Below are 137,849 nucleotides of genomic sequence, written 5' to 3'. Positions count from 1 at the left end.
CTGAGGTCTTTTTTTCTTCCACGTGGAATGAGAGTGAGGAAAAGAGGAAGGGAAATCCTCTCTGTCTTTTAAAATATCAAACCTATTATGGGATTCAAAATTCACAGGTTGTTGGCGATCTTTATAACTCCTATTTCTAGGTTGTTGGCGATCTTTATAACTCCTATTTCTAGGTTTCTTTGATGAGTTAAACCATTCTGAGGGGTCATAACTCTCTCCACCCTTGGATGTGGAGGGAAGAATGTCACTATCATAATCAGATGAATTCAATCTATGTGGAGATATAGATTGATCCTTTCTTTTTCCCAATGGACCATCCTTTCCGTGAGTTTTATGTTGTTGAATATCTCTTAAAAATTTCTTGTGTTTTTTTAGAAATCAGAAATTTGGTATCACGAGACATCTTATCTCTAATATTCTGTAGTTTCAATTTGACATCATTAAGGTCTTCAAATGGAGTGATAAGGGACTGTAAGCATAACATTTCTTCTTCCATTTGACTAAGAGTTTTTCTCTTATCTGTTAGAATAAGTTCCATTAAAGAAAAAGAACAACATTGTAATATTAGATCCCATTTCTCTTTAAATTCAGTTGTTGCAGATGTAAAGGAAGGATTTTTGGTGATTTGCAATCCTTTAGCTACAATAAGGTCAGTTACATATTGCTCCAAGGTTGCCACTTCCCACCAAATTCTATTTTCTTTGAGAAGTATGGTTTCTAATTTACCCAAAATAGAATCAATGTTTTCATCACATAATTCTATAGAGCTGTTATTCCTATCAAAAATATTAGTGGCCATATTAACTCTATCATTAATGTGTGGGAACATGATGCGCTAAAATAGGGTAAAAAGGTGTATAGTGAACAGATGTAATAGAGGGTGAATACCCTTATAGCGCTACATATACCGCTTCTGCAGATCAGTAAATTGAAACTTTACACCAAAGTTAGAATGACATACAAAAAAAGATAATTAAATGACTTTTCTGCGCTGCGATTTTCCGAACACAACTAATAAAATAGATCTTATAAGTATAAAACAAAAAATAATACTTATATCGACTGATGGTATGATGTTCAAGTCCTTTCAGACGATTATGAAAATTTTACAGTAGATTCTTTAAGATTGGCACTTCAAAATACACATAAACTTTCCGTTCCTCCCTTTTTCTTTAAAGCCTCTCGATAGATGTAAAAAACAGAGAGGTATATCTTTTAGGTAGTAGTAAAAACATTTATTCAAAATAAAAACATAAGTGTTCCCACCGCGGAGTAAGTAGTAGTCAGTACATCACATGTAAGCCATTCCAGCAAATAGGTCGTACAAAGATAGTTATAATCAAGAAGTCAGTTACGTCCGGATGTTTCGCTGCAGAGTTGTGAAAGGAGTGGACTCGCAGGCTGAACGATCACTGAAGTCTAAGTCTGGACGACTTCTGTCTTGGCAGGCAGACACGGAGGAAACGCAGTAATAATCACCGACTAGTTTCGATCCTATTCATTGGATCTTTTTCAAGGTAATGAGCGTAGCAGACTGTGTTTCCTTTTATAATTCACTTCACTGGAACCGCCAGGCGAACCTGACGGAACTCAGAGTCAGGCACCCAAGTGGAATCGGAGAAAGAACCCCGGAACTCAAATGGGCCTTGCTGCCCTGCCAATGGGGTACCCTATCACTGCCTCAATAACTCTGCATGACCCAGGGAACTACGGGTTAGGAAAATGTGTATCACACACCTGCCGTATGTGATGTAATATAGCTCTCTACTCCCTCAAAGGAACGGATAAACACAAGGGAGAGGACAGGTAACAAGAGTCTACCTTTAATGTTGGCCTGACGTCTTGTACCTGGAAGAGAATTCTAAACACAATCAAAACACAATACATAATGCTATATCACCACACAAGTTCAATAACACGTTAATACTATTCAGAATGGTCTGAGATGGGCAGGTACTTGCGCCGAATAGTTTATAAGCCTAGTATAGTAAACAATAGCAGGAACCTTCTGCTCAAACTGATGCCCAAGCCTATCGCCTGACGTTAATTCTCCAGTCTCACACTGCACCTAAGGGCTTAGTGCTCTGCCTCAATCTATCTGATAAGGGCTCTTATGCCCTCACTATCTATTGGGCTTTATGCCCAAATTATTGTACTGGGCCTTGTACCCCCTCTCTAACTAAGAGCTCTCATGCCCATTATTCCTATAGGCCTTGGGCCCTCTTTGTTGGGCCCAAGGTGTTAAGCCCAGCTCCTCATGGGGCCTAGTGCCCAGATAATTCCCTTCCTATGCCTAACTGTGCCAGGGCCTTGTGTCCACTGCCTGTGCCACGGGCCTAGTGCCTGAAGTGCGGGCTTCCACGCTCTGCCGCCATCTTATTTCTTGATCACGCCGGTCTTTTGATCGCAGAGTAGATCCTAGCCCTGACATGGACTCTCTGCATTCAATGTCTTCTACTAGTCGTCTTCTTCCTTCTCTGTTTGACCGCGCCGCCTCTCGTCCGTCGTCTTCTTCTCTTGATCTCTGCCGACATGACGCCACACGGTGACGCCGCGAACCCTGATTGGCTCGCCATGGCGCCAAATAGGGAGCAGCACTGCGCGGACGGAGGAAGCCCATGGATCCTTGTCTCGCAGGTAAGCCCTCTACAATGTTGTTCACACTGTGCAGATATATGGGCTCTCAGCAGTAATATGATAATTAAATAAAAAGCTGAATCTCAGGGCACACAACATCCACAAACAAAGATTCAGGAAAAGGAAATACATCACCATTCATTCTATTGTACAGCTTTGTATATAGTGTATGATTGTTAACTCCATTCGCAACTGCACAATTACTACAATTTATTTTAATATAATGGCCACAATAAATCAACACAGAGCTTGTGTTTGTGTTGTTGTTTCTCGCTATGGTAAGAACAATGCAAACACATACCCGGAGTGAAAGAAGAAGAAAGAATTGGACTTGTTAGATGAAGGAGTGCTTCCAGAGGAGAGACTCCTTTTCACATATGCCCCTACTGAAAGATATACGGGACAACAACCCAGATGCCCTAGATGACTTCAGGAATTTCCTGTGGATGACTGATCCCACATTCCAGGAGCTGCTCCAGCTTGTCACCCCACTCATCCAGAAGGAGGACACCCATTTAAGGAAATCCATATCAAAGACTAATTGCTACCCTATGATTTTTTGGCCACAGGAAGGACACTGGCTACGGTAATTTTACTTCAAGCTCTGGGTTTGATCATACCTGAGACCTGTGAAGCTATTGTACAAGTTCTGCATTGACAACACATGAAGGTTAGTGAAAGAAAAAGTCTGATTTAAAACAAACATTTTTTATTAAAATAGAATCCAAACATATCAACATATTAAAACCACACAAACAAAATATATACTTTGCCAGCATACAATAGAAGTGTAAAAGTGCTGATTTGGGCCTATAGGCAGAGGAGTATGGAACAGCAGAGAAGGATTGAAGATGGGAAACAAATATTTATGAAAATTGAGGGCAAACATATGTTTCCACTGTATGGCAGCATGCAGTGGAAGCGCTGAATTGGGGCTTAAGGTGAGAGGATAGGTGGTCGGGATGTGGAACCCATCTCTGCACATCAGAAATGGGTTGAAGATGGGATTGCAAAATGAATATTAATGAGAATTAAGGGCAAGCAAGCATTTCCACTGTATGGCAGCATGCCGTGGAAGCGCTGGTTTGGACCTATAGTTGGGAGGGGTATGAGACCCATCTCTGGTGTGCAGACCAGAAATGGGCAGAAGAAGGGAAAATAAAATTAATATTTTAAGTAAAATAGGACACATATAAAACATATAAAAACTTTTAAAAAAAACATCACAGTTGTTGCAGGTGTTCATAATGTTCACTGTTTTCCAAGGATGACAGTCTTCCTGTATACTGTAGCATACTTGTGCTTCCCATAGGTGTTGAAGTCCTGTAGGCAGGAGGGTTACTTATTTGGCTCACCATGATGGGATGTTGCCTGTGGAGTGTTAGTGGATAAAATGTTTGAGATTCGACCAGGTGGAAATGCCCTTTCTCCTGTGTGCGGGTGTGAGGATGGATTGTGTCAATATAGTGTCTGGTGAGAAATAACTCCTTTGTGCCCTATAAATTATATCATTAACCAAATATTCCATCTCCATCCATATTTCGACAGGCAACCTTCTAATTTTTATTTCCAGTGTTACTCCAAGCAGCTCACATTCATTTAGTTCCTTTGTTATTAACTGAGTCGAAGACTGGGTTAACTGGGTCGAAAACTCTATCCTTTTTCTTGTAAATGAGTAGCTTTGTTCATGGTCACGTGTCCTTTTTTCCCCCTCCTGCCACTTTGATCCCCTTGTGGTTGAGTGGCTTTAACAATATCCTGTGTGGGTCTGTCTATGGTAAGCTACGTGTGTATGTCTGTGCTTTCCTGACTGTCTTCTGTTAGCTGGGTGACATGCGGCATTGACCCACATTGTTCTGCCACATCACAGAACCTGGCTTCAGATAAAACAGCTGGCTGTGTAATAAAAACAGTGTAACATGTAAATTAGTATGATAATACATACATGTATTGATTTAACATTACAAGAATCTTTCTCTTACAGTTTCCTGCAACGGTTGAGGAATGGCAACTTATTGCGCAAGATTTTGAAACACTTTGGAATTTCCCACATTCTGACGGCACTATAGATGGCGAGAAATTACAAAATAGAAGTCATTTAAAAATGTGTATTGTGCCTTTAAGATTGCTTCAAATATAATGTATAAGTCTTAAAGAAAAATAATGAGTATGTGGCAATGTTCCAGGAAATATGTGAAACATTAAATTCTAGATATGATAAGTGCTGGTAAGAAATAATTTATTGTAGATAACATTTTAATTGTTAGCATTTTGAAATTCACTTTGCAAGGCTAAAATCATGACAGATTTATTGCCCCATTTATTTTAGACATATGATTCCAGGTGTTATATATTTTTTCCATCTAGAAAGTTTCTGAGTGCTATAAGAATGTGTAATCTTGATTGTAATAGACAGAACAGTTTCTATACACACACGATATGGTGTTGTGTTCTCTCTCTTCTCTAATTGATCAATTGATTGATCAATGCATGAAATAAGAATTCCTTTCATTGTGTGTAGCTCAGCTTCAATCCACGGATAGCATACGTTGGAATTGACAATGGCATACATGTGAGAATTATGCCACCCTCAAAAAATGGATCATATTACTATTACTACAAATGATTCTTCAGCATTATCCTGATAGCCATGGTGGATGCCAACTATGAATTTCTATTTGTGAAAGTGTCAATTGGTGGGACATTGGAGTAGACTCCTTTTCATGACAACTTTAAAAACAATTCACTGAATTTGCAATCATGCACCGAAACACAATTTGAACTAAATTTTGGTTTTGTGCTGCACAACAATATATTAAAACGTTATCCCTTAAAGTCTCAGACCAGAAAGGAGGATCTTCAATTATTGATTGTCAAGAGCAAGGCGACTTGTGAAAAATGCTTTTGGTATCTTGAGTAACTGAATTAGGATTTTCCATTCCACCATAAATCTGTGCCTAGTCAAAACAAACAAGGTAGTGATGGCTTGTTGTGTACTACACAACTTTCTTACATGTAAAAGCCCAGTTTATGCAGCGCAACTAGTTTTATTGAAAATACTATTGAATTTGAGGAAGTGGTAGGGTTGACACCACTGGAGTCTTCACAGATGATAAATCCCAGCCACATGGCAAAGTTAAGCACGGAGGCTTATTTAGAATATTTTAATGGTGAGGGTGCTGTGCCCTAGCAGACTGACATTTTGTAATGTATGTACATTCGTATTGTATGTTATATTGAAAAACTCATTGTCAGCGACAAATATATATTTTATGCATTAACAATGTTGTATTTTTACTTACTATGCCACTTGCTGGTATGTTGTCTGATTGTTGAACGCTATTGTCACGGGCACTAGGAGTCTTTACCCAGGGATCACCAGGTGATGGACTTACCAGAGCAGTATAGGTGGTAATATGGTACTCTGGTAGCGGGGTGATCACGGAACAGGAGACAGCAGATGGTAGAGAATGCTCGTGGAAAGTCTATGACTAGCAGCACTGGTAATATATAGGTAATAGTACACGAGGAACTGAATGGACAAAGGAAACGTGAGGGTAGTCAGTGGTCTGCGGTAGCAAGTTGTACCACTGCTATAGTGAGGAGGAATGTCCAGAAGCAACGAGGAGGTGATGGGAGTCAGCGGTCTGCGTTTAGCAAGTTGTACCGCTGTCTAGGTGAGGGAACGGAATCCAGGTGAAGGTATCCGGGAAGTCAGTGGTCTGCGTTAGCAAGTTGTACCACTGCTATATGGAAGGATACTGAAACAGGAATCAGTGGTCTGCCTCTAGCAAGTTGTACCACTGAAATATATATGTGAGGAGGAGCACGGGGAGATAAATGTAATGCAAAGTATACACGGGCACACTGAACTTGATCCCACGATGATATGCACAAAGTAGTAATAACAGAGCAGCACTGCACAAATATACAAAGTCTCAGGAACTATCCAGACTAAAAGGTAACACAGTCAAATGATGGCAATAGTCTCAGTGGATAGGCAACTTCAGAGAAGAATAACTCAGTCCAGCAAGGTATGCAATACACGAGCACAGTCAATGATAAGTATGCATACCGTGGTTCAGAAGAGCAGGCTGTCAGAAGGGAGTGCAGAGATACCTGAGCGGCAGGAGGCCGGCAGGATGCAAAGTCCCAGGGAAATGGAAGCGGTATCCAAGTAGGTGCAGCGCACAGGTAGGTAGACCAGCAACGATGGAACAATACTCAGGAAGCCGTAGTATATAGGACTGGTCACCGGGAGATCACTGAAGAGTAGAAGCGGAATCCAAGTAGAGGACAGCAGCGGAGCGTTGATTCAATGCAGACAGGCGAGTTGACACAGGCAGGAACACTATAGAAGCACGAAGAGTGGATCAGCTGGCTGCAGACACGAGTAGAACTGAAGGGTAGCGGCAAGCAGGACACTGCAGGTACACGGAGGTAGCGGATAGTAATCAGCAGGTGCAGTCACGAGGAAACACGGGAGAGTTGAGATGAGCAGGAACTGTTGAGCACGGAGGCAGCGGATAGGAATCAGCTGGAGCAGTCTCGATGAAACACGGGAGAGTTGAAGTGAGCTGATAACTGTAGTGCACGGAGGCAGCGGATAGGAAACAGCTAATACAGTCACGATGAAACACAGGAGAGTTGAAGTGAGTAGATAACTGTAGTGCACGGAGGCAGCGGATAGGAATCAGTTAATACAGTCACGATGAAACACTGGAGAGTTTGAAGTGAGTTGATAACTGTAGTGCACGGAGGCAGCGGATAGGAATCAGCTAATACAGTCACGATGAAACACAGGAGAGTTTGAAGTGAGTTGATAACTGTAATGCACGGATGCAGCGGATAGGAATCAGCTAATACAGTCACGATGAAACACAGGAGAGTTGAAGTGGCCTGGAAACCACAGGAGAGTTGAAGTGGTCTGGAAACCACAGGAATCAGCTGGGCTGAATACACGAGGAAACACAGGAACACCTTCAGAGGCTCATGGGGAATGAGACTCCAAGATCAGGCCACGAGGCATAGACAACAGGTGCTTCAAATAGGGAGTGCCGCCCGATCAGCCAATCAACCAAAAGGAACAGGCACTGAAGGCCTGAAAGGGCTGCCCATGCGCAGACCCTCAGGATGGCGGACAGCCACGGCTCCCAAACACACGGGAAGAAGCACTCACAGTCCGGTGAGTGACAGGCTGCTACATTTGGCACAGAAGTTACTTGGGCGACTAAAGTCTGATAACATTGCAGCAACTGTTGTTGACGAACATCTTGTTGTTCCATACGGGTAACCAGATACCGCAGCATCTCTATAGCTGTAGGTTCCGAATCTGGGTCTGTCATGGCCTGATCTTACTGTCACGGGCACTAGGAGTCTTTACCCAGGGATCACCAGGTGATGGACTTACCAGAGCAGTATAGGTGGTAATATGGTACTCTGGTAGCGGGGTGATCACGGAACAGGAGACAGCAGATGGTAGAGAATGCTCGTGGAAAGTCTATGACTAGCAGCACTGGTAATAAATAGGTAATAGTACACGAGGAACTGAATGGACAAAGGAAACGTGAGGGTAATCAGTGGTCTGCCTCTAGCAAGTAGTACCACTGAAATATATATGTGAGGAGGAGCACGGGGAGATAAATGTAATGCAGAGTATACACGGGCACACTGAACTTGATCCCACGAGGATATGCACAAAGTATTAATAACTGAACAGCACTGCACAAATATACAAAGTCACAGGAACTATCCAGACTACAAGGTAACACAGTCAAATGATGGCAATAGTCTCAGTGGATAGGCAACTCCAGAGAAGAACAACTCAGTCCAGCAAGGTATGCAATACACGAGCACAGTCAATGCTAAGTATGCATACCGTGGTTCAGAAGAGCAGGCTGTCAGAAAGGAGTGCAGGGAGACCTGAGCGGCAGGAGGCTGGCAGGATGCGAAGTCCCAGGGAAATGAAAGCGGTATCCAAGTAGGTGCAGCGCACAGGTAGGTAGACCAGCAACGATGGAAACAATACTCAGGAAGCAGTAGTATATAGGACTGGTCACCTGGAGATCACTGAAGAGTAGAAGTGGTATGGCAGAGAAAACAGCAGCGGATCGTTGATCCAATGCAGACAGGTGAGTTGACACAGACAGGAACACTGTAGAAGCACGGAGAGCGGATCAGCTGGCTGCAGACACGAGGAGTACTGGAGGGTAGCGATAATCAGGACACTGCAGATACACGGAGGTAGCGGATAGGAATCAGCAGGTGCAGTCACGATGAAACACGGGAGAGTTGAGGTGAGCTGGAACTGTTGAGCACGGAGACAGCGGATAGGAATCAGCTGGTGCAGTCTCGATGAAACACGGGAGAGTTGAAGTAAGCTGGTAACTGTAGTGCACGGGAACAGCGGATAGGAATCAGCTGGTGCAGTCTCGATGAAACACGGGAGAGTTGAAGTGAGCTGATAACTGTAGTGCACAGAGGCAGCGGATAGGAATCAGCTAGTGCAGAAACGATGAAACACGGGAGAGTTGAAGTGAGCTGATAACTGTAGTGCACGGGGACAGCGGATAGGAATCAGCTGGAGAAGTCACGATGAAACACAGGAGAGTTGAAGTGAGCTGATAACTGTAGTGCACGGAGGCAGCGGATAGGAATCAGCTAGTGCAGAAACGATAAAACACGGGAGAGTTGAAGTGAGCTGATAACTGTAGTGCACGGAGGCAGCGGATAGGAATCAGCTGGAGAAGTCACGATGAAACACAGGATAGTTGAAGTGGTCTGGAAACCACAGGAGAGTTGAAGTAGTCTGGAAACCACAGGAGAGTTGAAGTGGTCTGGAAACCACAGGAATCAGCTGGGCTGAATACACGAGGAAACACAGGAACACCTTCAGAGGCTCATGGGGAATGAGACTCCAAGATCAGGCAACGAGGTATAGACAGCAGGTGCTTTAAATAGGGAGTGTTGCCTGATCAGCCAATTAACTAAAAGGAACATGTACTGAAGGTTTGAAAGGGCTGCACATGCGCAGACCCTCAGGATGGTGGACGGCCATGGCTCCTAAACATACGGGAAGAAGCACTCACAGTCTGGTGAGTGACAAGTGTTCACCCTGCCTGCGCTTTGGTTGCCATTACTATATAAGGCAAAGAAGACTTAGCCTCCCTGCCGGTTATAGCGCTTGTGACACTAGTTGTTGACCAGCTACCCTGCACCTCCTTCTTACTTGGCTATCTGTGGCTTGACTTGCCTGTTGTGACCTTGGCTTGTTTAATGGACCCTGATTGTTTACCCTTGCCCTTTGACTTTTTGCCTGCTCCTTGGATTTTCATTGTTTGCTTCCTGCCCATGACCTGCGGTTTGTATATTGACTTTCCTGCTTGCTACGGACCCATGACCTAGGCCTGTCCCTAGTTTTTGACTCCAGTATTCCAGTTCCCTACCCTGCGCTGCGGTTATCCTGATAAGTTTGTACTGCCATAAAGTTAAGTCCTGGGGGCATCTGAGTACCTACGAACGCATCTTGTTCAACGGGAAAAGCGGCTGAAGACCTCTATTAGTCCGGTTCTAAATACTTATCAGATGGCCACGGTCCCAAAAGCTACAAAGAAAAATAAAATCACTGACATAGAAATTGTGGAAATAAAAGAGGAACCGAAAGAAGGTAATAAGATATTGTTAAAAAGGTAGAAGAAAACAAGTAAAGTGTACCATTATTTTGAAAAATGGCTTCTATATTTCAGTTGGTATGGACCAGCATGACAGCATACCTGGCCAGACCCAAGAGAACCATCGGCTCAAAGTGAATTCAAGCAGTGTCGCAGGTAAATAAATGGTAGTAGCCCCATTGTAGAAAATGATTTTGTGTTTTGTTCATTAAACATAATTAAAATAATTTTCCTTTTTCATTTAGATACCAAAGTTAATTCTAATAAAAGTTTGGAAGGAGAGAAGGAGGGCACAAGCACCAATTTTTCTATAACTTTCGGTGATGGAAAAGGTGTGGCCAAGAAGATGGAAAAGCTGAACAAATATTTTAAGGAATTCAGGGCTATCAAAAGTGATGATAAGAAAAAGTTCCACAAATTGGAGAAAAATTACCTAGACTTGTTTGACATGTAAGAAAAAGTTAGGTTTGAAGCCTGTAGCCAGATTAGACATTGAAATAATAATAATTACTACAGAAGTTTAAAATATTGTATTTAGTAGATTACGATATTTTGCAATGTCAGGAATGTCACTTCTTTTTACATCCATTTTTTTTAATTAATTTTTTTAAAGACTTTATTTATTAAAGTTCATCACAAGAAGTAATTACAATCAACAAAAAACAAAAGATACAATATTTTTTTTTTTAACATTTGTTTTGATACTAAAATATGTATATATTATTGGGTATAATTTAAATAAAAATCTTGTTATAATACATATTATTATTACTATTATTATAAATTAATAATTACTCACTATTGTTATTTACAAATGTACATTACCTATTATTATTATTAATACATTAAAGTTGTAGGGATTTAATTGTAGAATACACCCATGAAACCATATAATATAGACATGAGGAGAAGAAAATTGTAATATCTTTAGAGGTTAAATCTCAAATATTAAAAGTGTCTAGCTAGTGTTAATGACTATCATCACTGTGTATTTACATAAGCCTTCAAGTTCCTGCAAGTTATACAATAGATATATAATAATTTATGATAAAGGTAAATTGAGATGACCAAGTATAATTAGAGTGAGAGTCTAAGATTCACAAATGTAGTACCAATAGTAACATAAAACTGAGAATAGACCCATATACGAAGTCTGACAATGTGACGTTTTGAATAAAGGGAAAAAAGAGGGGGGTTAGAGGGGGAGGGAAATAGTGAGGTCGAAACCTAGAATCCCGGGGTTGGAAAGATAATATAGAATATTATCTACAAAATATTATTTATAGAAAAAGGGCAGATATACTTTGGGGAAGATCAGTTGAGTGTGTGATTCCAGAGGAACCATTGTAAATGAACCAATCACCCCAGATTTGAGAGAATATATGAGTTTTCTAATTTAGATATGCAGAAATTTTTTCCATAGATGCCATTTACCAAATGTAATTAATTAGTTGTTGTCTAGATGGAGGATCAGTTTTTTTCCAAAGCTTTGGAACTAGACATCTAGCAGCATTGAGGATTTGAACGGATAATTTATCTGCGTTTTTATCTAAAATCTCGATAGGGTAGCCTAGAAGAAAAATTTTAAAATTTTAAAAAATTGTATAATGTTTACAATTTAAAAATATTGTAAATAACGTTCTGGTTTATTTGTTGCACTTCCCAGATACGTAGGCCTGAAATAAAAGCAAAAACAGAGAACATTTTCTTGCAGACACAGGAAGGACGCAGGTATTAAGAATGTATTACTAGCATTACTATATTACTATCACAGAGGTATTAATGGATATTATGGATGCAATTATAAAAGGTGGACACGACAATACACATATAAATGTATTCGTTTTCTGCCATTATGTTATGTATATTTATGAGAGAAAAAAAAATAAGCGCTGTCTGATATGTATGATAAAGAACTACACGATTGGGCTGCTGCTTAAAGGGATCTGAATGGTTTCTCTACCCCTCAATTGCAAATGATTGCAGAATAGAATACCCTGGCGCTCCAACACAGTAGGATAAAAAAGGATAAAATGTGAATGTATTCAGGATTAATAGACAAATAAAACACTGATGTGACTCTGGCCAGTTATAGAACACAACATGTAGATTATAACCATGTGCAAACCATTCCTTTATACATCAGTGTTTTAATTGTCTATTAAACTGAATACATTCACCTTTTATTCTTTTTTTTCCTACTGTGGTGGAGCGCCAGGGAATTCTATTCTGTATATATATATATATATATATATATATATATATATATATTTAACAAACCAAATATATAAATTATTAAAGTTATTTAATCGCTTATCAATAAACATTGTCCACTGCGATTTGTGTGGTTCCAGCGCACAATCAGATTTAATAGCAAAGAGTACTAGGATACAACAAATAGCAATGCACTAAAATAAGTACAGCCATTTACATACGCAGGTGCCCTTGATCCAGCATATAGTCATTCAATCCTGAAGTCTGTTGTCAAGAAGATTGTCTGTTGGTCCCAGAGCTCCTGCCTACATACAGTTGGTGTTACATTGAAAACAATAGAGATGATTTGGCATGTTTCCATTGGATCAAGCTTAAGGACAGTCCAGTGAAATGCAGGTCATTGGTCAGTTCAAACGATGTCCAACAAGGGTGGGGGTCAGCTCTCCAACAGATGCACACTCATCTTCCTGCCGAAAAGCTGTTTCAAACTGGTCTATTTGCATTACACACACAATATCATTCTGATCATTTATTCCCTATAATCCATAACTCACATGCGCAAGGTGCGATCTCTTAGCCGATAGAAGCAGACGTCTGAGGATAAATAGGGGATTAGAATGATGCCAAACATGATATGTTTCATGTATCCTGAACCTTAGATCTCAATAAAGTGCTTTTAACATTATTATATTTAAATATAAATCCTACTAAATCTGACTATAAACGACGGTGTGTTGGACTTATTTTAAGGTGAACTATTTACAAGAGAATGTGTGAGTGTAAGTGTATGTGTGCGTTATTTATCTGTGTGATTGCGTCATAACACGTGGCGTACTAATCGCAATCGCACGGTAAAACAACATTAATCAATTTGATTTACTTCATCCAAATATTTGACTTACACCCTTTGATAGTGCACAAAACTATCACCTTAAAGATTTTATTGCAGGATCTCAGTAGTACGTTTCATTGTTCTGTAATGTATGTCCCCCTTTACGTATGGCCACACTGTCTGTGGATATGTCAGGTTACCATAAAAGAGAGTCACAATCTTAGAAACAATTTTCTTTTCCTATGGAACATATATACCTTTAGAGCTCGGAGTTTAACTCCCTGAGAGCATCTACTGTGATCTCTCTCCAGGTAGGTAATGAGGTTTGCACCCTGATTTTCAAACTTTCCTTGAGGCCATCATTTAAGACTGAAACTGCTACTTCCCTGTAGTGCACATCGTCCTTTATTTCTGATAAGCCAGTTTATTTGGCCATTGCTGCCAGAGCTCTAGAAAAATAATCTGCTGCAGTTTCACTATCTTTTTGTTTGCTAGTAAAAATTTTGCTTCAGTCCACTACTACTGGAAAATATATACCCAATTGCAGAGTTATGCGTTTAATATTTTCTAGATTATCATCATCTGTTAAGGACTTATCTTCCTCCAACATACAATCCTTAATAAACTTTTGTATGTCAGTATTGGGAGGAAGACAGGCCCTCAATACCCCTTGCCAATCTTTATTAGTTGGCTCATGTGCATTATCTAAGTCTTTAACAAATTTCTGACATTTGGCCAAATCTTTCCTTGGGTCTGGGAAATCAGACATAATTGAATGCAGCTCAGATCTAGTCCATGGGCAATACATTGCTACATGTTTTACAGGAACTACACCATCTTTGTCCGCTTTCGCATTGGGAACTGCTATTGTGCGGACAGGATGTAATCCCACCAAATCGCTACATTCTGGATTAATTGCTTGGATTACTGTTTCAGTACAATGAATGTTCCCTCGCCTATTAACCTCTACACTACTCTCACTAATATCAGCCGCTGCCCCTGCTGGTGGGACCACTCCCTTTCCTTGCCTGCGTGGTACCTCTTGCACGTTAATAGAATGTGCAATGGCTGAAATAACAGTAGGTTCATCATTTTCTTCAGAAACATTACCTTTAAAACTGCTTAACATTGGATATAAATGGCTTGTTTTATTTATATAATTTTTGGTATCGACTGTACTTTTGCCCCACCCACATATGACTTCACAATGCTTCCTTCTGGTACGCAAATGTTACCATGCCACGTGTTCCCTTCCTGTTGCCACAGTTTTAAACAGTCATTGTATTTAATTCTCAGTTTTAAAGACTTTATTAAACAGATTTTATCTTTAACAGTATTTAGTACCTCTGGATCGAAAGTACCAACCTTGGGAAACGGTTTCACACACTCATTGGTCATCTTGACCCACTTATCACAGTACGCCATTGCGTACGTACCATATTTCTTAAACATTATATACCTAGCAGACCCTATCAGTCCTGCTTTGACCTGTACGTCTGTCACACACGTTTGCTTAGCACCCATGTGGAAACAGAATTTTCCAATGTTACACAATGCAAAAACTCCGGTGTGAGATTTGTGGTGGCCGTGGACGAACTACACAAGCTGCGTTCCACTCACTTCTTCTCAATTGGGTACAACTTAACAATTCATGCGATGATAAGCTTACACAGTGAGGATCCCTAATACAGAAACTGGGTGAACAGAAATATCAACAGTGCAATATCCTGCCTTTCCAGCACACCTGTTCGAGTACTTTAGAACTGGAAGAACTAAATATTGAAGATTATCAGCCTTTCCAGTGAATTTCCTCTCCAACATCCACAATTTCACCATCACGTGCGTATGCCACACTTGCGGTCCAATCGCACGACCTGCAGGTACTAATTATCTGCAAGCTTATGCAATTACAATTGGGATTATGATGAAAACCCTGTTTTCGTATATAACACGTACATATACCACAACATCAATTTTTAAACCGTCTTCTCAACAGAACGTCTCAGATGTGAACTTTTATACCCTGTTTTCTCAACAGAACCTTTGCCTTAACCAGTACTTTCACAATTACACAATTCACATACACATACACCTTTGTTATCTGCACAGAAAAATACTTTCCCAAATGATTATAATTACTTTTCAGAGGTTTTAACAATTCATTTCACTATAAAATAAAATAGGACTATCTATCAAAATAACCGATTAAACACGTGGCAACAATACAGGAACTGCGTACGCTATGCAAAACAAATCACATTAAATCACACAATGACATCAAAAATAAATAATTTTTATTTCTTGTCCCTGGGTTCTAATCAGCGCTCCTTGGACATTCGGTTTCACAAAACAGAATGATAAACAGGCCTTGAACACATTGCGTTCCTACCCGTATATGACGAGTCCTCCACCCTTTATTGAGGAATCGAAATCCGTAGGCTTTGCTAAATCTTCCAGTAGCGTGATCTCACCACTCAGAGCCCCCAAATTATTAAAGTTATTTCATCGCTTACCAATAAACATTGTCCGCTGCGATTTCTGTGGTTCCAACGCACAATCAGATTTAATAGCAAAAAGTAGAAGGCTACAAGAGGCGGTTGTCCACATTGTATAGACAAAAGACAGGGATTCTCTGCACTCTCCAAATACATAATTGATGCTGTACTAACTACTTTTCTATATTAAAAACAGGGAATGTTAGTTCCACATATTGCAATATATGTTAAGCTGATCAAGTAGTTAGTACAGAATTAATCATGTACTCGGAGAGTGCAGAGTATCCCTGATTTAAATAAATAAATGGATAGATAGATAGATAGATATATTGTATTAGATATAGAACTCTCCGTGATGCAGAAAAATTGGTTTAATGGACTGACAGCTACCTTCCTCTGGATCACAACAGCTATAGTTTATAATAAATTTATAATGCACTTGATGGACTTTTGGCTTTTCCTAACAATACTAACAAAATTTGCATGTTCAAAATTTACATGTTTGATGTGATATTTGTATCTCAAATAAAACAGGTGGTACTGACAATAAATTAGAAGATACAGAGGTTAACTAAATGATGACAAGATAGAGACACTATGTCGGCTATTTGCCAAATAGCTTCCCCCTGCAAAGGCTCCTTTTTCTGCTGCCAGCCAGTGTCATTTGGCTATTTTAATGGTAATTAGCGGCGATAATAGATTTTCTATTCCTATGATAAGCGGTGTTAGAAAATGCATCCTATCTCGAGATATTGATCATTATACCTGCTGGTTGAAGTTAGCCGATAAACAGACGGAGGGCAGTTGGCAGCATATAAGGATATTTCAACTACTCCATAGATAGAACGCTAACACCTAGAGAATTTTAAATGTTCCATGCATGTGTGTGTCCCATTTATGCGTGTGTGACATGGGAGAGGTGGTGGACACATAGACCTAATTTTAGATGCTTTTTAACACTAGTAAAATGAGAAAACACATTAAATGCTAGCACTTAATATATGTATTTTAATTCAATAGTGTTATATTTACAATACATCCACTTCTAAATTTCTACTTTTGATCACTAATTATATCTGAATGTCATTGTATTCTGTTTAATGTCTAATTGCGAGTTGGATAACATGAGATGAGTCTGTATGTACACTGCACATTGATGGGAACTCTAATGTGTATTGAACATCAGTGGGGGACTTCAGTTTGTGCCTACCCTGTGGTATTATTTCATCCTTCCATTTATGAAAACACCTAAAAAAAAGAGTAATGCAACAGAAGACAGAGAAGCTTTTTTATTTACACATGAGATTTGGATTAGCGGGCAGAATAGATGACTTTGGCAAAATACACCCAATTATTATTTTAAATATATATATATATATATATATATATATATATATATATACATACATATATATATATACATCTAGAAATGATTACGACAACAAATCTTATGTCCCAGAAGCTCACAACCTTGTCATTAGACATATTAACCATAAACCCCATCTTTGTCACATTGTCACTACCATATTAACATACCCTATTTATAGCATAAGTGCAATTGCAAGTATTTTAGTGCAGAGAAAAAATAAACGCCAGTAAATCTGTAGTAACATAATTTGAATGATGTTCAATGCTCTCAGAATGGTAAAATAACATGTTAGTAATGATATGGTAAAATATTGGTTACAAAAGATAACATAGTAAAACCATGCAGAACCACAGCATGGAGAATGTTGGTGCGGTGACACTGCTTGTCTGAGTTTTCAGTGGCACGTTCGATTTGCACTGAGTGCAGTTCACTCCACAGAAGACACAATAAGATATATTTTTCATTGTCAAGGAATTATATGTCCGTGTTGCTGTGTTTCCTGAAATTAAAATAATTATTTTTTTTTAAACATAAATGCAAATAAATTAATCATTAAGAATTTGTCTTTGCATATGAATAAATTGTAGCACTAACATCTACTTTCATACCCTCTCTCAGCAATCTACAGCTTGACATTATCAAAAAGTTAGTTAAAATCTTTTAAACAGGAGAAATGTCTATTGTTAGAGCTATACTGGTTTTATTGTAGGGCTGCTGAACTTTGCATTTATTATTCTGGACCTTATTGTTACTAGTTTACTTGCATTTATCTACTATAAGATCAATCACACCTTTTATTTACCAATGGTCTATGATTTCTAGCATATCAGAAAAGGAAAAGAGCAAAATTCTACATAGAGAACTAGCATATTCTTTCCCGAGACCTCCAGTGTGTTCCAAAAACCAGAACAAAATAATAATTGCTTCTGCTTGTAGAAAGTGATAGAAATTCTAAATTTTAGAACTGACTAATCTAACCGTTTGGAGAATCAATCTGTAGCTTGTCGAACATCTCTATTTCTAATAAGTAGGTGGAAGAAAGTTTTGGACTACCTGCACTTGTATTTGTAGTGTAGACATGTTAGTGGTGCTGACTGTAGGAGGTTCCGGTCCTATTATTTAGTTAGTTATACAGAGGGGTTCACTTTAAAGTAGACCTTTTGTGAATGGTAAAGCACCTAAAAGTCTTAAGTCTACATATACATAGGGTTCCTCAAAATTTAAACTGAAAATTTAGGACATCCAAATTACCTGATATTTGCTCATACTAGAGGATCCCATGTTTAATTTTGAGCAGCAAATAAAGTAAAACAGTTATAGGAACATAAGGTCACTTATTAATGGTAATTTACAAAAGTGCAAAAATGTAGATGAATAATGCATTTTTATGTACAAATGTGTTTTTTTTGTTTATTTAATGGACATCTTAACTGAATGTAATGAAGTGCTGCATTGTTGTTGCTTAAATTCAATACACCATGCTCTAAGCACATGCAATATTTGTATATGTCTGTACTTACTTTGGTTATAATACTCATAAATTGATACCACAGCATCTTGAGATCCTGCAACTTTTGCAAAACGGACCATAGGAACAGATACACAAACCTCATTGTTCGTCAGCTAAGGAAAAAACATGCAAGATTAAAAATATGCAATGGACATGATGTTTATAAAACAAATGCATTGCCACACAGTAAGCACTCACTGCTCTTGTAGAGTGAGTAGAGATATTTTAATGAACTGGCTTCCCAGAGTTATTATAAGCATGAGTTGTTAATTAGCCACCTAACCACCTAGCAATAATCTGCATTTTTGTCGGCCAACCTCTCTTCTGCCCGTCGTAAAGAAATGGAAGGGAATCCGTCTTCCATACATATGAGGTCCTGTCCAAATAAACCATTAAAGATCTGACTTCATCCAGCAGGAAGGAAAAAAATGCTGGTCTTGATGACCTGAAGATCCAGATTTCTTCAGAGAAGGGATAACAATATCATTGTTCAGGTGGAACCCGGACTAGACACCATCTTAGGTTGAAACAAAGGTATAGTACGTAAAACCATCCTGTCCTCATGAAATATTAGGTAAAGAGACCTGCAGGAAATCATTACCAACTCTGAGACCCACGTGGCTAAAGAGATAGTAAGTAGAGAAACCATTTTCCAAGTGAGAAATTTGAGCTCAATTGATTGTCAGGGCTCAAACAGTGGAAGCTAAAGCCCTGAAATAACCAGATTATGGTCCCATGGCACTGTAGGAGAAACATACAGTGGTTGAACATGTAAAAACTCCTAGCAAGGAGATCTGAAACTCTGGAATAAGGGCCAACTTCTTCAGAAAATATATAGACAAGGCCGAGACCAGTACCTTAAGAGAACTAAGTCTGAAGCCACGGTCAAGACAGTCCTATAAAAAGAAAGGAAGCATGAGAGCCTTAAGTAGGAATTCTGAAAAACTTTGCATTTGCACCAAACATTATGTTTTACAAGACCTATGATAGTTTTTAGCTGACATATGCTTTCAGATCTTCTATATGGTTTGAATAGCTACCTCTGGAAAGTTTAGCCCTCAGAATCCTGGCTTCAACTGTCATGTTGTTAAAGTTAGGTGAGATAGGTCCTGTTGTAGAAATGGACCCAGAGTTAGAAAATCCGCCCTTAGCGGAAGCATCCACACTGTCTCTACCATGGGCAGCACTGCTGCCTCACAGCACTGGGGTCATGGGTTCAATTTCCACCATGGCCTTGTCTGGGTGGAGTTTGTATGTTCTCCCCGTATTTGCATGAGTTCACTCCAGGTACTGTTTTCCCATCATGTCGGCCTCCGGCTGACCCGACTTTTCAACAATATTCTTCACCCTAGGGATGTATACTGCAGATATTGCCGGGACATATCTTTCTACCCATTTCATTATTATGGAAGACGCTAGAAGAATCCATGGCATTGTCTGGTCTGCTCCTGGGAAAAAATTGAGCCCTTGTCAGATTGTTTATAATTGCTCTGTGTTCTAGAACATTGATGGGGTGTTTTGCTTCCTCTCTGCACAGATCCTCATCCCTGAAGACTTGCATTAATAGTCATAATGGTCAAATCCCAGATGGAAAAAGGTCCTTGTTCAGTTTGTCTACCCTCAAGCACTACAGAAGAGACAGACAAGTCTGGAGACAGACTGATGACCTGAGACAGACTGATGACCTGATGACCTATGAGCGCTTGCCTAGCAACCACTGCTAAGGCCAAGATGCTAGAACTAAAACATAGCAGCACCCAGAGCTGTTTGATCTCCACAGGACTCCCTAAGGGGGACTCATATGTGATTAAGTCTTGGGGAATTAAAGATTTTACACTAGTTGGTTGTATTTTTTCTATTTCATGACTGGAGTGTTTCTTTATGACTAGAGTTCTGCTGGACCAAAGTGATATATGAGATAAGCCTTACATGTCTGTTTATCTGGTGTGTACATATATATATATATATATATATATACACACTGCTTTTTTGTGGGGGTTATGTAATGGGGGGTTACTTACTGAATCAAAGTACAGGTACACTTTATCATCTTTTGGCTCCACCAATTTAAGAGGCTCCTTTGTGGGGATACCTTCAGGACTTAATTTAAATCCACTAAGAAAACCAAAATCTAGGATCACCATGCCACTCTCTTTATCTTCACCCAGGTAGCTGAGAGCAGAAAACAATCAAGTAAGCAGTTAGGGCATGACTGTTTACAATGAATTATTACACAAGGACAACATAATTAATCACATCATAACATTATTGATCATATCATAATCTAATTTCCTGCTAAACAGTCATGTATATATGTAACAGATAAAATAATTGTATACCCTTGAACACCCTTACCTGCCTCATACTGTGTGTGAGACACCAAAATAATATACACTATGTGAAAGTGTTGGAGGTCATTTATTTAATATGAAAGCACTATAAAGCTTTATGCAGGGAAAAGGCAAAAGTAAAATAAATTATTTAAAAATTATTCTTACCATAAACACTTTAAATCAGTTAGTGCAATCCAAGAAATGTATCGCAAAACTTAATAGTCTACCTCTCCCGTAATATAGATATAATGTGTTCTCTATAAGGTATGATACAAAGTATGAGACAGCTATGAAGTCTAGAAGCATAGAGTTAGATTTATTTCAATGTTAGCCCCTATTGCCAGCATTGTTCGGCTTTCACTGCTCCATTCTCCTTACTAAGAAGACCATGTGCACTGCACTGGCACCAAAATGTCTTCATAGAGATAAAAAAAATCTCTATATAGGCTTCTAATTCATAGCTGAAACAGATGACCACAGCCATTGTTGTAGTCACTAAGAAGTGTGAGAGATGTAGTATTTTTTGCTGATATCTGTTTTCTATTTTTGTCGTGAACATAGAGAACTTACAGTTATTTATAAGGGTTAACCCATCCTATAATTGTGGGGAATAAGGACTAAATCATAACTGCAGTGTAAATATGATATATCAAATGAATCCATTGATAAATTGAGCTACTAAAGTGGAAAATGGGAAATCAGAATGTCTTTTGTGTATGTAATCGGTGACTATGCACATCTCAGTGTTAGAAGATAGCAGTGTCACCTGTAGCAGCTTCAAAGACCCCTGAGGTGAGATATATCCTGGCCTGGGATGGAGTTTTGACACCTGAATAGACTTTTAGGAACTGCTCAGCATGGTGTCTGGCTCAAAGAGACCATGTGCTGACTTGGCTATATTTTATATAGACAAAAATAGTTCAGTTTTAAAATATGACACTTAATCCTCAATAGCATGATGAAGGGCAACTCATATGTCAAATTAAGAATTCTGCCACACAGAGAAGTTGAGTAAAAGAGTATAAGCTCAAACTTACACTGTGTACCTAGGCTTGTTTGGTATCAATAGATAGGTAACTTCATTGGGGATCTATTAATAATAAAATTGTCTGTGTGACGCTCCACAGAAAATTTAGGTCACATAGCAGAATTGGGTAGTAAATCAAGCAACATGCAAATGGTGATTGAAAAAAGTGTCACAGGCCACAACCCCTAGAGGTGGGGACAAGTGTGGAAGTGTCTTTAAAAAGCTGAGACCGGTTACAACAAATTGTCAGTCTTTTGGGAATATCAATCCACATTGATAAACTGTCCATCTTCCAATCCAATTTCCCATGGCACAGATTATACGACTCATGTAAGTTATACTCTGAATGTAATCCCTTTTATTTTAAACTGTTTTGCTTGTGTATGTCATTTCAGTTGTTTATTGTTTTTTATATCTAAATGGCCTGTACCTTTGTATATTAAATCTATAAATTTAATAAGAGGCACCCTTGATACTCTAACAAATCCATTAGCCTGTTAAGAAGAATATAGCTCAACCAAGTTAACCCTTTGAATGCCAGTGTGTGATTTGTTAATACATTTGACTAACAAGCCTAGTGTGTGCTTGCATTAACATTTGTATAACAGTCTGTAGTTGTGACGAGTTAACCCTTTAATTGCTGGTGTGGGCTTTGCTAACCTGTGGGTAGCCAGAAGCCTTGTGTGACACCAAAGTCACGTAAGCTGGGAGCCAGTTCGTGACAATTTTTCTCACTCTTTTTTTAAGGAATCTCAATAAATTTACTGATGGTTGGCAAATATGCTGATATACTCCACAAATTTTCAACACTAGTAAATCAGTAATCTTGGTCCAGCTGGTGTTTATGCCAACTGCTGAATATAGTCTCACTACATCAGTCAATAAAGGTTAGCCATAATGATTCACAAACGACGGGGAAAGCATAGAATGTGAGAGGTATTACCTCATGCATACATCCACAGAAAGTTTCTGAATGTTACTTGAATTTTCTTTCACTGTCATATCTAATTTTAATGCTTCTGACACAGGAGTGTTTCTCCTACTTCTTGCGGATGCCTTTCGGTTATATTCTACATTAAGCTGTGAAAAACAAAAATGTATAATTTTGTCAATTATTCTTTTGCCAGAACTCTTGTTCATTTACAATTATCATATATGTTCACCAACACGGGGTCAAATATATATGGCCCTTACTTATACTGTATATTTCTCTCCCACATTCCATGTTTTTCAATTACATTCAACTTAGACATGTGCTTATGTAGGGGAGGGCTGGCAAATTTTAGCCCGGGGGGAAGACTTGTCTCAGCAGCCTGTTAGGATCATTTTAAAGGAAAAAAAATGCAGGTGGCCCAGTGACCCAACCCAAACCGGTCCCACTATGGGACCGGCCTGGGAGGCAGATGCCCTTCTGCCTCCCAGCACAGCCTGCCCCTGCGCTTATGGCTCAATCTAACGTTCTTGCTGTTTCTCTGTTAACCTTTAGCCTTGAGAAGGTCCTATATCCCCGGCTGTTCTTTATGTCCACTTCCAGTGCACGTTGAAGGTTTCTACTGGCTCAGTCATCTTCCATAAAATGTGCTCAATAAATGCTTAGCAGACATTTGTAATATAAAGGGGGCTTTCTCCACTTAAAACAAATAAAGAACTATGTACTGTCAGTAGGCAGTTCATTGTGAAATAGAAGCACTGGTTTGGGGCCAGGATGGCACACCTTTTCAGCTTTTTATGCCAGGATGTATAAGTGCAACCCCCCCCCCCACCCATATCGTTGCAGGAGTATATTATTATTATTATTATTATCATTTATTTGTTAGGCACCACAAGGTATCCGCAGCGCCGCACACAGTACTAACAGTAGACTATACATGGTGAAACCATACAGAACAATGAACAAAAAGTACCAATACTTCAGAAACTCCGGCTAGTCATATGCAGTATAGACGGAGCGGAAGAACAGGTATGGAGACAGGAGGGGAGGGGGCCCTGCTCATACGAGCTTACATCCTAAAGGAGGGTAAACAGACCAGGCACAAGAGGAGCCAGTTGAGGCAAGAGGAGAGAAGGGAGGACGAGCTAAGGGAGGAGATGGGGGTTAAGTAGATGGTTGGTAGGCTTTGAGGAAGAGGTGAGTTTTGAGTGCACGTTTGAAAGAGCACAGAGTAGGAGAGAGAAGGATGGAACGAGGGAGGTCGTTCCAGAGAAGGGGGGCTGCATGGGAAAAGTCTTGGATTCTGGAGTGGGAAGAGGTGATAAGAGTGGAGGAGAGGCGGCGGTCGTTGGCCGAGCGCAGGGAGTGGGCAGGAGTGTGAATGGAGAGGAGGTTAGAGATATAAGGGATATAAGATATAAGTTAGAGTTGGAGAGAGCCTTGTATATAGCACTAATATAGAAGACAGTGCACCACTATTAACTTACATTGAATAGATATGGCTGCATTCCCGGTGCCATATCTTTAACTCTAAAATTTCAGAAGTTATTTTTAAGACACAACTAACTATTAGAACTTGTTGAAGGTTAACACTAACAAACTTTGTATATGTCTTGTCTTAGTTAGTGGTGTGTGTAAGTGAATGTGGTTAGGAAATGTGAGTGCTTTTGGTTGTTGTTTATACATTTAATATAATAAAATACAAAAAGATATCAGTTCATAAATGACAGGCTCAGTTCAAATATTGAATGATCAGAATCATTTAAAATCAGAGAACCTTAAACTGCAGAATATGGGCATAAAGGCATTTCTTGGTGTTCTTGCTGTTGAATGGTCATTCAGCATTATCAAATAATGTTGTAAATTAATTGATTCTCTCTTAAATACACAACAGTCATAGCAAACATGCAAACCAGTCTACACAAGTGTAAATACAAATTTATACCTGGACAATAGCCAATCCTCTTCCAACTGCAGTGACATTGATTAACAGTGGCTGGGCAGCTTCAATCTAGTTTTCAAAGAAATCACATGTTTATTATAAGTCATATGGTTCCTTCAAGACACACACACAAACACACACACACACACACTTACACGCAGACATACCCACACATACACAATTGAAAAGTAACTATTTGTATGTGTCTATGCCAAATAGTCACATCTATACCTGCTGACTTTGTAACACTAAAAGGTTGGTGTTGATATGAAATACTTTCGGTACAAACGGTCCTGTAACTGTCACTGTAAGAGATGTTTCACTAGAGGGCACCACCGACACAAACTGGGATAGAGCTTGCAAAGCCATCACGGTATCCTTGTGAAAGATAAGCAATAAATTGTCAGTGCAGGTGAATGAGTGGCTATTTTGACAACATGATTAAGTACAAATACAATTCATAAAACATTATATCAAAGATTATAATGTGCCTGCACTAACATTATTGTATTTCCTACTTCATTTCCTGATTCTCCTGTTAGGTCATAGTATTAAACTTAGACAGTGATACTGTCTGAAGGCCAACAGGGAGATTTACTAACCTGTGGATTTTTCAAACCGCAGGTGATTAAGCGCTTAAGTGTGTGGTTTGTAAACCTAGAAATATACAAAAAGGCAAACCAAAGTGTATGATATATATATATATATATATATATATATATATATATATATAGATAGATAGATAGATATATAGATAGATATATATATATATAGATATATATACATACACACACACACACACACACACATATTATGTCCCCTTTCCGTTTTCTAAACTTCTGGTTCATAAGGCCCAGTCCTCTACATGGGTGAGGGGGCAGAAGATTGATCGATCCTCTGCACCTAGAGGTGACCAGCCCAATGCTGACCGGTGAGTACCAGGGTAATATAGTTAGTATATAGGGCACACTCTTGTGGTACTACAAGTACCACTGGGGACAGTGCATACTGGCATGTGTAGTGCCACAAGAGCATGCACTGCAAAAGGAACCCTTGTTAAAGTAACAAACAATCCTGTTCCAAGTAGGTAAATAAATAAATAAATAAATAAATCATAATACCCCTTTGCTAAATAATTAATATTGCTCTAATATATAAATGAACTAATATTGCTCCTGGTATATGACAAATTATTTGATAATGTCCCCAGTACTATTAGAATAAATAGTAGTGTCCGCTTGGATAAATTAATACATTATTATTGCTTACATAACAAAATAATATGGTCCCATAATTTATAATTAAATTATGTCTCCCTATCAATTACTTACCTAAAATCTTCTTCTTTTCTTAACAGGTCAGAGGGTAATCTGCATTGATATTTCAGTGATAATGTCACTTAGCTGTAATGCATTTTTCTCTACTCATTTGCTATTGATATTAACACCACAGTTTATATTTTTATGGCCATGTGCTACTACCGTCCGCTTGCTTATGAATCTAGAATTTTATAATTTATATGCACTATGGGGCCCCAGATTTTTGCTCCAGGTCCCATGTTTTCTTGAGGTGGCCCTGATTAAAGAATCAAAGCCAACTGTCCTGCACTCAGTGGGCAAAATACAATGTTATCCCTTTCTTCTTAATTGAAATACCACTTACTAAACTAGAACACAGTGCCTGACCTGAGTGAAAATATGACATGAATAAAGAGGAATAGACCAATATATGCATTTTGTTATAAAAATGTAACATTCGCTACCTGAGTAGATGAGTATCCTCCAAGATAATTCCTCTGCTCACTGAGCCACTTCATGACAGGTATTCCCTCTGCAATTCTGTTCTGTTGGTAGTAAGAAAGTAGGGCATACGCTGCTGTCTCAATATCTGTTGTCCTTGGCTGCCAGTAGTAGTTTGCTGTTTCAGATGGTGAAGACCAGTACTTTGTCCCTCCTATGTGCATAAAGCAATATAATAATTTTAGCACTATTTGATACCCACTTTTAAAGGTACAAATAAGCAGAAAAAAGTTTAAAAAATAATATTTTGTATCAAAACAAGGACAGTGCCATAATTCAGAAACGACAAGCAGAGATTATATAATTTCCTGATATACTTAACTTTGCAAAAGCAAACAATATGTCAGCTCCTTTTCACTAAAGAATACCCATTGCCCATAGATTTAGAATGCAGTCTATCAATTTATTAAGGACCCGTTTTCTAACAGGATGTAGGGTATAAATTGCTAGGATGTACTCTGCATGAATATTGGCTCAGTCTGCAAGATGGCTACCTCCACTGTGTCTAGGTGACCGGTGCACTTTTATAACTCCAACAGAAGGGTAAAATTGTTGTATTAACTATTATATTACATTAACTTACTCATAGAAAAAGTTAAAATTAAATAAAATATTGTAGTATAAAAACTTAATTTGGTTGCTCAGCTTTATGTATTTACTAAAGTAAGTGGCAAAGAAAAACATTTATGGTTTACATAAATGTTGCATATTTTACATATCCATCAATGTATTATGTACTCACCTGTACCTGTAATGCTTGCCCTTGCATTAAGCTGGGTAAGAGCAGCCTCAGCTCTGGTACTATTGGCCAGTGATAGAGCATACACAACAACTGACAAGGTGTAATTGCTGGCAATTCCTTGATCAAATTTCCCCTCAAGATACTGTACAGCCTTAAGAACTCTGGACGCATAACGGTGCTAAAATAAACCACATTTCACATATATCAAGTAAGTATGGATTTAGTAAGTATATACTAAAATAAATTATAAAAAAAAATTGTCTGTGTGAGCTTATATAGGTACATGTCCAATAGCGAACATTACTGTGTTTTAAGTTCGATGTTCACATGAAAATAAAATATAAATGCTATACAATGAAGTTCAAACAAGGGTGAACCTGTTCAATTCGTATGAAATTACACCTAGTTCAATAACCACTTTGAAACAGTTTTGTGCATCTCTATTGACTTGCCACATAGAACTTATTTCTACACTTTAAATTCAGAGAAACTAACTATAAGTATGTGGGGCAGGCAAGTGAATTGTATAACATTTGAGTATGGTGCTCAAGTAGGTTACTTAAACACAATGAACCTTATTAAAAATATTGATTTTGTAATTACTTTGGAAATGTAATTTCATTTTCATGTTGTTTACTTATTAAATAAACATTTACAAATAATTAACTTTGTTAATTATTGATAGTAAATACAGAAATCTGTTTGCACCACTTTATGTTCATGTTATACTTACACTGTAATATTGATCTTCTAGCAGTGAGGTCAGTATATAAGCAGTGAGGGTGATGGGGCCATTTAATCCTCCCTGGAGTTCCTTGTGAATAACTCGCCCAGGCTCAGAGAATATACCGGTGTTAATGTCCTGGAATTGGACCAGCCATTCTACTGTTCCATTTAAAACATCAGGATTTATGTATATAAATGGCCGAGCCTGAAGAAAACATCTATATACAAATGCTGTAAGCCTGGCAAAAAACATGAGACACAAGAAATAATTTGGATGTTTTTAATATGTGTTAAATGGCCAGAGAACAGTTCCCACTATGTCAGTGGGACCCCACCCTATGGATTTCCATGTTATAGTGGGACTGGTCCACCCTGTCCTAGCCTGTTGCCGGTTATAGGGACCCCATGCTGACTAGAGCTGTGGTTGGTTCAGGCATTTCATTGTAATTTCTGCATGTTGCACACACAACAGAGAGTCCATTGAAATGTATGGCCCACTGAAATGAATGGGAAAAGCAAAATATTTTTAAAACAAAACTAGCTAAATCCTCAATTTCAAATTTAGTAGGTTAGAGAGTTTGACCAGTTAATTCACAATTTAATTACGAGGATTTTGAGCGATTTGAAACTGCTGAACAAAATCACCCTTTATTAGATTTCCCGCAGAGTCTGCTGTGTGTAGGAGAATATCTCCTTTCACAATCACAACTTTATCTCGAATATTGACCATTTACTAAAATTCTGGAACTTTCACTTATATGTTTATAAAGTTCAATAGTCTTTTATATTAGACAACTTGTAATTTAGATTTAGTTAGCAAAATAATAATGCTCATAAAGCTATAAGTTGCTGGTTTCTAATTTAAAGTCCTAAATTCAATTAAAGTATTTACAGGCAAAATTTGGGAGTTACCTCCTTTTCAAGCACGTGACAGAACTTAACAAACAACAATGGCAGTAAATGTAATGCCTACAAAACACTGCCTACAAGGTCTCTGCTTTGCACATGAAAAATAAGTTGTTCACTTGCACCTTATTACCAGACTGCTATCATTCTTCATAAGTTTACATGGAACATAACATTGTTAACATGTGGGATTTATATTTAAATAATTCACTTACCAAGTACTTCCTGAGTTATCAGAATTCCCAAATGCACTAAAAGAACCATCATTTCGCATGTATGTTAATTCCGTTTGGTAACCTGAGCACAAAACATACATAGCCTTCAGTGACATATTGAAATTAATACGAAAGCATACTTTAACACAGTAGGGCTTATTTACTAACATTTGCAATGGTCAGTACAAGTCACCTCCTTCTTACTGGCCTTCCCGACTCCCACCTTTCGAACTTCCAATCCATCCAGAATGGCTAAGCTCTTCTTCCTCTCCTGTTGCTCCTCTTCCTCTGTTCCTCCCTGTAAATGCCTTCACTAGTTCTCACTGTTGCTATTCGTTTCAGAATTCAGTTAAAGCTCCTCACCCTCACTTACAAAGCCCTCACCAACACATCTCCCCCTTACATCTCTGATCTTGTCTCATCATACACCCCACCTGACCACTCCGCTCTACCTCTAACCTACACCTCTCTTCACCTCTCATTACCTCCTCCCACTATCTTCTCCAAGATTTCTTTCTTGCCAACCCCTTCTCACACGACTCTGCCCCAATCTACAATTCTTCTAACACTCCCTCAAAATTCACTTCTTCATGCTTGCTACTCCTACCCAGGGCTGCCATCAGAATTGGTGGGGACCAGTACATATGAAACAGGCTCAGTGCCCCCTCACCCCCTCTTTGCAAAATCATCCCAACCTTCTACCTTTGTTTTGTCGAAGGACACATTTTCCACTCTAATCTGCACATTCTACAAATGAGAGTGTTTATTGCCCTATACATTCCCATTAGACCTACCCACATGTCCCAAAGACCTCCCCACATGTCCCTCAGATCAACAAACATGCCCTAAAGAGCTCCCCAAGAGCCCCTTACTTGTCCATCAGAACTCCCTAAATGCCAGTCCCTCAAACTTCACCCCATGTATAACAGTGATTGACAAAGTTTTTTTAAATGTTTGTTTCTCTGTTTGTTCTTATATTGGTCCTGTCTAAGTTATAAAATATACAGGGAAAAATCCCCCTGCACACCACTGTTAACCAGTAACAAAGCTGTTATTTGTACTTGTACATGAAAATGCAAAATTCTTAGTTGCACACATTTGCAAATGCAGGGTAAGCCACCCGCCATATCACGGCGCTACTGCTAATAGGGTGTGCGTAACTCTAATCAATGAGTGTCCCTAATTTTGGATCATGCATATATTTTGGGTCATGCAAGAGGTAACACAAGAGCCTCTAAATCAGGGGTGTCCAACCTTTTAGCTCCCCCGGGCCACATTGGAAGACGACGAGATGGTTTGGGCTGCTCATAAAATACGCTAACACTAACGATAGCTGACCATCCAAAAAACCATAGAAAACATAGTATATATATATATATATATATATCTATATCACTTTTTTTTCAAATCCCCCTCTACTTACCTTTCAATCTCCCTGTTCAAATCCTCTCTAGTTATTATACTATAATCACTTTTTGTATTGTTTCCATGCAATATCAATAAAATGCAAATCCAAAGAGAATAATATATAATGCCTCATTAGTATTACAAGTAGAAGTATGTAGCAGGGAGATAAGGTCTGTGATGCTCCAGGACCAGGTGATTTTTATGCACTGGTCAGCGTCCCTTGAAATAAAAATAAAAAATCCCCCTTAACTTACCTTATAATCGGCTTGTTATCCGATGCTCTTCTCTTCTTTTCTCCGATTCTCTGCTGCTGATAGTTCTTCTTGAGCGGATGACTCCTCTCTGCTGTGCTCCGCAATGGGTGTCGGGCGTGATGATGTCATGCCCGACATGCACTGCGAGCGCCGCACGGAGGAGGAGACCAGGGAGGGAGCCGGAGCGCCAGCGGACGTGACCGCAAGGTAAGTATTTTCTTTTCTTTTTTTTCTTTTTTTTTTGCAGCATTTTTTTTTCCCATTAACAGCGCTGCCCCCTTGCCACAACCAAAACTCTGCTGGGCCACATTTATAGGCGTGTTGGGCCGCGGGTTGGACAAGCCTGCTCTAAATGGCAATATAGCACCAGCACTCCTTATCAGTGTCAGGCCCGAATAGAGAGGAATACTAACCGGTATTGGCGCTACTGAGCAGATAGGCGCGGAGTCTAACGTACCCCTGGTTTTCGCCAGGGACCCCCGCAAGGAGGTTTGGACTTCGCTGCACAGGGTACGCAGGTCGCGGTCCTACTAGTCAGTTCCCGATGTAGTGAAAGAAGAGTCAGACGGTCTGGGTCAAGCCAATCGGTATGCGTGGTACAGAGGGAGAATCCAGGAGAATCGTCAAACAAGCCAAGGTCTCAGGAACACAGTGGGGCACACAGAATAGAGAATGGTCAGCAAGCCGGGTCACAACTGGGAGGCAGAAACTGGAGAATGGTCAAGGAAGCCGGGTCACAACAAGGAGCAAAACACTATGGGAGCTAGAGGCAGGAATCTGTTACTCTGGCACCCTAATGGCGCCAGAGCCAGGTTTAAATAATGACAGGTAGGCTGGGATTGGAGGGCTGAATCAGGCACGCCGAGTGCCGATAAAAGCGTCCCGTTGCCTAGCAACGGGACGGGCCTGTGCGCATGCGCCCAACAGGACTGAGGGGGAACGGCTGTATTGCTGCCCGGCAACCGACCGGGCTGAGCAGCAGAGACAGGCGTCCGTCTCCGCCGAGTGGAAGAACGGCGAGGACGGCGCCTGACAATCAGCTACTGATAGCAGAGCATGCCTCACAAACAAAACAGAAAGGAAAGTTGCTCAATCAATTTATAGGTTATAGGTGCTTGAAAGGGCAGGGATATCCTGAATGGAGGAAATACGGAGAAAAATCCAGTGGTGCATGCTCTGCCCACTCACATACAAAGTGCACGTGACCGTGGCACATCTGAGAAGACTAGCATGAAACACAAGCTATCCAACTCTGCTGTATTACCCCTTTTGTCTCAGATAGACATGCTCTATCTGTGCATTGTTACAAGTATACCTGACTGGTAACAATCTCTCTCTCTCTCTCTCTCTGTATATATATATATATATATATATATATATATATATATATATATATAGTGACATTCAAATGTTGCTCTACTTGTATAAGAGTTTGTATTCCTTAGCCCAGTGCAACGGCATGATCTTATTTTTCCTTGTCAGGAATGAAACTTGGTTTGGACATTGGCTACTAAACAACATCCATAATAAGCAAGGGCTAAAGACTTGCATCTATTCAGAAAACTATAACAATCCATTTCTTTCAACCGTTTGCCGAACATTTTTTTTAGTAAAAAATGAAAAATGCATTAGTCTCTACTGTTGCACTGGTATTGTTTGAAACTACAATGTGGTCTAAAAAAATAAGTCATGATTTGTGTTGGCACTGCATAGAAAAAATACCGATATTGAAGTCAGAATGTGATGAGCCTAAAAGTTGTAACAGAAGTAAAATAATGCCTTAGCAGTGAAAGGGTTAATAGCATTACTTGCACCTATAATGCTATTATTAATTGAACTTTCATTTACATGGGAATGGGAGATGTTGCTAATAAACAGACAATTCTGTACATACTTAAGATAAATTCATCCCAAATAGAAACATTACTTATATATTATAAAAGGAAACAAACATTTTAAGTACTCTATCCAATTACCTTGTTCCATGAAACGTATGGCTCTTTCTTGAATATCTGCTTTAATCTGCTTAGTTGCTGTTAAATACAGGAGGATATAAATGTTCGGCGCAAAATTAATCATGTTTTGCTCTCCACAACCGTATGGCATCAAGATAAGCGATTGAAGACCATTTATGGAAGGACCAAGAAGATCTCCTGTTAAAATGTTATAAGCAATAAAATACGTTAGATTTAATAACACATTAGTACCTGCTTTGAACTTTAAACATATTTTTAATTTTCAGTCAAAGTCTGCCAATTGTCCTCTTTTCCATCCTGTCCTAGTTAAAGCAAGTGTAAAAATATGGGACCACAACAAGTGTGTGACTGCCACACTTTCTAAGGGGATGCTCATGGATTTTCAGGTCATGATGATGTCTTCGGATTGGAGGAGCTGGCTGGATCAGGAGAGGTCCTTGCTGAGTATGAGATGGAGCATGAATGCACTTGCTTATGCATTCAAATGAAAATAATCGATTTTGTATTTGTAGATATGATTTATATAAGACTCAAGAAATGGAGAAGGGGGAGTTACCCGCTTAGCCTGGGGAACTGGGCTTTTATTTTTCCCTGCAAAAGAACTTGATTGTTACACATTTTGGAACTGGTGGAGACTAGCATTTACCTTCAGTGTGTCTCAAATTGTGTCTTCCATGTACAAACCAATGTAATAAAAACATACAAACACACAAAAGTCACAGGTATAATAAAGAGAGATATTATGACTCATAATAAGCAAAGTCGTAAGCAAGACTAAGCAGCACAGCATTTTAAGAGAAAAAAAGGAAATTACATAAATGAAGGTGGTATAGGTTAAACCCATAAACCTGTATAAGGAGGACAGCACTTGTCCAGCTGTTACATGCCCTTTTACATGTGAAAACAAGAAAACATGCTTTTTCACTTATCGTAATTTCTATGCTGTGATTATCTGGTAGCTCTCTGCATTGTAGGTACTGTAAATTCCCATTGTACTTCCTGTATTTTTGCCCTCCCTTTAGGATGTAAACTCTCATGAGCAGGGCCCTCTTCCCTTCTGTTTCTATACCTATTCTTCTGCTCCATCTTCAATGTGTAAGCTATGTTTGGAGCTTTGGAGTCCTTGTATTTTTTATTTATTGTTTTGTATGGTCTACCCTGTATGGTCCACTGTCTGTATTCTGTATGGTACTGCGGATACCTTGTGCGCCCTATAAATAAAGATTAATAATAATAATAATAATAATAATAATAATAAATTCAACAGAGAGAGGCCAGCCCTGCAGAATGTCTCCAATTAACTAGCTTATATTTGAGGTTGAGGGAAGTGAAACAGTCTTGTTTCTTGACAGACACCAATAGCTATGGTCAGGCATGGGTTTAGTGAAGTTCATTGAGGGAGGTTGGGAAAGATGAAGCAATTTGATGGGCAGGCATATTCCTCATTGGCATATTGGCAAATTTTGAACCGCACTTGACTGTAAAAGAATAAATATTACCAATAACTGTGACAAATGCTTCTTCACTGCCTTCTACCACATCACTAGGAAAAGTGAATGAGAAATTCTTTGATATCATGTGATTTAAATTTCCAGTGGTCAGAACCTCAAACAGTGCTGTCTGTGAATACAAGTTCTTTACTCCTTCAGCCTGTAGGGGAAAATTATAAAAGTGGATAGTTAAATGGCATGTTTTTCACATAGTATTATTATTTACAATTACACTTTTAAAAAAAAAAAAACAATTAAAAAATGACGGTACTCCATGTGCATGGTAATGATGCCTTATACAAAACGTAATATAAATGTCACGTATTCTTCAGGACATCCACTCCTGGCTCATATCATAGTAAATAACTTATGCAGTCACCATTGGATACAAGCAATTATATTTCTGTGTGTATTTCAGAAATTGTTAATAATTAAGGGGTCTATTTACAAAGGTGCGATCAGCGGAAAAATGGTGAGAACAGCAGCAAAATTCAAATGGTCGTTGCATCTCATCACATCTCATTGAATAATTTATCAAGGGGTTAACGCAGGAGAAATGATAGATTTACCACAGGTTACTGCAGTCCCAATAGACCTCTGTGCAATCTAAGCAATTTATCTCCCAACCCTTAAAACCTAATGCCATCTGAGGATGGCGTTAGGCACACAAATTGTCTATCAGCCCCAGCCTGAGAGCATAGAGATGAGAGAAGCAGGAGTTTCTCTCCATCTCTCCCCGGCTGGCTGCACACTCCTCCCCACTGGGTGATTGACACATGCTGCATTCCAGTTGTTTGTGGACTGTGCAAAAGACAGGTTTCTTTAACGATTGCAGTAAGGTCGGACCCAAAAACTAACCCATCTGATTATATCTATTACTTTGAAGGAGTGTGCAATCAGGTGAGAACAAATGCATTGGAAGTGACAAAATAATAATAATAATAATAATAATAATAATAATAATAATAATCATAATAATAATAATAATGATAATGAAGGCTAACAGTATAGAGTTTAGAAAAAAAATGACCCTAAGTCTTAGTGAAACCGAAAATTGCGCAAGCACAGTATCAATAAGAAGGACAGGAGCATCGCTCCAGCCCTTCTCTGCTGCGTTAGGAACATCCTAATATCGTTTTTATTGGTATGTATTAAAATATAGTGAACTATATTTTAATACACACCAATAAAAATTATATTTTAATTTATTCATATCCCGGAGTGCCTCAATATATACCTCTTTCTTCTCCCTTTACTACGATATTAGGATCATATTGAGTATTTGGGTGCACCCTCCAGTATTATTTATTGTTTTAAGACAATCCTGGACGCAAAATGTATGATCAGGAATATAGGGGATGTGTTAAAAATATATATAATTTCTTTATATACTAACTTGGTGCGGTTACCCTTTCTAAAGCGTTAGGAACATCGTTACTAAATGATAAAACTACACTACTAAATGATAAAACTAAAAGCGTGTAGTTTTATCATTTAGTAACGATGTTCCTAGCGCAGCAGAGAAGGGCTGGAGCGATGCTCCTGTCCTTCTTATTTATACTGTGCTTGTGCAATTTTCGGTTTCAGTAAGACTTAGGGTCATTTTTTTCTAAACTCTATACTGTTAGCCTTCCAATTATTATTATACGGCATACATTCACTAAATGCTTAAACTATACGCTGTAGTACAATGAATAACTTACCTTCACTAAAATACACATCTACAAGTTGTAGTATATGATATAGCTTACCTTCACTAAATGATACCTCCACTAGCTGTAGTACAATATATAGCTTACCTTCACAATTATTGTTTTGGTTAAAACATCAGAAGCGGCTTTTGATGTTGCTTTCACTGTGATTGTGATGTTGCCCAGTACTTTTGGTTTTACCGGAAACAGCACAGTTGCTGCACCCTCACTAGCAACAGTCACATTCTGTTGACCTGCTACAGTACCAGTATTATTGTTTGGAACAATTATTTCAAATGTATTACTTGATTCCAAAGTGACCATAACCTGCAATACATAAATAAAACAGGATAAAGTAAAGTTATATACTTACATGACCTATCATTATGTGCTTTTTGTGTATACCAAAAGGCGGCTTGTTGGTTCTTGGAGTCCAGAATTGAGAAACTTTTCTCTAAACTACAGATGTCATTTGATATTTGACACTTAATTCATTTTCCGTTGCTTAAGTCAAATGATTGCCTTACTCTTCTTTTAATTTCTCATCACCCTCCTCTCTTTGGTCTTTTGACTAGTTTATTCTTCTACTCCTCATAGCTTCCTACTTTGCTCTTACTGTTCTCTCTTTTACACTATTCTTGTCCTGTCCTTCCTCTTCTATGGAGCCAGAAGAGGAAGGAGAGACAGCTAATATAAATGGTGAAGGGAAGTTATAGTTGACAGGATATAATGATTTTAAGATTTCTGCAGTGACTGATTCATGTTTCATGTCTCAGCCTTCTGCTGTTTCTTCTTTTTCAAACCATGCCGCATAAAAATAGCGGCAGAGAACTACCATTCGCCAAAGACTGCATTATTGTTTTCGGCTGATAATGCTGCTGCCTTGCAATAGCCACACACATTTTTAACACAAGCAGCTATAATTGTTATTGCTCTACCTTATGTATTAAGTGTTCCCTACACCTCTTAGATTGTAAGCTTATTTGGTGAGGGTCATCTTTACCTTCAGATTCATGTCATTGTATGTAGTTTGTTTATGTCGTGATACCCCCAATGATAGAGTAGTTTAAAAAATAGAGTAACACTTTTATGAACTTTTCTGATTGGAACTTTAGCCACCTAAAACTATAGGTTGACAGAAACCTTACCCATGAGACTTGGTATAGGAGAAGATGTTATGTTGGACTGTGTGCTACCTTTTACCAAATTTGAGGTATATATATATACGTAAAAATATAACATTGAACACAGCTTGGTAAACAGTCAGCAAAGACCCAGCAGCATGTGTTGGGCTGCGTTTTGTAACTTTATATATGATGACATTGCATTTTATTACAGTAGAACACCCCTGGACCACCATATCACCCCTTTCCCCCTGTCCACTAAGCTGAGGTGATCAGCAATACTGTTGATCTCTGGACATTGAAATATTTAATATTTGAGTGCTGGAACGACTGCGATAAAACTGCCCCTCACTAGTTCTGCCGGCCTAATCTGTCCCTGGAGTTGGGCAACTGATCAGATAAATAGACCTCAGCCTACCAATCTGTGGTGCCAATAGTGGGAGTGGAGTCGATTTCCAGCCCTCTCGAAACAGTGGGGGACAGGGCAAATAAATGACTCCCAGCCTAATGTTGAGGGTCCTACCAAGTCTGGGGACCTTTAAAGCTGTGGAGGGATTATATTGAGCTTGTAAGGAGAGTCGCTTTATGGAAGTCCCATGAGGCAAAGTAGAGTAGAGGAAAGATCTGTAGCCAAATTTAGCGTGGTGTTGGTGATATCAGAGCAGCCAAGAGGAATTCAGAGCCATGGTACAACAACTTCATGGGGCCCCCCTTATAGTTGAGCATGGTAAACAGGTCTGTTTGGTCATACCATTGGGGGCATGGCTATGCATCATTGGGGCATGGCTAGCAGGTGAAAAGCGCTAGATCAGTCACCAAAAATTGGGATTGTCCCACTAGAATCAGAATATTTCACAGACTCTCCTACTCTCTCCTACATGTTTTTGTCACTTTTACAACCTGTGGCTGCAGGTTCCTTTAGTTACGGCTTGTCTAGGTCCTGGAATGTTGGGGGCCCTATTTGGACAAAAATGGGTACATTTAGAAAATCCCAACCAGCCCCAGCGTTAAATGAATAGCACCCATGTTTAATAATTAGGCCTTCCTCCAGCCCCAAAATTAAAATAATAGTATTCCCATTTAATAAATAAACCTATTTCCCTCCCTCCAAACTGCACCAGCAATAAATTAATAGTATTTACATCTCATAAATATACATATTTCCCTTAACCATCACTGCCATTAAATAATTCATAGTCACATTTAATAAAGAGACCTCATTCTCCCCAAACCCACCCCCACATTCAATGGATCCCCAAACCACCCCATCTTAAATTAATAGTTCTCACTCTTAAATTGCCCCATCATCACCCCACAAACAAAATAGCACCCATTAATCAACCACCACCTACCTCACACACTACATTGCCAAAAGCTCCCTGTTCCATCACACACACATTACTGTGCCCCTTCATCATCACCATGCTTTGCCGCCTAATGATCACACTGTGCCCCTTCATCACAACCCCTTATGATCACACTGCTCCCTCCATGCTGCTTTTTCCCCCTTCACCTGGCCCCCCTTCATCACACTGTGCCATGCTACTTTTGCTCCCCCCCCTTCTCCTGGCCCACCTTCATCACTCTGTGCCATGCTGCTTTTGCCCCTCTTAACATTGTGCCATGCTGCTTTTGACCCTCTTCACGCTCTGCCATACTGCTCCCCCCTTCATCACTCTGTGCCATGCTGCTCCCTCCTCTTCTTCATCACTCTGTGCCATGCTGCTCCCCCCTCTTCTTCATCACCCAGTGCCTTTCTGTCTCTTCCCTCTCTTATTCATCACCCTGTGGGGATGGGAGGGAACACAGTATCCCCCAGATGGATTCAGAGAAAGAGATTTAACGTAAGTACATAAATCCCATTTTCTCATTCGTCCACTCTGGGGGACACTGCTACAATGGGGACATACCAAGCAGCACCCTAAGGGTGGGAACGCTCTGATAGCCTGGCCCGCAAAACACTGAAGCCGAACCCTGCGTCAGACGACGCAAACACAGTAAATTGATAGAACTTTGTGAAGGTATGAACGGTGGAACAGGTAGCCGCCCGACACAGTTGACCCGCAGAAGCCCCATGGCACGCGGCCCAAGATGCCCCCACAGAACGAGTGGAGTGAGCAGTGATCCTCGCCAGCACAGGTCTGTTTAAGCTTACATAAGTTTGCTTAATCATGGACTTGATCCAACAAGCAATGGTTTGTTTAGAGGCCGACCAATCCCTCTTTTGAGAATAGTACAAAACAAAGAGGGACTCTGTCTTTCTATAAAAGTATGTTCTATCCACATAAATCCGCAATGCCCCAATGACATCTAAGGATGCAGAAAAAGCAGACTCAGATGATGACGAAACACCTTTAAAAGCAGGAACCACAATTTCTTGATTAATGTGGAACCCTGACACAACTTTAGTTAAGAATGACGGAACTGTCCTAAGGAGAGCCCTGTCTTCATGAAAATCTATATATGGGGCCCTGCATGAAAGGGCACCCAACTCTGTCATCCTTCACACAGATGCCATGGCCAACAAAGAAACAACTTTCCATGTTAAAAGTCTCAATTCAATCGAACATAAAGGCTCAAAGCGAGCCATCTGAAGAACCTCTAACACCAAATTTAAATCCCAGGGAACCATGGGCAAAATATAAGGAGGCTGAACCCGTAACACTCCCTGGAAAAAAATATAACTGCCAGTCTACGTTGAAAGAATACCGAAATAGCAAATACTTATACCTTCAAAGAAGCCAGCCGAAATCTTGCTTCCAAACCTGTCTGAATCAAAGCTAAGAGACAGGATAATTTCAAAAGGTCCACTCTGGAAGAATGCCGTTCACACACCATTTAATGTAAGCTCGCCACATCCTGTGGTATATGCGAGCTGAAGAAGGTTTGCACGCTCACATCAACGTCTGCACTACCTTTTGCGAGAAACCCTTGGATCTCGAGAGACCAGTCTCAACAGCTACGCTATTAAATCCAGTCAATGAGAATCATAATGATAAAATGGTCCCTGGCTTAGCAGGTCACGACGACAAGGAAGGGCCCAACCCGGTCTGTCCGCCATTTAATAACTAATGGTGTATGTATGCTCTTAAAGGAACAACTTTCATAAGAGCTATATAAGCCAATAATCACAATTACTACTAAAATACTGCTTGCCCCTGTGAGGAACCTGTCCCTGTTGTATTCTGGTGACTAACAGATTAAAGTGCTATGCTGGCTGCCCAATAATCCTGATCCAAAGTAACGGTCAGAAAGCATTCAGCTACAAGTATCGGTTCCAGGTGTAGGTGAAGGAGAATGGTAGGGAACTCCATGTTGGTATGCAACAATGGTATGCAGCAATGCACTCCTCGCTATTTTTCACTGTCTTTACATTAATGCTATACTTATACAACTAAGACTTCCACAGAACTTGAAGATGAATTGTGACAAGCAGACTGATGTCACGTGTATTAAATAAAACATACCTGTAAGTTTTCTTTTAAGGAATTGGACAGAATAATTTCTAGAATAAACTGTTCACCTCTCGTTAAGGAAAATGGCATATTAAATGTAATAAATAGAGGCTTGACCACTGATATCTGAAACAAAAATAACATTGGTTAAAACAAAAACAAAAGGACATACTTACAAAACAGAGGTTATATGATATAATTAACATGTGTACTATTAAATTTATAAAATGTAAATAAGTTAAAGAAATGAAAAAAGTTGGATAACACAGACAAATAAGGGGACTGTGTTATTCTATTTAGCAACATGAACACAAAGGGCTAGATTTACTAAGCTGCGGGTTTGAAAAAGTGGGGATGTTGCCTATAGCAACCAATCAGATTCTAGCTTTTATTTATTTAGTACCTTCTACAAAATGACAGCTACAATCTGATTGGTTGCTATAGGCAACATCCCCACTTTTTCAAACCCGCAACTTAGTAAATCTAGGCCAAAATCTCTAAACAGGTTCTAAATATATGTTTATCTTTCAGTTATTTCAGTTATTTATCTTTTAAGAAATGATTTGAGATGTCACATCCTTAGTTATTATTGATACTGCCCAAGACAGCAGTAGTGTAACAGAAACAGGGTTGCAATTGTAACCAGGGCAAAAGGAACCAGGGCTGCAACCCCCATAAACATCTGCAGAACATATTTGTTGACACCGCTGCTTTTACACACCATGTTGCTGGAATCTGGGCCCATTATTTCTACGTTTTCTGCTGTCAAGTTAGGTATGAGGGCCCAGTAAGCTGAATGCTAGCAGGGTGGTGTCCTCCACTTTAACCTGGAACCTACCACAAACTATTGATATAAGTACTGTCTGGAGGTACCAGACCATTTTAGAGCTATAAATGCCTCAGAAACATGTTACATGGCCATAGCACTAGAAACATCACCCTGAGGGGAGAGAAGCTAATAGGCCCCAGAAACTCCAAACAGTACACATACCAGATGTAACAAGTGTATATTGTTATGCCCTATGGTAATGTAAAGAAACCATAGAGATGGGGCTTTACAGTGTTATTAGTAAATGCAACTTTCCCATTACCCTATTTGTATGCTGAAAACTCTCAGCTTGATACATTTACCCCCAGGTCTAGGTTTGCAATGTTATACAGTATATGATACTTGTGTAACATAATATATATTGAAACTTTGTATAAACCTCTACACCATGCATTAACTAATGCGTTTACTATTTTAAATAATGTGAAATTAGTAATTTTTCATATGTTTCATTTCTGTGAACCGACATGTTTTTTAATTTGCTCTTTAGGATTGTAGTTTCTTTCAGATGAAATCACGTAGATCCTGCAAATGTTTTGATATGAATATGAAAATTTAGTATGTATGTATCACCTCAGCTTAAAGCATCAAGCTCTGAAAAAATCTGATGTGTTTTGTAACATAAGAAGAATGTTGATGTTTAGAGTTGCCCTTGTCTTTCCTTTCAGGCTGCTATTAATAATATATGCTTCTGTAGTACCATGGCAAACACAGTGACATGGTACATGATGTAGTGAGCAGAGAGGCTTTGGAACACCCCTCTGAGCTCTGTCTTCACTGTGACATTCACCTTTTCCCCTCTGTGCCATCACTTGGCATGCTGAGAGCTGTGAGTAGGTGTAGCAGACTGGCAACCATTTTTGTTTGATATTTAGAAGCACAACTAAGAAAAATAACTATCAGATGCATGCTTAAGGTACTTAACTTGCTACCTAAAAAAAATTCAGAACCTAGGCAATTGACAAATGTCAGTAATTAAAGGGATGAGTTGGCAACCATGACAATGCAGCATATTAAAGTAGGGATGAGCGGGCTCGGATTTTCGAAATCTGAACACCCCCGAACAGTGCCGATCTGAGCCCGATCCGAGCACTGTTCGGGTATTCCCGCCCGACGCAAAACTCAGAACGAGGCAAAACGTCATCATCCCGCCGTCGGATCTCGCGAGATCCGGATTCATATTATTCCCCGCTTGCCGCTGCCATCTTCACACGGGCATTGGAGAGGGAAGAGGGAGGGTGTGTTTGTGGTGTCCTCTGTCCTGCTAATTCCAGTGGTGCTGTCCTGTGCTCTGTCCTGCTCAGTCCAGTGGTGGTGTCCTGAGCTCTGTCCTGCTCAGTCCAGTGGTGCTGTCCTGTGCTCTGTCCTGCTCAGTCCAGTGGTGGTGTCCTGTGCTCTGTCCTGCTCAGTCCAGTGGTGCTGTCCTGTGCTCTCTCACGCTCAATCCAGTGGTGGTGTCCTGTGCTCTGTCCTGCTCAGTCCAGTGGTGCTGTCCTGCTCAGTCCAGTGGTGGTGTCCTGTGCTCTGTCCTGCTCAGTCTAGTGGTGCTGTCCTGCTCAGTCCAGTGGTACTGCTATATAAGTTCACAGATCCTGCAGTATAAGTCCAGTGGTACTGCTATATAAGTTCACTGATCCTGCCGTATAAGTCCAGTGGTACTGCTATATAAGTTCACTGATCCTGCCGTATAAGTCCAGTGGTACTGCTATATAAGTTCACTGATCCTGCCGTATAAGTCCAGTGGTACTGCTATATAAGTTCACTGATCCTGCCGTATAAGTCCAGTGGTACTGCTATATAAGTTCACTGATCCTGCCGTATAAGTCCAGTGGTACTGCTATATAAGTTCACTGATCCTGCCGTATAAGTCCAGTGGTACTGCTATATAAGTTCACTGATCCTGCTGTATAATGCCAGTGGTACTGCTATATAAGTTCACTGATCCTGCCGTACCAGTCCAGTGGTACTTTCCTGTGCCGCATATAATTTTTAAAGGCGTTGCCGATTGTGTGTGGTTTAGGGGTACGCTCTCTTGTGCTGCATATAATGGAGAACAAAAATTTGGAGGATAAAGTAGGGAAAGATCAAGAACCACTTCCTCCTAATGTTAAAGCTGCTGCCACTAGTCATGACATAGACGATGAAATGCCATCAACGTCGTGTGCCAAGGCCGATGCCCAATATCATAGTAGAGGGCAAGTAAAATCCAAAAAGCCAAAGGTCGCTAAAATGATCAAAAAAAAGAAATTAAAATCATCTGAGGAGAAACGTAAACTTGCCAATATGCCATTTACGACACGGAGTGGCAAGGAACGGCTTAGGCCCTGGCCCGTGTTCATGACTAGTGGTTCAGCTTCACACAACAATCTAAGCCCTCCTCCTCCCCCCCTCTAAAAAATTTAAGAGAGTTAAGCTGTCATCAAAAACACAGCAAACAACTCTGCCTTCTAAAGACATGGCATCACAAATCCCCAAGGCGAGTCCAAGGGTGTTGGTGGTTGCGAAGCCTGAACTTCCCATCACTGTACGGGAAGAGGTGGCTCCTTCCACCATTTGCAGCACGCCCTCTGCATATGCTGGAAGGATCACCCACAGTGCCGTTACAGATTTGGATAATGAAGGTGTCAATGTTGTACACCAGGAGGAGGATATTGATGTAGCTGGCGCTAAGGAGGAACTTGACGAGGAGGATGCTGATGTGGTTTTCTTAAATGAGGCACCAGGGGGTAAAACAGTTGTTGTTCAAGGGATGAAAAAGCCCATCATCATGCCTGGCCAGAAGACCAATAAATCCACCTCTTCGGTCTGGAATTATTTCTATCCCAATCCGGACAACAAATGTATTGCCATATGTACCTTATGTAAAGCTGCAATAAGCAGGGGTAAGGATCTTGGCCACCAGGGACATCCTCCCTTATACGTCACCTGGAGAACCTTCATAATTCTGTGTTTAGTTCAGCAAATGTGGCTAGGACCGTCAGCAGTCCAGGGAAACCTAAATCCCTTGGTGCCGTTGTATCCACACCAGCAACATCCTCCTCGTCAATTTCCTCCTTGATCTGGATCAGAGATAGTCCTGCAGGCCATGTCACCGGCATGACTGAGTCCTCTTCAATCCGGGATTCTTCCGGAGGATCCTGCAGCGCTACGCCTACTACTGCCGCTGCTGCTGTTGCTGCTGGGAGTCGGTCATCTTCCCAGAGGGGAAGTTGTAAGACAGCTACGTCTTTCACTAAGCAATTGACCGTACAACAGTCGTTTGCCATGAGCACGAAATACGACAGCAGTCATCCTATAGCAAAGCGGATAACTGCAGCCTTGACAGCTATGTTGGTGTTAGACGTGCGTCCGGTGTCCGCCATCAGTGGAGTGGGATTTAGATGGTTGATGGAGATATTGTGTCCCCGGTACCAAATCCCATCTAGATTCCACTTCACTAGGCAGGCGATACCCGGGATGTACAGAGAAGTATGAAAAAGTGTTCTCAGTGCTCTGAAAAATGCGGTTGTACCCACTGTCCACTTAACCACAGACATGTGGACAAGTGGTTCAGGGCAAACTAAGGACTATATGACTGTGACAGCCCACTTGGCAGATGCATCGCCTTCCACAGCAACAGCAGCAGCAGCATCAATAGCAGCATCTCCGAAACGCCTCCACGTTCTAAGCCAGGCAACATTGTGTATCACCGGTTTCAGTAAGAGGCACAACGCCGACAACCTCTTAGAGAAACTGAGGGAAATCATCTCGCAGTGGCTTACCCCACTTACACTCTCCTGGGGATTTGTGGTGTCGGACAATGCCAGTAACATTCCAGCACGTGCCATGTTTTGCCCACACAATAAATTTGGTGGTGCAGCATTATCTTAAAAGTGACAGTGTTTGCGGTGGCCCGCAAAATTGCGGGACACTTTCGCCATTCTGCCACTGCCTACCGAAGACTGGAGCACCATCAAAAATGCCTGAACCTGCCCTGCCATCGCCTCAAACAAGAGGTTGTGATGCGCTGGAACTCCACCCTCTATATGCTGCAGAGTATGGAGCAGCAGCAAAAGGCCATTCAAGCCTACACAGCCACCTACGATATAGGCAAAGGAGTGGGGATGCGCCTGAGTCAAGCGCAGTGGAGACTGATTTCCGTGTTGTGCAAGGTTCTCCAGCCGTTTGAACTTGCCACACGAGAAGTCAGTTCCGACACTGCCAGCTTGAGTCAGGTGATTCCCCTGATCAGGCTGTTGCAGAAGCAGCTGGAGAATGTGAGGGAGGAGCATTGCGATTCCACAAAGCATGTAGCTCTTGTGGATGAAGCCCTTCGTACGCTTTGCCAGGATCCGAGGGTGGTCAGTCTTTTAAAGTCAGAGGAATACATTCTGGCCACCGTGCTCGAACCTCGATTTAAAGCGTATGTTGTGTCTCTGTGTCTCTGTTTCCGGTGGACACAAGTCTACAGTGGTGCAAAGACCTGCTGATCAGGAGATTGTCATCTGAAGAGGACCGTGACATGCCAACAGCTCCTCCTTCATTTTCTTCCACACCTGTGGCTGCGAGGAAACAGCTGAGATTTCCTAAACGACCCGCTGGCGGGGATGCAGAAAACATCTGGTCTGGACTGAAGCACCTGCCAACGATTGCTGACATGTCTACTGTCACTGCATTGTATGCTGTCACCATTGAAAAAATGGTGGAGGATTACTTTGCTGACAGCATCCAAGTAGACATGTCAGACAGTCCTTACTTGTACTGGCAGGAAAAAAGGCAGTTTGGAAGCCCCTGTACAAACTGGCTCTATTTTACCTGAGTTGTCCCCCCTCCAGTGTGTACTCTGAAAGAGTTTTTAGTGCAGTGGGGAACCTGGTCAGTGAGCAGCGAAGGAGGTTGCTTCCGCAAAATGTGGAGAAGATGATGTTCATCAAAATTAATTATCAATTCTTCAATGAAGACCAGCAATGGCCTCCAGAGACTACAGAGGGACCTGTGATTGTGGAGTCCAGCGGGGACGAATTGATAATGTGTGAGGATGAGGAAGTACACACTGAAGGGGGTGAGGAATCAGAGGATGAAGATGAGGACGACATCTTGCCTCAGTAGAGCCAGTTTACTTTGTACAGGGAGAGATGAATTGCTTTTTTTGTGTTGGGGCCCAAACAAACCAATCATTTCAGCCACAGTAGTTTGGTAGGCCCCGTCGCTGAAATGATTGGTTTGTTAAAGTGTGCATGTCCTTTTTCCGCAACATAAGGGTGGGTGCGAGGGCCCAAGGACAATTCCATCTTGCACCTCTTTTTTTGACATTATGTGCTCTTTGGGGCCTAGTTTTTCAAACTGCCATCCTGTCTGCCACTGCAGTGCCACTCCTAGATGGGCCACGTGTTTGTGCAGCCCACTTGTGTCGCTTAGCTTAGTCATCCAGCTACCTCAGTGCAACCTTTTGGCCTAAAAACAATATTGTGAGGTGTGCGGTGTTCAGAATAGACTGGAAATGAGTGAAAATTAATGTTATTGAGGTTAATAATAGCGTAGGAGTAAAAACAAACAAAAAAACAGGATTTTAGCTGTTTTTATGCTTTTTAAAAAAAAAAATCAGAACCCAAAACCCAAAACCTTGAGGGGGGTGTTTTGGCAAAACCCATTAGAACCCAAAACCTTAAGGTAATCAGAACCCAAAACCCAAAACACGAAAAGTGGCCGATGCACATCCCTATATTAAAGTCACAACTGTATTTCAAATATCTTCCATTCCGAAAGATCCTGAATTGTTTACATATTTATTTGTGAATATTATTAGTAATTCTTTTATATAAGATAATTTGTACATGAGTTGTAGTGGTCCCTGTAGACGAGAACTGCTTGGGGGATAGAGAGGTCAAAATGACAGAAAGAGGCCCAGATGGCAAACACATAAGGAGAGAGTTAGAGAAAGGAGCAGACGGCAGAGAGAAAAAGAGAGAGAGGCACAGAGAGCACAGAGAGAGACATTACAAAGGGCAGCGAAGCACATAGAGAAGAGAGACAAGGATACAATGGGTAGATTTGATGATCCAGTCAGCACAGAGGGGAAGAGTATCTGTGTGTTCCCTCTAAAATGTGAGTGCATTTTGTGCAAAATACAATACTTATACCCGTGTCCTCAGAAACTTTCCAGCTGTTTTACTCTGTGGTCCATGTACTATGACAAAGACACAATGGACCTTTGGTCAACCCAACCAAATTTAGATATCAACTGCAGGACATTGTGGTTGCAGTGGTCTCAAACTTCTATCACCAAGAACAATGGGACTTCCTGCAGAATTGTTGTATTTTGTGTCAAGTCAAAGTCCTGTGATATATTGAGCACTCTCACCTAAATTCACACTTTTTTCCCATGAGTGAAGAACGAGAGTGGTTGACATTTGATATTTGACCACGGATAACACATACAAGATTATTATACTATGAGCTAAAAACAAACAAAATCACCTCAGCAGGTCCATCAGTTATTCCTAGTCCAAGCCCCTCAGAAATAACAAATGCAGTGGCCACCCAAGACGTGTTCTTGTCAGGAACAGCAAACTGGAGATTTGTTACTAAACTGGAGCTGTAAAATGATTTGCATTATATATAAAGTTGTTCATATTGGTTTATTGTGTTTTGCAAACAAGCATTAAAAGTTTTACTTGAATAATTTACTTGCTAAAGTACATCATCTATGGAGTAGTGTACATGCTACTGAGCATATTACAAGCCACCAATAATTTCTGTGACCATATAAAAGCACATGGATGCAGGTCAGTGCTCAATGAAGGTTGCCTTCTGTAATGAATTTGAATACATGTAATAATGTTATTTAGTTTACACATGCATAATTTAATTGCACTGGTTCATTTAAAATAATTTATTTAAGCAGAAACAGAATAAGTACTTTCACGTGCAACTGATATGAGCCTGAAAAAGGCGAAGACTTGGAATCGTCTTCCAAGCCATTTTGGTCCATTTTGCTTTTTGATGTTGCTGGGCAAAGATACTGTGCAGGTTTGCAGCTCATGGTTTCAATGCACATTAATTAAATATCAGGCTATCTTTCAAACAAGTGTCACAATTTTACATTTTCATCTTTTATTTACATTCACTTTGTGTGCACATATGTAATGGAAAGGGTTAACAGGATTGTGACTCATGCAAGTCCCCCCTGTTTAGTAGATAACATACATACAATGATCCCAGTTAGTACAAAGAGATGTGTATAGAAAATAACTGGTTTTAACTAGTCTCAGGGGGGTGAAGTGGGGTGTTGGATTCATAGTTTATCAGACAGCTAAAATCCAAATAGCGGCAGTCTTGGACCAATCAGAAGGCAGTGTCCAGTAACTTATACTGAATATCAAGCAATGGGGCTCCATCAAGATCAAAATATTTCTTAGCTATCAAATTGTGTTCCATAGCTAAGTATCTATTGATTTTATTTTAAACTTTTATAATAAACATTTGTATTGTGCCTTTACAATTATTGTTGTCTGTCAATCATTGTAATCTCACACAAAATGATAATAGTTAATGTCCATGTGACAACATGTTATTATACTCCCTCTAAGGAAAGGCAATTTGATGGTGCAAATGGAGTCGCACTTAAAGAAATGGTTGGCATCTGACTACCACCACAAACAGCATGTGAACAAAATAAAAAAAAATTGCATTGCCAAGACAACCAACACAATCAGGGATGCCTCCTTAACTACATATAGAATCAGGCTCAAAACTTTGGCAAACCATCAGCTCAGAATGCCCCGATTTCCCTATGTTCAGAGTTTATCCCATCAGAAGAGCCAACATGTTTCTCCTCCATACACTTAAATCACTTACACGTGTATAAATAGCAACAGAAACAAAAAAATGTGCAGAAATAGGTAGAAGAATTCACAAAATAAGGAAAAATAGCTTTTGCTCTATGTTTTCACAATTTTATTTACAAAATAACCATTTTTATCGGTCTATGATTATCAAAGTGTGATATATCCTTTACTATTACCTGAAAGTTAAATATTTGATTCAAAAGAAGACACGAAATTGGATAATCCAATTTAAAGAAAAACATTTTCAATTCCGTCCTTTCCACTATTTTGTTTAAATCACTACTCATCTGATTTACCCTTCTGGGGTATCATCCTGTTACAAATCTTTGTATCATCTGCAAAAACACAACCCTTCCCTTGTAGACTACATGTAATATTGCAAAAAAAAAAACATAGTCCCAAGAAGTGATCCCTAAGATCCTACACTGGTCACCAGCCCTGTACCCGAGCTCATACCATTGACTTCAACACTCTTGTCTCATGCTCTAAAGCCAAACTTGTATCCATTTCACTTTCTCTGAGTCACATCCAATGATTTCAGTTTCTGAATTAATTTAATGTGGGATACTGCATGTAATATACATTTTAATATACCTTATATTTGTTTCTAGCCAAATCCAGGTTTCTGGAAAAATAAGCTTGACTTGTCTGGGTGGATTCACTTCTTCTATTTGTCTAATATTGAACCCTAAAATAAAAATAATATCACTAGGCAGACATCAGAATTGTTTAAATAAATGTTTATTTCATTGCATGATATATCTAGTCAATGATACTACATATGTGCATTAATATTATCAATGGGAATACTACAACATGAATTAGTAACTGAACACCTATTTGTGATGCTTTGTCCAACACCTCTTATGCCCTGGTTTTAAGTAGACAAAACAAAATAAAATGATAAAAATAATTAATAATAATAATTAATCTAGCAAAAGAATGTCATACTTCGCTCGGTTAGAACAGTGTAAATTTGGGCCTATATGTAGACCTTGGACCCATGTGAGCCATCTTTGCTAGAACTCAACAGATTTTTTATGTTTGTTTTAATGCACATTGTATTGAACATGACACATATTTTTGTATATGAATCTCAGATACAATTACTTTTACTTTTCATTTTTGTATGCACCACTGCTATGTACCTGCTATGTACCTGGTACAATATATGAACAATTCAAATTGGAATAGATGGAATAAATACTCTGCACTCTCATATCAAACTACAACAAAATACATTCTTGGCATTACTCAAAAATGAATTAAAAGCTTACCATATGTATTATAGATTATGGCATTAGTTATACTTGCTAGAAGGCCCTGGTAGGAAAAGTGAATAACAGATGACTTTGTTATTGACAGAGAAATCTCTTCATTTGTGATATAAAACTAATTTTAGAATATATAGGAAGTAAAAGAAGAACATACTTGCAGGTAATATATGCATGAATGTGTTAGAAGCAGTTAGGCAGTGTTTATATAAAGACATACCTTATAGTAAAGGTTTAGCTCCTCATCAACCTAGAAGTATAAAAAGGTATCACTATCAGTAAATATTCACATAGCATATGTTTCCTTATAATCATCATCATCATCATGTATTTATTTATATAGCGCTACTAATGAAAACTTTTTAAAAAATGTATTAAAGTATAGTCAATATGAGTAATACAGTTAGCATTTAACAGGTGTGGAGACACACCAATCTATATGGCTTAATTTGAGATTATTATTATCGTTTATTTATAATGCACCAATTCTATTACTATACCCCTGCAGCAGTGAAGCAAATAAGACTACTTGGGACGAAGAGCAGGGCATGCAGGTCCGGAGGAGGAGTTTTGGAGCGCCCGTCAGCGTGAATGAGCTTGGGGAAGAAGATAAAAGGGACCAGGACACAGGAAGAGGTATGGTTGCTGGGCTAGAGAAAAAGGGTGAGCCTGCTAGAGAGAAAAAAATAAAAAGCACCTTGACTGCAGTATCAGCAGCAGGAACTGCCAGAGGCCCCCTGGGGAGGCACCTGCCCTATCAGGGATGAGGAGCAAGTTGTCAGACAGACGTACCCTTCACCAGGCACAAAGGGAGACTTGTATTGATGACTGTGGCGACTGTGAGAGCATCATAGAGGAAGACAGCTTTACAGCTCAGAATGTGAGAGATGTTTTGCATGTGACCAGATTTAGAGAGCCTGCTGGAGAGCCTTGCGACTTCTTGCTGCAGTGGGCTTTTCAAGTGAGTCCCAGGTCATAGAGGGAGACTCCTGACCTCAATGAATTGCAAGTGAGCAGGGCGGACTGCAAACAAGAGGAGGCCTAGTCAAAGGCCGTCAACGTCGAGTCCAGCTTATTGGAGAAACGATGGTGACAGGTAAGTGTATCAATATATGACATAAAGCAGTATACTGTACTTAAGAAACTGAATCAAACATACACCTGCTTTATTGTCCAGGAGCCGTCTAATACATATATCATACGTCTTATTACATATTATAAGTCTACATTTGTCAGCATTTAACTATTCTCCAACTGAGAGAGTTGACAGAGACTTACGCTGTCCCATCTATACATTACGGGTCTGATTCATCAAGGCAAGTATTTGCCGATTCTGAGTGTGCCGTCACTCTGCGCATACCCAAAAAAGGGAGATACATCCATAAATGCAGCCCTCTCCGCTGCATCGTCCAATGCAAAGGACACTTACTACAGCCTACAATTTCGGGGAGTGAACTGGGCAGGGAAGGAGCGTTTTGCCTTAGTGCATTTACAATAGAGACGTGCCAAACTCAAATGAATACAATTCTGAGCGCCTGAAAGTTATTTGTTTTTCTGCTGTATCTCTGTGAAGGGCTGGAGCAAGTCCTGATCAGTAGTGTTGAAAGTCTTCTATGTATGCTATAACCTGTTTGCAATCCGAAGTAGCTGTTAAAATGTATTTTATGTTCAGTAGACATTAAATACATTCTTATAAATGTATAAATGTAAGGGCAGCAAAGTGGCCTAGTGGTTAGCACCTCTGCCTCACAGCGCTTCGATTCCCGACCATGGCCTTATCTGTGTGGAGTTTGTATGTTCTCCCCGTGTTTGTGTGGGTTTCCTCCGGGTGCTCCGGTTTCCTCCCACACTCCAAAAACATACTGGTAGGTTAATTGGTTGCTATCAAAATTGACCCTAGTCTCTCCCTCTCTGTCTGTGTGTGTGTGTGTGAGTGTGTGTGTATGTTAGGGAATTTAAACTGTAAGTTCCAATAGGGCAGGGACTGATGTGAATGAGTTCTCTGTACAGCGCTACGGAATTAGTGGCGCTATATAAATAACTAATGATGATGATGATGATGATATATTTCATAGGAAAACATTTTTTTTTTATTATTTTTTTAAAACACTTTTTTTTACTGTTTTATCATTAATGCATTTATTATTAACAGTTGACATTAATTCAAGAAATGTTTTATTTTCATATGCATTCTTTTGAAAATTTATAATCCATATAGATATTGGGTGTATCCTGCAGCATCCTGCGTAGCAGAGCACAGGAGACCTATGCTTGATCACAAAAGCATGCGTATCTTGAGATCCATGCCTTGCTGGGGTAAACAAAGCCTAAATACGTGCATATAATACTAAATGTGGTTTGCGCTCAGAATATATGCTTGATGAATCAGGCCCTACAAGTTCAAGTAACCCAAATTACTAACTCAATTTGCACAGATGGTACCCATCATTAATAAAGTTAATGTTTTAAATTGTTTGGCATTTGTTACTTATTGTAAGAGATAACAACCTAGCATTTGCCCTCTCTGCAGCTACGTCCTGGCCGTCCCCATGACGACCAGGACGTCATTTCCTCGTCTGACCCGGCCATAGCCATGTCAATAGCCAGGGCGCCCTCTGTCAATAGCGCCACGTCCCGGCGTGATCTAAGTTACTAGAATACTGTTACTATATATATATATATATATATATATATATATATATATATATATATATATTTTATAGATGTGGCCTTTTTTGGGGGGCTATCTTTGTGGCAGATTTAGGAGTGTGTAGGGACATTCTAAACTCCAGGGGGAGCTCTGTTATGAATTAAATTGGTTCATTTTTATATTTATACATGCTCCTGGGTTATGTTATTACCTATACCAGTTCTAAACTAGTAATTTATTAGCAGCCTCCTGAGGCTGATTGTCAGCCCTGTGCCTCCTCCTTTCTGATTGGCTCATTAAAGTATTTAAGGCTTAGTCTCCCTGACGATTATAGGGTCCTCTGTGCTGCACGTGTGCTGAACTGATTTTTGCTCCTGAAGATATCTGACCTCCCACCCTGTTGTGACCTCGGCCTGTCTTGTGGATCCTGCTTGAACTCCTGTGCCCCTGGACCTCTTCCTGTTTTCGGATTATTCTTGTACGCTGCCTGCCAAGACCTTTTGCCTGTCCATTTTGTTATCCTGCTTGCAAGTTTTCCACGACCCTGGCCTGTTCCTGACATCCGCCTCCAGCCATCCGCTTACCTCCTGTGCTGTGGTTATTTAGATAACTACCTCTGAGCTTAAGTCCTGGGAGCATCTGAGTACCTCCGAACAAGTATAGTTCTATGGTAAAGGCGGCTGCTAAAGGTGAAGACCTCTGTTAGCCTGGTTCTAAAAGCTCATCTGTAACCACTGTCCTAACAGCATGGCTGTAGGTGTGGTGTAGAATATAGGCTAGGCAATTCTTATTGATAATTCTTGTGGTAACTGAGTTCATAGATTGATTGTTGTATACAAGTGTACTAAGGATAACCAGTAGCAGCAATCCAAAATACATTTACAATAAAGGAGAATACCTCAATTGAAGATATATATATAAATCAATGTCTTCCTATTGGTGTGCTGCTTTTCTGTCTTATCTTTGCACATCCAAATAGCTTTTGCAGGGGTATGTATTACACTGTATATGGTATTCCTAGTAGCTTTTACTATGTCTTAAATGTGAGGCTAGGAGATGTGTGCTGAATCAGCTTTCATCACGGAGCTATGTGGGCTGTTCTCAGTCACAGAACAACCAGTCTTATAATGCCTAGTTTCAATGTATACAATTTCTCTCCTCAACCAAAGATATATGCAGGCATTTAAAAGACTAAGTAGGCAGGTATATATAACTTTCTATGCATCCCGGGGATATGATAAACCTGACCTTTAAGCTTTAAAAAAAATGTTTTAGAAAGTTCTCTTTTACGATACATACGATCAAACAAATAATATAGATTAGTGACATTTTTCCTATCAGCGTATTTATATACATATATACTCACTCTCCTTGCAGTAAAATTTCTCAGAAGTCCTGAACTTTTTTCAACAACTTGCAGTCCCACTAAAGATCGTGATTCTTTAACATTTACAGATAAGGACACATTTTCTAACGGTCCGACAGTGTTTTTACTCCATGATAAAGTTATCTGGATAATTCAAACAACAAATAAATAAATGATGGCACAAATTGTAAAATAGTGACAAAAAATGGGGATTACACTAAGTGCATTTGTGTGATGTAAAGTTGCATCTTGGTGCAAAATTGACACTTTGTGCATGCACACAACTTGTGTCCGTATTTACATTTGTATGTATGCTGTGGCCACTTGCACTTGGAAAAGTGAATCAAGGGCACAACCATCCATGCAGACAGTAGTTAACTACACATATTGTGATTTTTCTTATTTAAGTTTCACGGATCATGAAATACATTAGTTACGAAACGTAAATTTTACATTTACATAAACTGGGTGCAAGTTTTGGACTTGGTGAGAATAAATGTTGCACCTATACACTAGTTTTAAGGTTGCATGTAATGTATCTCAAGGTGTGCGCAGCTCAAAATACAGACATAAAAGCGCAAGTGTAAAGATCAAACAGCATTACATAAACCATATATTTAACTTTTTTAAAATGGTTATAAAATGTTACCTTGTTCTTTAGTGTTCCTAAAATGGAAAATATTTCAGAGGTTTGTACAATATCACCAAAGCTGCCATTGATATTCAGGAAATAAACTATTAGTTGAGCTGTGGGAGCCCAGGATTGTTCTGGTGTGAGGCTGAACGTTGTTTTGTTCTTACCGGCAGACACTACCGTTCCTTTGGCCATAACCTAAAAAAAATGGAGTTAGATAACATGACATAACTATATTATGATTTATGCTTATGTAGAAAATGTAAACAATCCCATATTAATTTAAATTAAGCTTTATTTTACCACTGATTTATGTATACATAATATTGCATACTGTTCTATAACATACACCCACATCTGTTCCACCATCTATATATGCTCACATCTAAGCCAGTTGCTTCTACATGTAACAATTTTGTGGCAAAGACACACAATTGCAACTCATGCTTTTACACAAAGGTATTATTTAATACTATTTACTGGACATGTTACCAAAGTGCCATCAGTTCATTTAGGACACTTATCTATTTTGTTATGCTGCTTGTTTCAAGGTACAGTCATGGCAATAAAATTTGCAAATGGCACAAGTATTGGTTTTCACAATGTTTGCTGCTTAAGTGTTTTTAGACATCTTTATTAGATGTTGCTATGGTATACTGAAGTAAAATTACAAGCATTTTATAATTGTCAAAGGCCTTTATTGACAATTACATTAAGTTTATGCAAAGAGTCAATATTTGCAGCGTTGACCCTTCTTTTGGAAGACCTCTGCCATTCACCCTGGCATGCTGTCAATCAACTTCTGGGCCACATACTGACTAATGGACACCCATTCTTGACTAATCAATACTTAGAGTTTGTCAGAATTTGTGGGTTTTTGTTTGTCCAACCGCTTCTTGAGGATTGACCACAAGTTCTCAATGGGATTATGGTCTGGGGAGTTTCCTGGCCATGGACCCAAAATTTAGATGTTTTGATCCCGAGCCACTTAATTATCACTTTTGCCTTATGGCAAAGTGCTCCATCATGCTGGAAAAGGCATTGTTAATCACCAAACTGTTCTTGGATGGTTGGGAGAAGTTGCTCTTGGAGGATGTTTTGGTACCATTCTTTATTCATGGCTGTGTTCTTAGGCAAAATTGTGAGTGAGCCAACTCCCTTGGCTGGGACGCAACCCCACACATGAATGGTCTCAGGATGTTTTACTGTTGGCATGACAGAGGACTGATGGTAGCGCTCACCTTTCCTTCTCTGAACAAGCTTTTTCTCCAGATGCCCAAACAATCTGAAAGTGCAATCATCAGAGAAAATTACTTTACCCCAGTCCTCAGCAGTCCAATCCCTGTACCTTTTGCAGAATATCAGTCTGTCACTGATGTTCTTCCGGGAAAGAAGTGGCTGTTTGCTGGCCTTCTTCACACAAGGCAATCCTGCAAAAGTCTTCACCTCACTGCACGTGCAGATGCACTCACATCTGTCTTCTGCCATTCCTGAGCAAGCTCTGCATTGTGGTGCCCCGATCCTGCAGCTGAATCAACTTTAGGAGATGTCCTGGCGCTTTCTGGACGTTTTTGGGCACCCTGAAGCCTTCTTCACACCTATTGAGCATCTCTCCTTCAAGTTCTTGATGATCCGATAAATGGTTGATTTAGGTACAATATTACTAGCAGTAATATCCTTGCCTGTGAAGCACTCTTTGTGCAAAGCAATGATGACTGCAAGTGTTTCCTTGCAGCTAACCATGGTTAACGGAGGAAGAACAAAGATTTGAAGCACCATCTTCCTTTTAAAGCTTTCAGTCTGTTATTCTGACTCAATCAGCATGAAAGAGTTATCTCCAGCCTTGTCCTCGTCAACACTTTCACCTGTGTTAACGAGAGAATCACTGACCTGATGTCAGCTGGTCCTTTTGTGGCAGGGCTGAAATGCAGTGGAAACGTTGTGTTTGGAATAAAGTTCATTGTCATGGCAAAGAGGGACTTTGAAATTAATTGCAATTGATCTAATCACTCTTCATGACATTCTGGAGTATATGCAAATTGCCATCATAAAAGCTGAGGCAGCAGACTTTGTGAAAAATAATATTTGTGCCATTCTCAAATCTTTTGCCCATGACTGTAATTCTCTCAATAAGCAACAAAAGAGAATGTTGATTAAAATTGTTTCACATGCCTATAGCTGCAGCATCAAACATAACAAATTCGAAGCTGATTTCTGTAAGTCTGCAATATGACAAGCTTAGACCTGTATGGTCTCTTTACACTTCCCACCAATAACGATCTTCCCGACTTATTAGACTACAGAAAGGACTGTATGTATTACTGGTCTAAAGGAGCAATAGTTTAAAATTAAAACATTTTTAGCAAATATGTGTGGAGTTAAAACATCCCTTTAGATGGGCGTTATTTAATTGTTTTTTGAATGGCTTACCTATTTTATTACAAGATTAATCATAAGAAATTGAAACAGTAATCTTTTTGCTGAAATGTAATTAATAAGAGACCTTGATCATCATAATCATAATCATCATCACCACCACCATTTATAATACAATTTCACACAAGTTGTAAGGTTCTGTGTTATACACATCATAATTACATACAATATGCTGTAGACAAGGTTGTGTTACATGACATTCCATTGGACCTCAAGCAAAACTGTTCAGAAGATAGCTGAACAATGAAAATACATACCACATAGTAAACATCTTCAACTTTTGGGTAGGTGTTAACTTGTAAATTAAATGAAGTCCCAACCTACATGAAAAAATATGCATTTTAGCAAAAGCAAATTGTAATCTTTCTAAATAGAAATCTAAGATACATTTTTTCTCTCTCTTTAAATTCCAATGTTAGTAATAGCATGAGGAGTAAAATCACTTCCTGTGTATGGGACGTACAGAATACAGGTATGCACCAAACACAATCACATAATCAATATGTATTATTTATCTCACTAATACATAACCAGATAGCTGTGATAATGAGTGTCAGGGATATAACCTGCGGACAGCAACAGTGTAGTGTATGAGACACCACACTTTGTGAAACAACAGAAAGAAAAATTGATAATGAGAGGTGGGAAAAGTATGTAATAATATCAAAGTGTATACAGAAGATGAGTTTATATAAGGGTAGAAATATACACTTACCTTTAATGATGAGTTGGATGTTTGTATCTGAATAAAAGGATATGTCCCATATGATTTGTCAAAGTAGAATATCTGAGTGGTGTTCTGGTACTCAAGCTAAACAAAATAATTATTTAGCATTAATGGATTATTCACTGCAAAATACTGTTAATATTACTGCAAACAGAGAGGAAGAAATAGGCAGTGGGCAAAGAAACAAGAAGCAGAAGAAGGAAGAGAAAGGAGAAAGAAGAAAAGGAAAGAAGGGGAAGGAAAACAAAAAGAAGAGAAAAGGAGTAGAAGGAAAAGAAGAAGAAGGTAACAGTAGGAAATGAAGAAAATGAGAAAATATGGGAGAAAGAAAAAAAGGTAAAACAAATGGAAGAAGAAAAGATGAAGAAAGGTGGAGGTAGAACGGAGGAGGGGAAGAAAGAAGCAGCACAGGAATGAGAAGGGACATGAAGAAAGCAGGGAGGAGAAGAAGAAAACAGAAAAAGGAAGTTACTTACTGTGAAAGCAGAGCTTTTCAAAGCTTTCTGAATTGCAGTACTACATAGTTACCATTTTAATCTATGGGGACTCAGCTAAGAAACATTAAGTTGGATATGGTTGGAGAAATCTTTGATTTCTCCTGCGATAAACTCTTCATAAATTGTGCGATGGGCAATTTACAGAGAAAATTGCAGTTTTCTCCGTTTTGATGGCTGATAGCACTTTAATAAATAGACTCCATGGTATTTTTGTCGTTGTGTGGTCTAAGCATTGCTACCATCATTTAACTGCTAAGGGTTACATGGAATAAAACTGGGTCTAGGAAGCTGGTCACCTAGGTCATTCAATATGGTTGTATATGTTCACTGGTTAACAGATATCGATACTGTATATTTTCAGGGTATTTTTTTTCTGCAAATTTTTTTTTAAAATAAATAAACGCTGTCCACCCATTTACTTAGCACTAGTCTTTATTGTAGGAAACAAAACATATACCCATAGCAAAATATTCCCAAACATTTTGGTAATGCAGAATGCATTGGAATGCAGAAAACGGGTTGTCTATTTGAATCCTGGAACATACCTTAATTCACTCCACATGTTATAAATGTAACAAAGTGAGAGCGTAATTCTCCTTTAATGCCTTGGCTGCTAAGGGAGAATGAGACTTGTCCTCTACATGCAATGGACCAGCTGTCACGGGCACTAGGAGTCTTGCCCAGGATTTCACCAGTTGACTATGCTTACCAGAGAGGCGGAGTTTGCACAGCGGTGCTCTGGCAGCAGGGTGAATAGTGGAACGTATATAACAGCAGATGGAGAGAGGATGCCAATGGAAATGATGATAGTCAGTGACTTGCAGCTATACTGGTAAATGAGTCAGCGACTTGCAGCTATATTGGTAGATGAGTCAGCGACTTGCATCTATAGTGGAAAGACAGGTTTGAACCACGGAGACCAGGTTGGACATGAGCAGGTGAAGGAAGGTAACAGGAAAGTCACTGGTCTGCGTACAGCAAGTTGTACCTGTCAGACGCTGTCCCTGTGCTATGTCTGCCGCACAGAGACGGACGTCTGCTTCTGTAGCCGAGGAAACCGGGTATACTTCCGGGTCGGCGGTCACGCGTTCCGTTGCTTCCCAGTAATTCCGGCGGTGGTGTTTAGCGTCACCACCGCCAATGATTGGACTACAGGTGTATAAAAGCCTCACTCTGGCACATGGTGAGTGCCAGAGTATTAGGTCCCATCCTAGCTCCAGCGTTCCTGTGTACCGTTCTCCAGCGCTTCCTGTGTATTACCCGGCTTGTTACTGACTACTCCTGTTCTGTGCTCCCTGTGAACTTGACCTCGGCTTGATTGACTACTTCCTCCTGTGCTTCTGACCCCGACCCGGCTATCATCTTCTCCGGCCGGAGATGGATTCTTTTTAGCAGAATGGGCTAATCTCTTACCTTGGGCAGAGTTTTCTCACAATGTCCATCATCACGAGTCTACTGGTGCCTCTCCATTTTATATTGTTTATGGATCCCAACCCACCCTCCCAGATTTCTCCGGCCAAGGTTCCCCGCCAGTTCCCGCGGTGGAGGATTTCATGCGGAACCTTTCCCAGATTTGGTCTAATGCTAAAACTAACCTCCACGAGACTTCTCAATGCTATAAGCAAGCAGCAGACCGCCATTGGAGACTGGTCCCTCTTTTACAGGTTCACGACAAAGTATGGTTATCCACACGTAACCTCAAGTTAAGAGTACCTTCTCAAAAATTGGCTCCCCGTTATATTGGCCCCTTTTCCATAACACATGTGATCAATGCAGTAACCTACAGACTCCGGTTACCTCCTTCCCTGAAGATCCACAATGTCTTTCATGTCTCTCTTCTCAAACCACTTGTACTCAATAAGTTTCATCAGTCGCCTCATCGTCCAGCTCCTGTACGTACCATGGAGGGTGAAGAATTTGAAGTGAGTCGCATCCTGGATTCCCGTATCCTCCATGGACGACACCAATTCTTAGTACATTGGAAGGGGTTTGGGCCAGAAGAGAGATCCTGGGTGCAAAAAGAAGATCTCCACGCCCCACGGCTATTAAAACAGTTCCTCGAACAAAGATCTATCCAACAAAGTAGGGGAGGATGTACTGTCAGACGCTGTCCCTGTGCTATGTCTGCTGCACAGAGACGGACGTCTGCTTCTGTTGCCGAGCACCCGGTTGCCAGGCAACCGGGCGTACTTCCGGGTCGGCGGTCACGCGTTCCATTGCTAGGCAACGGAACGCTTCCCAGTAATTCCAGCGGTGGTGTTTAGCGTCACCACCGCCAATGATTGGACTACAGGTGTATAAAAGCCTCACTCTGGCACATGGTGAGTGCCAGAGTATTAGGTCCCATCCTAGCTCCAGCGTTCCTGTGTACCGTTCTCCAGCGCTTCCTGTGTATTACCTGGCTTGTTACTGACTACTCCTGTTCTGTGCTCCCTGTAAACTTGACCTTGGCTTGATTGACTACTTCCTCCTGTGCTTCTGACCCCGACCCGGCTACCCTGACTACGGCTTTGGATTTCCCCTGTGGCATCTCCTGATTTCTCGGTTTGGACCCGGCCTGCACGACACCGCTTTCATCTACTGCTTCACTGGTTACTCCCTCTGAGGACCGCGACCTGCGTGTCTCCCGCAGCTAAGACAACACTCCCTTGCGAGGGTCCCTGGTAAAGACCAGGAATACGTTAGACTCCGCGCCTCTTTGGTAAGTAGTGCAAAAACCAGTAAGCAAATACCCTAGTCTGTGACAGTACCACTGCTATGGTGAGAAGACTTGTCCAGGTGCAGGTAGGTAGCAGGGAAGTCAGTGGTCTGCGTACAGCAAGTTGTACCACTGCTATGGTGAGAAGACTTGTCCAGGTGCAGGTAGGTAGCGGGGAAGTCAGTGGTCTGCGTACAGCAAGTTGTACCACTGCTATGGTGAGGAGAGTTCAGGTGCGGATGAGTGGAGGCATGCAAAGAGTCAATAACGGTATGAAGACACTGAGAGCACAGAGGAACTTGTTCCAAACAGATATGCAGCGATACAGCTAATAGTCTATAACGGTATGTATACCGCTGCTGAGTAGAGAGGCTTGCACAGAGTGGATATGCGGGATAATAACTGATAGTCAATCACAAGTATGCATATCACTGCTGAGTAGAGAAGCTTGTTCCAAACAGATATGCAGCGTAACAACAAATAGTCTATAGCGAGTATGGATACCGCTGCTGAGTAGAGAGGCTTGTCCTAAGCGGATATGCAAGGTAACAGTTGATAGTCAATAACAAGTAAGCATACCGCTGATGAGTAGAGAAGCTTATCCACGAGAATATGCAGGCACAGCAGGGACGCTGAACGGCTGTAGCGGGTATGGGAACCACAGGTGAGCAGAGCAGGTAATCAGAAGCCAGCTGAGGACACGAGCAGTATACAGGAGTCTGTAGCGGGTATGAGAACCGCTGATGAGCAGAGCAGGTAATCCAGAAGCCAGCTGAGGACACGAGTAGGATACAGGAATCAGTAGCGGGTATGGAAACCACCGATGAGTAGCACAGGTAATCAGCAGGAAGCTGAAGACACTAGAAGTACACAGGAGATACCTTCAGAGACTCACAGGGAATGAGACTCAAGATCAGGCAACGAGGTAATGAGCACAGGTGCCTTAAATAGGGAGAGGTGCCTGATCCACCAATGAGATTAAAAGCAAAGGTCATAAGTTCTTGGATGCTGCGCATGCGCAGTGCATCAAGATGGCGGGCGGCCGCAGCTCAGGACAGGCGCCGGCAGGAAGGCTAGGGAACCACGCACCAGCGCAGAGGCACTCACGGTCCGATGAGTGACACCAGCCTTATTTTAAGAATTTTAAATAAAACAAAAAATGTTTTTAACTAGTAGGGGGAGTGGCACTTCTAGAGCCACAATCTCTTTTCTATATTGGGTAAAAAAGGGACAAAAGGCATTCTCTCTCCTCTTCCAATATATGGTGTCTCTATTTTTTCTCTGGCAATCATTTGTGATCACAAGAAGAAAAAAACCTTCACAATATTTATGTAAATACATGGGGGCATCTTAAGTAAAATTAAATCCCCCCGCCTTTCATATACAAAATAAACAGATGCGTCCACATTTCAAACAAGGAAGACACTTTTTATTTACTGTCTGTCAGATGTCTGTCAGATATGATCACCAGACAACGAAACACATATTTATGTAAACAAAAGCATTAGTTGCATATCTGATCTTCTCGCGTCCCCAAGTCAACGATAATAATTGGGGTATCATTTTTTTGTCAGAAGACCAGCAGCTATTAAGAACAGTATGGCAATCCTTTCTCAACTGTTTTCCCTGCTTTCATTTAGTAAATAAATTAAAAGTGTGAATATTTTTCCTCTATTACTCCACTGCCTTGAAACTATGCTGCAAATTGGGTTAGAAAGTTTTCTAAATGGTATACCTTTCCCACTTTTGTGTGCCTCATTGGCCTTTACAATACACTCGGCTCATATATGAAAGAAAATAAAATAGTCAAAGAAATGGTAGTGGTAACCCATACAAATGGGGTATCATTATTATTATTATTATTATTATTATTATTATTATTATTATTATTATTATAATTATTATTGTTGGGAGACCTGTAGCTATGCAGAAAAGTATGCCAAGTTCCTCTTTCTTATTTTTAGTAATTTATTTAAAAAAATATTTATCATCCGCTTTTGTATCCGCTTTCCAGAAACTACTGTGCATTCTATTCTTGGGTTATAAAGAAGTCAATATTTCTGAAATATAAATGTATTGTGAAAAAACAAGGTATGATTTGTGTGTTTACTGCACAGAAAAAATACTGATAATGAAACCGAAATGCCCAAGAGTGTCAAAATAGGCTCAACCTATTGTTGAACAAAATGTCTCATTAACATAGGGTTTAAATGTATTTAATTGCTCATAAGCCATTGAATGCCCTAATACCTCACTAAAAGGCAGTCACATGATTGACATTTCTTCCCATACATAAATCACACTTCAAGTAAGAACTTGGATATAATGAGAATCCACTCAAAGCTTCAGCGCACAGTTGAGTGATGGAGATGTATATTACAAGTCTTGGTTTAAATATAAAGTATGTTCCATTTGATCATTTTGGGACTGGATTATGAAATCTTTTGACAACTAATTTTTTCTTTGAACGCACCTCAACTTGTATCAATTGAACAGACAGCAGAACAGGTATTTCCAGGTTGATAATGTCCGACTCCTTAATGCTGTAGTATTGCAGAATTAGACTGTTATCTGGTGTGCTGTCATCGGTAATAAGCACCCTGCTTATCCAGTATGGCCCTGTTGACTGGGTTATTTTAACATAAACTTTTTCATCTCTTTCCTCTATAGTTAGGGGTTTATTGTCAATCCGCCCTACCTGAACCTGAAAAAAATGAAAACATATATATTTTATTAGATCGGCTGAAAGATATACCTGGATTCCAAGTAAAACAATTCCGATGATATTTTATGTTTTTTAAACTATATTGTGGGTGATATTATTATATCGTGGGAGATATTACACGCAAATATTTAAAAAAACAGACACTTATTCCAGTGAAAGGATTCCTGGTAAATGGCAATTAATTTAGTAAGTGCATCACCCACTGGGTATATATTGCATTCAACAGGCTTGTCCTGAGGGATACAGATACTAACATACTCTTATAGGTGTTTGTCAGAGGTGGATTGGGGTTGTCTACTCTTTGTTTAAAGTGCTATAGTGGCATTCTTACAAAAACAATAAAATGGTCATGGAGTGTATTAAGATAGTCCTCGGGGAAATTTTGCAAGTGAGCTACTCCTGTTCAAGAGATGAGATTTCTGGCAAAGGAAATATACATATATCAGCATTTTACCTACTACTTTACTGCACGGATGAGCCACAATAAGGACAAAACAATCTGTAAGCGGGAATTCTGTCTGAGCACTGGCCTGTGTCATGCTCTGAACAACCAGTTGGTAAAGAATTGACAAATTAATTGCCATTTAAATATAATTTCCCAGAAGGTGTCTGAAAATGACTGGGCCTATTTGCATAAGTAGAAATGGAAGTAAAGAGTAAAGAGGTAGGAGGGTTTCAAATCTGACATGAATAAATGCCCTATTAGCCTTGGTACATGTCTTGTTTAAACATTTTCACATAAATACATACAATCTACTAGAATATACAATTGCTGTATGAATCAGATATTTTAGTATACAGTACCTTAGCTGTGAAATTGAGACCTGGAGTAAAAGCTTGTTGCTGGCCAATGAGGTTTAGTATATACTCTGAATTCGCTCTTGAGACATAGGTTGATGCCTTTGCTACGATACCTTTAAAGAAGCATTCTTAATTATTAGTATTTCCATACTATATTTATACTTTAAATCTGTATACTTTAAGGCTTATTCAAAAGAAAATATTCAAGATACAGTTTTAGTTTTTCAAGTAAAGTTCAAACAGGTTTAATTTTGCAGTTAATTTCATGAAGGATTTTATTATCTGTGTGGTCTCATTATTTTTCTCCTCTTTAGTATGTGTTGATCTATGGAAATTCATAAACAGGTGATAAGTACATATATATATGCACTCTATAGAAGTCTGTCAGTCAATGTTATAAAGAGCGTGTTCATGACTACAAAACAAATCAATACTAGTTAATTGCTATTTTTTTGTCCTGAGATTAAATTAAATTAAATTAAGTTAAATTGCATTTAAATTGACATAATACCTTATTTTAACATTATAGTTTAATTATAGTCTTATAATAACAAAATTGCTCTTATGTCCTATTGGGGGACACTGCGAAACATAGGGTTATAGCTGGTGGTCCCGGAAGTCAGGCACTTAAACAGTTAAATCTGTGAGTGTAGCTCCACCCCTGCTATGCCCCTCCCACAGGAAGAGAACTCAGTTTAGTTTTAGTGTCCATAGGAGTTGGGCATGCTTTCCAGCGCTCTTGCCCTGGATTTAGATATGAAATTTTTTTTTGTATTCATTGTATTTACAAATTTATCTTAGAGGGGAAAAAATTGCTGGCTAGGGAGCGTGTCCCAGGGGATGAATAGACAGAGGTCTTCCTCCATACTAGGTCCTCTGGCCGGGGTGAGTGACTTAATCGGCCATCGCACCCCCAGCTTAGCTAGCTATTTCACATATTACCGGTAAAAGAGCTAACAGCGCTCACAGTTGCGGCCACAACACACAGCAGGAGCTGCGGTCCCATCTCCTCTCCCTCCTAGGCAACGAGCAGTAAGAGGGGACCTAAGCAGCCACAGCAAGTTCTCCAGTGAATCAGAGAGTACAGCTGATGCTACAGTGCACACAGAGGGCACAGATACGGAGATTTCTCCGTTCCTGAGTGGGGCAGCCATTTTACAATACAAAGGAAGGTAGAGGTTCTAGACTCCTCCCCTCTGCTTCCTGGAGTCAACGGACTTTTGAGCGCCATTTTACCTCACCTCCTCATCGGACCCTACTGTGCAGCGCCTGACAGGACAGTTTTTTTCATATTTTAAACACTCTTTTGCAATAATTGATTGTATTTTAGAGTGTGTGTCCTTGTGAGACTGTCAGTTGGTCAAATTATATGCAGTGCTGATATATAATACATCACCAAGGCTGGATTAAGGGAATGGAGGCCCCTGGGCTAAGGATACTGTAAGCCCCCTCCTCTGTGAGCCCCCCTCCCTGTGAGCCCCCCCCCCTCCTGCTTACATCCTACTCTTGATCTGTCCTGTCTGCAGGCTGTAGGCATTCTTCCGACACTCCCTGTAGTGCTTCCGCGGTGCACAGTAATGTCCTTACTGAGGAGGTCTCAGGAAAGTCAGTAAGGAGATTACTGCACGCCGCGGAGGCACTACAGTGACAGCAGGTAGCTAGCAGCATACCATTTGTTGTTAGCTGCCTTCCCTCCTTGACCAGCTGACAGTTGGAGCCAGGGGTGAGGATGCCCCTGACCCGATTAATAATGCCGCTGACCGTGCTTCAGCTATAAAAAAAAAAAGAGTAGTTTCAAGGCCCCCCAGATGTCCGAGGCTCCTGGGCTCCAGCCCACTTAGACCTTGGGTTTATCTGGCCCTGGGTGTCTCACATATACTTTATTAAGTCATATATTTGAACCCATAATATATTTATTCCTGCATATATTCTACTATTATATTTTGTGATGAACAGTAATTTATAATTAGTGGCTGTGTGACTAAACATTTGTGTAATATATCCCTATAATAATATATATATATTCACCATGACTGACAAAGGGACCTCTAAGAAAGCAACTGCTTCAAAGTGACACATTATAATTGTACAAAATGTAACTCAAAATTATCTTGTGGACAGTCTGACCCGGACAGATTGTGTCTGCGACCGCGGAGGAACCTGCTTGGCTTTGTAAGTTGACATCGACCTTAGAAGACGTCGAAAGGGTAATATCACACCGTGAGGTAGGTCAATCTTACACTTCTGATTCTGCATCACAACAGTCAGGCTCACAATCTGGACAGACCTCTACAGAGATGTTCCATGTGGAATCCTCTTTGGCCCAAATTTTAGCGGCCTCGGCCCAGGGTTAGGTTAAAGCCACTTCCTCACTGGAACGCCTTTTGTGCTAGAAAACCATCTCATAAGTGTCAAATATCACATGAGATTAGTGTAGCAGACTCTACTTCAGATATATCATTGGATGAGGAAGGAGAACTTAATAGAGATTCTGGTGATAAGGATTCATTTATTCTGGATGACACATCCACGGTTCACGGAATTGAGGATTTGGTACCGGGAGTTAGACAAACATAAGGTTTTGTCAACCCAGAAGTTTCACGTGCTGCTGGTTTCTCACTTTTTAAAAGACAGAGGAAACAGCTTATTGCCTTTCCTCCTTCTCCTCAATTAATGAACATGATTGCGGAGGCATGGAACAAACCTGACCGCCGTATTCACATGCCAGGAAAATTTAGAGTCCTTTATCCTCTACCGGTAGAAGACTCCGAAAAGAAGGAGAATCTCACAATAGTAGACCCCCCCCCTTAGCCAGGTTGACCAGAACCACTACCTTGCCAGTGCAAGGGGGAGTTTCACTTAAAGATGCCATGAAAAAGAAATGTGTTTTTTTTTTTTCCTCCATTCGGCATATGAAGCCGCTAGTACTGTTTTCAGACCTGGTATATCTAAAGCCTGGGTAAATAAGGCCATTCAATCTTGGGCAGAGCAGTTAACTAAAGGCATCCGAGATGGTTCCCCTGCATATGAATTATTAATTCTGACAGACCATATCAGAGAGGCTTCTGACATCATGGGTCAGGCTGCTCTGGATGTTAACTCTACTACCGCCAAGCTTTCAGTAGACATTATAGCTGTTAGACGTTCCTTGTGACTGTGATCTCGGTCCGCTGATGCAGATTCTAAATGCACACTGGAAGCAGTCCCATTTGATGAAGTATCCCTATTTGGAGCTAGATTAGACCTGCATATCTGAAGCAACGGGAAGCAAGAGCCCATTTCTGCCAGTTACCCAGGCCAAACCTAAATATCCTAGGTTTCGATCCTTTTGTCCCTTTAACAAGACAAGGACATCCCAAGCCAGAGAGCGGTCAAATGTTCCTTCAAGAGGTTGTTTTAGCAGGGACCGTGGTTCTTCTAGACGAGTAAATTCAAAGCCTCTGCATGATGCGACTCCAAACCACAGCAATGTGGTGGGAGGATGTTTTCTTGTACTCCAGGACAAATGGCTTGATTTATCAACCAACCCCTAGATCAGGGGCATTGTCACGAGGGGTTATATCATAGACCTGACCCATTTTCCTCGCAATCGTTATTTCACGTCTGGCCTCCCAACCTGTGGACTCCGATGCAGGGCTCTGCAAGTAGTGATCCAAAACCTGTTGGAGTAGGAGGTAATTATTCAAGTTCCACCAGTAGAAAGAAGTTTGGGGTTTTACTCCAACCTCTTCCTTGTCCCAAAGCTGAACAGCTCTTCAGACCAATCCTAAATGTAAAATCTCTCACTCTTCAGGTCAGAGTACTAAAGTTCAAAATGGAGTCCCTCAGGTCGATCATTGTGACCATGGAACAGAAATAATTCTTAGCTTCCCTGGACATAAAGGATGCAGCATATCTTCATGTTCCCATATGGCAGGGATATCAGCGTTTACTATGATTTGCCATACAAGATGACCATTACCAATTCAGGGCTTTACCCTTTGGTCTAGCCACCGAACCAAGGGTTCTCATCAAGGTGATGGCAGTCATGGTGTCCAGTCTCCGTTCTCAGGGTATCACAGTAATACCTTACTTAGACGATCTTCTTCTCAAAGCTCCGCCTTACAGAATTCTATACCAGCATCTTCAAACAACCATATCCTTCTTGGATGCTCATGGCTGGATAATAAATCAACCAAAGTCCTTCCTAATACAAGCTCAAACAATGCGCTTTCTAGGCCTGAACTTCGATACCAGATGTCAGAAGGTATTTCTCCCGGAGGACAAGATTCACTCAATGCAGAAATAAAAATAAGGGAAATCTTGAAGAAAAGAGTATTCTTTCTCCGGAGCTGTATGAAGCTGTTGGGCACAATGGTTTCAGTATTCGAAGAAGTAACCTATGCTCAATTCCATTCGAGAGATTTTCATTGGGAACTACTGCAAAAATGGTTAAAGTCCCATTCACACCTGGACAGACAGATGATCAGTCTTTCGTCTCCTGTAAGACAGTCATTTGCCTTCTGGCTGCTCAGGTCTCACCTCCCCAGAGGTCGATCCTTCCAAATATGGGAGTGGACAGTTGTCACCACAGATGCAAATCTGTTGGGATGGGGAGGGTTCAATTTAACTCAGAGATTTCAGGGTTCATGGGACCCTCTGGAAACGTCTCTCCCCATCAATGTTCTGGAACTAAGGGCCATCTACAATGTGCTAATCCAAGCACAGGTTTTTCTGCAGGGAAAACCAGTCAGAGTGCAATCAGACAATGCGATAGCAGTTGCCTACATAAACCATCAAGGCGGCACTCGCAGGGCCACACCCACAACTGGATAATGCTGTGGGCGGAGCAACACATTTCTGTCATTGCAGCCATCTACATTGCCGACGTGGAAAACTGTGAATAAGATTTTCTCAGCCGCAACAAGGTTTACCCAGGAGAAAGTCTCTATATCAGGATGCGTTTGATCTCCTAGTTCAACAGTGGGGTTGTCCAGAGATAGATCTCATGGCGTCATGCTTGAACGCCAAAGTTCCTCTTTTCTGCGCAAAATACAAGGATCCCACGGCAGGATTCGTGGACGCCATGGTAATTCCATGGAAGTTTCACCTAGTCTATTTATTCCCTCCTCTTCCAATGCTTCTGAGGGTTCTCAAGAAGCTGAAGAGGGATCAAGGACTGGCCATATTGGTGGCCCCAGACTTGGTACTCTGACCTTCTGGACATGGCAATACAACCCCCATTTCGATTGTCTCTTCTTCCAGACCTACTTACTCAAGATCCTCTTCGGTGCCACTCATGAGGTCGGTTGGCTTTGACAGTGTGGCTATTTAAACCATGATTTTGACAGCTAAAGGTTTTTCATCAGCGGTTGTGAAAACTATGATCAAAGCCAGAAAGCCATCTTCTGCGAAAAATTATTACAGAATCTGGAAGACTTATGTTCTTTGGTGTGAAACACACCAATTTCACACATCACGGTTTAACCTTTCCAGGTTACTAGCCTTCTTTCAGGCAGGTTAAGACAAAGGATTGCGTTTAGCTTCCTTGAAGTTTCAAGTTGCCACCCTGTCTATTTACTACCAGCGCAAGTTGGCTCTTTTTTCAGAAGTCCACACTTTCATACAGGGAGCACTTCATATTCTTACCCCGTTTGTACACCCGGTGGAACCATAGGATCTGAATCTGGATCTTCAGGCATTGGTCCAATAGCCATTTGAACCTTTAGATTCGACTGATCTTCAGTATCTCAATTGGAAGGTGGCATTTCTGCTGGCAGTGTCTTTGGCATGGTGAGTATCCGAGTTGGGGGCTTTGTCTTGTGTTTCCCCCTTTCCATGTTTTCCATGAGAGTCAGGCGGTACTTCGTACCAAGCCCTCCTTTGTTCCTAAAGTTGTTTCTCATTTTCACGTGAAAGGAAAGCAGTTTGGCAGGGGAGCATGTTTGAGAAAAACAGGTGGGCAGGGGGGCATTTCAAAAAAAAGCTGGTGGGCAAAGGGGCATGTGTGACAAAAGCTGGATAGGGTGCATAGGGCAGGGGTGTATGTGAGAGATAAGCTGGTGGACAGGGGGACATGTGAGTAAAGCTGGTGTTATGCGGGTAGCATGCGTGACAAAAGCTGATGGGCAGTGGGTGGCATATGTGAGAATAGCTAATGGGCAGATGGGCATGTGGAAGTAAAGTTGTTGGGCAGGTGGGGACATGTCAGTGTGTAACAGGTGTGTGATGTAAAGTTTTTATTTTGCTTTTTTCTGAAATCTAACATTTGGAGCCTCCCCTCTAGATATCCTGCGTTTGTTCCTGGGCAGCAGTGAAATCTTGACAGCATTCTACATCAGACATCAGTACATCTGAAAATCAGCGCAACTGGACTGCAACCTTACCAGTCAGCCAGGAGGTAAGAGTTTTTATTTTTATTTTACATATGTCAAGTGTGTGAGGGTCTGGGAAGTGAGCATTGGGGGGAAGAGGGGCAGTAGGCTGAAGCTTTGCCTAGGGTGTTGAGAAACTAGGTAATTTGATATCTAGAATGTTTGCTTTAATCATGCCAATTGGACTGGACACCATTTCATTCCTGATTCCTGTGTGAGCAGATTGGCCTATTAACTCATACATGCCAACTCTCCCGGAATGTACGGGAGACTCCCCAAATCCGGGCAGGTCTCCCGGAATCCCAGGAGAGATGGCATTTCTCCAGCATCGGAGCCGGCATAGAGTTGTGTATGGGCAGAGGGGGCGGGGCTTAGCAAATTTCGTCATTGTGGCCCTGCCCCCAGTGATGTAATGCAATGTAAAAATACCCAAAACAGGCATTACGTCACTGGGGGCGGAGACAAAATGACGAGTTTTGCAAAGCCCCACCCCCTTCTGCCCTCCCCTACACTCCTCTTCAGTGATCTCCAGGAGGGAGCAAGCCACAAGTAGGCAAGTATGTATTAACTTACTTCCTAAAAGCACCCTAGTTAAGACTGTTTTCAAATTTTATTAGAGCCTTGTTTTATAAGATCTTTATTTACAAAGAGAAGTCTTCATGGCTAACCAGTATTTTATAATAAACATGAGTGTGCAGGCTGTGCCATTGTCATTCTGGATTAAACCAATCATTTTTCCTTTTCAACTTGAAGCACTTATTTCCAGCAGATGACTATAAGAAAAGAAACATTATTATGTTTTGGGGAATCTGTGCATTTTCTGGCTTCCAAGTTTATTTTCTTTTTCTTTTTTGTTGCACTGACAGGACTTTGTATCTCCTCTTTAGATGTGACATACTTTGTATACACTATTAGGAATAACCAATGAAATTAGAAATCATAACTCCATTGTTTTCTATTTTGCATAATTGAGTTTTTCACAATATTAGTAATTTTATGCAGAAATTTCCATCTGTCTCTATTGGTATAGAGTGTAATAAAATGTAAAAATATTTACCTGTGAGTTCTTCAGTTACTGTGGCTGTTACATTCATACCTCCCAAATACAAGGCATTTAATATTTCTTCATGTGTAAAACTGAAGTTTACAGAGCCTGATATCTAAAAAACAAGCAATCAGCTCACATGTCAGATACATATATTTTACTGTAGTATTCAATGCAATGCTGATTCACCCAGCATCAAATGGTCAACTGTAATAAACATGGAATAATCCACCACTTTGCAACAGTTTACATCTAGATAAGCATTGCACAGTGCGACACTGGTTAGCAGTATTGCCTCACAGCACTGGGTTGGTGGGTCTTATTCTGGCCAGGGCATTATCTGTGTGGAGTTTTTGTATACTTCCCGTGTTGCTTGGGTGACCTCCGGGTGCACTGGTTTCCTCCCAAAGATATAATGGTAGGTTAATTGGCTTTTTACAAAAATTAAACCTAGTGTCTGTGTGTGCCTGTTTGATAGGGAATACGGATTGTAAGCTCCACCATTAATGATTAAAAATTCTCTGTAGGTGCTACAATAATAACTGTTAATAAATAGTCTAAATATACCATATTGTAGCTCCCAACATTGTGACACTGTAAAGAGAGGCATTTTGCTGTAGACATAGGGTCTCATCTAGTGTTAGGAGAAAATCCAGGTAAAGTGTGCAATTTTGCATGTGGACAAAACATGCTGAATGAAATTGGTGCAAATTAATTTTGTATGCATGCAGTGAAGATGCTGGCTGCTTTTACATGCCACACACAAATGCTGGGCAGCTTTATTATAACACTGCAATTTGGTGCTGAACTTGGACATGCCCCCACCCACACATTTTAAACGTAATCCCCTGCAGCAAAACATGGTTTTGCTAAAATGAAAAATTGCACATAGCTGAATTTACTTGTAATTTTCCATGATACAGAGCAGAAAACATATAAAACCTTAAAGCGCAACATAAAAATGTGCCAAACATAAGTGTTGCACAAAGCGCATTGTGGTGAATGTAGCGTACATAAGCTACACCACCTTAAAATCACTGTGCAATAAAAGATTTTTAACAATTTCACATGAATGATGCATACATTGCCATACCTCCCAACTGATTTCAGCGGGACAGTCCCGATTTTAGGGCTCTGACCGGGGACATGTTTGTCCTGTGGGTGAGAATGATGGGGAAAAGCAGATATCTAATCGGCAGCCTAGTGCTTTACAGCACTAGGCAGCCATAGGCAGCCCTCCGGGGGGTGGACACGCCCACATCATGACGTGGCCATGCCCCCTGTTCTGCTCCCAATGTTTGACATATTGGGAGGTATTTGCATTGCTTTTCCCAGCACTCTCTTACCAACATCTTGAGTCTTGGCAGTCTGGCCCACATCTTCCACTCACCAGCACACTTTCTCCCACTTGCTCTATCATCAGCACTTTAGCAATAACCTCTATGTCCCCACATCCCATCCTGTTATCTCTATCGCCATCTGTCATATATAGATATGGAATTTGGCAGCTTATGGAGCAGGATAATACTTGACTGGCAAATATAGGTTTGAATGCAGTATTTTTCTATTGTAAGTCTTGCAAGACCCACAGTGGAGTAAACGGTTACAAGCTTAGAATACCCCTAAACATACACTGAGGTATACAGTATGAAAAGAAAATGTAGTAAATATATATTCAAACTCTTCATGATCTTGTTGTAATATGTGACTACTGAGGACAGAATTGTTCATGGCACATATACCAAGTATATAACAGATATACCTACACGATAAACAATTCCCATTTTATAAAAGTATGTAAACTTTTATGAAAAACTATTTGTGATGGTTACAGCACACCTTTTCAAGTTATAAGTTAGGGGTAATTTAAAGCTGTAGAGATTAATGTCACAATACACACATTCTTTTTAAATGTACTGAAAATAACATATCTCTTTATCGTATATTGAAAAGTCCATATCACTGTCTAACAGTATATTTTTACAGTATTACAGTAATTTTTTACAACAATATACAAACAGACATTAACATAACTGAAAACTGTCACTGAAGACAGCTCTGCTCTGAAGAGCAGAGCTGCACAACGCATATGTGGAGGGAACCCTCCCTGTGACATGCTAATTTTTCTTTTTTACACTAGGCTGCTCTGTGCGCATGCTCAGGTTTTGCGGTTGGCGCATGCGCAGAATGATTAAAAAGATGATGAAGAACATCACTGAAGGACAGCAGGAGAAAGGGAAGTGTCAGGTAAGTGGTATACTTCACAGGAACAGACGTTTTTCGGAATGACTGTTCCTGTGTTGTTGTTTTTTAGTAAATATGAGAAAACTGTCAATCCTCATCTATGCGATTAGTATTGAAAAGTATCTTTCATATTAAGCTCTCCTTCATAAATAGATCCCATAAAATGAATTGTGGGCATTAGTGTGGTATAATATGAACTGGGGACTCTACTATGTGGTATGTTATGAATTGTGGACAGGACTATTTATCACAATATTAACTGGGCCTCTATGAGATCACTCTATGAGGTCACTGTCCCGCTGTCCTGAAAGTCAGGACTGCTGGGACATATGTCACGATCCGGCGAGCAGGCAATGCACACTTCTGTCAATGGTGTACCCAGCAGTGCAGGGTTTTTTCTGTAGGAGGGTGGTTTAGAGCTTTTCACTGGCTAGACACGCCCCAATGCTGTACAGCCACGCCCCCAAGTGTATGGCCACTCCTACTTTTGCTGCCATGCTTAAGTATGAAGTTGCTGTAATGGGGCCCCGAATTCCTCTTGGCAGGCCTGCTGGTATCGCCAGTTTCATCCCCTGATTTTGATGATACCAGCCTAGGCTGGCAGCACTTGAGCTGGCATTACTTTTGGGGATCAGGGGAGTTCATGTTTTAGTTCTATTTTATTTACTTACATTTTTATAACAATACCGCAAGATATGCTTAAAGCGTATCATACTTTTTTAGCATATCGTACACTTTAAATGTATGTTAATTAAATGTACGTAATCTGCATGTTATCCATACTCACAAATATTTTAAGATAAGTACGACTCACAGACACAATTTAGACCTACGCTACCTCAACCCAACAATTGGCAAACTTTTCCCTTTGGTCATAACTACAATGACTCTGTAAAAACATAAAAAAAAAGTTAACTTACCTCATAGGTTTTACTAACTTCACTGTTACCTTCAACTTCATATGATGGTTTTACTGATATTGTTACATTGCCTTTTAAAGGTTTGCCATAGGAATACCTACAGTACAAAATGGAGTTACTAAAATCAGATGCATTTACTGTGGCCATAATTATACAAAAGGGAAAAAAACTGGATCAACTGATTGGGAGAAGGGCTCATTTGCCAACTGCAGATTAAACAACATGCAAAAAGAGAATTTTTACTCACCATAAAATCTGTTTCTATGACTCCATTGGGGGATACTGCGAGACATTGGTGTATAGTAAGTGGGACTAGGAGTTAGGCACTTAGCATACATGTTTGATCCCCAGGCTCCTCGACTCTTCCTGTACAGACCTCAGTTTTGTATAACCAAGCAGAGAAGAAAGAGCAAACAAGCCAAAAATACAACCATATAACCTTAACAGAACAGAACTGTTTTCAGAGAAAAGGAAGGGTGCGCAGTATCCCCCAATTGAGCCAAAGAAACAGATTTTATGGTGAGTAAAAATCCTCTATTCTCTTTCCTACCATTGGGGGACAGTGCAAGACATTGGGGACATACCAAAGCTGCCTCTAAAGGAGGGATTGCTCTGAAACGGCTGCTCGCAAGACCTTGCGCCCAAAGCTCGCATCAGCGGATGCGAAGCCTTGCAACTCATAAAATTTTGAAAAGGTATAGACAGACGACCACATTGCCACCCTGCACAATAGCTCCACCGAAGCACCATGACGTGCCGCCCACAAAGCGCCAAACCCTCTGGTTCAGTGTGCTCTCAAAGTCACCGGGACAGGTTTAGAGGCACGGACATAAGCCAGCCAAATGGTAGAAGTGATCCAGCGGGCAATCGACAGTTTTGAAGCTGGCCAGTCCCTTTTTTGAGGATCATAGAGGATGGAAAGGTCATTAGTCTTTCTAGACAGCGGCTGTTCGATCAACATAGTATCGCAGAGCACGCACTACATCCAGCAGCAGTAAAGTATCATCTGAAGAGGACCACAATCTCCTTATTTAAGTGGAACCTTCGGAACAAAAGAAAGCTTTGCGCGAAACACTGCTCTATCCTTGTGAAAAATTAGAAATGGGGGTGTGCAGCAAAGTGCCCCTAATTCTGAAATCCTACGAGCAGAGGCTATGGCCAAAAGGAACACCGCCTTCCAAGGGAGATGATGTAACTCCACAGAATCCAGCAGTTCAAATGGGGGCAAGATAAATGCCCTGACCACTAGATTGAGATACCATGTTTCCACAGGATAATTTAAGGGGGATTGAACATGAAGAACCCCCTGAAGGAACGTCTGAAGATCCCGTAAGTCTGTCAATCGAAGTTGAAAATAAAAGGAAAGTGCCAAGACTTGAAGCTTGAGGGAACCTAGGCGGAGTCCCTTATCCAGACCTGCCTGCAAAAAAGGAAAGCAACCTAGGGAGACTAAAACAAGACGTGTGAAAACCTTGGGATTCACACCAAAGGATATACACTTTCCAGCCTGGGCGGTAAATGGCTGAAGAAGATGCCTTACGGGCCTTAATCAGGGTACCAATCACCTCCTGTGAAAAATTCTTGGCTTTAAGAATAAGGCCCCTGGACCAGAAGGTCTGGCCGCATTGGTAGGCAGAAGGAAGGCGCCACCGCCAGCCCCAGGATATCTGAGAACCATGCCCTGCGAGGCCAATGAGAGAGAGATCCTTTGAGTCACAGTATAAAAGCTGAGGCCTAAGAAACGTATCTACTGTGCAAGATTGAGCAAGGACCTGGGTAGGCTCAGAAACCAGGTTGCGGTTCCAGGAACTGAATTGAGATCTGGATACAAGATAAGAGAAGCAAACGGAGCCTTCAGAAGGAGGTCATCCGCGATACTGTCAGCGAATCGCCTCCTATGGAGTGCGATTGCTGACCTGTTCCTCTAATAGATGCTCGTTGCCTAGGGGGGAACAAAGCCGGCCAGTCGGTCGGGGCGGGAGAAGAGGCTGTAATGATTTCACTCCCGCCTGACCTAATACATCTGGTAGCACGTCTGCCTGTTCCTGTTTATCTGGCAGTGAAAATTAAGGTCCCTTATTTGGTCATTTCTAGGGAATGAGAGACTGACGGCATTTGGTGCGAGGGGTAAGTGAGCTCTGCTGCTGCTCCCTCCTCCACAGAGATCAGAGTGAAGAATGCCATCAGGCTATTCACTCCTCTGGGTCTTAAGTTCAATCCCTGTGCTGCACCTGTGAAGGGAAAAAAATAAAAACATGAAACCTAAAACTAATAAAAGTATAGGCAGGAGCCTATACCTAAGTGACCTATCTTCCTAGGCACTTAAGTGAAACTGAGGTCTGTAAAGGAAGAGGAGGGGCATAGTAGGGGAGGAGTCTGGGGATCAAACATGTATGCTACGTGCCTAACTCCTAGTCCCACCTACTATACCCCAATGTCTTGCAGTGTCCCCCAATGGTAGGAAAGAGAAACAACCAATCAAACATATGCTTTTAGTGCCTTACTTGCACTAGACAGATACAAGCAAAATAATATGCATTATACATATAATACATATAGAAAATATGAAATTACATATATATCGTCCTTGGGAAAGGTCTAAACATTGCAGTGCTCTGCAAACAGGAACCTGTTCAAGTGCTACTGCGGTGTTGCAAATAGCTGTGCTTCAGTTTTTATTTTAAACAATATGTAATGTACCTTTGGCACAGGGTACTTTTATTCTGCAAGTGGTTCAGAGAAACTAATATGTTAGCCTTTGTTCATGGTAAGCCTAATTTAGCATGCTATTAGGTAATCAAAACACATTTAACATACAGTGTTTGTTTTTCATCTCCTCCCTGTTGATAAAGATTCTATCTTGTCAGCAAGTAAATTGTTGACTTAGAAACTTGCAGATTTCAAATCATGGACCAGGATTTTTAGCTTCAAGTAATTTAGGTAAAGCAGCTACTCTTCATGACAGTTTGTATGTTGTAATACTGTTGGATTTTTCTATAGTTAAGGAGACAGCAATCTTACATATAATGTTAATATGAGATAGATAATGGTGCTAGCAGTGCTTAATAATAAAATCACTTACCCTAATGTCTTTATTATTTAGCTATGCTCTAAGCTCTTATGATCAAGCATTTATTTGAAATGGTTTCCCCTGGTTGAAAGGGGAAAACATCCAAACTTGAACCAGGAGGCTATTAAGTGGCATGTCTACCCTCCACACAGAAAACATTTATACCAGAGCCCTGAGATACATAGACAGGCAGACATATAATTAGGTATTACTTCATCATATGACTTACTTCGCTGTGACTGTACCAGTAAGATTGAGCATCTTTGTGCTAATGTAAAACGAGGGAACATCCAGTGTTGCATAAAACTTTGGTGTAACTGGCAGGATAAACAGAAATGACACTTTTACATCTGTAAATTAAATCTGGCATAATAAATGTGATCATGTGATGCTAGTGTAATATACTCTAGAATGAGCACAATCCCCCACATTAACATCACTTGTGTACTATATAAAAGTAAAATATAAAGGTCATTGCCACAATTTAAAAAGTATCGCTTGAAAGAAATGTTAGTTTCTTTTGAAATATATGCTTTATGGCTCTACAATCACAATGATATTATTGGACATTCACAGGGGTAGATGCAATTGGCCAAATTACTCACAAGAGTAACGCGACCTGCACACTATTACTGTTAATACAGTAATTTTAACCCGGATTGCGGCTCGTGGCTCCCTGAGCTGCGAGCAAATATCAGCGTTGAAGTTACTGTACTAACGGTAATAATGTGCACTATTACCGTAGTAACAGTAATAGTTTAATAGGCAATTTTATCTGCCCCTTTGTGGCAAAATAATTAAATTATAAACTATTTTAATAAATATTGTAAATTATTTCACTATTAAAAAAATTAAACACGTACCATATTCAGCAACAGAGAAGTAAACAGCATTTACAGAGTTCTAAAAAAATATAAATGAAAGATTGAAGATAAACTATGGTTTAGTAACTGAACTGTCAAGGAAAGCACAGTTTAAACATATGGGGTTACATACATTTTCATGTACTTAAAATATAGAAACAATATTATTATTATTATCGTTTATTTGTAGGGCGCCACAAGGTTTCCGCAGCGCCGCACATAGTACAAACAGTAGACTATACAGTAGACTATACAGGGTAGAACAGTACAGAACAATAAACACACAGTACCAGTACTTCAGAATAGATCTATTCAGATCCTGATAACTCATGTAGAACCTGCATGTTATAACGAATCTTAAAACTTGTCAACGTGAATCCTTTTTTTACCAATGTGATCCTCTGCCCAAACTTTGGTGTAGACCAGTGTTGGCTAACCTGCGACACGCCAGGTGTTGTGAAACTACAAGTCCCATCATGCTTTGCCAATATATAGCAGCTTGTTGCTGGAAGGTTATGCTGGGACTTGTAGTTTCACAACACCTGGAGTGTCACAGGTTAGCCAACACTGGTGTAGACTGTACCGTGGCGAGAAAGGGTTAAATTATTGTGGCTCACAAAGCATGCCTTCAGTATAGTTTAGAATTATATGCTGCAGAAAGTAGTATATACTTAACTATTTATCACCATGCATATGGATGGGGCCCAATTTATACTCATTATGATAAAGTTTAGGGGTAATGTTGTGTTGAGGTAGGTGTAACTTTTGAGTGTGGTGATTACAGTTAATACCAAAAAAATGCAAAATCATGCAATTGGGTCTCAAAAACCCAAAGGCTAAATATACTGTAGTATTAACATCACTATACTGGAAACTACTGAGGTAGAAAGGGAGCTAGAAGTCACTATTTCAGGTAACTAATGTAGCAAAGCAATGAGAAGTCAGATGGTTGCATAGGGAGAGGAATCAGTAGCAGAAAGAAAGAAGTTATAATGCCACTATATAGGTCATTGGTACGGCCTCATCTAGAATACTGTGCTCAGTTCTGGAGGCCATATCTCCAGAAGGACAGAAATACGTTAGAGACTGTACAAAGAAGGGCAACTCAATGGTGAATGGCCTACAGCACAAACCTTACCAGAAAGACTAAAAGATCTTAATATGTATAGTTTGGAGCAGAGAAGGGAAAGGGGGACATGATAGAAACTTACAAATCTATCAAGGGTTTTAACAAGGTACAGGAGGGAAACATTCTTCAATGGAAGAGAAATATTATAACATTAGGACATGCACTGAAACTGGAGGGAAGTAGGAAATTTGAGGAAAAATGACTTCACAGAAGTAGATAAGTGGAACAGCCTCCCATCAGATGTGGTAGAGGCTAATACAGTAGAGCAATTTAAACATGCATTGGACAGACATAAGGATATCCTTACAAATAACTAAGGGCCAAATAGGTTTTGAGGTTACCATAGGTTACAAAATAGGCAGACTAGATGGGCCAAGCGGTTCTTATCTGCCATCAAATTCCAAGTTTCTATGTTACTCCCAATCAGATTGGTTTCTGATGTCTACTGTGGTCTGACGATGTTCTCCTAGCTCCTGCCAAAGCAGGCTTTATCATACAGACAACATGTTGTTGATGGACAGCCTGCATGTGTAAGGAGAGCATCGCCAGACCATGCCAGACATTGGTGGACCCACCACATCAGGTGGAATACCAGTCCCCAGGTAAGTAACATTGTGCGGTAAAGAGTAACTTATGGAATGCAACCCAAAACTGAGTTACCTGAGTTTAGCTTACATTGCATAAAGAGTAAGAATAGTTAGAAAGAGGTGCTCTAATAATTGAAACAAGAGAAATAGTAGTAGGTAATCAGTTTACTTCTACATTTTAAAATACCATTAAACCTAAAATGTATGTCAATGATTGCATTTTTTCTGATATTACTGTGAACAATGTCTCTCAGCAGCACATCAAGTCCAAAATTTGTTTTGCTGGAAAATCCACACAGCAGTAACCCCTCAGGAACTGCTGTCACATCAATGGAATATCAAATTGCTTCACATAGAATCACACTATGAAGTAGTGTGATATGAAGTAGTTCTTATATAAGAGACATTGTGGGCCTGATTCATTAAAAAGAGTAAATGTTGATACATTGCATATTCTGCTCATACCCAGAACAGGACCAGAAACCTGAGAATGCAGAAACCAATACCTAGAAGTCCAATTCACTTTGAGCGCAAATGACCCTTACAACAGACTACAATTTCAGGAGCAGAATGGGGAGGGGACTGGGCGTATGCATATAGTCAATGTTCAGTAAGGACCCACCAAGCTCAAGTGCACGCAGCAGATTCAAGCTTTGGGTATCTCAAAGGTACGTGATTTTCAGTAGTATCACTTGCACCAGCTACAGGTCAGGTGTAAGTGCCGATTACTAGTAATGGTGGCTGTGTATGCAGGCTAGAACATGTGTTTGCAATCAGAAGCAACTGTAAAAATGTACTTTATGTACAGTAGACATTAAGAACATTCGGATAAATGTATTTTATGCCAAAAAACAAATTCATGTTTTATCATTAATGAATATATTATTAATGACTATATTATTTCCAGGTGACATTCCAGATATGTATTGGACGTATTCTGCAGTGTCTTGTCTGTTAGAGCAGAGCAGAGCGGACCAAGACCTATATTCATCAACAGCCTTAACTTCAGATCCGTTCCTTGTGAATACGGAGGTGACATACTCATTGTAAGTGTATTTTAAAAAAAAATGCACATTATGTTTGTTTTGTATTTGTTAATGAATCAGAACCTGTAATTTTATGTTTAGTGATACTGTAGCAAGAATGACATGTACATACACATTAGTAACTTTTAAAACCCTGGGATAAACCTTCATCTATTATAGTGAGATCATCTACTTACATCAGATGTAGCTTGTATGTACCAGTCACCCAGCATAGGGTTATTACTCAGTAAGAACTGTGTTGAAACAACCCCCAAGTCTGACTTCATTTTCAGCCTCTGCTGTACAATATTATCCTTAGGATCCTATATTTATAAAAAAAGAAGACAGGATTAATGTTTCATAGGACTTGGGATATAATAGTCTTGCTTTTGCACAAATGTTTTGAGTTTAAAGATTGAGGCTGTGCAGGAAGAGAGTGTACATATGTGCACAAGGTTTATGGATTGTGTATTGGCACAGCTAATTTAGTGTATAATTTGCTCCTAATGTAAGTTGTAAACAAATTAGCTAATATTTAAATGATCAAAAAAATAGAGTTGCCTGGACAAAGATTGAGATAAACAATTCCTGAGCATGGGATCATAGATAATGTAACTAGGACAGATTTTTACGCCTGGAGACCCTCTGGAAGCTGTTTACACACCTAAATGTGGGCATGCCTTGCACCTATCTTACACATGGGTGTACTGAAAATGAATGAAAACAAGATTATAGCATAGATATATGAAACATTATTTAGAGCCCTTTAAAAAAGAAAAAACAAGCAATTAAACATCAGTACTCTGGTCATGTTGCTTTATATAGGCACAAGTAGGCAGTGGTTAGATATGACTTTGCATTTATAGGGTATAAGTCATAATACACAGGTTGGGCTAGCAAGCGTGCTGCAATCCCATCTCCTACTTGCCGAACATATTGGGCACACATACATATATTATTGGTGTGCATATAAATGTGCATTGAGGTTTAAAATAAAACAAAAATAAGACATTCACTTTTGCAATTGTCAACCAAAAAAGGTCATATGCATTTACAAAGCATCAATATTAACAATTGATACCTGCCCTAGATTGCACCAGGGGTATTAACTATCAGAGCTATGTGTCTCAAATATCAATAAATGTTATATTCACACATGACTCCAATTGAATCAGTGTTTTTCTTATCTTCCATGCTTTTCAATCTTCTTAAAAAATGGCTGCTGTATTGAACACCAAGGGCTAGATTTACTAAAGGGCAGTTTGATGAAACCGCCAGTTTTTGGCCATTTTTGCTGAAGTTTTGAAATTTACTAAAAGCCAAACCGCCATTAAAATAGTCAGAATTAACATTTTTAAAAACCACCAGTTTACAGATAGCCATCCCGATTTTAACAATGATTAACATACAAACAGCCGGATTTACTAAGCTGGAGTTTTCAAAACCGCTGCAGAACTGCCATCCAAACAGTCAAAACAAAAGAGGTGGCCATCCAGAACATAAGAGGAAACACTGTTGACATATAAATTATGGAGGCAGTAATTATTTAGTGATTAAGGGGAGAAACTAATTTATAACTAGCTTACGAGTGTACATTTTATTTTTCATTATATTATGGGGACAATATTATAGTATTATATTATGGGGCAAATGTGATTATATAATTATATTAACTGGGAAATACTATTTAATTGCCAATGGGTACAATAATTATTTATGATGCAGACATGTGGCACTACATAGTGCTCCATGATATAATAATACAATAATACTATCTCCTTAATGTAATGAAAAATAAAATGTGCTCACATAAGTCAATTATAAATTAATTGTGTCCATTAATCAATAAATAATGATTGCCCTCATAATTTATATGTGAATGATGCTTCCTCTTATGTTCTGAATGGCAAGATAGCTCCAACAGCATGTTTCAGCTATCAAGCCAATCAGAAGCTGGTATAGAGAAATCTGTCTTTTTCCTGAGGGTTTTGCTGGGGGCTTTGGCCAAACCACCTGCGGTTTATCTGTTTTCAATCTGCCATGAGTCACCAGGCTTTTTACATTGCAGACTCAAACCGCCCTATAATAAATGCGGCTGTTTGGAGCACTAACCGCCGGCGATGTGTGGCGGTTTAAAACCCCACCAAACACAATTCTTAGTAAATTTATCCCCAAGACTATATAAGAAAAAGACATAAGTCAAAAAATCAAGCAATAACACCTACCCTTATGATAAGGTCCACATCTCCCTTGTATGGCTTCAGGTCATGTCTGACAGAGATGACTCGGATTTTGACACTTTCTCCAGACCTGTACATAGTTTTGTCAGTTTGTATGAACATGGATATATTCTTCTTTTGCATGTACAGTTGAATTTTCTCAGAAAACACCAATGTATTTTGAGCAGATCCATTCACAACCAGTGTATAAGAATCAGATGAAGAGTCTGCTGGGATCTGCCGGAACAGGTAAGATTATATTCGGTGTGAAATTTCCAGCCAAAAATATAGCTCTACATCACAGTTAGTACTCATTAGGTCCTTCTGGGATTCTCCCCACACTTCCAAATACCCTAAATTGTTGCACTCATCAAGGTATATACAGTGCTGAGAAAGGCTATTGCTAATATTCTACTGCTATTGACAGGCTGGAGCTCACTAGTGCTGTGGTAACGACTGTGTCACGGGCACTAGGAGTTTTACCCAGAATTCACCAGGTGGAATTTCACTTTACCAGAGGCGCGGAGTCTAACACAGTGGCTGGTTTTCTCCAGGAACTCCCGCAAGGGAGTATGGTTTTAGCGGCTGCCACTGTGCAGGTCGTGGCCCTCTGGGAAGTGTGGTGAATATACGGAACTGTACAACTGAATAGGAAAGGAAATGTCAATGATATAAATGCAGAGTCTCTGAACAATGGAAACAATGGTAACACGGTAGACTGATGAGCAGTAATAAAAGGAGGAGAAAGTTCCAAAGGGCATTAGCACACAGGTAGCATACAGCAGACCAATATATAACAACTGGATAAAGTCTATGGAAGGACCAATCAATAATGCAGCAGGAGAGTCAGCGACTCGCAGCTATACTTCAGAGGCACTATAGGCTTTAGTCCTAATAACAGGTAACATGCAAAATAGTAGGGTAAGCTGCTCCTGACATATGTTCCCGCTGGTAAATGTAAAGACTTGTGCAGATGCTGGTATAATACTAGATAGCGTGGAGTGGTCTGCGGCTAGCAAGTTGTACCACTAATATGGAGAGAAGACTTGTTCGGGTGCAGGTATGTTACAAGGTAGCGTGAAGTGGTCTGCGGCTAGCAAGTTGTACCACTGATATGGAGAGAAGACTTGTCCAGGTGCAGGTATGTTATAAGGTAGCGTGAAGTGGTCTGCGGCTAGCAAGTTGTACCACTGATATGGAGAGACGACTTGTCCAGGTGCAGGTATGTTATCAGGTAGCGTAGAGTGGTCTGCGACTAGCAAGTTGTACCACTGATATGGAGAGATGACTTGTCCAGGTGCAGGTATGTGATCAGGTAGCGTAAAATGGTCTGCGACTAGCAAGTTGTACCACTGATATGGAGAGACGACTTGTCCAGGTGCAGGTATGTTATCAGGTAGCGTAGAGTGGTCTGCGACTAGCAAGTTGTACCACTGATATGGAGAGACGACTTGTCCAGGTGCAGGTATGTTATCAGGTAGCATAGAGTGGTCTGTGACTAGCAAGTTGTACCACTGATATGGAGAGACGACTTGTCCAGGTGCAGGTATGTTATCAGGTAGCATAGAGTGGTCTGTGACTAGCAAGTTGTACCACTGATATGGAGAAACGACTTGTCCAGGTGCAGGTATGTTATCAGGTAGCGTAGAGTGGTCTGCGACTAGCAAGTTGTACCACGATATGGAGAGAAGGCTTGTCCAGGTGCAGGTATGTAACAAGGTAGCGTGGAGTGGTCTGCGACTAGCAAGTTGTACCACGATATGGAGAGAAGGCTTGTCCAGGTGCAGGTATGTAACAAGGTAGCATGGAGTGGTCTGCGACTGGCAAGTTGTACCACGATATGGAGAGAAGGCTTGTCCAGGCGCAGGTATGTTCCACAGCAAACAGAGAGCACGAGTAGAAACCGGAAACACCTCTGAGTCATAAGGGAATGAGAACCAAAGAACAGGCAATGGTAATAGAGTAACAGGTGCCTTAAGTAGTGAGAGGTGATTGATTGACCAATGAGACTATGAGCAAGGTTTTAACAGTCCGTGGTTTCTGCACATGCGCAATCCTTAGTCAAGATGGCGGACAGCCGCGGCGCCAAACAGGCGCCGGCAAGAGAGAGAGAGAGACCCACGTCCCAAACCAGAGGCACCAACCGTCCGGTGAGTGACAGTACCCCCCCTTTTAAAGGTTTGCACAGAACACTTGGAACTGGGTTTGCCCGGATATTTGGTATAAAACTTTTTTAGAAGTGCTGGAGCATTAAGGTCATCCACACGGATCCAAGAGCGCTCCTTTGGACCCAAGCCTTTCCAATGCCCAAAAAAACGAAGAGCTCCTCTAGAAATTTTAGAATCAAGTATATGAGTAATCTCAAACTCCTCCTCTTGTTGAACTTGAACTGGGCGAGGTGCTGAAGAAGGAACAGAGAATCGGTTGATGATAAGAGGCTTGAGTAATGAAATGTGGAAATAGTTGGAGATACGAAGATTCTTAGGCAATAACAGCTTAAAACAAACAGGATTTATCACCTGAATGATTTTATATGGACCAATAAAACGTGGAGGTAACTTCATAGAAGGAACCTTCAGGCGAATATTCTTGGTAGAGAGCCATACACGATCTCCAATTTTGAGTGCTGGAATTGCTCGCCTTTTGTTATTGGCAAAGAATTTATATCTTGAAGATGCCTTCTTCAGAGAGGATTTAACCTGAGCCCAAATGGATTTAATCTTTTGACATTATACATTAACAGCAGGAACATGGGTGGGAGGGAGGGAAGGAAATTCTGGGAGAGACGGATGGTGACCGTATACCACAAAGAATGGTGTTTTAGAAGATGATTCATGATACATGTTATTATGGGCAAATTCAGCCCATGGAAGCAAGTATACCCAATTGTCCTGATTGGCTGAAGAAAAAATTCTAATGTAAGTCTTTAGGTCTTGGTTGACTCTCTTGGTCTGTCCATTCGATTGAGGATGGTATGAGGATGATAATGACAATCGAATACCTAAGGTCTTGCAAAGGGCTCGCCAAAATCTGGAGACAAACTGTACTCCTCTATCCGAAACAATTTCAGACGGACATCCATGAAGTCGAAATATTTCTTTGATAAAATGATCAGCCAATGTAGAGGAAGAAGGTAACCCTATCAAAGGGACGAAATGAGCCATCTTAGAGAATCTATCGACTACCACCCAAATGGTATTACATTTTTTGCTGAGAGGAAGATCAGTAACAAAATCCATACTTATATGGGTCCATGGTTTGGAAGGAATAGGTAGTGGTTGAAGTAATCCCGCCGGTGTTCTACAGGAAGACTTAAATTGGGAACAAACATCACAAGCGGCCACAAACTCCTTGACATCTTTCCTAATAGATGGCCACCAGTAACTCCGAGAGAGAATCTCTAATGTTTTTCGTACTCCAGAATGCCCAGCAAAACGAGAGGAATGATACCATGACTGAATCTTCTTTCGAATAAGTGGTGGCACAAAGGTTTTTTCAAACGGTAGAACATTGGTGGAAGAAGCAGCTAAACTCACACATTTAGGATCAAGTATAGGACGATCAAAACAATCTTCAATATCGGAGGAAGGAGCAACCGCCCGAGACAATGCATCTGCTTTTTTATTCTTGGAAGCAGGTTTGAAGGTTATAATTAAATCAAAACGAGAGAAAAAAAGTGACCATCTTGCTTGTTGGGGGTTCATACATTGAGCTGACTGCAGATAGAGAAGATTTTTGTGGTCAGTAAATATAGTCACGGGGTGACGAGCACCCTCCAGCAGGTATCTCCATTCCTCCAAAGCCACTTTAATGGCCAATAGCTCCTTATCCTCGATAGTATAATTCTTCTCAGCAGGTAATAGACTTTGAGAATAAAAAGCACAAGGATGGAATTTCTTTTGTACCGATCTCTGAGATAGAATGGCCCCTAGTCCAACATTAGAGGCATCCACCTCCAGGAAGAATGGAAGAGTCACATCAGGTTGCCGAAGAATAGGAGCAGTTGAGAACTCCTTCTGGAGGAACTGAAATGCTTGAAGAGCCTCAGGAGGCCATTGCTTGGTATTAGCACCCTTATGGATAAGAGCCACTATAGAAGAGACAATGGAAGAAAATCCTTGAATGAAACGTCGATAATAGTTAGCAAATCCTAAAAAGCGTTGAATAGCTCTGAGTGTAGTTAGCTGGGACCAATGTAAAACTGCATTAACTTTCTCCGGATCCATTTCTAGGCCTACTCCAGACACAATATATCCTAAGAAAGGAATCTGGGATAATTCAAAGGAACCAAACTGAGAAAGTGATATGAGACCAAGAGGTGCAAGTCCAGTCAGTCGTGAATTGTACTATGAAAATACATGTGCACCATGGATGCCACACAAACCAGACAAGGTTTCAATAGTGATGTGGGTGGAGCACAATTACTTCTTCTCCGGGTGCTCCGATTTCCTCCTACAGTCCAAAACCATACTGGTAGATTAAATGGATTCTGACTGAATGGACACACACGTGTGCTTGTGTGTATGTGTTTGTTTGCGTGTTTGTGTGGAATTTAAGCTCCAAAGAGGGGAATCGCATGTGAGATTTTACACTGGCATCCAGAGGCTTGTTGACTTACCACTGCAAATAATATGCCGTATTTATAATAATAGCCGTATTTATCTGATTAGTAAAAGACCCTAACAGCTGGTACTAACCGTTTGCAAATATTTACTTGACACAATGATTTACAGAAACCCTGGCATAAGGAGTTGTTAGAAGGCAATTACATCATTGGTGTAACATGGTAAGAAAAGAGTTGAAAAACCCAGGTACATATTAAAAGTAGCAGCAACTAAATAACTGGATAACTACTGCACTAATTCAGTAAAACTGATTAAACCACATATTGAGGCTTTCAGCAGTTATAACATGTACAATATAACCTGACGTATCTGCAGTTTGTGTTCCATGGCTGACAAAGTGTTCTCATGAAATCAATGCAGGAATATTGCAATAAACAACACACAGCTCATGATAAGAGTATAAAATAAAAATCTGTGAACGACATTATTATTAACAATGCAGCTTTATAGCTTAATTTATGTGAACAAATAGCTTTGGCGAAGTTATTTTTTGGCATAATGAATGAATGCACCTGCTGCACAGTATCACTTTTTCATTCTGTTGTTTAAAAGTTACTTGGTAATAGTGATGGTAAAGTATGATGTATTAGATAATGAACTTACTGCTGGAACAGTGAGAATTCCAATCAAATCTGAAAAATAATTTAAAAATATGTTATAATTTGAAAAAAACTTTCTTTGTGGAAGTCATATACATTAAACAGTATTTGCAGGGTTTAAACAGTTTGGTAATAGCAGCTTTTTGTAAATGCAATACTTGAATGGTCTTCACATTGGTGCCAATTCTGGTGCTTGCTTTTAGGTAAAATGCAATTGGAGCATGTAATTAATTTATTGGTTTGTACATGCCCTCTTGCTATTTTCCCTAAATACATTGACTTATCCTCCTGCTTGCTTCATATGTCGTTCTTTCATCAAGCAGAGATATTTATTTTTGTCACTATGGCAACAGCTGTTCTCTGGACACATTTAAATACAATGCAGTGATCAGAACAGAACTGTGTTGTGTCCATGGGCAAAATAAATATACAGCTATCCGTGATTATATAAATACATTGCAGAAAAACACAGAAAGAAGCCAAAAAAGCAATGTATTTAGTTCAAGCTGTGGGAAGTCATGAGGGATCCTCGATATTAAAACCATCTTAAACATTCATTTCATCCCAAGTAAAACTAAATTGCCAAGGAACATAGCAGTGTTTGCAGAGATGATTCCCAGACACAGGCTCCAGGGCTGGAGAATGCAAAATGCTATACCATAGCTTTGACTCCTGAACCGCATGTATTGAGTGCAGTATTCCTCTCTTTTGAGTGGTGTCACACTAAAGCTGGGTACACACTACAGATTTTCACCCGATTATCGTGCCAATCACATGATGAATGACTGTTAGGTCCAATATCACATTAGTGTGTACGCTCCCACGATCATATAATTTAGCTTCATATATCGAACTAAAGCACATTGTATAGTTTGGTTTGATTTTATAAACGGACTAAAAATCACTATGAAACTATGGAATGATGTTGGGCAAATTCTGCAGTGTGTACGCACTCACGGCCAGCAGTGTAGACAGATCTCTATAGAGTTTACAGAGTCACGATCTTTTCAGCAGATGGTTATGACAGATGAAGAGCAGAGATCTGAAGATAAATTGTGTACAATCGTGAAAGTGTGTACACATGAATCCGCATGCTTTTCGCGACTTTCAGTCGTTGGTAAAATCGTGAAAGATATCTCATCAGGAGAAATTTTCTGTCGTGTGTACTCAGCTTAACGCTTTTCACTTTATGCTTAATGGGCAGTATGTGAACTCTCCAAATCTAAACCATTCCTGGAGACACAGTAGTTTACCAGTGACTGTTATTGAATTAACCTGGGTTCAGTTATTTAATTCATGTAAATGTATTATTTATATCAATTAATTAATTTAGCCGAGGTAAATTTAGTGAGAAAAGTTCTTTGTTCAGGAGGTGACAAATTTGTCACGGATGAGATCGGTCAGCTTTCCCTCTCTATGACGCTGTGTGTAATGAGTCATGCATGAAAAAGCACAAGTTATATTGAACTATATTCTGGTTCGAACTCCCAGATGTGCTCTTATTCTGGCAGGACATAACTAGGGATTTTGTATTTGCATTTGTCTTTTGATTTCAGTATATGTTTGATGTCAAAGTAACAATAACGTTCTCGGCATAAGTGCAAAGTTTTTTCCACTTATCTTCAAACTGAGCACATTCATTTCCAGTGCATGGTATAATTCTTATAGTGGTAATATATTCTCCTATTTCTATGTGTATCTGTGGAAGCTTCCAGTATGTTAATTATAGGTATTATAGGTTTGTACTTCACCGTATTGTTTTTTTTTATAGTACCTATTTTTTCAGCCATGTAATAATTGAGCGCCTCCTTTTTCTATTTTTAAACACTCCCATGTTACAAAGTTAATAAGCAACAAGTAATAAAGCTATTAAATGGCATTTCTTCCAAAGAATGTAATTTTGTCGTAATGGCAGGAACTTTTATTTTAAATTATTTTTGTTTTGTTTTTCCCATTATTTTATTTTGCTATTCTGTGTATGGAGAGATATTTGATTATTGGACAATAAAGGAGACATCACTTACCACTTGGAGTAAATAGTTTTATTTTTAAACATTATGAACACCTAGAAGGTAGGATAACAACACACAATAACACTTTACATTTTATATAGCAAGTTAACAAGACAATATATATATTACACTCACCATTATAGAACACTTTGCTTGCATTTACTAAAAGCCTGCTTTTATCCATAATCCCTGCAGTCACAGTAATGTCAGCATAATTGTCTCCGAACCAGTGAACAGCCAGTGATGTATTAGTACCATAGATAGTGTTACCAGATGTTGTAATGTAATACGATGGACTGCAAAACAATTTCAATTGTGGTTTTATTTTAGATACTTTGCAGTGTAAAAAAAAATAATCCACCAAAAATTAATTGGACTTTGCTCTATCATTTTGAATTTTCACAAATATCTTACACTTAGGGGTAAATGTATCAAGCTGCTAGTGGGAACCAAGCAGATTCTAATTATCTTTTCCTATGTACTTATCTTACCACCATTATTTTTATGTGCATACGTATTTACTTAATTTTATTTAATGTTATTTAATTTTATTTAATTTTGTGTAAGGAATGCTGGGAACAGTTTAGTCGCTCCTTACATATGCTATATTTTGTTTCCTCTTTATACAGCTACCTGGAAGTTGGACAATTCTGCAAGGTGTCTGACAACTTTAAGGGCTTACATAGCTGTTTACACATATCTGGGCCTGAGTCATTAAGGAAAGATAGGCAAAAAAAGGAGTAAATGTTCTCCAGGACAAACCATGTTACAATGCAAGGGGTGCAAATCAGTTTATTATTTTTGCACATAAGTTAAATAATGGCTGTTTTTTCATCTAGCACACAAATACTTGATAGCTTTATTTTTAAACATTTCTTAGATCAGTTGATCTAGGAAATGCCATACCCCAACTATAAATCTGTCCCCACATTTTAAATTTACCTCCCCCTCCAAGGCATCATGGTTTTGCCCAGGTGCAAAGTTACTCCTATTTTATGCCTTGCTCTCCTTAATAACTCAGGCCCATTTATGTCTTGGTTCAAAACAATACATAAGATGAAAAAGCAGTGAAGACAGAGAAGAGTTTTATTACAAATATTGTGAAAAATAGGAATTGACACAACGCACACCTGTCTTCTACAACAGAGTATGGATCTCAGTCACCAATGGATTGTTCCTCCCATAACTTGAATGAATTTGTACATCTATCCCGCCTTAAAAAACAGTGACACTTTGATCAGCTAGGAAAGGTTTAAAGATGAGTGAGCGGTTTCGTGCCACAAAGGGCATCATTTAATTTGTTGTGAGGACCTCACAATTATCATGATGACATCCACTTTCCTCTGAAGACCTTTCCTTGTTGATCACAGTGGATAAGATCAGCATTCATGGCAGGTTTTAATTGTGCATCTCACTATATGCAAATCCCTACAGAGTATCATTGAGTAGAAAGAATTAATTCTACTCTATCTGAAAGGAGGGAGGTTCATGATATTTTGTTGTATTAAGGGTCTGGTATAATGAGCTGGACTGTGTTTCTCCTGGTTTGATGAGCAGTAGAAGTGGCTATGTAGCCCTTTGTGATTGGGCAAGGTGACCTGAGTTCAGTAAGGGCAATTGTCTATCTCTGTAGCGGTTCATGTTCCCATAAGTATTAAGCAATTTATCTGTAGTTAAGAACCTGCTTTCTTGAGTTAAGGATGTCCTTTCCATGATACAGAATAGAATCTCTAGAACATAAGAGCTAAGATACTCAGTGACTCTAGGCCCTATCTGACAAAATTATGGATTGCTTCGTTCTAGCTCCACAATAAAGTTAAGATCCACATCTTCTTATTGCTACACCTGAAGCCTACTAAGCAGCATTGAAGATTTCAGTAACCTCACTGTGACATGGACCACACCCATCTAAACTGAACAAAGGAAGTTACAATATGCAAAAAAACAAACAAACAAAAGACTGGGTTGGTGACTGTGGTTGTCCAATAGCGGTGATTTATGTGGTATAAATGTATCCACTAGTACACATATAGTGATACACATTATGGGTATCACAATATAAATAAACATAATAATAATAATAGGTACAAGTAACATATCCTCCCCAATTGTAAAATCCAGAGTCCGCAGTTTAAAAAAGGTTTGCACTGATTTTCAGTATCAAATTGGTCCCTATAGTGACACTTTGCTGCATGTTTCAACAATCTATATTACTTTGTAATTCCAATTTTGACTCAATTTTTTTTGTTTTAATTGTATACTACTTTATTTTATTGTAGTACAGAAACATATAAAAGTATAAGATCAAGAATATAAAGAAGCCCATTTTAGCTCATGAAATTAAGTATGTTTGTATAATTAATTAGAAAACAGTGCAATATAATTGATTAGTTTAGTTTTGGAGGGAGTTATTTATGAAAATGATCATTTAACTTTTTTGAAACCATAGGCAATGTTTTTAGACAAAATAAATATTGTGTATTGGTTCATATTTCATTCACAGAGGATTGCTCTGCATTTCCAATCAATGTCGACATTTCTTTTTCAACGTAAAGAAGCATCATGTTTTGTGGGTCTGTTCGGTGCAGTGACAGAAACTCTTTGTGAAACTCAATGGTTCACTTTTATCTCCTGACTCTTGGGGTAAATGTACTAAACTTCGGTTTTGTCATATCACAGATTTTCAGCAATTTTGACAGCCATATTTAAAATGGTAATTTTAATAAAAATCGAAACCCTTGGACTTTTTACCGGGATTTTTAAGTATTCTCATCAACTACTACAGACATATTCGCCAATGTTGACAATAGCTTACAGGAATTTCTTAAATGAAAATTAAATGTGTCACTTGTCAAAATAATCATCAGTATCAACATATGTTTCTAACAAAATTAGCCCCATCACTAAAAAGCTATTTCTGAAGCCAATTTGACCACACAAGTAGTGGACAAAACTGCTCAGGTTCATTCATTAGGCAAATCAATCTAAACCACTGCAAAGCTGCATAACAGGATATTTTATGTACTACTATTGGTCTGTGATTACAATAACATGCCTATAAAGTAATTGATTTCTATGATCAGGCTCTCTGAATTATGTGACCATTGTTCATGTGATCATTTTGGGCCCACACATGGCTATTATGGGCAACTTTGGTCAGACAAAATTGCTATGTAAGTAGCTAGCAATACATCATCATCATCATTTAGTTATATAGAGCCACTAATTCCGCAGCGCTGTACAGAGAACTCATTCACATCAGTCCCTGCCCCATTGGAACGTACAGTCTAAATTCCCTAATATAGAAACACACTCACACAGACAGACAGAGAGGGAGAGACTAGGGTCAATTTTGATAGCAACCAAATAACCTACCAGTATGTTTTTGGAGTGTGGGAGGAAACCGGAGCACCCGGAGGAAACCCACGCAAACACGGGGAGAACATACAAACTCCACACAGATAAGGCCATGGTCGGGAATTGAACTCATGACCCCAGTGCTGTAAGGCAGAAGTGCTAGCCACTGTGCTGCCCAGCACATGCGCACCACTTAAGCCACTAATGGTTAATCTATACTGTAATATAATCACCAGTAGAACACGTAGGCATCACACTGTGACGACAAGAAAGAGCATTCATTTCAGCTAGGTAGAGAGAGAGTATTTTCACCACATTCCCATAGTCTCGACAGTAAATAAGCATAATCTACACATTCTACATATATATATCAGACAGGCATTACATCTATATCCTATTGATAAAGAGTCTATATATAACAATGTCATCAACACACTATCCACAAAGGCTCCTAAAGTTTTTCATTTTCTCATATTGTATTTTAAACAGAGAGTTTAGTATTTCTGACATGAAGGCTGATTCACCTAAATGTCTTCTTCCCCTTTGTGGTTGGCTATGGTGACATCATTTTTCAGCCATTAAAGTCAATTAAACTTTAATCAACTAGGTCTCTGCTCAAAACTACCTAGGTTAAAAAGGCAACCACAGATGTTGTACACTTACCTGGCATCACAGGTGACCAGAAATAAGAAGAAGACAGTGTGTCCCAGAAGGGGACACATTAATAGGTTCATCCTGGCTCTTCCTCTGAGGTGACAAAGTGTTTGGCCTCTAGACACAACAAGAGAATGAAGTATTTTTCATTACTACTGCATTTTAAGACTGTCTTTGTGAGAAACCCAACCCTAGAGAACCTGACACTGTTATTACACACCTTGCTAACAAGGCAGTACAAAGACACAGGGAAAACCCCTTTTATGATGTACTCACTATTGCTTAAATTCTGCTTGTTGCAAAATAAGGCATCCCAACATCTTGGGAAATACAAGTATTTATTTAATTTACATTCACTATCTTTCACATATAGTATCCTAAGCATTATGGATTACAATTTTATAAACAATGAAACAATAGGGAAGAGACTAGTTGTATCAGTTGTTGTGTGTTTGAAAATGTTAATAAGGTTCATTCTTGTCAACATATACAGATACGTACTTTATAATTTACAATTGTTTTGAAAGTAAGTAAAGTAGTCTGGAGTTAAAATAAATACATTCGTCATCACTTATAAATAATAATTTATATTATGCATATAACGTGCAAATTGTCATGTTTGTTGACTGATCAATATGTATAATGCGTAAAGTCAAATATGGCATTATATTCTAATATTGAAAATTTAAGTTATAATAGGCAATTACTTTTTTATTAAGCAGATTTGAATTTTATTTTCTATAACTATTCAATTAAATAGTCAACATAAACACATTGAGATCCCCATATGTGTATTTATCAAACTCATGAAATATTTAGGATTTAATGGAATTATATGACTAATTAGTTACAATAAATTCTAATTTTTCTAATGTATACCTCATACATTAAGTTATATATTAACCAAAACAGTGACAAATTTCATTAAATGCACATATTTAAATGTTACCACTAACTTTGTTACTTTCTGTTATAACTTGCTAATTTTTCTATGGGGATTAGGGGCTATAGAGGAGGTGGAGGTCAGCCTAGGGGAGAAGTTTAATGTTTTGCAGAAGTGCTGAGTTTCAATTGTTCTCCATGGATAGATCGTTTTAATCTATTGGCTTGTACATGTCCTGCTGAAACTTTTACTACATTGCTTTATCTTTCCAGCTTAAAGTTTACAAATATATATACAAATACTTTATTAGGGTCATGTTTATCATTAGGATTAGTCCAGTTATGAAAGTCATGGGTGTAGTTACACTGCCTGGAAGGTTCAGTCCAGCCTACAAGGAGGCAGAGCAACAAGCAATTGTTCCTCTGTATTACGGCCAGAGAGCATTGCAAGCAAATGTCTTAGATATTGAGATACTTTCATATGGTTGTGGAACTCACGCAATATCTTCATAATTTACACAAGGGGAAAAAGTGTCTCATATGTTATGTGGCCCTTTTCTCCCAAGTATGTGGTCTTGGTGGCTGTGCCACCTCCTCGTAGCTTCAGGTTTCTCCAGGCTAGATTAGTCTCTCTTATCCTAATGCTCTGTGGGTTGGATGGGTGAAAAGGGACACTTGCTTTGGGCATGTAAACTCTCATTCCCGCTCTCTACACTATACTCCTTGTCAGTTCCCTTGATGTCACTACATCAGGTCAGTTTCAACTTAATTTTAATGTCCCGTTTCCCTTTCACTAGGCATGGGGTATCATACAATCTACAGGTACCTGGGCTCTATCATTATGCTCAAGCTCCCTGGCTTCAGAGTCTTACCTACTAAATGGTTTGACTAGATAATCTTGGGCTTGGTGCTCTATCAGTCCCAGCATGCAATAAGTACAGTCAGTACATTAATGCTGATGTGACTCATGACTGTTTGTGTAGTGTGTAAATTATGAAAATCTGTACTTTGTATGGTCTCCAAAAAAGAGTACACCTACTCCTTATGCAGACTTGATACTTGAGCCTCCTTATAGACCGAATGTGCTAAGACAGACTGAGTACAGGAGGGGCTTGTTCCCATAATTGCGGACTGAAGTAGACCTGCACCGAGATATAAGCACTTTGCCGTACCATGAGAGCTGGTGCACTAACTAGCAGCTTGAGACTGGCTGATTGCAGATTCAACTCTGAAGCTGATGCTTTCTTTATTGATTGTGCATTTATTAAAGGATTTTATGGGCATATTTTAAAATTACTATATTTGCTCCTTTCATTCATAAGCGAGACAGAAGGTTATATCTGCCTTTTCTGTAGAGGTTTTTTTAATTTAAGTTAAACGTAATCATCATCAACATTTATTTGTATGCGCTACGATGCCTGAAATAATCATTTAGATATACTTGAAAACAGAATACATAATAACAGCAACAATAGGACAATTGAGCAGAAAAATAAATGCACTGATGCAATTAACAGAACAAATTGCATAGCATACAGAAACAAATCAGCAAGCGACCTGACTGAGACAGGCATTTCAAGCACGATGGAGAATGACCACATACAAGACATAGGGTAGAGGGAGGGGGAGGAGAGACAATACAAACAAAGGGGGCATTAAGCTAATGAGCCCAGGCAAGTAGCAGAGGAGCTGGAGGATAAACAGAATGTTGCAGGGGGGTGAGTTGAGGTGATGCTAGGGTAAATTGCAGAGAATAGGCATATTGGGCAGAGAGGATGAGGAAGAAGGGGAGAGGGAAGGTAAGATAGGATAGGAGGGAGAAGAGGATGAAGGGGCAGTGTGGAGAGACATGGAAAGCAGTCAATGTAATGCGGGTAGAAGTACAGATGAAACACAAAGTAGACATAATGCAGAACCAGAATGAACACAGTGCTGAAGGTGAATGTGGGCCTGAGGACGGGAGCACTGTTCTGTAGTAGACTAATCAGGAAGGGGTTGGCCTCTGGATCAGAACTGGCAGAATGGGAGGCTGGGCCACCAGGGCCCGGTTTGGCTGCCTTCACGGAATTTGAAGTGCCAGAGCCATCAGGCCTTGTGCATTTTCCACCAGTTTTCGGGGTCCCCGGATTTATGGACAGTAGAGACAGTTCACATTCGACTGGCCTAGGATGGAGCAGCATCCTCGATTTAACTGAGGTGTTAAGTCAGTGTCCGTGGATTATTGGATTATTGCAGAGTCAGATTACCCTGTGAATCTAAGATTGTAGTTGGGTGACAGGGATGTTCTGGCTTTATGGCCAGCTAGCAGAACCAGAGCCCTCAATTACTCCCCCCATAGTTGGTCCTGGACCAATAATCGCCCCCTTAGCCATGGTGAGAATCCCAGTGAGTGGAACAGTTAAAAAGTTTTGGGGTAATGCACAGCATGGATCCACCATATTTGTCCTGTCCCACCTCTCCCTCTTCCCCTACACCTTGAAACCTCCCTTAAGCTCCACACCATACCTCGTTTTTTGCATGTGACATCAGCTTAACCAATATCAATATCAATATGCTGCATGGCCCCTCCCACAGCACTTTCTCCTTTAACTGAAAGAACAAGCGTTCCAACAGTGAGTTCAAGCCATGCATTTTAGATTAGATTCCTGCCACCATGATGGTCTGGGACATATATATATATGGAATGGGCCAGTATATGACATGCCATATTAGCACCTTTAAGTGACTGGTGACTGGTCATTTTGCTATATATTTATATTTATTTTATTTATACTTTGGATGCATTATAGTAGTGGGCAACAGGTGCGTTAAGAATTAACCAAGTGCCCCAAACCACATACAATCATTGGTGGACATGGGGTAGAGAATATACATTTGAGGAAAGGGGCCTGTCTGACACAACTGGTGTACAGTAGCAGACAGACTACTGTCAGTCAACTAAGACTTTAGGACTAATGTAGGACTAATGTGGGCTAGGTGGTTAGCACTTCTGCCTCTCAGTACTGGGGTCATGAGTTCAATTCCCAACCATGGCCTTATCTGTGAGAAGTTTGTATGTTCTCCCTGTGTTTGCGTGGGTTTCCTCCGCGGTGGTTTCCTCCCACAAAACATACTAATAGGTTAATTGGCTGCTATCAAATTGACCCTAGTCTCTCTGAGTGTGTTAAGAAACTTAGACTGTAAGCTCCAATTGGGGCAGGGACTGATGTGAATGAGTTCTCTGTACAGCGTTGCAGAATTAGTGGCTCTATATAAATAAATGGTGATGATGATGGTAATGTGGAGCCATACAAGCAGAGCCGTAACTTAAAATTCTAGTGCCTGGGGCGAGAATGTCAAATGCCGCCCCCCTAGCTCTCAATTTTAACCAAATTAACCTAAATTATTCCTAAACTGCACCCCCCTTCAGCGTTGCGCCCTGGGCGGTCGCCCCTATCGCACAGCCCTAGTTACGGCCCTGCATACAAGACATATAAAAGTTTCAATATTTCAAACCTTGTCAAAGGTGTAATAGCAACACCTGATGACCCCACCAGCTTCCACTATCATCAATATAAGACAAGAAAGTGTGGTTGCATTGGGCTATGGCAAAAAAAAAAAAACACTGTACGTGAGATTGGAAACATTTTGCTTTTTATAATGATACGAGGGTAATATATAGTGAATCTATATGAGTCAACAGCTCCATTTAGTATAGGTGTGTTTTTATGCTATGTTTATGTACGTATTGTAATGTTTAAATGCCACAGAATATTGCAAAAATGATGCCAATCACCTGCATCCCTTGATAATAGCAGATTACTCTTCTGCAAATTGCCTTTTGCCTCAAGACAATGCTTCTTTTCCACACGTTTAAGAAATGGTCTCAGGAACACGACACAGAATGATCTATATGCAATATTCTCAAAGAGTATTTCTATGGATAATTGCACAGATCAAAAGATAAAATTGTTAGGTTTTCACTTCCTGGAATGTGAAACCAATTTGTGCAGATGAGAAATTAATTGATATATGTGTTTCATCATTATATATTTATCAATATTTGTTGAAAATATTCAAGGTATATGATATTTTTTGTGTTTTAATTACTGGTAATTTCATCGTGCTTTCTGCATATTGCTTTCTAGAAAACATTAATCACCGTGATATGTTCTTCATTTTGTGCTGTGAGAAGCCACATGTACATGGGTGTGTAGGAAGTGAAACAGTGGCATGTTTTGGTTATTTGTGTGGTATTTACTTAACTAGATATTATACACTTCTATTGTAGCTGAAGCTGTCTTAAACAAACTGTGCGTCATAATTTTGTGTGACATACACAAAGGCTAGAGTTACAGGTGTAGCCATCATGGAAGACCTCCATCTCCCAGAATCCTCCAGGGTCGAATGGAAGGAGAGACTGCTACAGCAGTTGTAGAGAGCAATCTGAAGAAAAAAGGGACTTATTTTAAAAAGTATTTTGTAATCTGTTTCTTGTCCTCACATTCATTAAGGAACACAGTTTCATACTTTACCATGTTATTATTTATAAAGCTTTACATTAATTTTGTTTCTCAGAATATCACAGGCATTGTGCATTGGTTTCATCATCATCATCTATTTATTTATATATAGCTCCACTAATTCCGGAGCGCTGTACAGAGAACTCATTCAAATCAATCCCTGCCCCATTGAAGCTTACAATCTAAATCTCCTAACATACACACATAGATACTAAGGGCAACTTAATAGCAGCCAATTAACCTACCAGTATGTTTTTGGAGTGTGGGAAGAAACCGTAGGAAACCCACACAAACATGGGGAGAACATACAAATTCTACACAGATAAGACCATGGTCGGGAATCAAACTCATGATCCCAGTACTGTGAGGCAGAAGTGTTAACCACTAAGCCACCATGCTGCCCACAGATGTGTGTAAGTGAGTGATGTGTGTAAGTGAGTGATGTATGTAACTGACTGATGTGTATAACTGACTGATATATGTAACTGACTGATGTATGTAACTGACTGATATATGTAACTGACTGATGTATGTAACTGACTGATATATGTAACTGACTGATGTATGTAACTGACTGATGTGTATAACTGATTGGTTTGAATAAATTGTATGACATTATATATTTAGATTATAAACACCAACTTTCCAAGGACAATAACATGCCTTTCTCCCTTGGGACAGTATTCTTTACAACTGGGGGATCCTGATAAAGTTGGGCCTTCACAGATAAAGCAGGGACATGTGTACAGAGGTTGCTGCAGTGATGTAATTCTGAAATGAAAAAACAAGCACATGTATATAATCTACACTACACTTAATTTAGCTACCTAATAAGATAAAATAATTATGAAACCCAATTCCCCCTTATCATGTTACTTAGAGAACATAAGGTGTCTGAATTCTGGAAAAATATGCTTTGGGAGTTAAGCATTTGTGGTGGAAAAAGAGAAATGTCCTTGGAAAACCGAGACACAGGGCAATGGATGTGGTGACTCTGAGAGGAGGGAAGATGATAAGCTCTATTGAGGTAAGTTGAGCTTAAGGTAGCATTGGAGCACCCATATGGAGAGAGCACAGAGACAAGTGGTCAAATCAGTAGAGAAAGGGAGAGGTCAGGTGAGGAGATGTAGGTTTGGATGTCACCAGAATAGAGGTGGTACTGGAGGTCGAATTAGCAAATTAGTTCAACAGAAGAGGTATACAGAGGGAAAAACAGAGATCAGAGAACAGAACCTTATGGAATATAGTGTGACTGAATGTGCCAGAGGTAGAGACACCGAAGGTTGATGGGTAGGTTGCAAACCAAGAAAGAACTATGTCATGAAGGCCAAGTGAGTGAAGGGTGTGCAGGTGAAGAGGACAATAATTGTGTCGAAAACAGCAAAGAGGTCCATAAGAATGAGTATAGAGAAGTGACTTTGCTGTAAGTAGATCATTGATCACATTTGTGAAGGAAACTCATAGGTTTGCCTAACCATAATGTTGCCTAAGGAAGCAACTGGAATAGCCCACTTCTTATTTCTTACACACATGTTTTTTTAAAAAAAAAAAATTCCTATACTTTGATTTTCTATGTCAAATCTGCTGCCTTAGTTTTCTTTCTTATAGCTTAGCAGTGACTTCTGTCTCATAGGAACGCTCGTGTTTCGTTGCCTAAAGACACATATTAATAGTGGGGCTTCAACTATGTTCCACATGAGGGTAGGAGAGCAGGTCTTGAACGTGAGATTGGAAACATTTTGCTTTTTATAATGATAGGAGGGTAATATATAGTGACTCTATATGAGTCAACAGCTCCATTTAGTATAGGTGTGTTTTTATGCTATGTTTATGTACGTATTGTAATGTTTAAATGCCACAGATATCCCTTGATAATAGCAGATTACTCTTCTGCAAATTGCCTTTTGCCACAAGACAATGCTTCTTTTCCACACGTTTAAGAAATGGTCTCGGGAACACGACACAGAATGATCTATATGCAATATTCTCAAAGAGTATTTCTATGGATAATTGCACAGTACCCAAAAGATAAAATTGTTAGGTTTTCACTTCCTGGAATGTGAAACCAATTTGTGCAGATGAGGAATTAATTGATATATGTGTTTCAACATTATATATTTATCAATATTTGTTGAAAATATTCAAGGTATATCACAATATTTTTTTGTGTTTTAATTACTGGTAATTTCATTGTGTTTTCTGCATATTGCTTTCTAGAGAACATTAATCACCGTGACATGTTCTTCATTTTGTGCTGTGAGAAGCCACATGTACATGGGTGTGTAGGAAGTGAAACAGTGGCATGTTTTGGTTATTTGTGTGGAATTTACTTAACTAGATACTATACACTGCTATTCTGAAGCTGTTTTAAACAAACTGTGCGTCATAATTCTGTGTCATACTCAAAGGCTAGAGTTACAGGTGTAGCAATCATGGAAGACCTCCACCTCCCAGAATCCTCCAGGGTCGAATGGAAGGAGAGACTGCTACAGCAGTTGTAGAGAGCAATCTGAAGAAAAAAGGACACTTGGGGCTAGATTTACTAAACTACGGGTTTGAAAAAGTGGAGATGTTGCCTATACCAACCAATCAGATGCAATGCATTTTATGTACAGTAGATATTAATAACATCATAATACATGTATGCTATGGGGTGGTAAGAGCAAAGAAACTTTTTTTTTTAATGTTTTGTCATTAATAACTATATTATTTACAGTGACATTAATTTATTTTTTCTCTGCATTCTGATGAGACTTTATATTCCACATATGTATTGGACAGGAGACATTTTTTTCAGATCCACTTGAATGCCAATGTGCGTATGCAAAGATTATGTGCGTTTTAATAAAACACAATTTTTGCTCCTTTTGCGTGGCTTAATGAATCAAGTCAATAGAATGCATTTACTACATACATTGCATTTCCTCCTGAGACTGCCCCTATATCAGGATTTATACATATGGCCCTTCTGTAACCTAATCCAACACACAGTAGAACCATACTGTACCACTTCAGACCTATTGCTACATTTTCAGTATCATATCTTTTCTTCTTTTTCTTGTGTCCACTTTGGTATCATCAAGTACTAGTAGCAGCAGAGAGAGATAAGGAGGGGACATATCGCCTGTTAGGACTATTGTCACATAGCTCCCATCCCACTCTCCAACAGGCAGCCTCGCGATTGACTTCCTGTTGCTCTTCAACGACAGGATTGTCCCCCCTGGAAACCAGGGAAGCCACCAGCAGGCAGTCTACATAATCACCCCACACTGCTCATCGTCCCAAACCCCCCGACCCTTCCCATGTCAGGTGCCCTCACAAAAAAATAAAATTCCCTTCCTGGCTGGCCTGGGCCTAGGTCTATGGAAAGGCCTGGGGCTGCAGCCCCCTCAGGCCCATTGTTAATCCTGCCCAGGCTGAAAATACAGCTGGGTAATTGTTTTGGTTGCAATAAGTGGAACTTTGGCCGTGCTATTGTGTGCTATTTTGCCAAAATCTACTTATCGTGCTGTATAAAATTAGCCTCATAGTATAATTAGTGATCAATGTATTCAAAAGGAATTAGTATGAGCTGTGTAATAAAGTCTTACAAAGGTAAATATTTACATAGATATTTGCCCATCTATTATGCTGATCAATGGACTTATGACATGCTGGAACTATTGGGACTCTATAGTATGTCAGAAAATTAATGCTGCATTCTCAACTCAAATACCCCCCTCACCCATGCTGTTCTCTCATCAATGTTATCTATTCTAGTAGTACACGACTGCACTGTTTATATAATTGCATTGCATTTCTGTATGATTAAGATGTTAAGTACACTGCAAGATTTATTTATAATGTTTTATGAACTTGCATGTGGTGTGCTAGTAAAATGTCATTCACATGCCATAAAAGACTTACACTGTTTTTAATAAAAATTTTGCTTCAGGTGTCTCTTCCAGTCAACACCTGCTGATGCCATATATATGTATTACATATATACATTACTTAACTCTCCAATAAACATTACACAACTTTTTTGCTACAGGTACTTTTTTTAAAAAGTATTTTGTAATCTGTTTCATGTCCTCACATTCTTTAAGGAACACAGGTTCATACCTTACCATGTTATTATTTTTTAAAGCTTTCTATTAATTTTGTTTCTCAAAATATCACAGGCATAGTGCATTGGTTACATCATCATCATCTATTTATTTATATATAGCTCCACTAATTCCGGAGCGCTGTACAAAGAACTCATTCAAATCAGTCCTTGCCCCATTGGAGCTTACAGTCTAAATCCCCTAATACACACACACACACACACACACACACACAGACTAAGGGCAACTTAATAGCAGCCAATTAACCTACCAGTATGTTTTTGGAGTGTGGGAAGAAACCGTAGAAAACCCACACAAACATGGGGAGAACATACAAATTCCACACAGATAAGACCATGGTGAGGCATAAGTGCTAACCACTAAGCCACCATGCTGCCCACAGATGTGTGTGAGTGATGTGTGTAACTGACTGATGTGTGTAACTGACTGATATATGTAACTGACTGATGTGTATAACTGACTGATGTATATAACTGATTGGTTTGAACAAATTGTCTGACATTATATATTTAGATTATAAACACCAACTTCCCAAGGACAATAACATGCCTTTCTCTCTTGGGAGAGTATTCTTTACAACTGGGGGATCCTGATAAAGTTGGGCCTTCACAGATAAAGCAGGGACATGTGTACAGAGGTTGTTGCAGTGATATAATTCTGAAATGAAAAAACAAGCACATGTATATAATCTACACTACACTTAATTTAGCTACCTAATAAGATAAAATAATTATGAAACCCAATTCCCCCTTATCATGTTAATTAGAGAGCATGGGGTGTCTGAATTCTGGAAAAATATGCTTTGGGAGTTAAGCATTTGTGGTGGAAAAAGAGAAATGTCCTTGGAAAACCGAGACACAGGGCAATGGATGTGGTGACTGAGAGGAGGGAAGATAATAAGCTCTATTTAGATAAGTTGAGCTTAAGGTAGCATTGGAGCACCCATGTGGAGATAGCACAGAAACAAGTGGTCAAATCAGTAGAGAAAGGGAGAGGTCAGGGGAGGAGATGTAGGTTTGGATGTCACCAGAATAGAGGTGGTACTGGAGGTCGAATTAGTAAATTAGTTCAACAGAAGAGGTATACAGAGGGAAAAACAGAGATCAGAGACCAGAACCTTATGAACCTCTAACATATAGTGTGACTGAATGTGCCAGAGGTAGAGACACCGAAGGTTGATGGGTAGGTTGTAAACCAAGAAAGAACTATGTCATGAAGGCCAACTGAGTGAAGTGCAGGTGAAGAGGGCGATAAATTGTGTCGAAAACAGCAAAGAGGTCCAGAAGAATGATTATAGAGAAGTGATGCCTTGACTTTGCTGTAAGTAGATCTTTGATCACATTTCTGAAGGCAACTCACAGGTTTGCCTAACCATAATGTTGCCTAAGGAAGCAACTGAAATAGCCAACTTCTTTTTCTTATACACATTTTTTTAAAAAAAAAATCCTATACTTTGATTTTCTATTCCAAATCTGCTGCCTTAGTTTTCTTTCTTATAGCCACCCCTCTGCTTGCTTAGCAGTGACTTCTGTCTCATAAGAACGCTAGTGTTTCGTTGCCTAAAGACACATAATAAAAGTGGGGCTTAAACTATGTTCCACTCCACATGAGGGTGTAGGAGCAGATCTTGAAAACAAAAGTGCTTTGTTCTGGTGAAAGAAAAAATATTAAAAAAAATGAAGGTTGCATGGTGTTTTGTGTTCTAATGCACAATGTTGTGTATTATTGCTCTAAGTATAACAGGTCCTCTTTAATTATAAGATAGGTCATATGTGATAGTGAAAATGCTACTGGTGATTTAAGCAGTAATAAAAGAATGATATGTATATGGTAAACTTTTAGATTATTGCTGAGTAACTATTGACATTTTAAAGTAGAATTTAATAAAATATCAGTATCAGTATTTTAACTACTGAGATATGAGAGGTAGAGGCTGCATAGGGTTCCTCAGGGTTCTGGGCTGTCACCTGTGTCGATTATGGCCCTGCTTTCTTGTGCCATTTCCTGCAGTCAACATGGAGCTTAATAACTTTACTGCTGTATGATTACTGACACTGAAAGATTTTTGAAGAGCCTAAATATTATGTGAGCAAGTTGGTGTTCTAGAGCTCCAAAATTAAAATCTACTCAGAGGTGGAAGGGAACTCAGATACTTCTTCTCTGAGCAGGAAGTGCACAGCTGCATGCAGGGGAGTGGCATTGTATAGTGAGTGTGGGGATTTTAGGATGTCCCTCTCTAGCAACCTTGGGGGCACCAAATATCCAAGTATGTGACTATTACCGATATATTTTCTAGAGTTTATTTACTTGCTTTCTCTAGTCTATCACAGAAAGAAGTAGGCGTTAACTGGTAAAACAGCTAAGCTGTAGTTTTAGAATAATATCCTATTTCACACTGTGTGAACCATCTAAGACAGTCACAAGATATTCAAAGTCAATCCCAGGTGAATCAGGTTGGAGAATATTTTGATAGAAGCAGGAACAAAAGAGATTGTTGTACATCGTTGGGTGGAGTGAGGGCGCTTAAACAACATCACTCTATATGATGTAATGACATTATGTAATAATTGCTTTCCTGCACAGAGAAAGAGTACTTAAACCCTTTGTGAATTTCTTTTGGCTATAAAAATGTATCTTACATGTTTATATCTGTGTACTTCTTGCAAGTGATATTCAAGATAAAAAGTCTCAAAAAGGAAACAAATTACACAAAAAGGAACATTTAACAATGTATAAATAGGAGCAATGCATTTCTAAAAGTATGTCTTATAACAAAAAGTCACTTTTTAGACATATAGGCACAGTAACTAGCATTGCTACCTCGCAGCTCTAGAGCCATGGGTTTGTTTATATCCAGGGCACTGTCTGTGTGGAGTTTGTTTGTTCTTTCCATGTTTGCATGGGCTTTCTCCTACAGTCCAAATAAATACTGGTAGGTTAACTGGCTTCTGAAAAAATGGACCCTAGTCCTAGGGTGTGTGATGTTTGTATGTGTTTGTGTGATAGGGAAATTATACTGCAAGCTTCAGTGTGGAAGGGGCTGATATGAATGATTCAATATTCTTTGGAAAGCACTGTATAATATAGTAACACTACACAAATAAACAATTATAATATCTGTGTGTATGCTGTGTATATATAAATAATAAAATATTATTATTTAATATGATTATATTATAATATAGATAATGCAATAAGAAATAATAAACAATAAAGTTTTTATGAGGTCATTTACACAATAATAAGTACAATATGCAGACTCGCTAAAACATGCTTACTGACAGTCACTTAATACTGTTCCTTCTTTACCATTGTTCCCCTGCCAAATATTCCACATGTTAAACAACTATATGATCACACCTACTTGATGTAGTTAACCCAAGAAACACCGTCTGGCTAATTAATCGTAGCACAGCAGGATGACTCATTTCTAATATGAAACCAGCCTGTCAAAACAGTTTACTTTACATTCAGAATAGAATATTATAGTATACATTAAATAGATTAAAAACACCATCAAAAGAGAATATAAATAAATAAAAGCAGGGTTATCAGGTGTATAATAAAAAATCTAATGGAGAGGAATATGAATAGATGTATATATATGTGTACTTATCTGTAATGCCTTCACCAATTAAATTCCAGCTGCATGCTTTTCCTGTAATCACATTAATACATTAACCTCTGAATTTCTTTAGCAGATTAACCTGTTAAATAATATATTCAAAAGTATATATTAAAACATAATATTTTTTTAAAAATAATAATGGTGCCAGTAAATTAATAGTTAGGGCAGGGTTTCCCAAACCCAGTCCTCAGGGCTCCCCAACAGTGCAGGTTTTCCATATCTCCTTGCTGGAGCACAGGTGTATTCATTACTGACTGACACATTGTAACAGATCCACAGATGGTCCTAATTATGTCACATGTGATCCAGAAAACCTGCACTGTTGGGGAGCCCTGAGGACTGGGTTTGGGAAACCCTGAGTTAGGGTGAGTAAATAAATAGATAAATAAATAAACAACTCTATTAAAATGGGCTATTTTGTAGTTGTTGCTTAATACCCTCGAATGTAGCATTTGTATTTCCTCCCTGCTATCTCTGTTCTTCACTTTGCTTTCTCCAGCTCCTCTCTCCAGTCTCTGCCCTTCCTCTTTCCAGGGAGTGCCTCTGATGGTTTCCGACCCTGCTCCTTCTCTGTGCACATTTTTATGACAAAAGTGCCCTTCTGGTCTGCGAGAAATGTAGTTCTTCACTTGCTGTCAGTATTACAGTGGCGTATGAGCGGCCAGCTCGGGTCGTTGGCGCTATTTATTTTTTAGGGATAGGAATTGCAATATAGATAATTTTGATTTGTTGAGCATGTAGCCTTATAGAAAAAGCTATCTGGAAACATGCAAAGTAGGAATGTGATTTTATTTGTCATAAAATCCAGATCGGTGTAAACTTCTAAATGAATAACAATTCTTAGAATCCTCTTGGAAATGGAGAAATTCTGACAAGTTAATGCATGTGTGGGTTTCCATTGTGTAAAACAAAGAATGTACTATATAATATGTAACATCCTTTAGGATTGTGATATCTATTACACCCATGTTTATTGAATCATCATCCATGTTCACCACTTTCCCATGGACAATTGCACATTTAATCACAGAATATTGTAGCTAGACAGACATATTTTCTTCATGCATATGTATCTTAGGAGGTAATTCAATTAACTATTTCATGGATGTAAATGATTCCCCTATGAAAATGGTCATTTTTGTTTAAACTCACATAATTCTATTCACAAATTTTTTTTTGCACTTTAATGAGAAAACATCTCAGAATTTATGCAGAGCATGTGAATTGCACCTGCTGTAATATATTTTATATTTTAATATGTAAAATAACAATAAAACTGAAAAATGATCATACTTTTGTTCAATAGTATGCATACTTCTCAGATTTTCAGTACCTGGCATCGGGATAGGTCACGATGGGGGCATGGTTATGTTATGATGAGGATGTGGCAACTCCCACAGAGGGCTGCCTAGCGCTGTAATGCAACATCCAAGGACATCAAATTTGAAATGGCAAAAATACATTATGTAGGATATTTGGAGAGGTTATATAAATTTGGGTATCATACACATGTCGGTGATACTCAAATGCATAATGTTTTTTACAAAGGCTTCTATATTATACCGGTGCCGAATCCTTGCGTTGCCCCCTTAATAGCACCAATGTAACTGTGGCCATTTGAAGTGACGTCACTCGCATTGCCTGTATGTTCCTGGTCCGGAATTCTTCTATGTCACTTATCAAAGAAGTCTGATTTCCTACATGTTGGTAATTCCAGCAGTCGCCATGTTCATGTCGTTATCACTGTAGTCGCTAATATGATCGTCACATTATCATACCCTCCCAGAATGTGATATATGTGCAATGTCCCTTTAAAAAGGTCTTTGCAAGCTCAGGAAGCATAGGACCCAGTAGATTCCATGCTCCTGCTGCTCATTGGTTCAAGCAGCTGTCAGTCAAACAGGGACAGAGGTCCACAAAGGCTTTATAAAACTCGGAGGTTAAACCATCCAGGCCTGGGGATTTCCATCGTTATCTCAGAATCCAAGGGTTCAAGAAAAGCCTGATGGTCACCAAGCCCAGACACCCCCCTCAGAAACCGTTCCATCTTCTCTCTGATAAGTACATTCCCAGGCAAAAGGCCAGAGTATAAGGAGTGCACTACTGACATAATACCTCCTTGGTCTTTCCGGAGGACCCCTCTATCATTGCGCAGTTCCCTTACCTCCTTCGCATCAACCAAAATCTTACAGTTAGGGTAGGGACCCAGAGAGGGGTACTTACCATAGTCCCTTTCCAAAACCAAGAGGCATAACGGTAATACTGGCACTCGTTTATCTGGGATTTAACCCAGGAGATTTCCTCACTATCTCCACCCTCCGAAATCAGGAAATCAAGTTTCCATCTCAAGGAATGCCAGATGTTCTTTTTGATCCAATTCCTCTAAACTACCAGTTCCCTAAAGAACCTCTGAGTTCTTCCTTTGAATTCCTCCCACCACTCTAGCCTAGTCCAACCTGAGTCCAAAAGTGTTTCTTGAGTTTCAAGGAAGTTCCTAAAGGATAGTCTAACCTCCTCATCATCCAAAAGGCTGAAGTTCAGACGCCACAGGCCTCTCTCTTCTGAGGGGTATCTGAAGTGTTCAAAGACACGCAAAGATAAACTTGATCCAAGAACTCTACCGCCATCAACTTTGGAGTTGATGTGACAGAGCTCCTTTTAACAAAAAAACTATCTATTCTTAACCTACTTCTACCTCTAAAAAAGGTGAATCCCGTGAGGTCTGGAGAGTGAAGAATATGCACATCTACCAGCCAAGCCTGACTTACCATATTAACTAAAAAGCCTGCATCATAGCCCAGCGATGTCCACGAGCCTTCCCTATCCTCTGGCTTAACAATGGTGTTAAAATCACCCCAAAAGACAATCTGCCGGCCTGTAAAAAGGTAAGGTTTAATTTCCCTGAAAAAGACATTTCCTGCCCTGTTGGGTCTGTGCACCATAAATATTTATCAGCCTCAGGACCTGCCCCCTTAGGGAAACATCCATAACCATACATCTGCCCATGCTAAGCCTCAGCCAAGACCTAGGTATGGGATGTCTGTTCAGCTAAAGAATGAGAAACCGCAGCCAAAGCCAAGGTCAAAGGTGGGCTCAGCCCAGCCTAGTACTAGTAAGGAAAGAGGGGAAAATGATATGGAAAAAGCTGGAAGCTGAAAGGTGGTAAGAAAGCAGAAAAAAAGGGTGGGTCCGATTTCTCCTGAACCAGTTTTTCTGGCCAAAAGATTTCTTTCCCTGTCAAGTGATGAAGAAGATGGGGAAATTGTGTGTACTGCCAGAGCAGAGATGGTCCTGAGGCCCAAAGTGCAGAGGACTAGGGCAAACGGTAGGGTTAGGCAGGCTGATCCCTTTGTCCAAAAGGTGGTGGGTGCTGAGGTCGGAACAGGTGGTGTAGCAGGGCGTGAGAATTGTGGGGAGATCAATATTTTGGGTGTAAAATTTCCGTGCAAGTCTGTAATTCAAATAGGTGGAAAGCCTACTAAGGTTTCTGAGGATACTGACACTATCATTATGGTAGTTTGTGGTTCAGGTAGAGGGAATCGGGGGGGATAGGGAGGAGAATAGGAGGGAGGTGTGTGGGATAGAACCAGGGAGGTAGAGGGAGGAAATATATCCAGAAGGGGAGAACCCGGGGAGGACAATTCCTGGGATTGACAGTGTGGTTCAGTCAGAAGACTCTCTGGCCAGAAGTGTTGTTGTACAGGATCCAGGGATAGGGTCAAAGGTCTTATAGGTGTTAGGTAATATAATGCTGAGAGGAAATGAAGGCAATGCCTATGCTTATAATCTTTAATGATGGTTTCCCAACCCATACAGTGTGCCACCATTAATGTGGCATCTGTGCGTTCCGATCGAGCATGTTATTTGGCCTTTGATTTTTTCAACACGCTTGAGGTTGATTTTTTGTTTTTGCAAGAGACTAGGGTTGGGCCCCTTGCGGACCTCAACAAATGCTAACGGGATTGGAGGCGAGGTCCTTCCTATTGGTCTCTTGAGGCGGAGCCGTATGGTTGGAGTGGCAGACCTTTTTACTGGCATGGTAACCATTCAGTGGATTATAGAAATAAGCATGGGCAGATGTATGGTTATGGATGTTTCCCTAAGGGGGCAGGTCCCGAGGTTGATAAATATTTATGGTCCACAGACCAAACGGGGCAGGAAATGCCTTTTCAGGGAAATTAAACCTTACCTTTTTACGGACCGGCAGATTGTCTTCGGGAGTGATTTTAACACCATTGTTAGGCCAGAGGATAGGGAAGGCTCGTGGACATTGCTGGGCTATGATGCAGGTTTTTTAGTTATTATGGTAAGTCATGCTGGGCTGGTAGATGAGCAAATTTGTCACTCTCCAGACCTCATGGGGTTCAGAAGAACATCTGCCATGCCCTGAGACGGAAACTCAATTTCCTGATCTCTGAGGGTGGAGATAGTGGGGAAATCTCCTGGGTAAAATCCCCGATAAAAGAGTGCCAGTATGACCGATATGCCACTTTGGTTTTGGAAAGGGACTATGGTAAGTACCAGTCTCCAGATTCCTACCTTAACTGTAAGAGTTTGATTGATGCGAATGAGGTGAGGGAACTGCGCGATGAGAGAGGGGTCCTCCGGAAAGACCAAGGAGGTATCTTGCCAGTCGTGCACTCCTTCTATTCTGGCTTTTTGTCTGGGAAGGTACTTATCAGAGAGAAGATGGAACAGTTTCTGAGGGGGGTGTCTGGGCTTGGTGACCATCAGGCTTCTCTTGATCCCTTGGATTCTGAGATAACGATATACGAGGTCAGGGGGATGATTGATAGTTTATCAAATAAGAAATCCCCAGGCCCGGATGGTTTAACCACCGAGTTTTATAAAGTCTTTGTAGACCTCCTGGGCCCGCACCTAGTGGCGATTTTTAACGAGAGCTTGGGTAGAGGGTTACTCCCTCCCTCCATAAGGTAGTCCGCCCTTATTTTGCTATCCAAGTGGAAAGACCCATCCAGGATTAAGAATCAATTCAGATAGAAAGATTCTGGCAAAGGTCATTTTTAACAGGATCATGGAAGTTTCAGGCCTGTTTCTTTCCCCTTCTCAGCACTGTACGGTAAAGGGTTGAAGCATCTTTGTTGCTGTCCTTGTAGTCTGGGAGGCCTTTGAGCGGTTCAGGGCTGAGAAGTGGGGTAAGTACCTCCCGGCGCTGGATCAATCTAAGGCGTTTGATCATGTCAATTATGAATATCTGTGGGCACTTCTTGAGAGTTATGGTCTGCCAGTGAGGTTGGTTGATTGGTTGATTGGCTACGCACCATTTATAGGCAGGCCGAGAGCTTCCCTCTTGTAAATGGTTGGGTGGGACCTACTTTTGCGGTGTCATCTGGAGTCAGACAAGGTTGTCTCCTCTATGTATTTGTGATTGATATTTTTATCAGGAGGATTGAGAACGGTGCAGTGAGGGGAGTGCAGCTGGCTGTGAATGATCCCTTGAAGGTAGCGGCCTATGCTGATGATGTCAGTCGTCTTGTCAGACATGACCGAGGTGCGTTGCATTTAAAATCTGATCTGCGAATATTCTGAGGCTTCGGGCTCAGAGATAAACCAAGAAAAGAGTGAAGTTCTCTGGTTAGGGGAGGAAGGACGGCAGTTTGTCCTTCCAGATGCGCTCCCTCAGGCCAGTTGAGAGGTTAAAATCTTAGGCATTCGATTTGGTTTGGGTGATTATGTCCAGCGAAATTGGGAATTGAAACTGGCAGATGCCGCTTCTAAGGTGGATAACTGGAAGAAGTGGAAGCTGCCCTACAGAAAACGGATTGATTTGATCAAGACTTACTTGATCCCAATTTTTTGGTACGTCAGTCACATATGTCTGTTGCTAGAATCATTAAGGGTCAAGGTCAGTTCCTTGTTCTTTCAGTTGTTATGGGGGAACAAGTTGAACTTCATCAAGAGGAGTGTGACCTACAAACTGAAGGATGAAGGTGGCCTGGGAATGGTAAACCCAGTGCTGTTCTATAGTACTGCCTTCTTGAAGCTTCATCTCGGGAGTCTCTTTTTGGAGTCTCCCCCTCGATGGGTAGCTGTCTTTCGTGTTTGGGTGCACCCCTTTCTCAACGCATGGTTGGATTGGTGCCCTGTAAAAAAATCTTCGAGTTAAGCATAGATACCTCCCGGCCTATGTGGTTCAAGGTTTGAAGGTGACAAGGAAATGGCAGATCGAGGTGGGTGAGGCAAAAAACTACTCTAGGAGGGAGAGGAGGATTTTGCGTACTCACTTTGATGTGCCCCTGTTACTCAAGGTTTGAAGGTGACAAGGAAATGGCAGATCGAGGTGGGTGAGGCAAAAAACTACTCTAGGAGGGAGAGGAGGATTTTGCGTACTCACTTTGATGTGCCCCTGTTACTAAAGGATTGCCCAGGTGATATATGGTCGAAATGTCTGTCTTTGGTGAGTTCCAAGCAGATTCTTCCAAAGTTTAGAGATCTCACTCTGCTTGCATTTCACTGGAGGCTCTTTGTTAAGGTAAGGTGAACCTGAAGCATAGGGGTGTCGTTAATCGTGGCTGTCCACGGGAGGAATATCATGGGGACATGGAGACAATGGACCACTTCTTGCTTCAGTGTCCTTTTAATATAGAGGTTTACAAGTGTCCCACGCCTTAGGCCTTTCGGGGCTTAGTTACCCTGAGTGGGTGTATGGAGCGCTCAAAAGGTGTGGGGATTTTGATTTAAGCACTCATTTTTTAGTTAGCACAGTTGTTGGATTTTACACGTGGAGCGAGCAGTGTTTAGTGTCCATTAGGGGCAAAATCCTTCCCTGTAGTGAGGTGGTGGATAGTATTCTGCAGGAGGTTTGGAAAATAAGGGAAATTGAGAGGGGCCGGATGGATGCTGTGTGGTGGGGTAGACTCTGGCAGGGGTTGAGACCTTCCTAGGTGGTAGCTAACATCTGGCAGTCTCTCGTTTCTTGGCTATCTATCTTGTTCTTTCACTATTAGAAAGAACAGGTATGGACAATAGACTATGTAATGTGAAAATCAAAAAAATAAAAAATTAAATTAGCCTGCAGGTAATGGCATTATAGCAGAGGGACCCCACGCTTGTGGTCTTCGTAGTTACAGTGGTAAGCAGCCTAGGCTATCTGGTGTTCAGGATAGTTAAGACACATGCTTCCAATTTTATTAATTCATTATTTATTTTACTACAATGCACACTGTGTATGGTGTTTTGTCTCATTCAAAGTATAGAATGAGATCTGATTTCCGCCAACAGGGAGCTGGTGCAGAATTCAAGCCCATGCGCGGAGAGAGAATTGCCGTCTTGCCCCTCAAACCTATGTGCCCCTATGGAAATAGTATTTGTACTACAGAGCGGCGGTTTCGCCCTTAGTAAATGACCTCTATTGTATTTTGAATGTAATGCACTGACAAAAGTATTTACCTGATTGTCTAAATGTTTTTGTACTTGTTGGATTGCACAACAAATAGCATGTGTGGTTAGGTTATAGTGTTTTGAATTGGTTAAACAAATAACTATTGTTGAATGTGTGAGAAGTAATTATTTGAATCCACGGAGTTCACATCAAAATAAATTGATCATGCATGACATAGAAAATGTCCAACTCTCATTTATTTACAGTTCATCCAAACATGTGTAATTGTTCCTACTTTTTTGGGTTTGCACATAAACAAAGGCACAACCTCTTATCTTATCTCAAAACTTTTCAGTATTTTTACCAAGATACTTCATCATATATTTTTTTAGAATGTTTTCATATTTTAAGAGGTAAAATTGTGAATATACTTTTTTAAAATGTCTATTTACATAACAATATGTATGCATAGTATGCCGTGCATGTGGTGTATTGGTGCCTAAATGGGCTTTTTACTGGAAAATTATTTAGTATTTATTTATTAGTATTTCCTTTGACCTGAAACTTACATCACTTCATAGTTTACGTAGTTAAAAGAAAAATCTGGTGCTCCTGTAAAGAACAGGAAAGCCTTCATATACGTCCAGTCTCCATCCATTCCTGGTTATTTAAATATCTTGTTACACAAAATGAGATATTGTCTATGCAGAAAGTAGTTGCTCAGTGTATAACAGTTGATAATACCAATACAAATATGGAATTGTCTGCTACCTATTATCATCAGAAGGGGGTCATGCTAGTTCAGCATGTTCAAGGCTGTCTATTTATTGGGTGTGGGGACAGTGGTTTATTGTTGTAATTTGATTGTGTGCATGTGTGTTTTTATATATATATATATAAATATTTAATTATACAATGTTTATACATGCAAGGGTTTTGTAAATTTAATATTGGTGGTATGGCCATAAGGCTAAATATTCATTAATTATTTTTTTGTATTAAATAATATCTAATACTCCCCTAATCAAAAAAACAGCACACTCATTTATTGTCCTTTGTTTACCTAGCACAAACATACAGTACTATGATACGCTTTATAGAGAAACGTTCACATCAGTCTCTGTACAAGTCCACCTTACAGTCTAAATGCTCTACCACACAAACACACACACTGTATCATTGAATCAGAAACCAATTAACTTACCACTATGTTTTTGGATTGTGGGAAGAAACAGGAGCACCTTATCACTCATCTTGAGGTTTGTTGCCTGTTGTTGCTTGTTGTTGTATGTGCATTGCAAAAGCTTTTAATAGTATGAGTCCTATTTCTGTATGACTTTTCAGTGGTTGAAGTAGAGGTGTGTACAGTGGTATGTAATACTACCACTTCTCCTACTGTTTTCATTGTAAAACTATCAAATTCCATTCCATGTTTTCCATACCGCCACTTCTAAATTTCCACTTTGACCACTGCCTGTTTCATTTGTATACATTGTTGAGTAAAATCTAGCAATTTCTTATTTGTGAATCCTGGATCACTGAGATGGGGACAGAACTAATCTGAATGTATTATCTTACATCTAATTGCTCCATTAGGTATAGTAACCACTCAAAATCCTATAAAACCATAATTATGCCTCCCATACTTATATGTAAATATGTTTCATCACATTAATCAGATCAGAATTGATTTATGACATGATGAAGTGACACACCTATTGTTCCAAGTAATATAGCACAGATTGATCTGTTGTTAGTCACTGCTCCAAACAGTGAAGTATCAAAAATAATACATAAATTAGATTAGGGCTTTCAAGTAAAATAATCTAATATATAAATGTCTAGTGGCGTGTGTTAGTCTGTCTGTGTGTGTGGAAAAAATAAACCGAGCTGCAGTGCCACCTGCTGGGCAGAGTTATACACTGACCTACTAAATTCTTAGTGTGTGTGGAAAAAAAAATTCAGAAAGGGCTGAAATTTGGTATACTAAGATGTTTTTAATTTGTTAATTTAATTTGTTAATTGTTAAAAGTGTTTATAAAGATTTTAAAAAAATATATACCGTATATACTCGTGTATAAGCCGAGTTTTTCAGCACATTTTTTTATGCTGAAAAAGCCCCCCTCGGCTTATACACGGGTGAACTTACCTGGTCTCCGGTCCCTCAGCTCTTCAGTTCCGCAGTGGAACGCATGTGCGTTCCACCGACAGGAAGTTCGGCACTAATGCCGAACTTCCTGTCATTGGAACGCACATGTGTTCCACTGCGGAACTGAAGAGCTGAGGGAACGGAGACCAGGTAAGTCTGTTCTCTCTCCCTCACTCGCTCGCTCCCTCCCTCTCTCCCCCTCCAATATCAACATAACATGATTTCCCTATTCTTTGGGGGTGAATTTCAGATATGGCATTTGCTGGGTCTCATAATACATTATTATTCAGGATAACGTACATTATGATGTCTCACAAAGTAGTTGATGGTTCTAATTTATACGATTCATTTATAAAACAGTTTTTTCAAATTAAATCAATAAAGTAAAGTACCATGCTTACAAACCAGGGGGTGTGGAAATATTAATGCACACATAAAGATATTTATTTACAGTGTCCCCCTGCACCCCATTTTGAAATGTGTCAGGGCTTCACTAAAATGGCAAGCTTATATCAGGACCATAAAGCCATATTTATGGAGCAGTTGTGAAAAAATGGCAAACAAACTGTGTATTTTTTTTTTTAAATTGATGCTGGGTGTCACACCTACAAGACCACGTTCAAAATCAGTCCTGCTTTTTCTAGATATGCTCCCGAAGCTGGTTGTTTTCATGCCTGCTTTCTGCAAGATAGGGGACAGATAGCATGCCAAAAAGATTTAGCCTAGTATCAACTCTGTGTTTCAGGAAGAATAGTTCAATAATTTCTTCTGTGTACCAAGAAATATTCTCTGATTCATTTTTAAAGAAAGAAAGGTGCATATGTCCAAAGAACCAGTCAGATTAAAAATACATGAATCATTCAGTAGCTAATCAATCAAAAACACACATGATATAAAAATGTGCAAAATAAAAATGCATATACAGATGTAAATAAAAAACATAATAATGAATAAATCTACAAAAATTACCAGTAGCTGCTGCATTTCCCACCCTAGGCTTATACTCGAGTCAATAAGTTTTCCCAGTTTTTTTAGGTAAAATTAGGTGCCTCGGCTTATATTCGGGTCGACTTATACTCGAGTATATACGGTATATATTTCTTGAAGGAGAAGTGACAGTTGGGAGTGGTTGGTGGTTGCCGGGGGTGACAGTGGGTTGTTTTTAACACCTTAAGTAGCTTGATTTGACTAGAATGCATGAGTATCATGCACGGGTTAACTTGTTTAAACATAAGTTCCAACAATACATCTATTGCATGTGACAGATTAATTTGTTAAAACAAGTGAATACATGTCAGTGTTTCGTGCAAACCATGATGTAGCACTGAATCCCCAGTTATTGTTTTTATAAATGATACATTGGTGATTTCAGCATTTAAACAGAAATCTGAATGGTATAAACAAATCTAAGTAGAAATGAACAAATCAATGCATCCGAAGTTGTAGGAATTTTTGTAAACTCAGGGAAACCGGATCAATTTAACAATCAAGCCTGATTCGGATGAGATCCTGGTAATAGAAACGCCTCATGTAAAATCAGACTAATTACAGCAAAGTGTAAGAAAACCACCACATTACCAATACCCCATAAAAGTAACAATTTTCCATTCATTGTTCCTGTTTCTGTGAAAGAAGAAACATCTTAAATGACCTGGACATGAGCATATACGATCAGCTAATTACTGTAGAGTTTTCATGCTTCAGCTGCTCTGATTGGCTCAGTGTGTATAGAGAAGACAATTGCATCACTCAAGTATTGATTAGGCAAGCATAGGCAGCCATCAGTCAGTATGTGGCCCAGAATTTGATTGACAGCATGTAGAGGTCTTCAAAAAGAAGGGTCAATACTGTAAATATTGACTCTTTGCATAAACTAAATGTAATTGTCACAAGATCTCTCTTCCAGACAGGTAACTCATAGGAACATGAAGATGCCAATTATTTAGTAAGACTATTCCTTCTAATAAGAGAGTGAAAGATACCTTTAATTAAGAGGGTGGGGCAGATCTTTATGTCAGGATTCTAGAACATTGCAAGCATTACAGTTGTCATAAATATTGTGGGATATTGTGGAATACTATCTGACTACTGTGGTAATGAGACTTCTTGTAGTATACTGAATCATAAAGAGTATGTGAGTAAAATACTTGTAAATGTTTTTTAACAGGATTTTCTATTATTTCAGGATTTGTTGAAAAAGCTGAGTACCTGGAGAAAGCCCATGCAAACATGAGAATATACAGGGCCTGATTCATGTTCATATGTACATCTGTTTGCTTAGCTTATCTTGTGTCATTCCGCACAGCGTATGCCTAGAAATGGACATTATGCCAATGATGTCTGGACGCAAATGACACTTACAACTGCCTAGGAATTGAGAGGTGGAAAGCAGGAAGGAAGCGGAGGACTAATGTAGGCCATGTAAAGAAGGAGCTTTCCAATGCAGATGCGGCTGATTCAAGTCCCTTGCATTGTAACATGGTTTTGTCCAGGAGACTTAAATAAGAAACTTCTTAATTTAAGTTCCTTAATGAATCAGGCCCCAGGGTTGCTAAATGGCCTGGAAGTAGCCATAATTATTTTGCCTTCAGACAATCAGATATTTGTGTGATGTTTCTTTGTAAACCTACAATGAAAAGTAAAATGGTGTTACAAAATCACGTGTAAAAATAATAATATTCAAAAAAACTTTCAACACAAAAAGGAAAGCTTTATCTATCTATCTATCTATCTATCTGGTGCATCTTGATATTGATATAGTTTGAAAAGGAGAACAACCTCTATATGTGAACTGAATACAGATATAAAGTTACTGTTTCAATTGTAGTTGGCTCTATTGCATTGTGAACATTTTACTCACTTACTAAATAGTTCAACATACCTAAAACAGAACTCTTACACTGTCAGAAAAAAAAGCAAAATGCGTCTTCATTTTTTTTTATCACTTCAAACTATTTAGGTTATAACTATTGACACAGACAAAGGAGAATCAAAATATCAGCCTACAGGACACACATATTCCATTAAAAAAATAAATATATTTTAAGGCTTGGAAAGTGTAGCTCTGGAGAGACATTTTCAGGATGGAGAAAACATCTATACATCTAAAAGGATAACGCTGCTACTCACCATTATAACACACCTCTGTACATCTCCACTAGAGGGCAGTGTTGCTATATGTACAGCGATGCACCCTGAATGTATCACATATTGTTAGTTTACAATATTTAAGTTATCAGTGTTTGTGTGCCAGGTAACAAATTAAAGTGTCTTTACTTTAGACCTATGATTAAATATACATTATAATTTATTTGTTCTGAAAGCAGCATGCTCGCTATATTTTCCAAAAGAAATGGGCATAATCTCTGGTAATGTCAGTTTACAGCAAATCTTCCACACACACACACCTCCGCACATCCATACCATATAGAAACCTCCGCACATCTACACCACACACAGGGCTGCCAAGAGGAATTCAGGGCCCCGGTACAACAACTTCATGGGGCCCCCCTTATAGTAGTTGAGCATGTAAAAACAAAGTGGCAATGGTAAGTGGTAGTTTGTGTGTTAATTCAAATGGGGGCAAGGCTATGCATCATTGGGACATGGCAAGCAGGTGAAAGACTAGGCCACCCCCTACACAAAAAAATCCTGCATAGATGTGTACACCATTGCCACAAGGGTGCAGTGCCCGCTCTCTGGAACGTGACATATGTCCCAGCACTCCTGACTTTCAGGACATCTAACACCATAGTGTAGTATATAAAGAATGCAGTGTGTACATAAAGAGTTCACAGTCTTGACCTGCCCCCTACATTGGGCAGAACACTCACCAAAAATTGGGATTGTCCTACTAGAATCACAACATTTTGCAGACTGTCCTGCTCTCTCCTACCTGTTCTTGTCACTTTCACCACCTGTGGCTGCAGGTTTCTTTAGTTGTGGTTTGTCTGGATCCTGGAATGCTGGGGAAAAAAAATGGGTACATTTAGAAAATTCCAACCAGCCCCAGCATTAAATCAATAGCACCCACAAGTAATAATTAGGACTTCCTCCAGCCCCAACATTAAAATAGTATTCCCATTTAATAAATAAACCTATTTCCCTCCCTCCAAATAGCCCCAGCAATAAATTAATAGTATTTACATTTCATAAATATACCTATTTCCCGCAACCATCACTGCCATTAAATAATTCCTAGTCACATTTAATAAAGAGACCTCATTATCCCCAAACTCACCCCCACATTCAATAGCCCCCAAATCACCCCATCTTAAATGAATAGTCACCACTATTACATTGCCCCACCATCATCCCAAAAAACAAAATAGCACCCATTAATTAGCCACCACCTACCTCACACACTACATTGCCAAAAGCTCCCTGTGCAATCACACACATCACTGTGCCTCTTCATCATCACCATGCTGTTCTCCCTTATGATCACACTGTGCCCTCCATGCTGCTTTTCCCCCCTTCACCTGGCCCCCCTTCATCACACTGTGCCATGCTGCTCTCCCCCTTCATGACACTGTGCCATGCTGCTCCCCCTTTCATCACTATGTACCATGCTGTCCCCCTCCCCTTTATCACATTGTGCCATCCAGCGCCCCCTCTCCTTCATCACTGTGCCATGCTGCAACCCCCTTCATCACTGTGCCATCCTGCCCCCTCTTCTTCATCACTGTGCCATGCTGCCCCCCCTCTCCTTCATCATTGTGCCATCCTAACCCCCTTTATCAGTGCCATCCTGTCCCCCCTATCCTTCATCACTGTGCCATCCTGCCCCCCTCTCCTTCATCACTGTGCAATGCTACCCCCCTTCATCACACTATGCCATGCTGCTCCGCCTCTCCTTCATCACACTGTGCCATGCTGCTCCCCCTCTCCTTCGTCACACTGTGCCATGCAGCTCTCCCCCTCCATCACACTGTGCAATGCTGCCCCCCCTCTCCTTCATCACTGCGCCATCCTGCCCCCTCTCCTTCATCACTGTGCCATGCTGCTCCCCCCCCTCTCATTCATCACTGTGCCATCCTGCCCCCATCTCCTTCATCACTGTGCCATGCTGACCCCCCCTCCCCCCCTCCACGTCTCCTTCATTACTCGGTGCCTTTGTTTTCTTCCCTTGCCTCTGTTCATTTACTTACCTTTGTATTGGCTTCTTTCATCTTTTCTCTTCTCTCTTCTCACTTCAGTCTTCTCTCTTCTGTCTTCTGGCCCTGACCACACACACACACACCTCCCTCACGCACGCACACCTCCACACATCACCCCTACACATCTACACCCCACACCTCCGCACATTACCCCATAACACCTTCACAAATTTGGTAAAATGTTTGCAAATTACTCTTTGATGTACTTGACTATTATTTTTCTCCTTTCTTGGGCTTCCTTTCATCATCATCATCATCACCATCTATTTATATAGCGCCACTGATTCCGCAGCACTGTACGCTCTGTACAGTGCTGCGGAATCAGTGGCGCTATATAAACTCATTCACATCAGTCCCTGCCCCATTGGAGCTTACAGTCTAAATTCCCTAATGCACACACAAACAGAGAGAGAGAGAGAGAGAGAGAGAGAGACTAGGGTCAATTTTGATTGCAGCCAATTAACCTACTAGTATGTTTTTGGAGTGTGGGAGGAAACCGGAGCACCTGGAGGAAACCCACACAAACACGGGGAGAACATACAAACACCACACAGATAAGGCCATGGTCAGGAATCGAACTCATGACTACAGTGCTGTGAAGCAGAAGTGATAACCACTAAGCCACCGTGCTTATTTACTTTTCGGTGTGGCAGTTACAATTTATAATGAGCTTTGCTGTTCTAAATTGACTAGATTTTCTATCCATTTGTTTGATTCAACATGATCTTACTCTTATTTTGCGGGCTTAACTAGTAACAATATAACTGCTTCCCATGAAAGGTTTAGTATTTTTCCCTACTTCCAATGGTAATGAAACCACAACCAATACTGTGAAACATGAGATCCTAATCATGAAAGAAAATATTGCTAAAAACCTTTGAAAGCCTGTATATAAATAGAAAACAAACATTCCGATCTCATTTTGGTGTTCACCACCCTGAAAGCCAACACTATATATACAATGAGTCAAACAAAATGTAAAGTAATCTCACAATATTGTGAAAACACTACAGGAAGCACTATAGAAAGAACAAAATGTCCAAATATTTGGATACTTAAAGCTTTGGAAGGCCACAAAACCGGATAAATGAGATTAAGAAATAAGTAAGGTAAGCTCTGAAAGTCAATACTAATAGCATACAGAAAACATAAGAATAGAAAATGTTTAGCTATTTAGTTTGATTGATTAATATTTAAATAAATGTGGTTGCAATAGAATAAACCCCAGATAAAATCTATAAACTATGTACACCAAAAGTATCTAATAAAGTGGAAAAACAATTTATTGTCTTTTGATGCTTAAGAGACTTGAATCAAACATTTAAAAGGGTAATTTCAGTGGAGAAAAATCCTTCATTGCTATTAATATTGTAAAAACCGATGCAATTTATCTGGAATGGGGAACCTTCTCAGGTGCTGAATAACTACTGTACACTTCAGAAGGTTTCATGTGAGGATAGAGATGGAAGGAGAATAGAGGAGGAGGTTGAAGGAGGAAGAGTATAGAGGAGAAAGAGGATTAATGATTAGAATAAAGGAAAGAGAAAGAAGGAGAGAATAGGAAGAATGAGAATAGATGAGGAGGAACAAAAAGAGAAAGTAGGATAATAAAAGGGAAAGAAAAAAGAGGAGAGATGATGAGCTGGTAGGAGGATAGAGGTGGAAGGGGTATAGAGGAGGAAGGAGAATAATAGAAGAAGACAACGAAGGAGGAGGAGGAGTTTGAAGGAAAGAGGAAGAAGGAGGATGGTGAAGAAGAAATAAGAGGATGGAGGAGGAAGGAAGAGAGATAAGGAAGGAATATAGAGAACAAAGGAGGAGGATAGAGGAGGAAAGAGAAGGAGGATGAAGGAAAGAGGAAGGAGGATAAAGGATGAAGAAGAGGAAGGAGGAAGCAATTAAGAGAGAGGAAGAAGGAGGAGAAAGAAGGGAGGAGGAGAGGTAAGAAGAAGGATAGAGGAGGAAGGGATATAGAGGAGGAAAGAGGAGAATAAATTAGGAGGATGAAGAGGGGAGGAGGAGGAAGGAGAAGGACAATGAAGTAGTATGATGGAGAAGGATAAAGGAAAGAGGAAGAAGAGGGAAGAGAAAGAAAGGAAAAGGATGATGAATAAGGAAGGAGGAGGAAGAAGAGAAAGGGGGATGAGACAGAAGAATAGAAAAGAATGAAGGAGGAGTAGGAAGAAGAAAGGCGAGGATACCCTCTTCATCCTTCTTCAATGAGTGCCTTCCATGGCATAGACTTATCTATTCTAATGGAGAGAAAAGGGAGACAATGACATGCAAATGAACAGAAAGAAAAGGTAGCTGGTTTGGAGTTGAAAAATTCTGTGTGTTCCTACCCATGGGGTAGGCATAGGCTGCAAATCAGAAACTATATTTGTGACTGTGCACTGATCTCTGCATTATATGGTGGTCACTTGGATGTTTTTTGTATTGCATTGCAGTCACTTGAATGCTCTCTGTATTGTATGGCAGTCACTAGAATGCACACTACATTGCATATATGTCCCTAGAATGCTCTCTGTATTGTATAGCATTGACTGTGATGCTCTCTGCTATGTGTATCGGTCAATAGGATGATCTCTTTATTGTACGGTGGTCTCTGGGATGTTCTCTGAATTGTATATTGAATTGATCACTAGGATGCTCTTTGTTTTGTATATTGGTCACTGGGATGCTCTTTGTGTGTGTATAGGTCACTGGGATGCTCTCTGTGTTGTAAATCTGTCACTAGGATGCTCTCTGTATTGTATGGGTGTCACTATGATGCTCTCAGTATTGTATATCTGCCAAAAGGGTACTCTCTGTATTGTATGTTGGTCACTAGGATGTTCTTTGTATTGTATATCACTAGGATGCTTTCTTTATTGTATATCTACAGGGTTGCAATCCTGATACTCAGCTCCATTCCCTTCAAACTTCTCTCCAATATTACTGACTCTGATGGCAGGTATGTTATTTTTACGGGGCCCCACAGAAATTACATTCGCCAACGTGAATAACCCCAACACAGGACAACTCCTCTTCTTTAACCCGTTTTTTTCCAAGCTCCACAAACTCCGTAGGGGTATGCTTCTGATGGACGGGAACTTCAACACACTGTTTGACAGGTCTCACTCAGGGCTAGATTTACTAAGCTGCGGGTTTGAAAATGTGGGGATGTTGCCTATAGCAACCAATCAGATTCTAGCTGTCATTTTGTAGAAAGTACTAAATAAATGAAACCTAGAATCTGATTGGTTGCTATAGGCAACATCCCCACTTTTTCAAACCCGCAGCTTAGTAAATATACCCCTCAGTGTCTACCTCTCCTTCCAAGCTAACAGCAAGTGCCTAAATAGATGAATGAAAGAGGCCGGACTCTTTGATTGCTGGCAGGCACACAATTCCACGACCCATCACTACACCTTTTAATCCTGTCCACATAAAGTTTACTTGAGAATAGATATGGTGATGGGCTGTACTCTTTTATCTCACCACCTACTACACTCCACAATCATCACTAACTCCTGGTCTGACCATTCTATGGTACTGTTCCTTTTCAGTCTACAGGAGGGCCTGGTGGGTCACCCCTTATGGAGAATCAATGAAACCCCTCTAGAGATTATGTCATTTAAAACTAAGGTAGTGGAAACTATTGCCAACTATTTCTCAGACAATCTTCAGGCAGACTTTTGCTCCCCATTGGTCTGGGAGGTGCATAAAGCTGTCCTGAGAGGTTCTATTATCAGCTATGACTCCCACAGAAATAGGAAACGGCTTGTGGAGCAACTTACCGTCAAACTGCAATACCTAGAAACCATCCATAAAAGGCACTCCTCTAATAAGAACTACTGCAACCTCTTGACAGTCAGAAGAGAGCTGAACAACATTCTAGCTGAGAAAACAGATAAGGCTTAACCAACGTTTTTATGAAAAGAGCAACAAAGCGGACACCCTACTAGCCAGCAAACTTAAAGTGTGCCGATCTCCCAAGCTATCTCGTTCATATGGAATGAAGGCGGCACTTCCCAACATGATCTTGTAGAAATTAACAACATTTTTAAGTGATGGAACACTTTACAATCTCCACTGACGCACTATCTAGCTTTGAGCAAACTAAAGTCACACCCTCATCTGCAAAACACTTGAACAATGATATTGCCAACAAGGATGTGAAGGCTACCATTAAGTCCCAGAAACCTTTGAAGGCACTTAGAATGGATGGCTACCCTACAGTCAAGTCCATAAATATTGGGACATCGACACAATTCTCATATTTTGGGCTCTATACACCACCACAATGGATTTGACATGAAACTAACAGGATGTGCTTTAACTGCAGACTTTCAGCTTTAACTTGAGGGTATTTGCATCCAAATCAGGTGAATGATGTAGGAATTACAACGGTTTCTATATGTGCCTCCCACTTTTTAAGGGACCAAAAGTAATGGGACTATCGACTCAAAAGCTATTTCATGGACATGTGAGGGATATTCCCTCATTATTTCATCATCAAATAAGCAGACAAAAGGTCTGGGGGTAAATGTATTATGCTCCGATTTTTTCAAATCGCCGGAAATCGGCGACTTTGCGGCTAAAATTTAAAGCGGTGATGACTTGTAAAGGCAAGTTTGCCTTGCCTTTACCCCCTGGAGTTGATTCTAGGTGTGACATTTGCATTTGGAATCTGTTGCTGTCAACTCTAAATATGAGATCCAAAGAGCTGTCACTATCAGTGAAGCAAGCCATCATTAGGCTGAAAAATCAAAACAAACCCATCAAAGAGATAGCAAAAACATTAGGTGTGGCCAAATCAACTGTTTGGAACATTCTTAAAAAGAAAGAACGCACTGGAGAGCTCAGCAACACCAAAAGACCCGAAAGACCACAGAAAACAACTGTGGTGGATGACAGAAGAATTTTTTCCCTGGTGAAGAAAAACCTCTTCACAACAGTTGGCCAAATCAAGAACACTCTCTAGCAGGTCGGTGTATATGTGTCAAAGTCAACAATCAAGAGAAGACTTCACAAGAGTGAATATAGAGTGTTCATCCTAAGATGTAAACCATTTGTGAACCACAAAAACAGGAAGACCAGATTAGAGTTTGGCAAACAACATCTAAAAAAGCCATTACAGTTCTGGAACAACATCCTATGGACAGATGAGACAAAGATCAACTTGTACCAGAGTGATGGGAAGAGAAGAGTATGGAGAAGCAAAGGAACTGCTCATGATCCAAAACATACCACCTCATCAGTGAAGCATGGTGGTGGTAGTGTCATGGCGTGGGCATGTATGGCTGCCAGTGGAACTGGTTCCCTTGTATTTATTGATGATGTGACTGCTGACAAAAGCAGCAGGATGAATTCTGAAGTGTTTCGGGCAATATTAGCTGCTCATATTCAGTCAAATGCTTCAGAACTCATTGGACGGCGCTTCACAGTGCAGATGGACAATGACCCGAAGCATATTGCAAAAGCAACCAAAGAGTTTTTTAAGGCTAACAAATAGAATGTTATGCAATGGCCAAGGCAATCACCTGACCTGAATTCAATTGAGCATGCATTTCACTTGATGAAGACAAAACTGAAGGGAAAATGCCCCAAGAAAAAGCAGGAACTGAAGACATTTGCAGTAGAGGCCTGGCAAAGCATCACCAGGGATGAAACCCAGTGTCTGGTGATCTCTATGCGTTCTAAATTCAGGCTGTAATTGACTGCAAAGGATTTGCAACAATGTATTAAAAAATGAAAGTTTGATGTAGGATTGTTTAGTTTGTCCCATTACTTTTAGTCCCTTAAAAAGTGGGAGGCACATATAGAAACCGTTGTAATTCCTACACTGTTCACCTGATTTGGATGTAAATTCCCTCAAATTAAAGTTGAAAGTCTGCAGTTAAAGCACATCTTGTTAGTTTCATGTAAAATCCATTGTGGTGGTGTATAGAGCCCAAAATATGAGAATTGTGTCGATGTCCCAATATTTATGAACTTGACTGTATACCCTTCTCTAAAACCTTTTCGGCGCAGCTTAATCTCATACCTTTGCTCCCTATTCAACCGAATCCTAGAAGGCGAGCACTTTCACCCGGATATACCAGAGCCATCATAAAAGCGCTTTCCAAACCGGGTAAAGACCCGACTGTTTGCTCCAATTACCGCTCCTTATCTTTACTGAACACTGATTTCAAAATTTTCACTAAGGTTCTCGTTAGAGATGCTCAGGTTCGGTTCCCCGAAAACCGAACTCACCCGAACTTAGCAGATCCGAGTACCGAGCCGAGTCGGTACTTTCGTGCTCCCTCGGAATTGAAAACGAGGCAAAACGTCATCCTTACGTCGCCGGATCTCTCGAGTTTTGGATTCTATAAGTACCGCCCACCACGGCAATCCAGCACCATTTCATAGAGGGACACACAAGGGGTAGCAAGGTTCCTGGCAGTCTCTAGTGCAGTAGGGCAGCCTCATAGCTAGAAAATAAAGAAGAGGGTTAGCAGTGTTCTAGAAAGTCTCCAGTGACATTCAGGAGAGCTCCATTGCTAATTTGTCATTGCTGAAATAGAAATAATAGGGCTGGCAGTCTTGGTCTTCTAAATCTGCAGTCACATTGTATGGTGTTATATAGCTCACACACAAACAGAAGAGCTCCATTGCTCCATTGCTAATTGTCATTTCTGAAATAGAAATAATAGGGCTGGCAGTCTTGGTCTAAATCTGCAGTCAAATTGTACTGTGTTATATAGCTCACGCACAAACAGGAGAGCTCCATTACTAATTGTCATTGCCGAAATAGAAATAATAGGGCTGGCAGTCTTGGTCTAAATCTGCAGTCACATTGTACTGTGTTATATAGGTAACACACAAAGAGGAGAGCTCCATTGCTAATTGTCATTGCTGAAATAGAAATAATAAGGCTGGCAGTCTTGGTCTAAATCTGCAGTCAAATTGTACGGTGTTATATAGCTAATACACAAACAGGAGAGCTCCATTGCTCCACTGCTAATTGTCATTGCTGAAATAGAAATAATAGGGCTGGCAGTGTTGCTCTTAATCTGCAGTCACATTGTACTGTATCAAAATGGATTCACAGCAGTACACAGAAGAGAGGAGCACCAAGCAGCTGCTGATTTTTTTATTTAGAAAAACTTGCAACAAAATACATATCTCAACAATCTTCCAATAACGAAACCCCTCCCATATCCCAATAAAAAAGTCCATGCTCATAATAAATAAAGTCCATAAAAATAGAAAGTCCATAGGCCTTCATGGCTAACGTAAACTGGTTATATGCACCATAATACATTTCAACTTTAATGTTAAAACAAACTTTAACTGTACCAAAACTAAAAACAAGCATAGTGGAACTAAATAGGATGACTAGACATATGCAAGCAATTACTAAAAAAAAGGAACCAATCAAAATCTACTGGGTGGTGAAGAAATAGAAAGCCAACAGACGGAGAGGCCCCAGATTTCCACCACCCACTAAGTGGGTTTCAAGCCACGCCAAAGCCTGGCCCAGCTCGCAGCATCCATCCGTTGCCTCTCCATATCCCTTATCTTCCAAACCTCGTGAAGAATATCTCCTACCACCTCTTTGCGGATTGTCACTAAACACTGTGCATTCCACGTGTAATACCTAACCACTAATGTAACTAAACACAAGAGTGACCAAATCAAAAGCCCTAAACCTCTTGAGCGCCCCGTAAACCCACTCAGGGTAACTAAGCCCCGAAAGACTAGGCGTGCCCAAGACACACGAGACCCCATCATAAACCTCTATGTTAAAAGGACACCTCAACAAGAAATGATCCATTGTCCCCTCCTCCCCTGGACACTCCTCCCGTGGGCAGCCACGATCATCGGCATTCCTTACCTTGAGGTTTCCTCTAACATAGAGTCTCCCGTGGAAGGAGAGCCAGGCAATGTCCCTGAGCTTCAGTGGCATCCTCCGATCATTGATCAGAGCTATGCCATCTGAGCAGACACTGCCCGGGCAGTCCCTCAGTGACAGAGGCTCCCAGAAGTGAGACCGCAAGACTCTCCTCTCCAACTCCCTTCTAGAGGAGCTGTTGACTTCTCCCACCTCCAGTTGCCATTTCCTTGTCACCTTCTAACCCAGTTTCACGTAGGCCGGGAGGTAACCATGTGGAACTCGAAAGCTCTTTACCGCTCCTCCCTCTACCCAGGAATTGAGGAATGGATGCACCCAGGCACGAAAGCCCTCTACCCATCGAGGGGGAGTCTCCAAGATGAGACTGTGCAGATGTAACGCCCCCTGCGGGGAAAGACAGGGACAGACGCAACAGAAAAGAACTCACCTTGTAAACGATGGTCACCTCCAGTCCGCTTCCGATTTCCCAGCTGCGATCTAATCCCAGCAGATCCGCAGCCGCAGTCACCTCCAATCACGTCCCTCTAAGATAGAGACAGGGATTACGGCCGTGCCTACCAGGTAAGGGCTGTCCGAGACTACGGCAAAGAACAAGGACACGGTCAGTCCAAGCTCCTTGCCGCCTCCTCACTTTGTTCTTGCCAAGACGCGGGGGACTACAGGCACTGAAGGCCAAGACTAATCCGAGGACTAATCCCGCCTCAAGTGCCTCACACACCTGCCGGTGAGGGCCTAACCGAAAGGGGGAATCGAGCGTGATACTCACCGGGACACTCCCACTTCCGATCCGGTTCTCCTGCACCTTCCCGACTCCTGCGGATGACAAGAACACACAGCCTCCCTCTACGCTCTCCGTGAAACTAAGATGGCACCCACAAAACTGGACTAACTACAACGGCGACCCGACCCTAACAACGTTCTAATGGTCGGCAACGCAACTAAGTCAAACACTATGACTAACTAAATGTGGTGCACTAACGGAACTACTCAGTTACACGCTACGGGGAACACCAGCCGGTGTTCACAGCCTAAACCGGAGGGCGGTTCCTAACCCCCTCACCCAGGTCGTACCAAGAAGCTGCCTTCTTGCTATGGAGTCACACACAGGCCCTAAGTACGGGTTCTTTAAGCCCGGCTGAGGCTCAGTAGAACAGCACACTAACCCGCGGGCCGACTGCCGCACGGAACAGCCGATCGAACTGAACCGCCCGACTGCCTGTACTCGGGTATCTCACACGTGTCCCTACGTCCGGAACCACAGGTCCACCTGCACGGAACCGGCCTTGAGGACCCTTGATCAGAACCACGGCCGCCCCTGGAACTGCCTCAAGGTGTGCTGTACTGCCACCAACTCACTCAGCCACCCCCCTCTGGGTACCAGTGTGACCCCGGGGACCTAAGGGACAGGAAAACTACGTGTGTTCTTCCCTGACTATGTGTATGCTGGTACTTACACTTGTCCCCACAGCACGGGTTAGCACAGGAAAACCACAGGAAACAAGAGCCTACCTTTAATGGGGGCCTGACGTCTTGCCCCTGGACAAAGTTATATAGCACACCAAAATACTGTAATGTAAACTACACTCGCCACACAGACAGAATAAATACAGTCTACAGTACTTTGCCGCTACTTACCCGAACACACCGCTGCTAGCCAACCAGCAGGTTGCTACAGCACCACAGGAGCCTACGCTCGACCGTCCCTCCTAACCACGTGTGCTCACCTCACACAGGACCGCGCCTACACTCATAAGACTCTCACGCCTCTACCACACACCACCAGGGCCTTATGCCCTACACACCATGGGTCTCTGCCCAGCTACACACAGAGCCTTCTGCTCTGTTTCCTGGGCCTCAGCCCCCTCTCTACCTCAGGGCTCTGAGCCCACTCACTAGGGCCTTATGCCCTACTACCTAGGGGGTCCTAGCCCCTGCCTGAGGCCTGTGGCCTCCCTAACTAACTGAGGGCCTTGTGCCCTTAATAGCCTACAGGCTACCAGCCTCTAACCAGGCCCTCTGGCCTTCCTATGGCCTCTAGGCCACTAACTACCTAAGGGCCTTGTGCCCTTGTACACCTGGGGCTCTGCGTCCCCCTCACTAACTAACAGGGGCTTGTCCCCTTTATATAGATACTAATGGCCTACTGGCCCACTAAACTCGTTGGGGCCTAGTGCCCAGGTCCCTGGGCCTTGTGCCCCTAATTCACGTGCCACGGGCCTTGTGCCCGACTGTGCCCACGGGCCTAGTGCCCGAATTCAACGTTGAGTATACTTACCTGCTCTGCGCAGGATACTCAACTTGCCACGCCGTCTTCTTCCTTTCTTCTCCGGGTCTTCCAGACCCTCCAGCCGGCGGCGCCTCTTCTCCTCTTCGGCGCTGTTGAGGGCTGCTTGGCGGGGGCGCTCTCAGCCCTTACAAGGGCTCCCCGCCGACGATCTCCGCTCCGGCGGCTTGCTTGAAGTCTTCTGGCGGCAGGGTAGCTCACGGCCCTTACAAGGGCCCCCTGCCGCCGCTGCCGCTGGTCTTCTTGCTGGACGTCTTGCAGAGACGTCCTCTCTCTTCTCCGCCGACGGACTTCTACCAAAATGGCGCCACCCGGCGACTTATATAGTCGCCGGCGTGACGTCATCAGCCGGCGCGAGCGCTGATTGGCTCGCGTCGGCGCCAATCTTTTGAATGGCCGGGCGCGAGCCGCGATTGGCTCGCGCATCCGGCCGCTGATTGGCCAGCGGGGAAAGATGAGCCCTGATTGGCTCATCCTTCCCCCGCGCACAGGACCTGCAAGAAAGAAGTTATACTCACCGCCGCTGGATCGATGGACGGGTAAGTTCTTCTTCTCTTCTTTCTTCCTGCTGGGCACCATCGGGGACCTCTTCAGCCCCTCCAGGGGCACAGCGCTGCCGGACATCTTCGCCCTCTTTACGGGCACCGGCATCTTCTGTCCCTCCACACAGATGTAATTTAAGAAAGGTAAGCATAAAGAAGAGCACTGGGTTTACCATACCCAGGCCCCCCTCCCCCCCTCGATCTGTAGGTCACGCTACGCTTAACAAAGTTCAGCCTGTTCCCCCAAAGCATCTGGAAGAACACTGCATTTACCCTGGCCCATAAAGATTCTGGCAAAAGGCATATATAGCTGACATACAAAAAGACTGGAATCAGGTAAGTCTTGATCAAGTCCACCCTTTCCCTAAGAGACAAATGCCATTCTTTCCAACGTACCACTTTAGCGGAAGCTGCTCCCAGCCTAATCTCCCAATTTCCCTTGGCATAATCACCAGGGCCAAATCGGATACCAAGAATTTTAATGTCCTCACTCGCCTGGGGAAGGCTGTCCGGAAGGTCAAAATGCCGACCCTCCTCCCCCATCCAGAAAGCTTCACACTTATCCTGATTGATTTGGGACCCTGATGCCTCAGAATATGTACAGATATCAACCGTCACGTCTTTCGCTTCATTCACATCAGAAATCATGATCGTGACATCATCTGCGTAAGCCACCACTTTCAACGGCTTCCCCAGGCTCAGTTGCACCCCTCTCACTGTGTCGCCTTCCACCCTCCTGATTAAGAGATCGATTGTAAACACGTACAACAGGGGGCTCAGGGGACATCCCTGTCTGACTCCCGAAGTCAGAAGTACTCATGATTGACCCGATCAAAAGCCTTCGACTGGTCCAGTGTCAGCAAATACTTTCCCCACTTCTCAGCACGACACCGCTCGATGGCCTCTCGGACACCAAGGACAGCACTAAAGGTGCTACGACCCTTTACGGTGCAATGCTGAGAAAGAGAAATTACAAGGTCTGTAATCTGAATCAACCTGTTAAACAGCACTTTTGGCAAAATCTTGCGATCCACATTAAGAAGGGCGATGGGGCGCCAGTTCTCAATCTTGGATTGGTCCGATCCCTTGGACAATACTATAAGGGCAGATGTCCTTATGGAAGGAGGGAGTAAACCCTCGCCCAGGCACTCATTAAACACTTCCATAAGGCAAGGGACAAAGATCTTATAAAACTCGGATGTCAGGCCATCCGGTCCTGGGGACTTCTTCATAGACAGACTATCTATGGCAGCCTTGACCTTGTCTACCGTTATATCACCATCCAGGGTGTCAAGTGCAGCATGCAAGTTATTCACACCAGGAGTTTTCTTCAGAAATTGCTCCATCTTCCCTCTGTCAAGTGATTTCTCAGAGAGGAGGCCAGAGTAGAAAGAGCCAATGATGCCAAGAATGCCCTCCCGAGACTTTTGAAAGACACCCCACTCATCACACAGCCCTCTCACCTCCTTAGCATTGATCGAGTTCCTACAGCTCTGGTAGGGGTCTGGCGAGTGGTATTGACCATAATCCCTCTCCAGAACTAAGGAAGCATACCGATCATACTGACACTCCTTCAACCGAGCCTTTACCCAGGAGATCTGCCCACCGTCTCCCTCTTCAGAGATCAGAAAAGCAAGTTTCCGCCTCAAAGCTGAGTAGGTATTCATTTTTACCAAGTTTCTGTGACTTACGAGTCGGCGGAAGAAGCTCCGAGTTCGCTTCTTGCAAACCTCCCACCACTCTGACCTACTCCAATCTGCCTCCAAAAGTGATTCCTGTGTTTCAAAGAAGTCCCTAAAGGACTGTCTAATCTTATCCTCCTTTAGGAGCTCAGAGCACAGGTGCCACAGGCCCCTGCCTCTCTGAGGGGTTTCTGAGGCGTTCAAGCTGACACAGACAAACGTGATCAGAGAACTCCACAGGCCTCAGCACAGGTGCCGAAGTCGCAGAGCCCTCCTTAACAAAAAACCTGTCTATCCTAGACCTACCCCTACCTCTAAAAAAAGGTGAAACCCGTGAGGTCTGGGGAATGGCGAATGTGCACATCCACCAGACCTGCCTGTCTAACCATGCTAACTAGAAAAAGGGAATCGTAACCCAGCGTAGAATTGGATCCTCCCCTGTCTTTGGGCCTAATAATGGTGTTGAAATCACCGCCAAAAACTACTTGCCGGGCTGTAAAAAGGTACGGCTTTATCTCTCTGAAAAGGCACTTCCTGTCCCACTTAGATTGCGGACTGGCATAGATGTTAATTAACCTGAGGTCGCACCCCTTCAGAGTGACATCCAGAATCATACATCTACCTACTTCAAGATCTATAACCCGCTGAATGGTTACCATGCCGGTAAAAAGTACCGCCACCCCACCGTACGGCTCGGCTGCAAGAGACCAATAGGAGGGACCCTGCCTCCACTCACGCTTGGCTTTGTGGAGTTCCGACAGTTGACCTACCCTAGTCTCTTGCAAAAATAAAAAATCGACCTCAAGCGTGTCAAAAAAACTATAGGCTATGTAGCGAGCTCGTTCGGACATTATAGATGCCACATTAATGGTGGCAAATCTAATAGGTTGGGGAGCCATCATTCTAGATTATAGAAGTAGGCCCATTTAGTTCCACTTTACTTATTTTGGCTGTGTCCCACAGAGGAGACCACCTCTTTCCTTGACTCCTTTGAGGGAGGCTTTGAAACCGGAGTCCTCCCTCCAACACTCTTTTTGGAGATGTCAACCATACCTGGCCTACCATCACACTGTTCCTTATCAGGGGGGATGGATTTAGTAATGACTACCTCTTTAGCAGAGGCCTTAAGGGGCTTAGGAACAGCAATTGTACCCAAGGAAATGCCTGAATGAGTATTAACCTCTGGAGTCTCTACATGGGTGGGTACTTCTCCTGGCATTATAGTGTTAAGGGTCAAGGGAACTGGAGCAACTTCAAAAACAGGATCCATCCTAGATGTCGAAGGGACCACTGAGTAATCGGGCTGCCTCTTCCCCCTACTCTTCTCCTTGCCTCCTCCTACCACTAACCCAACCCCTACACCAACAGGGAGTTCCTCCACCTGTAACTGAGGGGGGTTCCTAGGTAACTTCTTCACCTTCTTCCTCTGACGCTTAGGCCTAAGTTTCAAATCACCTTCTATGTCCCTAGCCACCTCTCCCTCTTCCTCCTCTTCACTGGAAATAACCAGAAACCGATTTACAACCACAATGTCCCCTGATTTGCTGGACACCTGCTTTCTCCTTTTATTTTTGCCCACTAGGGTCCATTCCTCATTCTCCATCTCCATTTCGTACTCTGAGATGTGATCAGGAGCGGCATGTGCCTTATTCTGAGATCTGCCTCGCACAGCCTCCTCCCTCACACACTCCAGAGTACCCTCCATGCTTTGTTGCAAGACTATTCCCTCTTCAACAACAGGGCTCACTACTAAGGGGGTCACTGTGGGAACCACAATTGAA

At 40.6% G+C, this 137,849-nt stretch overlaps 1 protein-coding gene across 2 annotated transcripts; it reads right to left on the bottom strand.

The window, feature by feature from the left end:
- Positions 1–17,122: 17,122 nt before the first annotated feature.
- LOC142144142 (CD109 antigen-like) lies at positions 17,123–96,035 on the bottom strand. 2 transcript variants are annotated; one of them, XM_075202631.1, is made up of 33 exons: positions 95,920–96,035; positions 92,035–92,195; positions 89,892–89,920; positions 84,670–84,900; positions 82,642–82,767; positions 79,704–79,743; positions 79,070–79,157; positions 75,771–75,867; positions 72,619–72,721; positions 65,212–65,321; positions 64,156–64,386; positions 58,476–58,571; positions 58,018–58,080; positions 55,340–55,522; positions 54,691–54,834; positions 50,895–50,924; positions 50,678–50,723; positions 49,995–50,088; positions 48,031–48,148; positions 40,758–40,871; positions 36,275–36,493; positions 34,485–34,635; positions 32,986–33,162; positions 29,349–29,430; positions 28,235–28,466; positions 27,502–27,679; positions 26,723–26,913; positions 25,192–25,338; positions 24,964–25,029; positions 23,031–23,167; positions 20,749–20,899; positions 18,738–18,840; positions 17,123–17,716 (listed from the first exon to the last, which is right to left on the bottom strand). In XM_075202631.1, exons 1-33 carry the CDS (start codon positions 95,988–95,990, stop codon positions 17,532–17,534), a joined length of 4,194 nt encoding a protein of 1,397 aa, XP_075058732.1. In that variant the 5' UTR covers positions 95,991–96,035; the 3' UTR covers positions 17,123–17,531. The 2 variants fall into 2 exon arrangements, with proteins under 2 accessions (XP_075058732.1, XP_075058733.1); XM_075202632.1 differs by having other exon boundaries at positions 27,508–27,679.
- Between the last annotated feature and the right edge of the window lie 41,814 nt (positions 96,036–137,849).

The sequence above is a fragment of the Mixophyes fleayi genome, chromosome 3 (genome assembly GCF_038048845.1).
Source record: "Mixophyes fleayi isolate aMixFle1 chromosome 3, aMixFle1.hap1, whole genome shotgun sequence".
Classification (NCBI taxonomy): domain Eukaryota; kingdom Metazoa; phylum Chordata; class Amphibia; order Anura; family Limnodynastidae; genus Mixophyes; species Mixophyes fleayi.
Note: the sequence above shows the minus strand (reverse complement) of the source record. Positions and strands in the feature narration are given on the sequence as shown.

Bases quoted from the DNA above. Each gene is read 5' to 3' on its own strand.
- LOC142144142 (XM_075202631.1), bottom strand. From the start codon at position 95,990: ATGAACCTATTAATGTGTCCCCTTCTGGGACACACTGTCTTCTTCTTA. The intron at 48,149-49,994 runs GTATATTAAAAT...ATCATTTTACAG, and splicing joins TGGCTAGAAACAAATATAAG to CTCCAGTTTAGTAACAAATC. The intron at 29,431-32,985 runs GTAATTGGATAG...TTTTGTGCTCAG, and splicing joins CATACGTTTCATGGAACAAG to GTTACCAAACGGAATTAACA.